This window comes from Pelobates fuscus, chromosome 11 (assembly GCF_036172605.1).
Source record: "Pelobates fuscus isolate aPelFus1 chromosome 11, aPelFus1.pri, whole genome shotgun sequence".
Classification (NCBI taxonomy): domain Eukaryota; kingdom Metazoa; phylum Chordata; class Amphibia; order Anura; family Pelobatidae; genus Pelobates; species Pelobates fuscus.
In genome coordinates, this window is record NC_086327.1 from 113065824 (window position 1) to 113210002 (window position 144179).

General features: G+C 40.6%; 2 protein-coding genes across 2 annotated transcripts; one reads left to right on the forward strand and one right to left on the reverse strand.

The window, feature by feature from the left end:
• The first annotated feature begins 8180 nt into the window (after nucleotides 1–8180).
• On the forward strand, nucleotides 8181–37495 carry PLEKHN1 (pleckstrin homology domain containing N1). The gene is made up of 16 exons (XM_063436713.1): nucleotides 8181–8325; nucleotides 13118–13217; nucleotides 21242–21388; nucleotides 22549–22629; nucleotides 25207–25300; nucleotides 26222–26346; nucleotides 28079–28225; nucleotides 29229–29309; nucleotides 31655–31730; nucleotides 31970–32124; nucleotides 32834–33025; nucleotides 33246–33494; nucleotides 34086–34220; nucleotides 34426–34644; nucleotides 35642–35690; nucleotides 36215–37495. The coding sequence occupies exons 1-16, from the start codon at nucleotides 8243–8245 to the stop codon at nucleotides 36436–36438; spliced, it is 2157 nt and encodes a 718-aa protein (XP_063292783.1). The 5' UTR covers nucleotides 8181–8242; the 3' UTR covers nucleotides 36439–37495.
• A 19450-nt stretch (nucleotides 37496–56945) lies between these two features.
• Nucleotides 56946–66327, reverse strand: PERM1 (PPARGC1 and ESRR induced regulator, muscle 1). The gene is made up of 4 exons (XM_063436005.1): nucleotides 66199–66327; nucleotides 61025–62863; nucleotides 60694–60810; nucleotides 56946–57621 (listed from the first exon to the last, which is right to left on the reverse strand). Exons 2-4 carry the CDS (start codon nucleotides 62859–62861, stop codon nucleotides 57518–57520), a joined length of 2058 nt encoding a protein of 685 aa, XP_063292075.1. The 5' UTR covers nucleotides 62862–62863; nucleotides 66199–66327; the 3' UTR covers nucleotides 56946–57517.
• Between the last annotated feature and the right edge of the window lie 77852 nt (nucleotides 66328–144179).

Consider the following 144179-nt stretch of genomic DNA (forward strand, 5'->3'; position numbering starts at 1 on the left):
TCATGCGGAATTAAATATGTTGGGAAGACTTTCCGCCCCTTCAAATTCCGCATTAGGGAGCATGTGAATTCTGTCAGAAGGAGATTGGAAACCCCTATCTCTAGACATCTGAAGATACATCACGCCAACTCATCTAGCAGGCTACGTTTTATGGGTATAGAATTAATACCTCAGACCCAACGTAAAGGTGATTGGGACCGTAAACTGAGACAAAGGGAGTCCTATTGGATTTATAAATTAAAAACAATCTCCCCCAAAGGACTCAACGAAGGGTTCTCATTTACGTCATTTTTATAATTTATAGGGTACCTAACATCCACGGGTTATAGGCTGGTCACCTTTTTCTGACTATTTTTAATTCCTAATTTGCTGACTGTGCAATTGTGTATTTATGTAAATAATAAAGTTTTTTTGTTTTTTGTCTTTTGTTCTTCGGAACAACACTGTGTGTAATCGATAGCCCTGCCTGACTAATATAGCATTCCTCTCTGACTATCCCTTTAAATTCGGATCGTTATTGAACGCAGTCCAACTAATAGCCCCTCTCTTTTCCTCTGTCCTATGTTTGCAGCATATGGGGTTGACTTTTTAATCCTTATTAAGCATCAGCATAATTTGTCTGGACAGAGGATATATAGAGTTGGCTTTGCAGTGTATGCTTTATTAAACTCCAATTTCGGGGATATGCCGAAATCACTTTGATCCTCTACCCATGGGCACTGGCAAGGGATCCACACATTAGCCCTCGTTAAACACCTCATAAGGTGTACATGTGGTATGCTACTTTGGTGTATATTTCCCACTGACCGGTCTATAGTGAGCGATGTTAAGCCCCGCCCTCCAGACGGTGCTTCACATTCCCACTTGTTTGCCCAGTATTAGAAGACACACGGCGAACAGCTTGCCAGTAATTGTATCCCTCCTCCCTCTCCGCCCACACCCGACGGATGGGTCGTTTAGCCTATGACCACCGCCGAAAGTGTGCTGTAACTAGGAGAGGCGGATCCTCCGTGGGCTCACCTTTGATTGACCCACTCAACCACCAATGTACAGCCACAGGCTGGCTATGACGTGGCTTAGGAGGCGGGATAGAACGGCATCCACACACGCCCCTCCAATTTGCTCCGATCAGCTGTAGGCTGTTCGGCTACGATATGTCAGGTATTTAAGAAGCTTGGGAGCACACAGTGGTTGACTAGCTCCTGACGACGGCGTGTATCCACGCTGAAACGCGCGTCGAGCGTTTTCCTCACTTTATATGTTTGTCTTACACTTTACTTAGGTAGCACCTTTATAGTTTTTTATTAGGTGGCCTTTTTTGGTTTGCTTATGGTATCAGGTATTTAGCGAGTTTGCCTTAGTTTAGGTGATTGCCTTCACAGGCAATACTATACTAGGTAGCTATTGGAGAGGTTTTTGGAGGTTCCTTCGTTTTATTTTTATATTCTGTCCAAGTATGGTTTATTAAGGAAGTTGGGGGTACGGCATAGGTCATTTTTACCTGCTCACTCTCCCACTACTCTTTCTCTCTTTCCTGTTACCAGGCATTCAAGTGCCTTTTCCGTGTTCAAAGTTGCTCCTCAGGATCCCCTTGTTTCAAGGGTCTCCTTTTCTGTGTATCTTTTCTGGGTTATCCCCTATTTTGCAGCTTTGAGGTAGGCTATGTATAGGGTTCTTGTCAGTATTTTACATATGGTTATGTGAATTATTGCACCTACCCTATTCATCATCCGTTTCTCTGTTTAGCTTTCTTCATCTACTTTTCCTGTATAGTAATAACAAAGTATTTAACCAGGAAAAGTACATTCGGATTAGTCTGGTTTCTGAGTACGTCCTGGGGATGTTACCTTAGTTCAACATCCAGGAGTTGTTACTATATGGCAGCCGCCCAGTGATGGGAGTGAGCGCAGGACTTATCTTTCTGCATTTGTATCCATTTTTTGTATTACTCAGCCTTGTTACAATGCAGCCGCCCATCCCATGTGTTCCCTATTAAGGGTTAATAATGTATAGGGGTGTATATAAAAAATACCCCTTTCTGTCTCAGTAGAGATTTTTGCCAGAGGCTCAAGGAAGCAAGGTGAATGGTTAGAGTTAGGACCCACCTAGGGGGGTCTGCCTTGACGTTGGCAGGTGGGCTCATCCTCTCATGGCCATTGGAGGTAACTTAAAATCCTCCATTTGTTTAAAAATACATAGGGATTAAGGAGAGAGCGCGGGTAACTTGTTTTTCTTGGGTTTTTACTATATGGCAAACGTGTTTAGTTAGAATTGTCTTGTTTAATCTATTGTACAGCGCTGTGAAACGCATTGGGGCCATGTAAGTAACTTTATTTACTTTTAAAGACTGCTGAGTTAGCTAAATAAGCAAAGGTAACTACTATAGAACCTGTTCAAACATCAGGGATGCAAGTAAAAGATGGTAATAGTACCAGCTGTAAATTAACCGCTATATTTGTTGCATACATAATTTGGGCGCTGTGAGACCCCTTGGGGCACAATAGTTTTTAAAATATTGGTCTTATTATTAGAAGACAAATGACTTCCTTAGTTTGAGTAACAGCACGGATAAATTCTTTGTGGCACAATATTTAGAAAAAATGTAATTAAAACAAAAATATATATATATTTAAAAATATTACTTTCACCATTTAAGTTCCATGTGTGTTCATGGGAAGTGTTTACTGCAGTAAATGGAGGTGTATATGAGCGAGGACATCTGTTTAGCTCAATTATTCAGCAGACAACTGTCAAATAGGCATTCATTACTTAATACGGAGTAAAAGACATCTGGTTTTTATGTTTTTGTTTTCTTTACAGCCTGTTAATCTACAAAGCTTGTGTCAATGGCGTGCACCACGTTAATATCTCCAGAGTATCCCTTTCTCTTTTACAATATATTTATATTTTTGTATTTACTACTTCTGCTACTTCTTCACTTACTTGCCAAAACTTAAAATATGCTGATGTCAGCCAGAATTATTCGGGGGCAAAGCAGAAGCAGTTAATTTTATTATAATAAGAACGGGGGGAAAAAAGCAAAGTTTAAAATTGACTAGGAGTTAGGCCTTCTGATGCAGAATGACCAACACAGCCTTAGGCTGATAAAAATTCAGGGTCAGTCCAGTGTTTGATAAGTGTATTTAATAATGTTATTATTATTTTTAGCAGACATGAAATCTCATTATTTGGATCCTCTGAATACATTACTTCCAACTCATTTGCATAAGTTAGAGTTGTCACAATAATGGGGTCTGGCCCGCCGCCCCACTTTTAGACTCTATTATCCAACTTCCGAGTGGCTGCTTCTAGTGGACCTGACACTGTTTACAGGTGGGATTCACACTTTTTTAGGGGAGAGACCAGCCCTTATGACATCACCAGTGAAGCGTATGATGTCACTGGGTGACCTTCCCAATATTGATACCTCTCAATGTTGGGGGTTGGGGGTGTATGAACATGAATATGAATTTTCTTTGGTAAATATCCAGAGTGTACTCTAAACAAAATATGGGCTTACACAATTAATAACCACTCTAAAAGATGCATGGCTAATGTGTGTATTTTAAAGAGTGTGATTGCCAAATATTGCACTGATCTACCCATCCAGACAAACAGAAGGGCTCAGCATAGCACAAACATAGTGCCTCAATTATGCATGTTTGTGGCATGCAGCAGGTATGGCCAGTGTATGGGACCCAACACTTTGGAGGGCTTTGCTATAAAGCCCACCACCACAAGCAGGGCCGGCTTCAGGGGTACAGCCACTATGGTTGTAAGGGACCCAGGCTGCCCAGGGGTCTCGGCAGGCCAGGGCCCTATATTTCTAATGTGTATATACGGCAGATAAGAACCATTTGGCCCATCGAGTCTGCCCAATTTTCTAAATACTTTCATTAGTCTCTGGCCTTATCTTATAGTTAGGATGGCCCTATGCCTATCCCACGCATGCTTAAACTCCTTTACTGTGTTAACCTCTACCACTTCAGCTGGAAGGCTATTCCATGCATCCACTACCCTATCAGTAGAGTAATACTTCCTGATATTATTTTTAAACCTTTGTCCCTCTAATTTAAGACTAAGTCCTCTTGTTGTGGTAGTTTTTCTTCTTTTAAATATAGTCTCCTCCTTTACTGTGTTGATTCCCTTTATGTATTTAAACGTTTCTATCATATCCCCTCTGTCTCGTCTTTCCTCCAAGCTATACATGTTAAGATCCTTTAACCTTTCCTGGTAAGTTTTATCCTGCACTCCATGAACCAGTTTAGTAGCCCTTCTCTGAACTCTCTCTAAGGTATTAATATCCTTCTGAAGATACGGTCTCCAGTACTGTGTACAGTACTCCAAGTGAGGTCTCACCAGTGTTCTGTACAATGGCATGAGCACTTCCCTCTTTCTGCTGCTAATACCTCTCTCTATACAACCAAGCATTCTGCTAGAATTTCCTGCTGCTCTATTACATTGTCTGCCTACCTTTAAGTCATCAGAAATAATCACCCCTAAATCCCTTTCCTCAGATGTTGAGGTTAGGACTCTATCAAATATTCTGTACTCTGCCCTTGAGTTTTTACGTCCAAGATGCATCTTGCACTTATCCACATTAAATGTCAGTTGCCACAACTCTGACCATTTTTCTTGTTTACGTAAATCATTAGCCATTTGGCTTATCCCTCCTGGAACATCAACCCTGTTACATATCTTAGTATCATCAGCAAAAAGACATACCTTACCATCAAGACCTTCTGCAATATCACTAATAAAAATATTAAAGAGAGTATTTAAATAGTGAGTATTTCTATATTTATGTACACATGTGGTCCCCATGAGTCACTGATGTCTAGAATAGTGAAGAGGGATCCAGTAGACTCCAATTTCCCCCTCCAGTAGGTCCTCTACAACGCTCAAGAGCTCTGGCTGTCAGAGCGGTGCATCAGGTTACCTGATGCAGCACACATTCTGGGCTCACAAGAGAAGGAGAGGACCTGCGGGATTGGGAAATTGAAGTCTCCTTCCTGAGCGCCCTCTTCACTATCCTAGACATCAAGCTTGACTATGTCACCGGACCACCAGGGTATCTAATGTCCCCCCTCCCCTGTCACAGGTAAGAGGCAGGGAGGGGGGGTATAAACATAAGAAATAAAAATGCTCACTCCCCAAAATATACAGCCCCTATCCCTTCTACCTCACAAACATAAACACACACACAGCATCCATTATACTCACGGCATCCACCATATACAATGAATTCATAATACACACACACAATATCCACTATACACACGGAATTCAAAATACACACACGACATTCACTATACACACACGATGCATACGCTACAAATACATACTCTTTTCCACTACACACAAACTGCATCCTTGTGAGTGGACTTGTGTGTGTCCGGTGGACGGACTCCGTGGCAGGCTTTGAGCTGTCTAATGCATCGTTTCCACTAAGCGGAACGGTTCGGGTCGGTACGGTATGCTATTTTGAGTGTTTCCATAATGAAATTGGCCCATACAACCGAACCAAACCGCACCATTTCTGGTCGCCCTTCAGATGAAGGTCCATAGGAAATGGTACGGTACGGTTAGGGCGGAGCTACTAGCGTCCCACTATACAATCCATTGATTGGCGGACAGGAAAACTTCAATGCTCACGACAAATGACACGCTATGACACGCTAGGCATTTGGCCTAAACCCCGTATGGCCCCTGGCGGTCCGACTTACAGTGGAAATGCTCATCTGAATAGGCTGGACCATTCTAACCCTTCCAAACTGTACTGACCCGAGCCGTTCCGCTCAGTGGAAACGAGGCATGAGAGGCAACAGAATTTCTGATGGCAGCCATTACCACAAATCCCAACACATTGGAACAAGAGGTGTGTGCAATTAGCAGGTCTTTTAACTCTTGCATGTACATAGGATTCAGGATATCTGCCAATCTGTGCACCCCACAGCTTTAAATAGACCATATAAAAGTGGATTTCAAATTTTGGGCCGCGATAGCCAAACATGAAACATTCGCTAAGTCAGCTATGTTAGATATGACTATTGTGGCCTACAGTTGATTATTTACCTTGAAAATAAACTACTTAATCTTAAAATGTGCAAATAATCTGATCAATTATCCACAATTCCCAACATTGTTAATAGGCTTTTGCACAGTGATTCCTTCCTCACTGTGCAATTATCACGTATGACATCCATGTATTTACCATATCGAGAGAGATAAAGCGATGCTTTCTTCAATGGAATCTAGGAGAGCATAATTCCTGGAGTAGAACCCTTTAAAGACAGATAATACAGAGCAGTGTGGGTCTAATTACCAGTAATAAGATTTTCACTAATTATTCATTATAGTGTAAATTGCCAGGAATTCAAAGTGAATTCAAATTGAATTCCACATTTTACCACAAAATAGACAAACTGAGAATATAGTTGCCTTGGGTATATTTGCCAGTTCAGTGTTGTGGCTTAAATGTTTAAATTTGTTTTGGGTGTTATTCTGTAAAAACTCACTTGTAATGAATTGAAAAATGGGTTGCAAATGTAGGCAACATAGCCAAACTATCAGGGTTATTCACATAAATTGAATTATTTCAAATGGCAAAAATAGCTCATTTGGAAAAAAATTTGCAATTCAGTGGTAGCTATGGTTTGTTTATTTTCTCTGAATGTTGCCATTTGGAATTGTTTTGTTTTTTTATGCGTAGGTAATGTCTCAAATCCCCCCTTTCAATGCACTGTTTTAGTTTGTTTTTTTAAACACTTTTTTCAAAGTTATAAATGAGGAAAAGAAGGGACTATTTTTCCTTATGTAGAACCACCAGGTTGACAAAATGTGGGGTTTTAATCAAGTTTTGCTAACTTTGTCATTGGCCCAGGATGTGTGTACTTACCTCCCTCCACCGCCACGTCCTGTCCTGTAGTGGGGTGTCACAGCTCCTCTCAGTTTACTCACGCGATCTTGCGTTCCAAACTATGGGCAGAGTATTCTATTCCCAGGTGCTGCCATCATAGATGCTTGGAGATGGCGTTGCTTAGATTATTATTATTATTTTATTATTTGTATAGTGCCATCAGATTCCGTAGCGCTGTACAATAGTTAGAAGACCCTGAGGGACCAGGAATCTGTCAATAACTGAAGCCAGTCCCTGGGTCAAAAAAATGGCCTGCGCGCTTCATGGAGAACTGATTAACGGTTCCCTCGGCTCTCCTCTGATGAATCCAAAACATGACCGAGCCACTTTAACCCCTTTAACCCCTTAAGGACCAAACTTCTGGAATAAAAGGGAATCATGACATGTCACACATGTCATGTGTCCTTAAGGGGTTAAGGACACATGACGTGTGACATGTCATGATTCCCTTTTATTCCAGAAGTTTGGTCCTTAAGGGGTTAAAAAAAAAAAACCTGTGTGGGAGCCGAGTTGACGGATTTTTCTAAATCAACAGTTTTTACAATTGAGTTTTTAGTTCAAAACAAATCGGTATTAGTAAATACTTCTTAACTAAACGCATACAGGGCTATTCACTAAGGTGAGAACTGCAGGAATTCAATGCAAAATTTAAAATAAACTTCAAATTTAGGTCAAAATACATGAATTACAGAAATTTTCCAAGTCTTTTCTGTTTTCATTTTGGCTACTTTGGCTTTTGAATTTGCAAGTCACTTTGATTTCCTGACAAAACTTTAATGATTAAATCCTGCAAATTAAAGCACATTAAATCTAAATGGTAAAATTGAGGCTAAAATTAGCTGATTTGCAGAGACCCCCCAAACTCATCTTTAGCCACATCTTGGCTTTTCTTTTAGCCTCAATGTTGCCATTTAGATTTGATTTGCAGTTTAATAAATATCCCTGTAAGTGAAGTCAGGCCCCATTCCCTATAATTCACATGTAATAGAATAATCCTGTCAGTGTTATCACCAGCAATAAATGTATTTAGATCTACGTTTTCAGGGGAGCCCTGTTTTCATACAATGTAGCTGGGGCAGTGATACATTTATCTCAGGTAATCCAATCCCTCCCAGTGTGAGTGGATGAGATAACCTCCCTCTCCACACCCCAATCCCATTGCAGCACGCTTTGCCCTGGGAGCCCTGCTGCCCGGGGCTGGCTCAGCGTGTGATTGCTCATAGGGAGCCTCCCACATGGCCCTGTGTGAGCGGAAGCGAGGATGAGATACAGTAACACTGGGAGCACAGGGGCCAGTCTCACTCAGGACTTGGAACTCTCACTATGGGGAACCTTAGCTGCATCCCCCAGCCCCACCGTCAGCTGCGTTACTCGTTCAGCAGGAAGAACTCCCTGCCAGGCAAAGAGTAAGTTATAGGCTGGGGATCCAGCCCTGGCACTCACAGGGTTAATCCAGAACTTTAAATAAACTTAGATGGGAAAAATACTAAAATAAAAAAAATATACATTCTAGTTTATAGGTAATATATAGACTAACATAAGTTGTTTGTTTTTATTTTTTTTAAATGAAAATAAAAAAATTAAAATGTTTTATATCATCACTTTAAACAATATAAAATAATATAATTACTACTTTAAATGGTATGTTTATCTATTGTCCAAATGTGAATTCTTTATTATTGATCCTAGATAAATGTATAACTTTTTTTTTTTATTTAATTTAATTTAATTTAATTACATTTTTTTAAAAATTTTATTTCTCTTGATTTGAGTTTGAATCCTTGGGTCACGTGACACGACAGGCTAATGTGTTAAAGTCTGCTGTAGTTGGGGTTCTAGATGAGTTTCATTAGTGATCAGTCTTAATAATTAATGACAGGTAATTATGAGGGTTCTGATAAAGTTTCAGAACTGGTGTTTTGGTACTGTGTACTATAAAGGTGAAATCTATACCTTTTTTGTTTCTGGTATTTTGTGTTATGTGCTGCTGTTCTCCAATCATTGAATATTTGAGAATTAAAATCCTAATGGTAAAATGTAGGCAATCATTTTGATCTGGGGAAAAAAAAATCTCCAATTTTACTCTTAGAGTAACAGTTTGCCTATTTTAGCCTCAATTTTGCAATGTTGAATTCTAGCTTGCTACAATTTGCAGGTTAGTGAAACCTCTGATAGTCTATTTGTATGTGCTGAATAATCTGTTTCTAGGCTGACTAGTTATGCTGATGCACCACACCTATTGCAGAACCTCTTGAGTGACAGATTTTGGCAGTCCTGTAGCTGCCTGGCTGAATTATTGTCATGACTGACAGATCAGCTTTCCAAAAAATGTTCTAACTGCCGCCTTAGCTTTTCTGGACTCTGGTGATCAGATGAACTTTTACAGTGGCCCAACTGACCAGTTCTGGATGCGGTTCTGGGACTCAAATTATATTGTCCTGTCCATCTGATCACTTATATTTGTCACTGTTATTTATTGAGGTCATTGATCGGTTGGAGTATGTGACAAGACTTGAAGATGTGATCTGTATATTTATGTAACAATACCCAAGTTTATTCACCAAATGAAGAATTGAACATGAAATTTTAAAATTTTTGATCAAAATAGCTGAATTGGAAAAATTTACCAGTTAAGCTATTTTATTTACGGCTTAACCGCTTTAGGTTAACCCCTTAAGGACCAAGCTTCTGGAATAAAAGGGAATCATGACATGTCACACATGTCATGTGTCCTTAAAATGATAAATTCTGTGCGCAATTTTCATTTTAGTGAATAATCGCTGTGTTTTTCTTAAATGAAGTATTAACAAGTAGCCCTTTCTATTATTGCCTGAGCTGTTTGTATGACAGACTGACCTAGTCTATTGGCAAAAGAATAGGTAACCACTTGGGAAAACTCTCCTGCTGCTGTTTGAAAAGCACCAACGTGTTCTGCAGCGCTGCGCCATGGGGCAAACAAGACCTACAAGTAACTGTGACAAAACAATTCAGGCACAAGGAAACAATAGGTGGTAAAAGCCTTGTTCAAACTAAGTTTCAGCTGATTGCATGTCTGTTTCTATTCCAAGACTGAACTTGCATAACAAGATAGGGCATTTAAAAACTTTACATGTGCTGTTGTGGTTAATTTATTTTCTCACCCCATTTTATTATTATTAAATCCCTAGGGAATAAAAAAAAAAGTGTGTGTGTGTGTGTGTGTGTGTGTATGTGTGTGTGTGTATATATATATATATATATATATATATATATATATATATATATATATATATATATATATATATATATATATATATTACAAACATAAACTTTGAGATCACAACAAAAGGTGTTAATGGTTTGGGAGAGGTCCTTTTTAGCTTGTGGAAGTAATGTTTCAAGCCATTTGGCAGTTAAAAGGTTAATACAGAACACATTTTGCATGCCAAAAGGTTTCTAATTGGGTTTCATCTGAATTTGAATACTGGACTACTATACCCCAGGGGCCCTAGAGCTGCATCCCTCCCCCACCCTTAGTTTCTGGCAGTCCCTGCATTCATTGTGCTAAATTGCCCCATAATAATGCAATCACTTGGAACTGTTTACACATACACTGGATTGTGTTCATACATGGGCTGCTGGTGTAAATGGTTTTCAAGAAAAATTAAACCGCTGCTATAATTTTCACTAAGCATTAGGGCTTACTCACAACTTTTATTCTCACTTGGAATAACACATTAGGAGATAATATAAAATAAATGTCTCTCTTCAATGTTGTTGCATGTATGTTTTTTTTTTTTTACTTTTACATTTTATTTTTTATAATTCCAAACTTAGATTTTTTTTTCTTTTGTTAGGATAGGATATTAAATAGGTGGTGGTCAATTTAAGAGGCTTTTTCAATTTATTTATGTAATTATTTTTTTTTTTCCCCCTCTCTCTCTCCCATTGAGGCATTAAACGTTTGGCATGCATATATTTCCAAGCACAAATATAAAAGCTTGTAAGCTCGTTTAAGCAGGGCGTTTTTTTTTGTATGTCAACATTATTTTTATCTGTCTGTAAAGTGCTGTGTGAAATGTTAGAGCTAATTAAATGCTAATGATCAAATATAGGAGATTTTACAGACTATAGTGATGATAAAAGCATATTTAACTTTAAAATCATTATATGGTCGCCAAGTGACATTTTGCAGAGATAGCAGTCTAGCATGCAAAGGGTGAATATTTTATTAAAAAAGTAAAATCTTAAAGCACCAGTTTGGGCACCACAACAACTTAATAAAAATGAAGTTGTTATGGTGCCATGGGGTCCCTGGCGCTGCCTTGCCTTCAGGGGTTAAACCGTTAATCAACTGTTTAACTTGAAAGTCTGTGTTACAGCGCTAGATTGCTTTGCCTCCTGTTCTTCCGCTTTCTGAAAGCCTACATAAAGTGTACAGCGCTACAGAATCTGATGGCGCTTTATAAATAATACATTAATAATCATCATAAAGGAAAGATTGGCCAGGGGTTCCCCTGATTGGCCTAGAACGGTCAGCTGGCGCTCTAAGCTGATCAGCATCGCGCCAGCCCAATGATGCCCGATCCTTCCGTTTTTATATAGGATTTCGGAAAACTTAAGGACAGAGAATTTTGCTCTGTAACACAGATTTTGGGGTTAACAAGTTTGTCATTAGTTTAACCCCTAAAGGTGCAGCGCCAGGGACCTTCTGGCACTATAACAACTTAAAGATGAACTGGTTATGGTGCCCAAACTGGTACTTTAACCATTACTTTCTTTCTCTAGAATGTATATCTTATTTTTTTTGTTTTTTACGTTATATCTTGTAAAGCGCTACGGAATCTGTTGGCGCTATATAAATGGCAATAATAATATCTACCGACTCTACTGGGAGGCAGTTGCATATCACTACCACTATTTTTAAACCACTAAAAATTAAATAATAATAAAAAAAATCTTCCAAATTAAGACGACGACTTGCGGAAGTTAACTTCTGGGTATTTCTTTGCCAGTGGAGAGTGAGAGGTTTCCCTTTTTAAGATATTTAACAAGGAGTTTGAGGCGACTTGAAGACTCTTTTGACTGCAATATGAAATTCTGTCCAATAAGCAATTCACTGTTGCATACCATTGCAAGCAGTGAGTTGGAGAGCTTTTTGCTTGTCTGATTACGTGTCTGGGAACCAACTCTGCCCAACAAATGATGGCTTAAAGAACCAACCCTGTTGGAATTTCGTGATACTTGTATTGCCAGGCAGGACTAAAACATTCTTATCTAGACTTGTTCAGTCTGACCTATCTGTTTACTTTGTATCATTAAATAGCCCTTGTAATCTTTCCCTGTCTGTTAAAAATGCCTGGTGCTGTATATTAAACCTGTCAATGTACATGTGCCCTTGTAATAAAATTTGGTATAGTTCAGCATTATTATCTATTGTTCCAAGATTCGGTCTACACATTCAAAGCTCACTGATTACTGGTATAATTAAACCAGGCACAATACATCAGTTTAGTTTTTGTAACTTTTTTTTTCTGTATTGATATTCTATTTCCTGTTTTCTTAAATCAGTTTGTGCCCAAAAATAATTGAACAGCGTGTTTAAATAATCTGACACTTAAAGGGCTGTTGCAAAAGATTGCTTTAGAGATGAAATGATGCATTATAACATTTATAAGATGTGTAGTGTCACTTGTTATCAAATCATTTTTTTCTGTTTTGCTTGACTTTTTTTTAATTAAATATGGAACAAAATCTGCAAAACTGGACTCATGGAAGCAGCCATTTTGGATTTCCTAGCAGAATGATGCTGATCCTTGTCTTGTCATTTTATTAGCAATATTATGACAAAATTTCCTACAGCATTGCTTATAATTAGATGTGATTAATCTGGCAATTCTAGTCTTCAATATTGCTTGTCAGTGAAGGCCATTTTTTTTATTTATTTATTTTTTTCACAAACAATTAAATGAACTCAACTAATTTCCATATAGCACGTCTCCCAATTTTTTCTAAAGTTTTAGGGGGACAATAACTAATAAAGGAATGGATAGTTTAGTATTGCCTCATATAAACATCTCTTTTAAAGCGTTTAACCTCCTGTATTGCTCGTGGTGTCAATATGACATCTCATAACAAACATCTCACGACAAATGCTTGTGTGCAGCTAGCGATGAAAGGAGTCTGTGCAAAGCATTTCATCACCCTGTCTTTTTGTAGGCAAGACGGCAGAACTAAGTGGACATATTTGTTTGGGAATGAAAGTGGCGTTGGAAGAGTGACAAATTCGGACAACATTCTGCACTACATCCCAGGAAAGGTAAGAAACCATGGCCGTCCATTATTTATATATACTTATTAAAGTTGTTTGTTTTGCAGTTGTTTTGTAATGGTCAGAAAAATATTTTTTTTTAATAATTTGTGTCTCCAGGATGTTAAAGCACTTCAAGTCTTTTGTTTCTATTAAATAAACCAACGCAGTCTTACCGTCTCTGAGTGAATATATTTATAATTGTACTTTAATTACCGTATCTGTGTAAGGGAGGGCTTTGTCTGGATGTAAATGGATAAATATCTAAAATTGTGCGCATGCAAGAGAAGCATATTTATAAAAAAAAAAGTGCATTCAAAAATCTCTTTGGATGTGAGATATGTGAAGCAATGCATCGTCTGGCGCTTTGGGAAGGAAAGTGTTAACCGTGGCTCTGGATTCTGTTATCTTGTATGTGCATACCCATCTATGCCTGGAATTTGGGATAGGCCCTCAGTATTCCTTGTTACTCTATATTACTCAGAGACAGCCTGCTTGGACTGAGAGGGTCGTCTTGTAACAACTTTCCTTTTTAGACGGCTGAGTTTAGGTTTGTTACACTGCATAGTTACCAGTATTTACTGCGTCTGGCAGTGAAGCCATTTTTTTGCAGCTTATGGTGGTATGCTTGTAAAATAGAATAAGATTTCATTGGCTGTCAGTCTTTGCATCCATCACCAATTGGCTGTCGAAAGGTAGTGGCGACCACTCGCACACTGAAACAGTAATTTGTGTTGACAGTTGCTTGTATAAATTGTGTTTATAGAGGTCACCGCTACTTATAATAGGTGAACTTTCCTATAGATTTTGTTACTGTGAAAAAAAGGTTGCATATTTATCCACGCCCTCAGGCAGGGGCGTCTAACCTTGTCCTCTAGGACTGTTGGGATATATTTCTGTTGATTGTCACAGAAGTATGGGAATCCTGTTACTAGATGTAAGGGCGAGGCTGAACACCCCTGTTCTAAAAGAAAGGTTAACGTCGGTGAAACACTATTAAAATCAGAACTTGTATAGTTTGGATTATATGTGCAATTAAGAAATGTGTAACATTAATTTCACCTTTTTTATCCTTTTTTTTTTTTTTTTTTTTTTTTTTGTTTGTTTGCCAAAACATTGGGGCTGAAAATTGGTCAGACTAGATGGGCCAAATTATTTTTATCTGCCGAACATTCTATGTTTCTATGAGAATCCTAGTATTTATGTATCATAACTATCAAGAAATTCTAGAAATCTACAATTTTGTTATTCTCTGGAGCTTTTCTTTTTATCATTAATAAATTGGATCACATTTTATTAAAACTTGCCCAAATTCCTCATATCTGCTCCAGCTTTCTCTTTTTGTTCAAAAACATCAAGGGGGATTTTCTTAGCAAAGAAAGAGCAGGTGAGACTGTTTTCAGCAGTAATGTGTATTTTGCAATCTAGGAATTGTATAGTGGAAAGAATGCAGAGATAGAAAAATTGGAACAGGTTTTATTGCGGAAGCAGTTTAAGGACTAAAGGTTTTTTTTTTGGGTTTTTTTATATAACCTTATCACATTTTAAGGATAAAGGGGTTTATTCACCTAACTGTAAGTTATGATAAACCGTGTTCAATATAAAGACAAAATATAGGCTACTTTGGTCTAAATGTTGTTCATCCCATCACCATGTGCTTATGGATATATTCATTATATCAGCCACTTAAAAGAGGTTTGTAAACTTTGTCATATGTGCTAGCAACATAGGCCAAAAAGCTGGACCTTTAAACAACTTTTACAAGTCGCATCTTGTGGTTCTTGCATGCGCGAGAGTACATCAGTGATGCCTGTCACCAGGAGCAGAAAAGGACCGTCAGTAAGGACACACCGTATCCGCAAGGGACAAATTCAGGTAAGTAAATCTTACCTCCCCTCACCGGCCACCAGCAAACACCCCAGATGGTGACATTGCCACTTTAATTGTTTTAGGTTACTTGTCAGAGTTTAAAAAGGCTATTAAATTTCCTTATAATCCAGCAATGAGACAGATCCCTTTCTGAAATGCCAACTACCTACAGTGATTCTTTAAGCTAAGTGATAACTTTTGTCCAATCAAATGATTGATGCTTTTTTTATAGGGAAGCATTGGGGACACATGCGTGGCAATTGTCCCAAGCTACCAAAGCACTGAATGTGCACCTAGTGTCCGACATTGACATACTTTGCATGCAATACCAGACGTAAAATAGATTCAATTATTGAATCTAATTTTGTCCAAAGCCCCTGTATGTAGTGATTTTGGTGCCAAGACTGTTCCTTAAATTATATCTGTGTATTTAGGAAAAGTTATGCACCTTTTAATTATGCAAAAACTAAAAATAAAAGATTTTTGTTCTACTGATATTCCGACAGTCTCTCGATTAAATTGTAACTTATTAGTCTTTTATTTCTTTTTTAAATTATGTGGACCAGCAACATTAAGCTGAATTTATATTTACTGGTGTTGGTTGAGGTATACGAATTCATTGGCAGCGTTTGTATTAGAATAAAACGAGAGCATAATGGGCTATTTAACTAATCAGTGGGGGGGTGGTGATAGGGGGGTAATCCCCTGGCTGGTTTCTGTATGACTCACCCAGTCCTCTTTTAAGACCATATATCTCAGCAGAGCAGGTTGCAACACATACCTGTGATGACCTGGCTGTCTGAAAACATGGCCGTATTGGTGATGAGCATTTGCTCAGTGTCTGAGTACTACAGCATCTTTACCATATACCTGACTGCTTCTGTTAGTAGTCTGTAACACAATCAGTCTGCAGAATCTAAAATGGCATTTGTCAGATTTTGTTCTAATTGATGAGGGTCTCAATTCACAATGGGCGGGTTCCCATTATAGGAATGTAGTGTTCAACAATTACAGGGCTCAAGTTGGCCTGTTGGGTTTGTAAATGTTTGGATACTTAGACCGCTTACTACACGGCAGCCACAAAACACACGTACGTGTGTTGACAGAGATTATCTGAACACATTCCTGCAGTGTCTGAACCAGACTAGTGAGTTTATCATTAATGAAGGACACTCCTATCTTTATTTAAAATGAAAAGCCAATTATCCCAGGTAGTGATGATGATGATCATAAACCTGTTTGTCATTATGCAATGTATAGATAGGGTTGGGTGTTTGTAATCATCCTGGCTTCGTGGGACATCTCATCAGTCACGCAGATTTTTTTTGTAGTGCAGGAAAAGCTGTTTAGTCATATGTTCTGGAAAGGAGGGGCGTGGGAACCTAAAATTTTGGGGTTTTCAGTTCTTCCTTTGTGCTTTACAGATCTGTCGCATTACAGAGAAAAATCCCAAATTCTGTGTGTATATCCAGAACCTTTAGGGATCATTTAATTTCTAATAAAAGCAAAAAATGTTGGGGGGGGGTTTGGGTTCAGACCCTGCCCTCCTCCCCATCATTCCAGGAAATTAAGCAGAACATTGGTAATCCCTTAATTTGTGTGTTCAAAGTGACTTTGCTTCTTTCGTATTTAGTTCTCAAGTGATCCCGATTATTCTATTACATGGCAAGCTGCTACAAATCATTTCAGTATTAAAAAAAAAAAAAAAAAAAAAAAATCAAAAGAAATTCCGATTTTAAATTTAAAAGTAGGCCAAATGGAAGAGGCAAACGTTTAGATTTTGGTCAGCAGTGTGATAAGACAAAAAGTGTGATCTCTTTAGGGAAGGAAAAAAAAAAAAATCTTTTATGTGATGTCAATGTTGATTGGAATTCAAGCTGTTTTGCTACAAAACCCATTGTTTGCTGTGCTCCGCTTGGTGGCTCCGAAACGACTGGCTTAAACGTGTTAAAAGGACAATTTCCCTTGTCTCCTTGCCTCACACTTGGTGGCAAGTGTTAGACAGGATCTGCTGCACTAAGTTCTTTTAACATTCTGTGTTTAAAACTGTTGGTATACATAATTAGCGAAAACTGAGGAAATCCTAGGGAAAAACTCATTGCTCCTATCAAACAAAAAAGGAAGGAGTCCTTTTAAAGCTAATGCGTAAATCCACCTTTAACCTCCCTTAAATGCAATCCTTACATTAGCACCTATTTACTGCTCTTAGCAGACTAGGCCAAGAATGAAAGACCCGAAATAAGGAGCCCGTAAGATTATCCAGGCGAATAACGCCGGGGGTTTAATAAACGTGGACCACTTTGCTGGTCCTGTGTCTTGGCAAACTATAATTCTAATGTGTTATGTATATAAAAGCTTAGACTTTAAAAACGCATGCAAATCAAAGCTATAAATTCATATATATTGTAAGAACGTTTCTTTAACCCCTTATGGACCAAACTTCTGGAATAAAAGGGAATCATGACGTGTCAGACACGTCATGTGTCCTTAAGGGGTTAAAGGGGCACTATAAATGCTTCATTTTATTGAAGTGCTTATAGTGTCTGGAGTCCCTAATGCCATCCATCATTTCAGCGTAAAACCGGTTTTAATGTTTTCGTGATAAACAAGAGTTCCCAGGTGCCCAACCCCATCAGTGCTGTTTGGACTAGTGAGGAAGCATTAAGCTTGAGGACAGCTGTGATTGGTTGAGAGTGACAGCTGACTGCTTTCACCCTATCACAGCACCCATTGCTGGCATGAATGTCTATGGTTACCAGGAAGTGTGTAAGATCTGCCCTAGCCACACCTCCAGTGGGGGTCGGACTGTGTGAAGCCAGGGACTCTTATTGCTTGAAAAACGTTAAATGCTGAATGGAAGGGACAGTACCTGGATCTCCAGGCACTATAACTCATTTACTGAGATGAAATGGGTTTTGGTGCCTATAGTGTAACTTTAAGGCAAATCATTACGAAACAAAAAGTTTTTTATAAAAGATTAGCTAATGAAAATAAACTCTTGGTTTCTTTTTTTGTTTTTTTTTTTTTTCCTGTCCCCAGCAAGGGACTGTAAAAAAAAAACAAAAAAAAAACCTGCTCATTATTCCCTGGTCCCAGTGTATTCATACAGTGCTGTTTTCAAAGTCCATTCATCCTATTGAATGTTAAGCCAGCAATGTAGCCATGCTGTGTGTCTCTAAATCCCCATCTTACAGTGTCCTATGACATTGCTTTCAGCGTGAAGGACATTCTTGGGTGGAGAGGGCTATCCTTTTTCCTAATTCAGCATTCCAACTTTCTATCCAGTAAATCCACTGGCTGCTGCCAAGATTTGATTCAAATATAGGACACCTGCAATTGAAAGGCAAGAATCCCCCAAAAAGCAACAGTATAATTTTTATAATTGCAGTGTGTCACATTGGGGTGTGTTCCCATCACCCCAGTTGCAGCAATGAAATGGTATAAGTGTGCCGCCATTTACATATCTCGAGTGGCATTTGTTTCCTTTTTCACCCTTCAGCGTCTCTGTAATGTATTTGTTATTACTGTGAAATATTTGCACCCAAATATTAAAGTGGCGCGGTGTACTAAAACATTCTGCCTCATTATAGTGATTGATTATTTAATCAGAAGTTATGTGCTAGTCAATGCTGTTCCCTTTACTCTGTTGTTGACGCAGTCCTACAATATCGATCTAATGACGAACATCCACGTGAGACCAAAGATGTTTCAATATCCCCCCCCCCCCAGATGTGTTGGGTCACTCACGTTTTTATCGGGTGATAATTCACATGTAACAACACTTTTGCTGACCTATACATGATTAATTCAAGTATTGAGTTTAGATATTGTCCAATTAATGTGTGTGTGTGTGTGCGTGTGTGTGTGTGTGTGTGTCTGTGTCTGTGTTATCTGCTAAAAATGACATGACTAAACCTAACTTAATGTAACCTAAATTGTGCCATTAACACCAATACATTTACCGGGTATGTACAAGCATACTTGACTGCTTGTGCTAAATTAAACTGCAAATGACAAGTGGTTCATAAAATTGCAGTTTTTACCTACAAGTACATTATAGAATTTTATATTCTTGAAAACACCCCAAATTACTTTTATATTCCCCCCCAAATCATTGCTGTGTGGCTCGATTACAACTGCACTTCTAATCTCCTCGCCCACTTTCCTTGCATTTCATGTTTCAATGTGAAATTGACCTACATAGCAATGGCCATAGTATGAAATAATATTTAAAAACTTTAAATTAGGGCTTTAGCCACGTACCCACTTGTTTAGTGTTAATATTTTTTCCGTTACTCATTAGTTATGTCGAAGTGTGATTTGTGTTGGACCCAGATTTTGTCTTTGAGCTCATATGCTGTTTGAAAAGAACAATTTAGCTCAGAGCATTTGTGTAAAGCTCAAAGCTCCCCTCTATTTATAACTTTTAGGCTTTTGTGCGTCCTCCAACACTAAATGCGTGTGTACTTTGCTAATCTGGTAACATTTTGACAACAATCTGTCTGTGATCTGTCTAGGGATTAGCCAGGGTCACACATTACAGATTCTAGGTGTGGAGGGATGGTGGGAATCTGTTCTTGTGTCTGAAAATGCACGCTTTCGTGATCAACGTTAAATAAAGCAGGATACCTATGTGGGTTCTATATTTGTGTAGGAAACGCTCAACTTAAACAACCATAATTGGACGTTCAAGCACATCTGGATCTTCAGTTTCAGTACAACCGTGGACAATGTGACGGTTATTAAAGAAGGCCCATAATCCCTCTGCCTCGCAGAAACCGATACTTCAGATCTTTTTTTTTTGTAGAAAATGAGGCGAGTTAACGGGTTAGCAGGATTCCATAAATACTGAGCCGGATGTTCCTTCAGTCGGGATTTCTGCAGTATCTGCTAATTTTACATGCAACCAGATATAGGATCTGTAATATGAACAAGTCTTGCTTGAAGTGCCTTTTTAGTTTTCCAAAAAACCCACCTGCCAGACTTTCTGGAATTAGTGTGTCAATGTTCAGCTTAAATCTGAAAGGCATCCTTTGGGTAATAGCAGGAGCTTCTTAAATTTGGCTTCTGTGTTTGAGATATTTCTTTAATACTGTTTTAACACTTCCAAAACTATTTATGCATCATCTTTTAGCAGGTGTTCCTTTAGATTTGTGATGGGGTATACCACAATGCAATAGAATGAAGTGTTTTTCGATTTGTTTACATGAAAATTGGTGACCTGTAGTTTTTGTCTTTTGTTTAACACAGTAGTACTTAACACCCATGTTGGTATCCAAAATTAGGTTTCCAGTGGTTGAAGCCAGTATGTCCTCTTCATTAAGCTCAATAAACTGTCTACAACACATTAGTTACCGTGCAATGCAAAGCAGTTGTGATACAAGTGTGTACATGTAATTTTTGTTAAATTAAATGTGCTGTATATAACCTGACCTAAATAGGTTGTCAAGCGAATACCAGAGCATTTGAGTCCTTGTTCAGAACATTCAAAGGCATTTGCAGAACTTGTGGCTGGGCTGCTGGTACCTGGGAGAACCTTGTTGAAAAACATTTAACACAGAACAGGGAGGCAATGCCATTGCCATGCTAACATCATAACCACAACAGCAGGCAGTAGTGGTTATAGTACATAGTTTTGGTACAAAGGTAGTGTCCATTATATTTTAAAGCTCTGCCACTTCAGTGGGTTCATGGAAATCAAATAAGCAGAACTCTTAAAGAAAAACTGTATTTCACCAGTGGCATTTTCTGATTTATTGATCCACTTGAAAGCTGTACTTTACAACATCACTGAATAAGTTGCAGTGACATTAAAAGTATATTTTGACACCTACATAGTAGAGGTGTATCCAGAAACCAAGATGGGCAAGGTAAATGTGAACAAGTGCTAATGTCAAAATGTACGACATAAATGATGTAACTGTACAATATATTAAAACTCAATAAAAAATATTGGGGAAAAAAAAAAGTGCTAATGTCTTTTTCAGATCTGTGAATTTGGGGGATCAGCTTTTAGCATGGTATTACAATTTACTAATTTATTTTGTTTATGGAACAGTCTTTAATCCCATCGATCTGGTAGCCAAAACCTGTACCAGCTTCTCAAAATATAATCCTCATCCATCACTCATTTATGTAATTTAACTTTTTTTTTCCCTGAACAGGACATCGGAAATCGTGATGTACCAAAGGACAACGTGGACCAAAGATTTCTCAGCATTTTCCGTAAGGGAAAGAAAAAAACGATTGTCCGGAATATGGGGCAAATGATTCACTACTCCAAAGTTAGATTCCGCTTCCAGCACAGCCAGGTAATTTTGCTAAAAGCTACATGAGAACCAGGAGTATTAAACGGAGTATTGCCAGCATAAATATTTCCAAGTACAGCCTTTATCTTGTATTGGTCATGGAGTATGATTGATTAATGGCTTGTGTGGACTTCCTTTGGGCACATACAGCACTTCTCACCATAAGGCACTGTAAAGTCACGTTCCCACTACCTGTAGAATGATGGGAATTAATCCACTTGGTCTTCAAGGACAACAGCTGAATCACCTGCAAATGATGTATATCCCATCTAATTTGGCTTAAATATTTTTTGGTGGGTACTCTGCAATTCACTAAACCACTATCCATTGCAGAGGTGAGAAGGGTTAAATCAAAAGTTAGCTGTTCATATCAGAGTTTCCTGTAAAGAGTCCAAGCATTGCCCCTCCCGTCTTCACCTGTGACATCCACACCTCTACAAGGTGTGACTCATTTCCCATTGCAGCCTGGACTCTGAGCTTGTGTCTGGCTGATAAGGTTTTTGGTCTACCTGGAAGGTATCACTAATCCGTTCACTGCCAAGAGGTGGTTGCATTGTGTTCTTGCCCCGTCACCCAAACAGTTATTTCTTGCCAGCTGGAATAATATTGACTTTCTTGGTCTTGTCGACTGAGTGACCTGTGTTAGTTATAGAGAGAATATTCCCAATCTACCGTAACTTTGTTACAAATAAATGGAATACTGCACTATCTGTCACCAGGCGAGTTAACTGGTGAAAGACTTGGCATGTGCCATGATTAGACTTGTGGGTACAGCCTGAAGTGTCATGTGACATGTCTGTAATTTTAATAAATCTTTATTGCTGCTCTGAGCAGATACAAACGGGTGGGATTCCTAAAAATAATGAAATAAAACATCATGTTGGCTCAGTATAATCTGTCTACCTCTAAACCTCTCCAAACTGTTGAAGAAATCACTGAAGTAAAACGTAACTATTATTAATTATTTCTGTCCGAGCGCTATAGTCTGAATCCTGTCTCCTAACCTTTGTCTTAGTTCAGCTTCACATTGATTCCAAACCAACCGTTGCAATGACGTTCTTTTGTTAATGGTGGGAGCTGGTGTTTACGGAATATCAGGCCTTTCTTGCTTGGGGGGATTTTCTCGTTCAAATATTTTATTTGTATATTTTTTTCTGTTGCAGGATGTCAATGACTGTTATCTGGAGTTGTTCCAGTCATACCTGTATTTCCAGTCTCGCGGGCCCACTGGCTTGACCTATCAGGTGGGTGTATTTTTTTTATTTTTTTTCCGCCTGTTTCCTATTCATAGATCTTCTTGCAATCCTTTGTTAAAGTGTCATGTCTAGTCTGTCACCGTATAGGAAGGGGGGAGAGGAGACCTTTCATACTCACAACTTCCTAAGAACATGATACAATGTGATTTCACGTCAATCCGAGTCAGAGCAACATTACTCTGATAGGTTTGCTTTGCTTTGGACCTCTCATTTACCTTTAATTGTGTGTGTGTGTGTTTTTTATTACCTATTATTATTTATTATCCCATCCATGTATACACATGCTTGATGATATCTGAATGCCACAATGGTGAAATACAATAAAAATCACTGTACACATTCACATGACTTGATAATAGATTGTTTAATGCAGGTCTATTCATGGTGTCTGCTGTATTGTCAATTTTTTATTTTCTGTTCTCACCATTATCTTTACTTACCATATCCCAGGGATAACCTAAGATAATACTAGATTAGACAGATCCTTTTGAAAGATGACCTGCTGTTTGCCCAGCTATAAAGGAGTTTTCCTAACCCCAGTCTGTTTAATGGGTTAACTAAAATGTTTTCAGTAAGATTGGCGCAGGAGACACACATCCAAGGTCGCATAGGCTTTTATTTGGATTTAAGACCGACCTTGTGCCTCTCGAATCTTCAATATTTTCCCATTTCTTCTGTTAATCTCTCTGTAAAGTATAACATTTTAACGCAAACAATGTAGAATTTGGAAACTGTCAGGCAGTGCAGAATATAGGCGTGTGGATATTTTTTTTTTTTTTTTTTTTTTTCCTAATCTCAAGAAAAAGTGGTTATCTGGGATTGTATTTGTTTAGTTGAGATGTTTCATTGCTGACTTGAATAACCAACTAACAATTAAATAAAAGTGTGTTTTCATTTCTTTCTTTCTTAATAATGCATAGCTCCTGTTCATTTGACTTTTCCTATTGGAAGATAATAAAATCTAGGCAACCGTGATTTAGAAATCCTCTTGCCTAATCTGCATCATATCTGAACTCCCCCCGTCCACCCCTCAGCATTTAGTGTCTTTCTGGATACTTGAAATAACACAAACATAAACAGACAGTGGCAATGTTTTTCTCTGTGTATTTCTGATCATAGTAACAAACCAGTCCAGCCTTGCACCGTGGTCCTGGAAGGGTACACCCAAACCATGGTATCTTTTTTTTTTTTTTTTTTTTTTTTTTTTTTTTTTTTTAAATGTAGCTGATTAAGCACCCTCTATAATCTAAATTGCCTATTCTTTATGAATTTGACCTGGACCTCTGTAACTGGATATCACATTGTTACGGTTTACAGTGACCTCTTTCTTAAATTCTACATGCCTTTTCAGAGAATTTAGATTGCACCAGTCTAAAGGCTTCTGTTATTTTGCTACAGTTCTGCTGCATGGTTGTTTTTACTTTCAAATCTAGTATAATAAGCAGTTATTATCTCCAAAAACAGACACCAGAAATTGCAAGCCTGCATGTTCTCCGATCGCTTCAAAGAAAGGGATGCATCTTAAACCAGACCTTCCAATGATACGTTATGTTCATTGTGGAGGTTCCCACCATTTGCCCAGCTTAATGAGCGTCCAGATCTCCAGAGCTCTTAGGGCATGACCATTCAATCTATATCACAATTTGATCAAGGCTGTCCAGAAAAAAACAAAGCTGTTTCATTTTGTAAAAAATACTAAAATCATCAGCATCGTGTTTCTCATTAAATGCGTTCCATATTTTTAATACCGGTGTTCAAAATGAATACTTGAGGCGCTAGAGCAGGGATAGGCAACTTTCAGCACTCCAGATGTTGTGAACTACATCCCCCATAATGCTCTTAAAGACATAATGCTGGCAAAACATCATGGGAGGTGTAGTCCAAAACATCTGCAGTGCCGAAGGTTGCCTATGCATGTGCTAGAGTTTCTGGTGCATAATGACTCATTGTAAAATCCCCTCGGCCAGAACACATTATTAAAACTGTTCTCGAATCATCATGGCACTCTACCCCATATTCTCACACACAATCATTCACATGATGGTTTCACCTTTATTATTATTATTATCAATAATATTTATATAGCTCAAACAAATTCAGCAGCGCTGTACAATGTGTTTGCACGTGATTTGGCCCTTCACACGTCAAACTACTAAAAAAAAAAAAGCATATATGCATTTAGCACCAATATGTGCTCGGTGTTTATTTTGATTTGGTCATTTTTAAAGTGATAGAAATCAGGTGGATTAAATAGTGTAGAAAAGAGATGCTTAAAGAAAAAGTTAGTGTTTTTTTTAATTTTATTATTTTGTTTTATTTATTTTTTATCTGTTGTGTAAAAATTAAAGTGTTTTTAATTTATTTTCAACTGCTGACAAATGCCTCGTTTTAAAAATAAATAATTTAAGCTTTCCAAATGGTTTGAAAAACTTTGTAAAACCTTTCAAATGGTTTATCTACCAAACTAGATTTTAATAAGGCAAAGTGCCATTTGAATTTTTTTTGTCTTTTTTCTGTTTATGTATTTGTTGATATTAATCCCATCTGCTGTGTTTGTGTGTGCAGGGTTTGGTGCCTTTAAAAGAGCTCAGCGTGTACAAGTTAGAGAGGTCTAAAGTTCCACCCAAGCCAGAGGAAGAGCATGCTTTCAGGATCACAGGTAATGTGAGGGGTGTAAATATTTTAATTACTACCCGCCCCCCAAACTGGGGAACGAACTCACTGCTTTAGCAGCAGGAAGGAAACTATGTGTAATATCCGTATACACATAGATACGTTCTATCAGTCTGTTAATTACATTGATATTCCCATAATCCATTAGTTCGACTGTTTCCTTCAAACAGCGTTCTAGCTCTCTGGCCCATTAGCCCTCTTCTGATATATTTGTGTGGGTGCAGTTTAAGCTGTATATGTAGAGCTGGGCTGATTCCGTGTACAATGGAGGGGTCTATGAGGACCATGTGGCCATACAAAGCTGGCTTTCAATAAATGGTTTTGCACTATGGAGCACTTTGGCAATGGCCAAATACTATGTAACAAAATGCCTGAAATTTAGTAAAAATGTTGCAAATAGAAAACTGGATCACCTGTATAATTCCCATGGAAACCAATGGCATGCCCCTGCTGATTCTTTTCTATTTCTTTCTTTATTGTGATTTTTCTGTTTTGAGAACTCCTGTTAGTCTCACACATGTAAAGGGACTCGAGTGACATTGTTGAGCTGGTGCACCTTGGTACTTGTTGTTTACTCCATGTTTTAACTCCTTTAGGACTTATTTGTACCTGTAATTATATTTCACATATAGAACAGGAACAGTGATAATGTAAACCTAGAAATTTGTTTTGTCGTCATATTGATCTAGAAACCACAACCTTAGAATTATCCAATCTCCTAGATAAACAAATAGTTACAACAATTTATGGACATCTCTTATTTAATTAAATCAATACCCGTTTTCTCCTCCAACTTTGACTACAGATCTTATTATTATTTTTTTATTAACACCAAGCCCCTCAAGTATTTGTAAAGAGACGCTCCATAAAACACGGTTCAGGATCGTTTCTCTTTTGTCTTTTCCAGGCCCTTTGCTCAACCCTCTGATTGTTTACTGTGCAAACCAACAAGAGCTGCAGAAATGGCTTTACCACCTGGAGAAACAGATCCAGCTCAACGGAGGAAGCTTAGATTCCTTTCCCACCGAAGAGGTAAAATACTTGATCTCCACTACTTCTAGATCAGGCTTCCCCAAACTCCGGCCCACCAGATGTTGCTGAACTACAACTCCTATGATTCTCAGCCTATCTGTTTCATTCAGATAATCATGGGAGTTGTAGTTCAGCAACATCTGGAGGGCCAGAGTTTGAGGAAGCCTGTTCTAGAGCCTCTTGTATGACTGTTCTATCCGTAGAGTTTTTGATTGAAGTGACGGTTCCATCCTCCTTTCAGACACATGGTGACTAGAATGATCAAGACTGTTGTGTGTTCCTGTTGTGCTAGAGGTCTTCGGTAAAATAAGCAGTGTTATATGAGCACCCAGCACAATATTCAGACAGGGACAGCTGATCCCACCTGTTGGCTGTAGATATGCAGCTGTGATTAGCACAGAGGGGGCATACACATAGCTCCAGCTGTCACTGTAGGCAGCAACACATTATAAACACTCCATTTGGGGTTCCCTTAATTTTACGTCAGCAGTTCCAGTTTTCGGGTGGGGGAGGGACAAAGCATTTTTTTTTTTTATCTCAATTGCTGTATGGAATAATCAATCCTACTTCTTAATTTGTATAATTTAATGTGTTTGTAAATTCTAATCGTTATCTCTTATTAATGAATTTGTGTCAGCTTGTAATTTTTTATTGGACCAAAGATATTAAAACCTTAACATGTGGGTAACGTGTGTGTGTGTGTGTATATGCCCATTGGAATTTGCAGAGTTCGACATATAACCTGTTTTTGACCACATGCGCTGCAATTATCATCACAGATGAGATAAAAGTTAGAATGTTCGTCTTTCTGTAAGGCAGCTCTATTTAGGTTTTTGTAGAAACAGTGTAGCTTGTAGCTGCATGTGGCAGCCTTGTAGTGCTAAATAAAGATAGCTACCAGGGGTACAAGGATCAAGATTCTCCCTCCTTGACTGGCAAGCGTGAAATGCTGGAAAGCCTGTCTGTGCCCCCTCTTTCACCTTCCCTGCTCCGCTCTGCCTTTGCACTGGTGTCTCCTGAAACTTTAGAAGGAGCTGCTATGAGAACAGACAGTCCTGAACAGCAGCAACAGCTGTGAGCAAAGTGGCTTGACTTACGCTGCCGGCTCAGGCAATACCTTGGTTGTTGGCACAGCTGCAAAACCGTATTGGTCACACGCCCCGATACTAGTCCGTGCCCCCTCTCTGGGTTTGCCTGTTAATCACTTTAAATTCTGAGTTCTAGTCCCTAGACAGTTAATTGACAAGGGATTGCCAAATCTACATTTTTAAGTAGTCTAGATTCTGCAATAAAACACGTTTTATTGAGTAAGCCTGTAATGTAGAGTTTTTTTTGCTTTTCGTTTGTAAAATTAGCTTCTTTTAATTACTTAATTAAAGCCAACTGCTTTTTTTGATCTGCAACCTTAAACGGCACAATAGCTACAATTTCTTAAAATAATCTTGATTGCTGGTGAATAAATCTGTCATTTTTTGTTTCTCAACCCTCGACATACCAGAGGGCTGAGCCTGACCTGGTTTGTTGTTTTAATTGGCATTCAGTGCCAGTTGTGGGTAATGTCGGTACCTGTATAGAGAATGCTCCTGTAGTAACTTGAATTGTTATGATATCATGTTCTGTAAATATGCAAGCTGTATTACAGATCATCGGCACGCAATTATTATTGTTATTGTACTGTGTGTGTGTATACAAGTACTTATATTACGGTTTTATTTATCTCTTTCCTATAAAGGTGATCAATACTAGCAATTTGGAGAAGTCGGAGCTCAGGAAATCTGTTGAGAGCCAACCCGTGCATGACTGGCAAGGGACTCAGAGGGAATCTTTGGGACCCATCGCATGCATCTCCAAAGTCAAGCTACAGACCCTGCCATTCCAGGTTAGTGCATCCCTTGTCCATGAGTCTGTTTTCTCTTCATTATACAACTGGCTACGGTCCTGTAATACCACAACAGCTTCTTATTCATGCAGCTTTGTTGGGTCCAGGAATAAATGGACGACGTTTGTCTCGCTATGCGATCAAAACCTTGTTTGTTTATTCCTTAACCCAATAAAGCTGCATAAATACTAATAATACTTCCTTATTAGCCAAAGCAACACAGAGGGGATGGACTGCCGTGGCCTCTTGTTTAACATTAAAAACTGTTTAATGCTGAAAGCAAAGATGGTACCAGGGTACACCAGACACTATAACCAGTGTAAAGGGACACTCCAGGCATCCAGACCACTTCTGCTCATTGGAGTGGTCTGGGTGCCAACTCCCACTACTCTTAACCCTGCAACTGTAATTATTGCAGTTTTTTTATAAATTGCAATACTTACATTGCAGGGTTAACTCCACCTCTAGTGGCTGTCTATTAGTCTATTAGACAGCCACTAGAGGTCATTTCATCCTTCAAAGCACAGATTATCTGGGCTAGAGCGTCGCTGGACGTCCTCACGCTGTGTGAGGACCTCCAGCATTGCTCATTTCCGCTTAGGAAAGCATTGAAAATCTTTTTCAATGCTTTCCTATGGGGAGCGCTAATGCGCATGCGCGTCATTGCCGCGCATTAGGTCTCCTCGGCCGGTGGGCGGGATCAGTCTCGCCCACCGGCCGACGGAGTCAGTAGGAGGCGCGACGAGGGACATCGTCGCTGCCTCAGGTAAGTGACTGAAGGGGTTTTCACCCCTTCAGTAACCGGGGAGTGGGAGGTGGGATGGAGAGGGTACCTCCAGTGCCAGGAAAACGGATTGTTTTCCTGGCACTGGAGTTTTCCTTTAATGATATGAAGCAGATGCAGTACCTACGGTGTCCCTTTGATCTCCGTTTTATTATCTGTAGAAAAAGTGTAATTTTTACAATGCTCTCTAGCGCCCTCTAATGCCTGTAATTTCTGCAGGAGCTGAATGAAAGGCTACTGGTCCTTTACCCGTCCACGCTGGTCATACTTTCTGAGGATGGAAAAAATCTTTGCTTCAAGGTATGGATTGTGTTTTGTTCATTATTGTCTTCAATAGCTAAAATGTGTCATGTTTATACTGATTAAGTCAGAGTATCCAATGATCCGTTTACTGTGGACCATGGAACATCTCGTCCGCAATGGCTGTAGTGCTAGAGTTGGCTAATACTCATGAAGTTTACAGAGATGGTGTCGAGTTTAAAACACCATTGTTACACTGAGCAGGGAGTGTGCAGATTTGGCTTTCAAACTGTTGGGTTAAAAATCTCTTCATTCTCTGGCAGTCATTGTCTGCTTAAGAATTCTTAAATGTTTTCATTCAACTATTTGAAGGACGGAGTCTAGACAACTACATTTTTGATTTGTGAAGTACAAAAAAAAGACAGGACTAACCCTCTCCCCCAATACTATTGCTCTTCACTTTCTTACAAGTCTCCAGTATATTTTAACCAACTGCACACCTGTAACAGGTGCTAAAACAAAAATAATTTGGGATGTAGTGTTTTTTTGTTTTCATCCTTTTATTGTTTTATCATTATTTATAAAGCACCAACATGTTCTGCGGCGTTGTATAACAATTAGAAAACTTTAGCAAATTAGGCATTACCATATTTTACTTGATTACATGTGATTTCACTATAATATGACATTGCTTGAACATTTTTGACCCTTCTGGCTGTGAAGGTGTTAACGGAAAGGTCTAATTCCTGTTAATATGCTGAAGTATAGATAATGATAGCTAACCTGCAAATATGAGATAAGAATCATTCTCAGTGCAAATAAAAGCAGGTTCTTATCTCTGATAAGTAGCATAGGTATGTGGTTATTTTTTTTGTTTTTGCAATCTTTACGAGTATACCTATATACTAACTGTGATTAGAACCCAGAAATGAACCTAGAAATAGGATTTCAGACAGGAATGGCATTTAGCCTGGAAATATTCTTTATTTTTAAAGATCCAGATCGGATACAATCTACTGGTGGGTTTAGGATACCACACTGATTGTAACAACTGTTCCAACAACTTAATGATTCACTGACTTTAAGATTTCAAAATCTATTCCCGCCTACCTCCTTTAACTCATTAGGCTATTGGCAAAGCTTTAATGACCCCTACCACCTCCCTCCCTTTCACCAGTTAAAGTGGAACTGTCATGTTTCTGAAAAATTCCTAAAAGTCGTGTTGGAATTTCATTGGAATTTTAGCACCATAAAAACATGTACATGAGACCAAGTAAGGACTGCTTTGTCTTATGTGGGAGACAGTTATTCGTACAATGTGGTGGAGAACAAATCGCCTCTATGTGCGGTTTATTCCCATAAGCCATCACTCGCAATATTCGCATATTCAGTGCGCAATAGCTGCACATGAAAACCTGAATGAAAAGACTCCAACACCAGGAGGTAAATCTAGTTTCACAATTCTGATTTCAATACACTATAATTCACTGTTTAGCGAATTAACCCCACCTTGTATGGGCCAAGGATAATGCTCAACCCACAGCAAACAAAAATAAATAAAACGTTTCTGATAAATATTCTGAGATCTGTCCAGGACACTGAATTGAATGTTTTGAGTAATATTTTTTACTTATATTCACCTTGTATGTCATGTTTTGTAAGTAAAACTTTGCTGCAATATCATAGCTGTAAATAGCAGTTTGTTTATTTTTTTTCTACTTTTTTTTAAATTAAATTTTTTTTGTTGCAATGTTGAGTTCATTGTCCGTTCCAATACTTGGTGTCCTAGAATACGTGGTTACATTTTATTGCTTTTAAAAACAGTGCACCTTTTGACTTTCTATAATTCCGGTCTGTATGCGATGGATCAGATAAGAGGTTTGCGTACATACCTTTATATTCAGAGGAACCTGTTGTGAGTCACTGTGAGTGATCAACATAAGACTCACAACACAGGGAGGGGTGTGCCTGGGAAACAGGAAACCAAAGTCTAAATTACACCGACCTGATCGGGATTACTCCCTTTTTTATTGTGAATTGTGGTTCGTTTAGCTTAATCATAACGTCAAACCATATCTATAGAACCAGCACCTATGAAAAACCTGTGTTTATTCCCCTCCCCCCCCCCCCCCCCCCAGCAGAATAAGGGTTTGGGTTCCAAAAGTAATTGTGTATGACTGTGCTATAATTGATCTGATACACTATTATTATTGTTATAATTTATTAAATCCAGTATTATCCTTTTGCACTGTAGCAAGTTATGTCTATGATTTATGTACTGGTTTATATATGATGTGGGAAAAAATCCATATACTGCACATTATTCTTTTTTTATGAACTATGTCCTAAAAGTGCTCTTTTTATCTTGTGTTTTCTTATAAACTTACCTATTTTCTTGTTTACAGGGTGAACTGCCTCTAAAAGCCATTCGGGTGGTCTCAGATGAAGCTGAAAAGCAAAAGAAGTCCTTCTTAATTGAAGGTAAAGATTATTGACTGACTTTAAAGTTTAATTTAGCTGATGTAGAATTGTATTTGTGTAAATACAGAGGTCACTTTAACTGGTTCCTGTGGGTACCTAAACTCCTTTCTGGGCTTCCTTGTATGCTCTGATTTAGGACAAATGATACAACGTAGTCACTATGCAAGTTAAATGCCTGGATCCATTGCAGGTTAATTAGCTTAATGACACAAGATTGTAACCGTGCTCTACATCCACAGGAAGGTACATCAATACAATCCGGGTGACCTGCTTCACTCAGTTTGACTTTGAAGAATGGATTGATAACCTGAAACGAGCTCAGCAGCAAAACAGAGACTCGACTCTCTCAGGTTCAAGCAGTTTCGGTGGATCACACTCTGCACAACACGATCAGGTATGTACTATACTTGTTTCAGATACAGAGTGAAACAATGTAATAATCCACACAATCCTTTCATTCATTTAATGGGAGATACATTGTACGTTTTACTTTATTTACCTTTTAATAAGCTTGAGAGATCTTCACATCAAGGTCCTCAATCTCCCCCTTACACGAGTAGCAGAGCCTTGTTGCTTGGCATATATTTTAAAGCATTATTCCAAAAACCATGACCACTACAGCTTATTACAGTAACCTGGCTCTCCCCCCTTGTAAGTGGTTAAACCATTTTTAGGAAGGTTGACTTCTTGCCTGGCATCAGCTGGGCCCAACTTGCGACCTCCACTACATCGGACAGAGAGCTGGAAGCTCTTTGTTTGAGCTATACTGGTGGCATGGGACTTAACTCAGGAAAACTGATTGAAAGCTTCTAAGCAGGAACTTCTGACTCTCCGGCAGATGTAGTGGAGTCAGGGAGCAGTGCCAGGCAGATCCCAGGTAATTAGTCAAACCACTTTAAAACAGTTTGACTACTTACAATGGGGATGCCAGGGTGTTCATGGCACCATAAGCACTACAGAGAGAGACTTATGTGGATTTATGATAGTTTGGTCATGGTCTGACCATTTATTTATCATTATCAACACATGCATAATGCACATGCATTTAGAGAGTGTAAATAAAGTGTTCACCCATTTTAAAATTCTAACTTTTACCTCCCCAGTTAACTGCAAGCTGTAGGAGCTCTTTCAACTCAGATAGTCGAACCAAATCCTGGGCATCTGCAGGGAAGTTGCCCAACTCAAACCGTCAGTCCCACAGCACCACGCACGGCTCAGACTGGCAGTCGTTTGCTATACTGAATGAACCACCTCAGGATGATCCACTCTCACCAGGATATGCACAACCTGTCCATGTGAGTACTCAAATTTGTCAACACCCCTATACCACTTAAATTTCATTCCAAATATATGTTTTATATCGGAGTACAATAAATGTATGGTTAAATGCATTGGGCGCTTAAAATTAAAAACTGTCTTTGACCCTTTTTCAAGAATTATATGTACAATATACAGAGTGGTAGGGTTTCCTTTGTCCTCTGAAATAAAAAATGTAACATTCTTCTTATCTTGCAGTGTATAGCCAATTCTCAACGTTCTGGAACAGGAAGTGGAGAGCTACAAAGAGGGGGCAGCACCCGAGGGTCAAAAGGAAGGCCTAACCTATGTTTGCCAGCACCATCGGCTCTGCCACCAAGCTATGACTTAGAAACCACTGCATTTGATTTGATTCCCGAGACCCCCAGTGAAGATCTCCTCTCCCCTGTATACAAGGAACCATATTCATATCAAAGATCCCAAAATCAGTCAGGAAATGAAGACAAAGTAAGTTCTGATTGCCTTACATTTTCTATCACGTGTTTTACTTTTTTGGGGGGGAGGGGGGTTCCTGGTGCTTCCGCATCTTTTAATTGTTGTTGTAGTTCTAATTTTTGTCATCCATTGACTATAAAATATTGTATGTTGATATAAAACCAGTATTCTAAAATTATTTGTCTATAGGGAAAGTAAATGTATACCAGTGGAAAGCAATTCTATATATGTTCTATTTTAGCACTGAAGACTATATATAAGCCTTGAATGCTAAAATGTGGTCTCGTGTCAGACCAACACCAAGCGTCTCGACACACATTGAGTAAGATTTATGTAAACTTGTTCTTAGCCAAGCATAAATATCTACACGGCCAACCAACAAAGAACCTCTTTAAATTTATTACAGTGGTTACTGACCAATAATTTTCTATTTCCTTGACATGAACCTGGTGACTCATTCTTTAAGTGAAACATTAGCTCAGTGACCCATACTTAAAATGTAATTTACTTAACAATAATGTTTGCAGTAATTGTCTGTGAATGTGCGTATTGTCGTGGTTGTTTAAGGAATGCTGTTTAACACCTGTGAAACCCTCTGTTCAGTTAAATAGATGGAGCCTCACCGACAGCCAGCCATCTTCTCCTACTGATTTAAACAGTCAAGTTTTGTCAACGTCTCCATTGTACGCCGAACCCTACACTCCGACAGTTCCACCAACAAACAGTTTTATTGAGGAGGTAAGGGATGCGTTCTTTCATAGAGCTGTTTTCCAATTGCGCATAACTGTATAAATGACAGTGTAAGCTGGGTGTACTGTACAGATGAACAGTTTATCAGTGGGGATACTTTGAAAATATATTTGGGTATCAAAGGGTACATCCATTGTTCATTCACCGACACTATTCTAATGCTGACTTTTTGCTCTCCTTTTTAATCTCCTAGATTTTAAAGAACCTGAACTCATGTCGAAGTGAGGTCTCACATTTAAAGACAAATGGATCATTCTATGGGAATCAAAACACCCACCAAGCTCTGCTCAAGAAAAATTCTCAACCCGTGAACGGAAGTCAGAAGCTTGTGAAAACAGTGGTACATAGAAACAGTGATGCCTCTGTACATGGCAGACTTGCCCCATCGTCGCAGCCCTCATATTTCAAAAGTGTAAGTTCCCCATACCCTTGTTGCTCTATTAATTGTATATATAGTAGAATATGGTGCATTTAAAAGACACTTCTATTGCATGCAGAAGTTCCTGACCCTTATTCTACACCAGTTCTCCCCCCCCGATCATTCCAGGATTTAGGGATTACCCAGTTGTGTGTAGTCGAAGTATGTTTTTTTTTTTTTTTTTTTTTTGGTTTGTTTTTCTTTCGAGAAATACATCTTGGACTTAACTGGTCAATCTCTAAATTCTGGACCAGGGTTGGAAAGGGCAGGAGGGGGAGAGAACATGAGGACTAGTTTGTGAACTACTGTTCCACACGAAAATAACATGGTGGCATATAGGCAACTTTTCAGATACAGAGTATCAAAATTAGTAGAAAGTGCATAGATAACATTTTATTTAGTGTTGAAGATTCTCTCATTATACTTGTGTTCTGTTAAATTACAGAAATTCAATTTTTTAATGATATGATCTGCAGTAGACTTGTGCACAAATCCTTTTCACCTGCGAGACGCTAATAAAAATTCTGTTAATCTACACCTGAACAAATCGATCCGTCGCGTAAATCCCAGACGGATCGATTTTTTTGTTGAGGCGTAGACCAACGTGGATTTTATTTGTTTGTTGCAGGTGTAAAGATTTGTGCAAAAGTCAGTTGGATATTTTAGCTTTTTACAAAGTTACAGAACCCTTTAAAGCAAATCCATGTGATGTAAAGATTAAATTCTATAATCTATGCATTGTCATCTGATAGAACCACTTTAACCTGCCATCTGTCTGTACACTACTCAGCAGATTATTCTCCTGTAATAACGCTCCACTATGTGTAATGCATAGGGCAGTTTAAAGTTTGTTTGATTTATTTATTATTTTAGTATTGTTAAGGCTCAAATATTTTATCAAAAACAAAAAAGAATGGGTTTGCCTAAACCTGTTTAAATCTGTCTAATTTGTATATTAATAGCACTAAATGTGTTTGTTTGTTTTTCCCAGATATCTGCTCTGAAGGAAGAACTTGCCATGTCTCATCGCAACACCGAAGGTAATTTTCCTTTAGTGTAGATTTATTATTTTTTTTATTTTTTTTTTTATATAGATTCTAACAGTTACCGGATTTTACAAGATTTTTCCAAGTTTTTAAGTTTAAATTCATGACATTTCCCTATATATATATATATATATATATTGCTATATGTTGAAATGTCTTTAAAGGGAAATTATAGAACTTTTTACACCAAACAAATTTAGATACTTTTTTTTTTTTTTTTTTTTTTTTGCTAGACAGCAACCAATATTAGTCACTGTTTTTAGTCGGTTGATTGTTATCATGGGGAAAAAAAGGGAGTTCAGTTGTCTTTCTGGTCTCCTTCTGTGGTTTTTTTTTCTTTCTTTCCTGCTGTATAGTGGAGTGGCAAATTAAACTAAGCCCCAAGGCAAAAACAATCTCTGCCCTCAAATCAGAAGCCCTTCTACTCCCCTTGCATATATAAAGAATTGGTATTGCTTGCTGATATTGCGTATATGGTTCACAAGCCTCTTACCTTTGTTGCATTTTCACCCCTACAGTTGAAGACATGTTTGATTTGCCCTCATCTGGAAGCCTGTATCCCGAATCTCTGGATCACGATTACGCAGAGCTGCAGAGTTTTCAGAGTGACCGCAGTTATGACAATATTTGGGACTATGAAGCCAAGGAGAAAGACCTAAATCAGTTCCCCCCTCCTCCTTACTTGGGTAACAATCACACTGGATGGCAGCAGAAAAAGACTGTTCCCAGCAGCTGGTTATAAGTGGGACCTTTGGTAGAACTAAACAACTTATCTGGTGCGAAGAAATGTGAAGCTAAACTGGTTGATCTCACGGGTGGACGTTCGAGCTGAAAGTACTGTTGCAGAGTACGACCAAGGCATAATTTTTTCCCTGCCAGATGGGCTGATTCGATGAGTACTGCACTGTTCGCTCGGGGTATATTTGAAGCAGTCGTTTTACGACAAATCATTGAGATCTTGCAATAGTAACTCGTAGTATAATTTTCTGCTTAGTGAACAACGGCTACTTCACTCACTCCAGTGATTACTTTTTTTTTGTTTGTTTGTATATTGCTAAATACGAAAGTATTAAATTGATAAAATACATCAATTTCTCTTATTTAGCCACGTTGGTGCCAAAGGGTTGCACAGTTCATTGAAATGGTTACTCCCATACTGCCAAGCTGACCACGAATATTCAAACTACCTTCTTCACTTTGGTGTTGTAAGTGTGGGTTTGTCCTTATCACCGGAACACAGCAGTTTGGATTTTATTTTATGTTTTTGTGCAACATGTGCTTTTTCATACTCTGCCCTGTATCATGGCCTGACTCACAGGCGTCGCTCCTATTTTCCTTGAGTGCTGGTGCTTCTAGGATGCAACACTCCCTTGTTTTCTAGAAAAACCACTATTCCCCAAAGACAAACACTTCTTTGCCAACAAAAAAACAGCCCTACCTAATAGCCAATGACTGCTGTGGATATTTGGAGTTGGACTGCAAATTCATTTTTTTTTTTTTTTTTCTATTTGATAGATTGTGGATACTAAATTGGTTCAACTCACAGATCATTAATAGGACACAGATGCTTGTTTTTATTTTGTTTTTAAGTATATTCCAACACTTTTAGGGTCACCTACTTCCTGTCTCTCTGAAACTTCTCATGTTTACTCCTCCAATGTTTTGGGGTATGGCTTTCTTCTTCGATGATGTTTGTAATAGTTTTAGGGTTCTTTTGCATCTGAAAAACGGTTATTGTAAAATATATTTAATTATTTGATTTATTATTTAGGCGTAAAGACCTAATTTTTTTTTTTTTTTATATACCGGTATAAAGGGTCGTATTGTAAGCCTATTTAATATTCTGTTAATATTTATTAAGAACATATTATTTTGTTTTGCACTGTAAGAACTGTACAGAATTTTGTATCAATTCTCATTTTTGTGAGAATTCAGGTTTTATTTTAGTTTTTTTATGAAGAAGTGTTCAAATGATAACTTGAAAAATAAAAATCTCTTCTTTCTAAATTTGTGTTTATTTCAACATTAACTTGTACGTCATGTGTGTTTTTGGGATGGTTTTAGGCTTCCCATACTAAATTTCTATAAAAAAGTGGTCAATGCGCAAGAGTACAGCACTGACGTGGCTCCTTGCAGCTAAAACTCCAGAAGCCGAAGAGGACCGTCATCGTAAAGATGGCAGCGGCCGTGGGGATAGTTGGAGGTATGGCGGTCAACGGATCCGTTTCTTTCGGGAATCTTTGTGAAATATGCAAACTGCATAAATTGCAATTGACAGATCCACTTTAACCCCTTAAGGACCAAACTTCTGGAATAAAAGGGAATGATGACATGTCACACATGTCATGTGTCCTTAAGGGGTTAAGGAGCTTGGTTTTACACAAAATGCCTGCTCCTCAATGACTACAGAGTTCCATAGAAGTAACGACACTATGTAGAAGGTCTTTCTGTGCTGGTATAAGGTTTATATGGACGGATTTATGACTTCCTAGAATGCCGATGGTCCTGGATACATGATGCAATCATGGTTTATAATCCTTTTAGTTGTCTTAAATTTTTATGGAATGTTTCTTTAGAATCACAACTTCTATCCCTTACATAAAAAAATTCCACTTCAATGAATGAGCCTGCAGATATAATCCACTCTACAAATAATTTCAAATTCACTATGGTAATGTAAACCTATAGACCAAACTAGCTGAAGTGGAGATAAATTCTAATGACTAGTACATTGATAATCGTATGTATTGATAAATTTAGCTAACCTAGTGAATTTGATAAATCATGGTTTTGTGAAAAACTGTTTTGTTTGCCATTGTTCACATCCAAATTGAAATATTATGTACTCTTAATGTGTCCCATGTCCTTTTACTTTAATTTGACAACACAATTTTCACATTATTTTGAGTCTGTGTTGTCCTGTAATTTAGCAATGTGATTCATGGATGACACAGTGGGATTTAAAAATATAGAAATTACTTAATCTGCAGCGCTCAAAAGAAAAAAGCTTTCATTAAAGGAAAACCTCATTGCACCCAAGTTGGTAAATACGAATTGGCACTGAGCTCTGGAATAGAGTGAAACGCGTTGGGGGATTTCAAACACTTATTCTAGATTGAACTGTATGTATTTGCAACTCTCCATTGTTCTGCTCCAAATACCAGTGATCGAAGAGGCTGGACCCACCACCTCGAGGGAGCTTGTTATTATATGCATTGCAACTTTGAAACTGTGTAAGTTTTTGATTCAAACAATTGTTACTTTATATATTTGTAAGAACTATTTCACTCTTCCTCCCCTTTATATCTTTGGGGTATGGGTATGCTCTGCCTTTTAAGAAGAGGAGTAAAATTGTAATTGTTAAATGACTTTTTATTTATTAATTATTGGGAATTATAAAGGTTTGTTCGCGGTCACAATTTAAACATTTTGAATACATTCATATATACCTTTTTTTTTTTTGAAGGGCTAAACTACTATAGAAAGATCAGACTGTAAGTACCGCAAACTACTCTCTAATAGGCACATTTTTTTTTTTTGACGAGCGCTTCCATATATTAAGATTTTTTTTTTATATATAGTTTAATGGTTAAAAGGCTGAAATTATTTTATTCCTGGTGTCAGAAAAATCACATCCTTGCTAATATGACAAAACCCAAATCTTATGAAATAATCTGAAAGCTTTTTTTAATGTGTGAATTGAGTTAATAAACAGAGCATTTAATAGCTTGTTTGTGTTCAGAGCCCTACCTAAAACTCTGAGAAAGCGAAATCCCTACCTACACAAGCCACGCTCTGATTGTTTGTTTTCGTGTATTAAAAGAGCCCTACCTGTGATTCTTAGAGGTGGAATCACTTCCTGCACATGCTGATCTAATTAACTTGTTTGTGTTCCGGTATCCATGTATGAAAGGACCTGCCCTGTGATTCTTAGGGGTGGAATCTGTAATATCAACATCCGTATTTCTTAATCCTTTAAAAACCTGTGTCCTATCTTATGGGGCCCATTGATTGGCGCAGGCACAGAATTTCCATCCAGGCCCTAGGCAGCTGCTCACAAGTGATTATTTATTGCAGCGTCATTGTTTTTTCCGACCAATAGGCACATTTAAAAACATTCGCTCGCCCAGACGACTTTATCTTAATGAAGTGGTCATGGTGCAGTGATCCTGACATTTTAACCCTGCAGTGTAAAACAGTGTTTTTTTTTTTTTTTTTGTTTTTTTTTCTTCTGGAAGTAATCTTCCTGACTGCCACTACAGGTTCTTCCTCCTTCATACAGAGTAATACTCGGTTTGGGAATTTATAGCGGCATTTCATTGTAGGAGTGCATTGTTTGGCTGTACATGCCCAGTTCCAGTCCATTGCTTCTCTACGAGCTTGGATGCTGACCTCACCGGAGGAGGAGCTGAAGGTGCAGCAGAGGGGTCCTGGTGCGGAAAATTAGGGGAGGAAACTTTATTTTATTTTACTTAATATTACACAGGTGGACAGCAGGGACCCGATAGTCCTGAAATAAGGATTATATTCAGGACTGTAGGCTCCCTTGAACAATGAGAAGAGTCAAAAAGTTATATAGCCCTACGCTACTAGCCAGGCCTTAAAAGTTGCTCACTACTGCAACCCTAGAGGGTCTATGGCACAGTCACAAGAGGTGAATTTCTACTTGCCAGACCTAAATTCTCACTTACCAAGGGCTAGTGGCAAGTGGAATTATTGAGCCCTCTAATAAAAATAAATAAGACATGCTGCTAATTTAGTGTAACTGTATTACTGTTGATGTCAGGACTGATTCCGAGCTCATAAACCAAAGTCGGCTAGCACAGTAACCGGAAAATGCAGGGGTCCTCAAACTGCGGCCCTCCAGATGTTGCTGAACTACAACTCCCATGATTCTTTGAATTTTTTTGTTTTTGTTTCATATTTATCTCTTTTTTTTTTTTTTCTTTAATTCTTTATTTTTGTAGTGCATAAGCTTTGAACAGATGCATGAGAGGTGCCCCAAAGGCAATCCTCCAGCTTATAATTAACAGTTGAACATAGAGGTACATGTTAAATCCAGCACATTTTTTATATGGGGATAGGATGAGTGTTAAGCATTATATGTGTTCGTCGCTTAGGATGCTTAGGTATATTCGTAACATGGATACAATAGCGTTTTACTATCTAGTTATGATATTAGTATGCTGTGTCAGGAACTAGTATTTGCATATAAGCTATGTGTAGAATTGAGAGTTGACAACATATTCAGGTACATGCATTTAGACTATGTGTTGCAATTGCACGCATTTTTAAAGGGTAAGTAGGATAGCTTCAGGCTTTCCAACGTGACTATAGTGTGTGTACAGCATTTTCAACGTTAGTTAGTTAGACCTGTTGATAGACCTACTTGAGTGTGTTATATAGCAAATTAGCAGGCATATAGGTTAGGGTGACGCTTATAGGTGAGGTAGTACAGGTATGTCGTCAGCCTCTTGAGTAAGTTTAAAGGGATGCGTCCCGGTTACAATAGGCAAACATAAAGGTGTATATTTAACAGACTATCAGTAATGGCCTCTACAGTAGTATGCAAGAGATGGTAGAGTCGATGATTACTGTGGGTAGGCAATCCAGGCAAAGCTACAGTGTGTGCAAAAGAACAGTGGGGCAACAATGTAGGGGCAACAATTTAGGAACCATGGGAATAATGTGGATGTCACTTTAAGCTACTTGCTCTGTGGGCTCTGTGGTACAGCAAGTAAAGTTTATCAGTCTATCAGCCGATGCCCATAGATAGTTTTCTCCCGGGTCTTGGCCTCCCAGTCGTTGGGCCCAGGCTTCTCCAGGCTCACCCTCCAGCTCTCCGTCCGTGCGTTGAGTCGCGTCTCTGCCATGGCGTACCGTGACTGGGATGTAGCTCCAGCACTGAGCAATAGGGTAGACCTCCGTGTTGTGGCACATGTTGCTGCCTCGACCGTAGAGGGTGAAGGCGTGTCGTGCTGGCTTCTAATTTTTTGCTCGTTGGCAGCCATCTTAGCTGCAGCTCGGTGGTCATCGCGGCAGGCACCCCCATTTCTCCTCTGCCGAGTCACGCTTTGCTGGCCGGATGCTGTCGGGGCTACCGTGCGTGGAGCAGGTTGTACACGTTGGCGGGTCCCGCTTTGGTGTGCGGAAGTGTGGGTGCCGGCTCCCGGTGTTTCCCGCCTTTGCGGTTTTCTGTTCGTGCGTTGTCGGATTACCGCCCTGAAGGTCTGCAGTGGGGATCCATAGAGGCGTCGGCGGGTCACCGGTCGGAGCCATGATGCCACCATTTGGTCCGCTTGGAGGTAGGACATTCCCCTGTCACGTAGTGCCGTGTGGAAGCTCGAGCAGAGTAGGTCAAGGGCTTCCAGGGAGTGTGGTTGGAGATGGGTGCCAGTGTTCCTTCTCTGTGGTTCTTGCTGAGCGGTCGTCGTGGATGAGCCCCTGCAGGCAACTGGGGTCGTGTGCCTAGCAGGCTTGCAGGTGTCTTGTGGTGCTGCGCCATATGCTTCCGCCATTTTGGAGGCCCCACCGCCCGCCTTGCTTGGATTGGTCGCGGGTGTAGTCGGAGGGTGCTGGGCGTAGGGCTCAACTGTTGGCAGGGACCGGGATGTCCCCCACCGGTCCATAGGGGGGGGAGGGAGTGTTCCATGCTCGCAGGCGACTGTGTGCATCTTGCTGGAAGGTGGCCGCCTTTCTCTGCCGCCTCCCGTGGTAGGCCCCACGCTGCCTTTGCTGTGTCCGGTAGTCCCGGGTGTCGGGTTCGGTATCAGTCGGTTCGGGACGGTCTTCCCCGACCGATGGGCCCCCTTGCAGGAGGTTAGTGGCATTTTTGCTCGTTTTATTTGTCGTTTTTGTGCCTGTTCTGCCGGAGCTCGTGGAGTGCACGTCTTCTCTGGTCGCTGGTTAGGCTCCGCCCCCGATTCTTTGAATTACATAGCCAGAGAGTCATGGGAGTTGTAGTTCAGCAACATCTGGGGGGCCGTAGTTTGAGGACCCAAGGGCAAATGTATCACATAGCCTATTCCTGTCCTGGGGTTAAGATTTATTTTTGAAATTTAGTAAATGCAAAAGCAAACTGCACATTTGAGGCTAAAATAGCTAAACAAATTGGATTTTTTTTCTTCTACACAGCACTTTTTGGCTAAATGTTGCAGTTTTGGATATTAAATCTTTATTTGGTATTTATTGAATAAATCCTTGTACATCATGCCAATTTCTATGTTTTTACCACCCTGTGTGACTGTTTATTTTCCCTATAAACTGTGTGATTTGCTTTGCTCTAGTGACAGACAAGGCATTAGTTGCTTATCAATTCTTCAAGATAAACCTTTGGCATGTTTATGTAGTGGAATTGGATACACACACCACACACACACACACACACATAGCAAAGATGCCATAGCTACTTATCATATTTTCAGAAAAATAAGAGTTTTAAAATGGAAAATATATGTTGTTCTTCTAAAGTACCGTAACGTTTTAAGGTATAAAGAAATTAACACTGCTAATTCTATACGCTGGGGATGTTGCCTGTAATAAATTGTGTATTTCATTGTTTGGCAATTCAGATTATAAGATGCGTTTTCTCTGAAGGCCTGTTTTATGAGTTTCCGGATTCCTAAATAGTTTGCAAGAAAAATGTTTTACCTAGAAAAGGAACAAAGTACATTATTCCAAGGGTCAGCCTAGGTAAAGCAGCCAGCCACTTGGCGAGCCTGCCATTTTGTACTGGTATTTTTGCACTGCCATTTTCAGAGCAGTATGAACCATAAGGCAATCCTAAGTGACTGTGTAGGTCCCAGGGGTTAGACATGGACACCAAAACAATGAGTCTGCTTGACCCCATTAACCATTCCTATGCAAAGAATAAAGGGAGGCCAAACTGGTATCCTGCCCAGGATCCTGTGAGATCTTTAAGGAACGTGTTTCTTTCCCTATTTGTAGGCAAGTCCTTCCCGTGCAAAAAATAAAAGATTTATTATTGGTATTTATATAGCGCAACTAATTCCGCAGCGCTTGATATATTATGAAAGGAGGAGACAATTTGCTCACCTCACCATGCTGCCAACCACCAGAGGAGGACTCAGCCCCGCAAAGCTAACATTAGTTTCTCAAAAGCTGCATTGTTTGACATTGCAGGGTTAAAGGGACAGGTACACTGCTCCTAGACTACGGCAATGAGATGAAGTTGTCTGGGTGACTATAGTGTCCCTTAACCTTCTGTGTTTCTGAGAGTAGGGAGTGGGGGTACCGGATTAACTTGTTCGTTTGTGTGTTTAAGAAATAACTCTGGTCCTGATTATTGGGACAGCAAGGTGAGGCGGAATACTCACTGGATGGATTCTGTAACCCTTTATCTGATATTTGCAATTTCCACATGCGACTCATCATTTCAAATGTCACTGTCCTGTAATTTTCTACATCACACACAGATCACAACGGGAAGTGAATAAACTATTAAAGAAATAACCTACCAGACACTTTCACTATTTACTCATTTTTCAGTTCATCTTTGGTGCACTGCATGGTAAATAAACACATAGTTTGGTACGTGATCCCAGGTTTAATAGTGGTTCTAGGAGATCAGCTCTTTCTCAGAACATGTATCTGCACATTTCACCTCCATATCGACAGGCACGGGTATCATCTCAAAATGATACTTCAACAGAAATGCTGTCACTTACCTGGTTACCTATAGATGCTGTCAGACCTACTGTATTGGGCATGGAGCACATCCATTGGCATGGGACAACATGCATTAAACCTCCTGCTTTGGAACAGACAAAAATGGTTTATTGTCCAGGGCTAGGTGCCTGGGTAGCCGTGCAATATTCGTTTTTGTGTGGTTTGTGGTGAATTTTGTTGTCATTTTATAGAGAAGTAATAAAGATTTTAAAAAAATATATATATTTTGCTTTTGTATACTTATAGTCTGTTTAAACAATCCGATCTTAAAGGAACGTTGGAAATACAAATCTGTCCCTAGAAGTATTAGGTGTCCCGCCTCCATTTGGCATAGAAAGGGTTACTCACCATAATCCAGCGCCAAGATCTCTCCTCCCCGAGCGATGTTGCGGAGAAGGATGAACCAGTCATTATAAATGTGCACAGGGTGCTACATGCGCGTTCCAACCTTCCCATAGGAAACAAGTCAGTCAATGCTTTCTCATAGGATTAAGTTTTACATTACAGGGTTAAGGGGACAATGACACTTCACCCAGGCCACATCACTGAGATTGCTAAGTGTCCCTATAACCTTAAAACATATGTAAATATGCAATACCTTGAGGGAAAAAACAGGAACAGTTTCTAAAAAAATAAAATTAAAAAAAAGTACAAAAATGATCAAACAGAAAGTATGCTATGAATGTCGGTTAGTGCACTAAATGTATTTTGCATTTTCCCATTAAAATATATATATAAAAAGAGTCCTGCAAACACCACGCACTCTGGTGGCTGGTGCTGGTATTGCAGAACTTTATCCTCACAATAAACACCGGCAAGTGTGTGTGTTAGTGAGACTGTACGTGTGTTAGTGAGACTGTGTAAGTGACACTGTGTATGTCAGTGAGACTGTGTGTGTGTGTGTTAGTAAGACTGTAAGTGTGTTAGTGACACTGTGTATGTCAGTGAGTGTGTGTGTTAGTGAGACTGTGTAGGGACACTGTGTATTTCAGTGAGTGTGTGTGTTAGTGAGACTGTGTGTATGTTAGTGAGACTGTGTAAGTGACACTGTGTATGTCAGTGAGTGTGTGTGTTAGTGAGAGTGTGTCTCTTTTTTTGCTCTAAATGTGTGCTTACTATGTCTCTCTCCTAAATGTCTCTCAGTCTCTCTGTCCTTTCCATGCTGTTTCCGTTCTCTAAATGTCTCACTGTGCACCTGCTGTCACTTAAAGGGACACTATGAGCACCCAGACCACTTCAGCTCATTAAAGTGATCTGGATGCACTGTCCAATGGCCCTTCACCCTCCAAAAAGTAATTATTGTAGTTTTTAGTAAACTGCAATAATTACCATTCAGGGTTAACTCCACCTCTAGTAGCTATGTATTGGGACGTCCAGTGTCACGCAAAACCCCATAGGAAAGTATTGTATAATACTTTCCTATGTGGAAATCCTAATGCGGCCATTGTGAAGTGAAGATGGACCAGAGCCAGCGCTGAGGACATCAGCCTGGACCCGGGTAAGTGAAGGAAGGGATTTTTAACCCCTTTTGCACCATGAGGTGCTTGACAGAGTGGGAAGCTATAGTGCCAGGAAAACAAGTTTGTTTTCCGGGCACTATAGTTTCTTTTTCATGTCTACTCAGTGCGTCTCTTCCCCTAAATGTCTCTTCACTGCAATTCAGAGTTTAGTGAATAAACATCTGAGAGGATGTAGTTGCATGGATTGCTGCCTGGGGCGGCAAGAATCCTTGCACCGGCCCTGCCCAATACAGTAAGTAAGAATCCTTGCACCGGCCCTGCCCAATACAGTAAGTAAGAATCCTTGCACCGGCCTTGGGGCGGCAAGAATCCTTGCACCAGCCCTGCCCAATACAGTAAGTATTCAAACTATTGAAGGTTGGCTTGACTACTTATCTGGGGTCTTCTAGGCACCAGCCACAGCATCCACTGGCTTCCCCCACCTCTACCCAGAGCTCAGCCTAGTTGTACATGGACTGAGGGCGCCCAGCTGATGCTCATAGGAAACGAGTGCAGCCCTGCACCGCAGGAGCTTCCACCAGTAGGAGAGAAGGTGAAGGTCACTTGGAATACCCAAGGTAAGTTGTCAAACTGTTCTTAAAAGCAATAAAAACCTAATCTGGAAGGTGCACTCCTGGCACCATAACCACTGCAACAAGCGGTAATAGTTATGGTACTTGGAGTATTCCTTTATTATTTTTTTTTACAAACACTTATCTGTTAAATAAAGTGAATAATTAAATCTAAAATCCTGGGAAGTCACAGTTAAATTGTAAGCTATTCGTTTCTGGGAGTATGCTTCTACAAGCCAAATTTTGATTAAGTTCCCATTACAGCAATGCATAGCACACAGTGGATCTTGTTATGTCTGATCGTATCTTCTGATTCCTTACTTTTTCCCCAAATTCAACTGGTCGGTTAAGACATAAAACAGGAAGATAAAAGAAGGTCGGTAATGTCCTTATTTGCCTAAGGCACCATGAATCATAGAGCTTCATCTGATATTTTTCGTGGCTTATCGCTAAGATTTCAACAAGCACTTTGTAAACATTTTCATGTGAAAGGAATGTATTGTAACTCTAAATGAAACAAGGGAATGTATCCGAAATGTAAACACCCGGAAGATTCATATATTTTCCTTTTTGTCCATATGAAAGTCTGTCTGTTTGTCCGTCCGTCCATTAGTGCGTCTGTTTTTGTTTTTATATAACAATGGATAAAATAGCGTGGGTATGTAAAATTGCACACGCACTTCTTTCAGTTCACTGACCAGCAATGCTTTGAGACACCTGTTTGACTTTTTCACAGTGCGGCCAACTGTCAGCCGCGTGTGTGAATAGGAAAATGCTGCGGGAGAGAGATCACTGGTGTAGAGTGTCACCCACATGCTGATCCCAGGAACTAAGGCTTTTGTACATGAGAACTGTGGGATGCAGTCTGAGTGTCTGAAGGTCACTGACTTTAAAGAAAAGCAAAGCATTTGGACGCATCCGCACGTCCGCTGTGATTTCAGCAAAATATAACTTAAAGGGTGTATTGATTAAACTTGCTGAAATGCAGATGTGTGTTAAAAATGCAATAAAATAGTTAAAAATATAATAAAAATATTTTCTCACAATTTTCTTGCTACAGGCTGCCTGCTTCTGTGGAGATGTCCTCTTTTACAAGGATCTGGCTTAGTAATCTCAGCTATTCCTGGTCTTTCCATAGCTTTCTGTAGGAACGCTATGCTGAGTTTTCTAAAATCCCATGAACTGCAGTTTCCTATAAGGTCTGTTGTGCCGATCTGTTTGCTGCTTCCAGTTCGTTCAAAATTAAAAATGAATAGAATGGAATAGAATGAATAGAAAGTGTTTGCTGGAGTCAATGGAGGCCAGTGGCGTACACACAACCCATGGGGCCCCGGTGCGAAAACTGATCTGTGGGCCCCCCCGCGCTCTTACTCTGCGCGGGCTGGGGCCGCAACAGATGGCGACAGGCACCTGGTCGCAGGGCTGCGACCCCTGCGACCACGGTATGTACGCCAGTGCATGCAGATACACATACACTGAAAGGACCACTACAGACACCCAGATCACATCAGCTCAATGAAGTGGTCTGGGTGTCAGGTCTCTCTAGTTTTAACCCTGCAGCTGAAAACATAGTAGTTTCAGAGAAACTGCTATGTTTCACTGAGGGTTAATCCAGCCTCTAGTGGCTGTCTCATTGACAGCCGCTAGAGGAGCTTCCGCGATTCTCACTGTGAAAATCACAGTGAGAAGACGCTGAACGTCCATAGGAAAGCATTGAGTAATGCTTTCCTATGGGCGGTTTGAATGCGCACGCGGCTCTTGCCACGCATTCGCATACGGAGCTGAGAGGTGGAGAGATCTCCAGCTCCAAGGGAGTCTGGCGCTGGAGAAAGGTAAGTGCTTAAGACACACACATACTCTCAGGAACAGACGCATACATTTATTGACAGACACACACTCAGTGACAGACATATATACACACTCACTGACAGACACACTCACTCACTTGCAAAACACACACTCACTAACAGACGCACACAAACTAACACACTCAGTAACAAACACACACAGTAACACATTTACTGACACCCTCTAACACACACATACACTCTAACACACACACACTAACACACACACTCTAACACACTAACACACACACTCTAACACACACACACTAAAACACACATACACTAACACACACACTCTAACACTAACACTCTAACACACACACAGTCTAACACTAACACACACACACTCTAACACACACTCTAACACACACACTCTAACACTAACACACAAACATACTCTAACACACACACACTAACACACACACTCTAATATTAACACACACTCTAACACTAACACACACACTAACACACACACTCTAACACTAACACAAACACACACACACTAACACACACTAACACACACACACACACACACACTAACACACACACACACACACTAACACACACACACACTAACACACACACTCACGTTTTAAAAAGAAAATGTAATCCCCCCAGCCTCCTTACCTGTGGGAGTGCTGAGGAGATTCCTTGGGGTCCAGTGGTGTCACCCGGCGGGCAGGCTGGCTGGCACGCGAGGGAGCACTCTCCCCTGAGTGCTTCCTGTTCAGCTCTCTCGCGCGCCGCGTAGGGATGCCGGCGCCGGAAGATGACGTCATCTTCCGGCTCCGGTATCAGTGTGGTGCGCGAGGGAGCTGAAGAGGAAGCACTCAGCCAGGGAGAGTGCTCCCTCGCGCGCCAGCCAGCCTGCCCGCTGGGTGACACGTGGGCCAGCCTCGGGGGACCCTGAGGTGGCCAGCTCCTGGGCCCCCCAGGAGAAGAGGCTGGCCCAGTGGGTACATACCGGGTCGCAGGGGTACATACCGGGTCGCTAGTGGGCCGGGCCCGGTCGCAGCCGCGACCCCTGCGACCCCGGTATGTATGCCACTGATGGAGGCCCAGCAGAGGAGTAGGAAAAAGCATACAGCTAACATGTTGCATTGTTTGCTTAAACGCAGGCTTCCCCAAACTCCGGCCATTCAGATGTTGCTGAACTACAACTCCCATGATTCTCAGCCTATCTACTCCATTCATAGACTCATGGGAGCAGTGGCGGATCCAGAGCCTGATCTCGGGAGGGGCACTTGTAGATTATTTAAATAAATAATCATGGCACAATAACCACTACAGCTCAGTGTAGTAGTTATGGTGCCAGTAGTGCCAGGATTCCACCCCAGAGTAAGTAGTCAAACCGTTTAAGAACAGTTTGACAACTTACCTGGGGTCTGCTGGGATATAGGGCATAGGAGAAGTGGTATGTGTTAGGGGTGAAGTGTGTGTGAAAGGTGCAGTGTGTGTGTGAGCGGTGAAGTGTGTGTGTGAGTGCGTAAGGGCGGCAGTGTATGTCAGGGTTGCAGTGTGTGTGTTAGGGGGCAGTGTATGTGTGGGGCAGTGTGTGTGTGTGAGGGTGGCAGTTTGTGTATGGGGGCACTGTATGTATGGGGGGCACTGTATGTATGTGTGGGGCAGTGTGTGTATGGGGGGCACTGTGTGTATGGGGGCACTGTGTGTATGGGGGGTCGTGTGTGGGTGGGGCAATGTGTGTATGGGGGGGCAGCAGTGTGTGTAGGGCACTGTATGTGTCTGTGTGTGTATGGGTGTGCAGTGTGCGTGGGGCAGTGTGTGTATGGGGGCACTGTATGTGGGGCAGTGTGTGTATTGGGGGGCACTGTGTGTATGGGGAGCACTGTATGTATGGGGGGGCACTGTATGTATGTGTGGGGCAGTGTGTGTATGGGGGGCACTGTGTGTATGGGGGGTCGTGTGTGTGTGGGGCAATGTGTGTATGGGGGGCAGCAGTGTGTGTAGGGCACTGTATGTGTCTGTGTGTGTATGGGTGTGCAGTGTGTGTATGGGGGCAGTGTATGTGGGGCAGTGTGTTTGGGGGCAGTGTTTGTGGGGCAGTGTGTGTATGAGTGTGCAGTGTGTGTATGGGGACAGTGTTTCTGGGGCAGTGTGTGTATGGGGACAGTGTTTGTGGGACAGTGTGTGTATGGGTGCAGTGTTTGTGGGGCAGTGTGTGTATGGGGACAGTGTTTGTGGGACAGTGTGTGTAAGGGGGAAGTGTGTGTAGTGTGTGTGTATGGGGACAGTGTTTGTATGTGGGGCAGTGTTTGTGGGGAGGTGTGTGTATGGGGGGGGAGGAGGGAAGGGAGGCTTTTTAATAAATACAAATCTTTTTTATTTAATAAAATAAATATATTTATGTCCCCCCTCCCTTCTTACCTTTATTGAGGAGGAGGGGGGACATTTCTCCATCCCTGGTGGTCCAGTGGGGAATCCCTGGTGGTCCAGTGGTTACAGTGAACTCTAGCCCGCGCTCCAGGGCTAGAGTTCACTCTCGCGAGATTTGGAGCGTTGCCGTGGTAACGCTCCAAATCTCGCGAGAGGAGGACCCGGAGGAGCTGCGGGCTGAGCTCCCGGGTCCTCTCTCCTCCCTCTCCCTCCCACCACGGGCTGTCAGCACAGTGTCTGTGGACCGGGGAGGGAGATCACTGATCTCCCCCCCGGTCCGCAGGCACATTGCAGGGCTGGCAGTTGGGCAATGCCAGCCCTGCATTAGCCGGCAGGGGGGAATCTTGGGGGGGGGGGCAATTGCCCTGTTTCCGCGCCCATCCCCCCCCCCCGGATCCGCCAATGCATGGGAGTTGTAGTTCAGCAGCACCTGGAGGGCCGGTGTTTGGGGAAGCCTGGCCTTAAAGCATTCAAATTGAAAACAAGAAAGAAATAAATAGTCAATCTAGTAAACGCATTATTGTCCTGAGTGCAGATTTACCACCCAAATAATTAGGTTTGATAATATAGTTTTCATACTTTCTGTGGTTCAAATATAAAGGTGTAAGCGGAGAAAAATAACCTTTTTGATGATTTAAAATAGGAAAGTTTTTTTTACAATGTTTAAAAGGAATAACTATCAAAGCTTATTGTAGTGGTTATGGTTTTTGGGCATCATACCCAGAGTTTGCATTACACTGTTTTTAAGTGGTTTGAGAAGAACCTCTTAATGAAGGTTGTTTGCACTTAAAGTCCACTCTACTCTGCTCTAGCTTGACTAATGCAGGACTAGACGTCTGCCTTAAAGGATCACTATAGTGCCAGGAAAATAAACCCGTTTTCCTGACACTATAGTGCCCTAAGGATGCCCCCACCCTCAGGGTCCCCCTCCCTTGGCGCTGAAGGGGTTAAAACCCCTTCAACTACTTACCTTAATCCAGCGCCGGGCTCCCTCGGCGCTGGTGACCTCTCCTCCCCCGCCGATGTCAGCTCCCGATTGTCAAGAGCCGCGCGCGTATTCAAACAGTCCATAAGAATGCATTTCTCAATGGTTTCTTATGGACGTTCTGCACGCTGGATGCGTCAGGAAGACAGCCACTAGAGGTTGGCTTAACCCTAATATGTAAAGATAGCAGTTTCTCAGAAACTGCTATGTTTACATCGGAAGGGATAAAACCTGAGGGACCTGGCACCCAGACCACTTCATTGAGCTGAAGTGGTCTGGGTGACTATAGTATCCCCAAATAAGTTCTCAGTCAAAGAGTAAACTCTGACCAAAAAGCTGAGGAGGGGTTACAGGGGTAGTATAGGGCTTAACCCTCTATGTATAGAAAATCAACAAAGAAAAGGAAGTGAGGAAAGTTCCCCGTGAAAAACGGAGCTCTAATCTCACGACCGCTACCCCCAATTTACAGTGTCAAAGCAGTTAAAACTAAAAATAACAAAAACTTTAATAGAACACACATAATATCACACTAACACACCTAGTATATTACCCCAAAATGAGAGGGTTAATAAAAAATGAAACAATGCGACTGCAGTAGTACAGTGGCAAGACAGTACGGCAGAAAGCCTTATGGGGTAGGGGCAGCAACAGCCTTCACATAGATGCAGTTAGTTACTAGAGCATCGAAACAAAATTGCAATAGTGAGGAAACATAGTTGCTGACAAAGACCTCCCACAAGACTACAGCCTATTTATAACTGTTTCGTGCCAAGAAGCAAGGAAAGAGAACGTTGAATTCTCCTACTCCAAGCTATTCTTGGTTTCCCTATACCTTCCGATAATCCTAAGGAGTATGCTTAATTGTTACCAGTAAAAAAATCCCTGGTCTATCTAATGCAATCAGAGGAAAATAAATCGAAAGGATAGCGAGATAAAAAATAGAGGAAAAGAAAGTATGAAAGTGGCTGAGTCTAAACAGAGCTAAACAGAAGGCTAAATCGCCGTAAATGCTCCTAACCCAGAATCATAATAATCACTCTATTATATCTCGAAGACTGCAGGGTTTCCTGCAAGCTGTCCAGGCAATCGACAGAAGTTCTATCCAGATACAGGATCGTTTCAAGAAGCAGTGAATCAGGCTGCCCAACGCGCGTTTCGGCGGTCTAACCGCCTTTCTCAAGGGCAAATCGTGCATACTGAGCCTCTCCTTACCTCCCTTAAATACCCAGGAGTCCCTACCTGTTCAGAAGGGGCGGGGGTCCATAAGTGGCCGCCAGCCGAATAGGCTTGATTACGGCTTGTGGTATGCGCATGTCCGTACTTAGTTCCAGGCGCATGCGCAAGGACTTTAATTTATTTCCTTGTAAGTGTTCATCCAGGCGATCGGTCCCCTAGAGAAGGCTGATCCGCTTCTAATAGAGAGTGGGTCAGCCCCGTACGAGGGGATACTTTTGGTAGTCTTACAAGGACTTAAGTCCTAAAGGGAATTAACTTCAGTTTATATAAAAAAGGCTGACAACTTAGGTATGATTCCTCAATCAGAACCCTGTCGGCCAAATCATATCTGCTATTGGGCATCAATATTCTCTGTCATAATAAGACAGATAGCCTCATCAGTCATCCCAAAAATCAATTATAAAAGGGGATGGCGGATATGTAAGGTAGGATATTACTCCTGGTATCGTCTATTGTAGGCGCTCAGATAAAGGAGGGGAGGCAAAGTTTATGGTCTGTAGTAAATTAAGTGTCAGTGAGAAGAAAAAAATAAAAGTAGTTCAATCAAAAGTTATACATTAGATTAATATGTACAATAAAAGAGTGGTATATGCAAAAGGAAAGGCATGGTTCAAAAGAGGACCTGCACAATTGGTCCCTGTCCGAAGATAGGTAATGAGACAAAATACTTTTCAAATAAATGGGGCAAAGGAAAAGCCCTCATTAAGGCCACCAGGTTGGAGTGTCTTTAGCCTATATATTCATTTGGATTCTCTCTGCCTAAGGATTCTATCAAAATCCCCACGTCTCTGATTCCTCTTAACCAGTTCGAGGCCACAGAATCTGAGGTTATTTGAGTCACCATGGTGGTGTTCCTTTAGATGTCTAGATACAGGTGTTTCTAGGCGGTTCCTTGGGGACCTTACATGCTCCAAGATTCTTTCTTTGAAGGCCCTGAAGGTCTTGCCCACATACCTCTGTCCGCAGGAACATGATAGAAGGTACACTAATCCCTTGGTATTACAATTAAAGAAATCTTTAATCTTTATAGAGTCTTCCCCTGTGCTGTCACTTATAATTTTTGAGCCTTTGGAGATGTATCTGCAGGCGACACACCTACCGCAGCCATATGAGCCGCAAGGTGGGGTGCCTAGCCAGGTTGCTCTTGGTTGTACTGGGGTAGAAAAGTGACTTGGTACCAACATATCACGGATGTTGCGTCCCCGTCTGGCCGTAATGTCAATATGGGGGCCAAGGACGTGTTTAAGATGGGCATCATTTAGCAGTAGAGGCCAAAATCTGTCCAGAGACCTCCTAACCTCGGGCCAGCCTGCGTCGTATGTTGCAATCATACGTATTTTGCCAGCTTCCGTAGTTGTATCTTTGTCGGATTGGTCACAAAGAAGTGTACTTCTCTGGGTCCCTAGTGCCCTTTTGTACGCCCTCTTCAAGCAGCGGTTCGGGTAGCCCTTTGCTTTGAAATGGGCTCTGAGTTGTTGTGCTTTGAGTTTGAAATCCAAAGTATCGCTGCAATTCCTGCGGAGGCGGAGGTATTCCGAATCCAAATGGATATATAGGCTAAAGACACTCCAACCTGGTGGCCTTAATGAGGGCTTTTCCTTTGCCCCATTTATTTGAAAAGTATTTTGTCTCATTACCTATCTTCGGATAGGGACCAATTGTGCAGGTCCTCTTTTGAACCATGCCTTTCCTTTTGCATATACCACTCTTTTATTGTACATATTAATCTAATGTATAACTTTTGATTGAACTACTTTTATTTTTTTCTTCTCACTGACACTTACACAGACAATTTACTACAGACCATAAACTTTGCCTCCCCTCCTTTATCTGAGCGCCTACAATAGACGATACCAGGAGTAATATCCTACCTTACATATCCGCCATCCCCTTTTATAATTGATTTTTGGGATGACTGATGAGGCTATCTGTCTTATTATGACAGAGACTATTGATGCCCAATAGCAGATATGATTTGGCCGACAGGGTTCTGATTGAGGAATCATACCTAAGTTGTCAGCCTTTTTTATATAAACTGAAGTTAATTCCCTTTAGGACTTAAGTCCTTGTAAGACTACCAAAAGTATCCCCTCGTACGGGGCTGACCCACTCTCTATTAGAAGCGGATCAGCCTTCTCTAGGGGACTGATCGCCTGGATGAACACTTACAAGGAAATAAATTAAAGTCCTTGCGCATGCGCCTGGAACTAAGTACGGACATGCGCATACCACAAGCCGTAATCAAGCCTATTCGGCTGGCGGCCACTTATGGACCCCCGCCCCTTCTGAACAGGTAGGGACTCCTGGGTATTTAAGGGAGGTAAGGAGAGGCTCAGTATGCACGATTTGCCCTTGAGAAAGGCGGTTAGACCGCCGAAACGCGCGTTGGGCAGCCTGATTCACTGCTTCTTGAAACGATCCTGTATCTGGATAGAACTTCTGTCGATTGCCTGGACAGCTTGCAGGAAACCCTGCAGTCTTCGAGATATAATAGAGTGATTATTATGATTCTGGGTTAGGAGCATTTACGGCGATTTAGCCTTCTGTTTAGCTCTGTTTAGACTCAGCCACTTTCATACTTTCTTTTCCTCTATTTTTTATCTCGCTATCCTTTCGATTTATTTTCCTCTGATTGCATTAGATAGACCAGGGATTTTTTTACTGGTAACAATTAAGCATACTCCTTAGGATTATCGGAAGGTATAGGGAAACCAAGAATAGCTTGGAGTAGGAGAATTCAACGTTCTCTTTCCTTGCTTCTTGGCACGAAACAGTTATAAATAGGCTGTAGTCTTGTGGGAGGTCTTTGTCAGCAACTATGTTTCCTCACTATTGCAATTTAGTTTCGATGCTCTAGTAACTAACTGCATCTATGTGAAGGCTGTTGCTGCCCCTACCCCATAAGGCTTTCTGCCGTACTGTCTTGCCACTGTACTACTGCAGTCGCATTGTTTCATTTTTTATTAACCCTCTCATTTTGGGGTAATATACTAGGTGTGTTAGTGTGATATTATGTGTGTTCTATTAAAGTTTTTGTTATTTTTAGTTTTAACTGCTTTGACACTGTAAATTGGGGGTAGCGGTCGTGAGATTAGAGCTCCGTTTTTCACGGGGGACTATAGTATCCCTTTAACCTATACAACCTTTGCCGTAAATGATGAAGCCAAGAGACTATTATTGCAAAAGAAAGATGGATGGGTTCATGCATATAATATATGTTATCAGTGGAGGCTGGTCTGTAGGCCCCACCTTGCAACTTGCAGGACTTAAATGATCTGTTGCTATTGTCTTGGTGCCAGATACAGGAGATGTTTAGAGGTCTTGTGGAGTCCATGCCTCGATGCAGCAGAGCTGTTCTGTCAGTGTGACGGGGACCTATATGATATTAGGCAGGTGGTTTTAATGTTCTAGCTGATCAGTGTATCACATGGTAGCTGCCTGTTTGAGAATACGATGGGTTTGTAGTGCACCTATCCAGCTTGGTATGAATAGCGAACCAATGAAGCTATATGAGATCTATCAGTATGAGAGATGGAGTGAAGAAAATATTTATATTTGTGCAGTTTTTTTTTATTGTAAGTGAGATGGTATTTTTTAAGGAAAGTTTTCATATGACAGATTCCAGACCCATAAAGCACTTCAGCGCGTAGAAGTGCTATATATGTATGGAGTTCCCTTAAATAATCAGATATTCTTGTTGCAACGACATGCTCCATACCAGCAGCTAAAATAGATTTTCTTGTCTTCCCAGTTCTAAATCTGTTTATTTTTTTAGCTTATCAGAGATAAGAGAGACTCATGCAAAGTGCCATCTCAGCAGCTCAACTTCACGGAACAACTTTGTTTTTCAATAAAAGACAAAAACACCTTACAAAACAGGGTTGCTTTGTTAAGGTACATCTGGTGCCTAACCACAGAGCAGAGATTTATGATTCCCACTTTATGACTCTTTACACTTTGGCAGCAGATCAGAATCAGGAATTACAAGATAAGTGGAGACACAATAATGTTAGGTCCAGTCTGGCCACCAGGATGTAAATCAGGGATGATTTATTAAATGCAATGGCTTCTCTTATGGCGTAAACATTGCAATATATAATTCACTTCTGTTTTCACTAAATTCCTACTGAGCCTCCAGGTGTTGGTTGCCGCGTTCTTTATTGAATATACAACATAAATACAGTAGGACGAGCTGTTAATAACAAATTGATCCTAATATCATAACAAGATCTTTCAAATTTCCATAAAGTCTGACTTCCAGTCCTTTGCTTCTTTAAGGAACTCATTAGTTAACTCCATTTAACTTGTTTCTAGTGTCACTTTTCACTACATGAGCATAGCCATCTAACTCACGTTCTGTTCCTTTAGAACACTCTTTGTTTCCTGGGCTTGTCCGGTAACTGTGGATTCCTTGTTTGTAGTAACACTGTGTCTACGTTATGAGGAGACATTCAACTTATAGTAGCATTGTACTAGTTCATCGAATGGTTCAAGAGCTTTAAAGACATATCGACATGCAAAAGCCATCCTAAAGCTGAATCCCATTGGACCTGGGATCACCTAGCTCATGATCCTTAGGAAGTAACAAAACATGTTTACATCAGGGTCCTTCTCCCGATGGCGAGGGAGATTCCTGCAAGCACCTTCTAGAATTTCTTCGCAAATATCGAATGGCAGAGACAGCTCCAATGTTGGCCAACAGTGCTGGAAGATAAAAATGAGACATAATTAGAACAACTCCTGTAAACAACTATTAATGATTACTATACAACTGACCAGCAATTCTAATATAAATCACATTGAACAAAAATAGTTCACATAAATAAAATTAAAAATATCACTTCAAAAAAATGTTTATACAGGTTATAGCAAGTTCATGAACTAATATTATTAATAATATTTTGTAGGTTCCCCCCTCCCCCTCGTGTTGACAGAACAGGTCTGCTGCATTGAGGCATGGACTCTACAAGACCTTTGAGTGTGTCCTGTGACATGAGCATTTAAATCCTGCAAGTTGCGAGGTGGGGCTTCCATGGATAGGATTTGTTGTTCCAGCACCTCCCACAGATGCTCAATTGTATTCCGATATGGGGAATTTGGAGGCCAAGACAACACCTTGAACTCTTTGCTGTGTCCCTCAAACCATTCCTGAACCATTTTTGCATTGTGGCAGGGTGAATTATCCTGTTGAAATAGGCCACTGACCTGTCAGAATGCGCACTCTCTTAAAGGTACCTGACTCCTTGTCATTTTACAGTTCACTCCTCTGCCCCTTGCTTGGGACTGGGAAAATGATTTGCCGCGGGCAGGTTCACTTTAACACATTACGGCAGTGTAGTAAGCTGGCTTTCAGTAACGGTTCTAACATACCACAACTTTCAAAAACAATCGCACAATTCCTGGTTAAGAAGCATTTAATGTTATGCAAAAACTGTGCTAAATACAAATATACTTTTAAATTTTACTCTTAGGAACTATATAGGGTCAAGAACACAAACATATATTCTTGAGCCTACAGTGTTAAAAACACAATCTAGCCCCCCTGGCACCTCCTTTCTCCCCTAAATATAGTAAAATCTTCCTTTTGTTCCAGTTTGCTGCTGCTGTCTCTGTCCTGATCAGTTGCTTGAAATCAGCAGAAGTTTTATTCAAAGCCAATCACAATGCTTTCACATAGAAAAGCACTGGATTGGCTGAGCTTGTTAAGGAGGCAGATCAGGGGCAAAACCAGCATGAGTCAAACACAGCCCTGGCCAATCAGCATCTCCTCATAGAGAAACATTGAATCAATAGAGCTTTATGAGAAAAGTTCAGTTTCTCCATGCAGAGAGTGGAGACACTGAATGGCAGTGCTGCAGTATGTGCAGCACTGGCCTAGGAAGCACCTCTAACAGCCATCTGAGGAATGGCCAGTGGAGTTATCCATATGCTGTAATGTAAACACTGCATTTTCTCTGAAAGGACAGTGTTTACTGCAAAAAGCCTGAAGAGAATGAGTATACTCATCAGATCAATGTAAGTAAGCTGTAGTTGTTCTCATGACTACAGTGTCCTTGGCTCTACCTGCCTAAAGTAATTCAAATCTAAAAAAACAAAACAATGCTATCTAGATATATAGAACACAGAATTTCCTTCTCATGCCTTTTATGAAAATATCATTTTTCTGGTACAAGGACCTCCTTATATTGATCTATGCACACGCCAAGCCCCCATTATCACTGTCTGAATCACTACCAGGGTGTATGGATGGGTATACTTTTTCCCTGCTATATTTGCACAGCTAAGGTGATCCCACATTTTTCCACTGCATAAAAGTGCATGATGCAATCAAAATTGTCTGTAACACTGGGTAAAGCAGGGTGGAGGTTGGTGGTCTGTAACACGGGGTAAAGCAGGTTGGGTATTGGAGGTCTCTGACGCTGGGTAAAGCAGGGTGGAGGTTGGTGGTCTGTAACACGGGGTAAAGCAGGTTGGGGATTGGTGGTCTGTAATGCTGGGTAAAGTAGGCTGAAAGTTAAGGGATCTGTAACACTGGATAAAACATGGTAGAGGTTAGTGGTCTGTAACACTGGGTAAAGCGGGGTGGAAGTTAGTGGTCTGTAACACGGGGTAAAGCAGGTTGGGTATTGGAGTTCTCTGACGCTGGGTAAAGCAGGGTGGAGGTAGGGGGGGTCTGTAACCTGGGGTAAAGCAGGTTGAGGATTGGAGGTCTCTAACACTGGGTAAAGCAAGGTGGAGGTTGGGGGGTTTGTAATACAGGTTACAACTGGTTGGGTATTGGGGGTCTGTAATGCTGGGTAAAGTAGGCTGAAAGTTGGGGTCTGTAATGCTGGTAAAGCAGGGTTGGGGTTGGGGAGTCTGTCACACGGGGTAAAGCAGGTTGGACATTGGGGTCTGTAATGCTGAGTAAAGCAGGGTTGTACAAGCTCCTGAGGAAGTCGAGAATTAGATGAAATTCGTTGAGCATTACCCCAGAAGGACTCCAGCCCAGCAGTACCTGAGATCTGGACTCTGTGCTTCCTGACTATTTGAGAAGGAAGTGCTACTTCACCAGCTGACTGTTGATGCTGGGGATTAAGCCTATTTTGAGGCTACAAGCACTTGTGCACATATTGATTAATTTCAATTGTGCCACTTTATTTGCGAGTGTTCCCAATTTTCTTTTAATTATCCGTGTATATTAAAATGTGGCATTATGATCTTTTTATTTATCTCTTATATGTGAGTTTGATCTCCAACTCAACATTGTTGGTAACGATAACCACTATATATATTGTGCCTCTGGCGCCCTGCACTGTATTTTCATCTGTGTATTTGCACCTGTTTTTATACAGTTTTACACTTGGCTTTTAGGGAATGTTTTCCCATTTTTCAGTGGCTTGCCTGCACTATTTGCACTGTTACATTCTCATTTATCTGTCCCCTTTTTTGGAGGTTAGGGAGTCTGTAACACGGAGTAAAACGGGTTGAACATTGGGGGTCTGTAATGCTGGGTAAAGAAGGCTGAAAGTTGGGGTCTGTAAAGCAGGGTGGAGGTTGGGGGGTCTGTAACACTGGGTAAAGTGGGCTGAAAGATCGGATCTGTAATATGGGGTAAAGGAGGTTGGGCTTTGGGGGTCTGCAACAGGTTTGGCTTTGGGGGTCTGTAATGCTGGGTAAAGCAGGGTGAAGGTTGTGGTCAGTAATAGTGGGTAATGCAAGAGTGGAGTGTATTGTGGTAAATAACTGCGAATAGTACAGGTATGAAGGTAGGGGCAAGTAACAATTTGCACAGACCTGTTTTCCAACCATCTGACGACTGCAAGTCTGAAGATTTCACAGCCCAAGATGCAAAGGCCAGAAGCACCAAGCATGCGTCACCTGTGCCAGCAGGTATACGAAGGGCCTGAGAGCCTGCAAACAAATTGTACAGAATTCGTACGCATGTAAGTAAAGCTTCATAGTAATATAGTGATTCATATTGTATTATTCAGTAAGGCAATGTGTGAGTAGTCAGGAGTTATGGTAGTTGGCGTTCAGCAGAATAGGATTTTAGCTTGCCTATCCCTGAAGTATTGGATTAATGGAGTATATAAAAACATGCTTTTTTACATTGTTTCTTTCTTACCAGTCAGGGCTACAGCGCTGTCTTCAGTTGTCCCAAGTCTTCTGGTTACTAAGAGCTGTCCATCTCTGTCTGTTCTGTAACGGGAGCCTCTTGTGGTGAACCCTTTTCTTGCGTTGCACAGCCGTTGTGGAAGGAAGGATTGGAGAGAAGCCACAGCAGCACTCTGTGCATGGTAAACGGGTCCACTGAGCACATTCTCTTTATTGCTCTGCTCACCTTCTCCATCAGCAAAGAAGAACTCGTAGGCATCAGGCGTGCAGAAATCCTCTGAAGATGGATGACTCTCTGGTCGTTCTGGTGACATTAAGACAAAATCTGTACTTGGCTCATCTTTTTCGTACTTCTTATCTTCCGACTTATTTCCATCACCTTCACCTTTGCTTTCAAGAAAAAAATATTCATACATATCGGGTGTATACATAACGTCCTCATGCTGCGCACCTGGAGTTTCAGGTTTTGTGTCCATGTCTGCGGTTTCTGAAATTTCACCAAAGAAAAAATCATACATTTCAGGAGTGGTGAGGGCAGTGTCCTTATGGCACATTGACCTGAGCTTTACAGAAGGTTTCTCATGGTGTTTGTTTTTCTCTGTGGAACTACTGGGCACATGGTTGTTTGGTAGCATTCTAGAACTGGAAGTACAGACCCTTTGGAATCCAGTGTCAAACTCATTTGTTGTTCCATTATTGCTAGACGTTTTAGTGGACTCCACACTTTCTAACAAAGTGAATAACCTAGTAGGTGGATCTGGGACATTCTGCTTCACAGCTGAGGAATGTAACCTGGCTTTAGATGCAGTCTGTAGACCAGTGTCTACTCCTAGGCCAACACATATTTTATGATCATTATCTTCCATAATATCCCCGTGCTTACTGGAGTCACTATGCTCCTCAACAGGTTTTCCTGTATTTACATGTCCATATTGTTCTTGATTTTCTTTCACAGTTAAATATTGTGGAACTTGTATTTCACCCCTATCGCCAAAACATCCTGCAAAACTCTTGCTTTTCTCTAGTTCAGAAGTGACAGGGGATATAACAGGACAGATCGAAAACGCAGATCTCTTTATTTTCCTATCTTGGGTTCCTTCTGGAAGATGAAACCCATGATCATTTATTAAGGGATGCCTATCACCATCTAATGAGTCATCAGTCTTGTGTTGAAGCACAAAGGCCTCCATGCTTTTTATGGTCCTGGAAAGAACATCGGTCTGTACAGATGGTACACACGTTTTGCTACATTGCCCTAAATTTTCATCTTCATCCCCAATTAAAGGAATATTATTTCTCTGTATAAGAGTTTGGGATGGGTTATCGATTATTTCTCCTTCATATTGTTGTTTTCTAAACCAATTCAACGATTTCATATGGTCCACTAAGCCGTCATCCTCAGATTGTTCCAAATTTGGCTTGTCTATATAGTGAATATCTGCTTTATTTGTAACTGGAATGTATTCACTAGATTCCGCATTCTTCCCTTTGTACAAGAGAGCCTCCCTCTGACAAAGAAACCTAGAAACAGACCCAAAATCTTCCTCGTCTTCACTGCCAGAGAGCACAACATCTTCACTTAATTCTGTCCTCTTGTTGCATGCGTGGTCACTGGTTGACAGTCCTGTAGGTGTGCTCTGTACATTTGGATGCTCCTCCTTTGGAGGACAAAGACTGACTCGGATAAACTTGGGGTTGCTCGTATTATCATCATGCTCTGGGTCACTGAATAAAAGCTCCTCCTCTGCTGCCAGAGACACTTGCATCAAGCCACATTCCTCTGCTGTAGAGTAGAATTCTGCCCAATCACGGTCACTGATCTGGATACTATATTCAAAGTTATCCATCACTGTAAATGGGACGAATACATACAATTTGTTGGTTACAAAGTGTTCAGTGTCCTTTCAGCAGAAATAGATTCATCTGATTGCTCACTGCAGTATATTTTAAATGGAAACTATAAGCACCAAAACAACTTTAGTTTAAAGGAGGTTTTGTTGTATCAATCATGCCCCTGCAGTCTCTGTCATTTAGGAGTTAAATAACTTTGTTTAAGCAGCTCCAGGACACCCCCTCTTCATATGACCTACACAGTTGCCCTACACATTTCCTGTAAATATATTTATTAAGTATCTGCCTTCTGCAGCCTGGTTGAAAGACTAAAATTGATAAAAACACACAGACACTGTATAAGGCCCTAGTTGTCATAGAACTACAAATGATCCATGATGCTCTGTTATCCTTAAGACTGATCATGCATGATGAGTGGTAAGTATCAAGGTTGGAGATCTACCTTTTTCCTACCTCTGCAGTAGAACATAGAAGCATATGAAGCAACCTTTATAAACAGTTTATGGATTACTTTCTGTGGGTTAACTGGGACATTTCAACTAAAGACAACTGGTTACAATCTCTCTCTGTGCTTCTGAGTCATTGATGATGAAGTGTGTTGGGAACAGAAGCATACCTCGCAACCAGTGTGGGTGGAATGGGAAAATAACTGCTTCAAGCAATGGACAATGTATCACTTCAAACACAATACACACGTCATAACTAGGCCATGTCTTACATTCTACCCCGAGCTGCATCCTTTTCAATAGAATGGGGTGGTAATAGCATGGGACAATGGATACCTCAAGTATGTTTTGACATTAACTATATACCACATTTAAAGCAAAGAACCTCATCCCATCCATAATGTATGGTGGTGGAAGTAGCATTACTTGGGTCCACTTCATGATCTCAGGACCCAGATGGCTTGCAATCCCTGATTGACTAATAAATGTTGGATTCAGGGTGCCCATCTGACATTCTCCTGTGGGTGCTTGAAATGTGGAACATGTGGCCTTTAGTCGTACAAACAAGCCACCCAGTGATTAAACCATAAAAATACTATTTTTGAATCATTGAAGCAATGTTTTGACCTTACTTTAATTGAAATATACTGGCATGATCTAAAGTAACCAGTCCATGTACTGTATGACAGACCAGAAATAAAAATAAGTCAATGCAATTCATTGGACAAATATACCTCTAAAACAAATATGCCCAACTGGCCAACAGTTTGAGAAATTTACACAAATACCATCAAGCTATGTGTAAGACCGATAGAAAATATGCAATTGAAATCTTTGTCCAAAAGGAGATTCCACAATTTACTATCTCTATAGGTTCACACTGGGTCAATATATTGTAAAAACTTACCAATGCAATATATTTTTATCTGCATTATTTATTTCACCTGTGGAGGCTTGTGAACAGAGGAAGGTGGGGTCCCCCCCCCCATACCTAGAAATAAACCTAATATATTGGTGTGGTAAGGACTAATGATAAGTATGCGTTAAAAAAAACGGTTGTCTCTGTCATAGTTACATCTATAGTTTCCATTTACCCTTTAATGGTGACTGGTGATGTGAGACTGAGCAACTACTCATTAAAATAAATTTTTTGTAAATAAAACATTCATTACCAGGATTCTGACATCACCAATTGGCTTTGTATGGGGCATCCAATCCTGAATGCCCTAATAAGACCGGCCTCTGTGTTGTCCTGTCTTGTAGGACTCTCATTGGGTCCCCTACTGATGCTGTTACAAAGTGACAGTCATTAAAAGACAAGACAATACAGAGGTGGAGCTGAACCTCTTTACAATGTTTTTTACCCCCAAAATACATGTAACTCTAGGTTTATGGTTTTAAACAGTGTTTCATTGGGTTAGTGGTAGATTACATAGGGTTAAGAATCCAACAAGTCAGGGGCAGCACCCCACTATCTTAAAACATCTCTATCTTCCATTTTATTTGACCTCAATTCCCTTTACCCATAAATAGGGCCTAGATGGAGATCAGATCAGACTTGAGGCCAAGTAACAGATAATTCTAAAGGGTTCGCAAACTTTCACCAATGCTCATATATTGAATTAAGTTCTTTATAATTAAATATCATTTAATAAACGTAACCATGCAATGTTCATCCCGTGTCTGTCCTGTAGCTTATGTACTAAATGCCCCCAGCTCAATATTAGTAAATCATTTGACTTTATGACATGGTATTTATAAACACTATTTATGTTTACTGGTAAAACTCAGCCAAACACCTGCAAAAAAATATGCCCTCTGTGCGATTAGTCAGAGAAATTACCTCGCGTCTCCCAATTCTTTTACAGAGATAAATCAAGCAGAGGCAAGTACAGAAAGGTGACTGACAAGGTCAATCGAGAAAATACAGAGATTTCCTACATACTATAGCAAGGGATGTCGAATCTGTGCCCTCTAGCTGTTGATTAAAAGTTCCTAAATCCTTTGTCAGCTGATGGATGACAGAGGTTTTGAGGTAACACGGTGCTGTACCCTCTTTTAAAAAAAAAAAAAAGCTGGTTGCAGACATCAGATCAGTGGTGGTTTGAAGACGGCTGTGGTAGTATTTTGGTTCATGATAGGTATCTCGAATTATAGATGTAAACAAAAAGTATTATTTTGATTCAAACAGCTGCTGTACCCTAACATTTAAAAAAATTAAATAAAAATATTCTAAATAAAAAGACACCTTGTACCAGAAATAATCTATTAATCTATGTGAGCTTCAAGATTTCTACATGTGGAGTAACTCCTTGTGTGCTGCATGGGTTGAGTATCACATGTCTCTCCCCTCTGGCAATTCATGAATTAAAAAAAATAAACAAAAAAGAACAGGAATTTAGTCACTCAACTAAGTATTTGGGGGAACTGTTCCAGGAATTACAAATTTATTTGGGACAAAATAGGTGAACTGGATATATTCTTTTATCTGACTTGTTTTCCATTTAACCAATTTTGCCTAAATTGTGCAATTCTCTCCAAAGTTTCAAAATTATCCAGGTTAGCCAATAAACCCAACAGTATATCTCCAATTTTTAACCACGTATGATCATTTCTGCTACTCACATCCAGGCACGACTTATTTATAAACAGAGTAATTTTACCAGCTGAAAAAAAGTCTAATTTTATTCTTATTTACTTGTCACATTATCCTACACCGCCTTGACCGTCGATGCTTACTTTATGAATATATCAATAAATGTTTAATAGAAAACTCGACAGATTGGTTCACCTTTTGCGTTTAGTAATCTGATAATTTACTGATAAAACATGCTGTAAAATTATATAAACACTAGTTTAAAAAGTTGACACTGCAGCTGCATCTTACCTTAGCAGCGTCGTCCTACTCCATGACTGATTACTGTAATAAAGTGACCTTATGTCTGACTGTGCTACGTGCCCAGAGCGTTACCTGTCATGACAGGGCTGTCCATTCAGGTACCGAAAATAGGGCCTGCTGCGAAGCACGTGATCCCAAATACTCAGCTAAAAATAGAGGCCAAAATAGAGCACTCACCAAGCAGCTAATAGACTCCGTGACGTGGGTGGGTTGTACCTCCCCTTAAAATAACACTACAATTTATACCGGGTTAGCCACTAAAGTGTGAACTGTCAGGAATTTATAGAAACATAGAATGTGACTGCAGATAAGAACCATTCGGCCCATCTAGTCTGACCAATTTTCTAAATACTTATACCGGGCTATTCAATTAGAATTTCAAATTTAAGGCCAGGGTAATTGAATGGAAAGCATTGATGGCTTAGAGATTCATTTCCAGTTTAACTATTCTGGTCTTAAATTTGAAATTTACTTTGAATTCTACTTGAATTCTCAATTAAGTAAATAACCCTGATAGTAAATTCAAAGGGAATTTCTAATTTTCTAGAGTATAACATTTCTTAGATCTTGTCTATTATTTAGAAACGTTTCATGTGAGCTGATAAGAACATTTGTTTGCATTATAATACACGAAGCCAGACCTATGCACAGCCAGCCGTCAATGACCTGAAAATATATATATATAGAAATGAAACAATGACCCATGTAACTCCTATTCTCTAATGCCATAAACAGCATTGTCAGGGCTCATAACATGCACGCTGGGCAGCCGGTGAGGATGTATAATGGATATTCTTTTTTCCCCACTCCCCTAATGTATTGCATGCCATGGCTACCATATATAGCTGCCAACTGTCCCCATTTAGGAGGCATATTCCCTACTTTGAGCACAAAGCCCTCTGTCTCTCTTTTCTACCCTAATATCCATATCGTTGGTGTGTCTGAGTGTATAACGGAACCCCACAGCAATAATTACTCACAGTAACGTGTCTTTAACCCCTTAAGGACACACGACGTGTGTGACATGTCATGATTCCCTTTTATTCCAGAAGCTTGGTCCTTAAGGGGTTAAACTACAATAAATGTGCTTAGAAATCAGACTGTGTAAATAAGATACATTGCTATTGTTATACAATACATTTTTGTTTTTCGCAAATTGTTACAATATTAGTTAGTCACCAAAAATTAATCAGAATAGCTCTGCCCCTCGCCATACCTCTAATATGAAAGTGTCCCTCTTTGTCCATTTGAAATGCTGGTAGCTGTGTTCCCAATCTGCTAAATTCTCCATTGCCTGGATTGGGATATGTATAAGTATCCACGTGATCCCAGTTTATTGATTATTATTTATTTATTACTGGCATTTAGAAAGCGCCAACATATTCTGCAGCATTGAAGGCAGTAAGAATTTCTGGGAATTCAAAGTTTTTAAAAATATTCTTTATTTTTGTTTTGTCGGATATAAGCATAAAAACTTTTTCGAAAAAATGTCAGCTAGGGCATTCATTTGTTACAAGGAGGGGAAAAGAACAGAACATGTCAAAGATACGGCACGTTGTTCTTTTTTTTTTTTAAGTAATAAATAGGCCTAGCGGTCAAGGAAGCAGTCGGCCTATGTAACGGGTATAACCCTTGCCTAGAACTACACAGGGTGGTTGGGGTAACAGTTACAATGGGTATTAAGTTAGTGACTGATTACCCGTCTGCTGCTACATTATAAAACACTACAGTAGGATCTGACTACTGGTCCAATACACTGTCTAAACTTGCGTGACAGTCAACAGTTTGTGGTATAAAAGGCTAAGATGGAAAGAGAGACACCAAGAAAAAGAGAATGTGAGTGGAGTATGTCAGCATTGCCATTTTGCAATGTACTAAGGGCCATGTCTGAAGCTGTTTGTGCCACATTCACTACAACTAGGTCTTCTTCCGTTGTGACAATTCTGCAGGTAAGCGTGGTCACCTCTTCTCTCACCACTGACACATCTGCTCGAAATATCGCTCTCAGCTTATAAAGCAGGGCATGGGTGTCATCCTTTGTTGAGGGGGCAGTATCCCCAGGTGTTGAGGGGCCTTGGGTGATCACAGGTACTTTAGAAAAGGTAGATAGCTGCTCTGGTAAGCTGTGTTCGTCCGAGGTTGCTGAAGTAGAGGCCTCCTCCGGTACCATTTTAGTCTGCTCTGGCCTAACACGCTGGCGTAAGAACGTCCCCATATTTCGGGTTTCCAGGCTCGGTCCAGCTCTGTGTTTCTTGGCTGTCTTCCCCATTAGTTCCAGGGAGGGTACCCCCACATGAGACACCCAGAAGGTAAGTGTAAGAGCTTGGCAGCCGCTGATATCGTCAAGTCTGTACGGAGCTCTCATTATGTGCGTCTGACTCAAGAGGCCGCAGGCTCTGCAAAGTGTTATGAACGCTGGTATTTCAGATACCGGTTCCTCCCGAACTGAGTGATTATAGCTCGCAGTTCTGTTGTTGATTCCAATGTTCTTCAGAAGGAAATGCAGTATCCAAGTAAATTCTCCCAGCAATCAGACATATTGCCAAACATCAGCCTAAACTAGATGAAGGGTACAGTAGGAAGGAATTTATTCAGGCCAACAGGCCGGGATATATGCAAGTCCCATGCAAGGGGTTTACCATGACATATTCCAGGGACATTCCCCACTGGACCTGAGAGGGGACTATGACAAGGTACACACTGTAACTACATTGGCTCTCAGGTCCAGGACACTCCCACACAAAACATGATAATCCCTCCCTTGTGCCTGTGAGATAATTGAGTCAGGAACTGTACTAAACTCAATTATCTCCAGGCACAAAAAACATGCATTTTAACAACACCCCAAAAGTGCCCCCCCCCCCCAAAAAAAAGTCATATCCCCTGATAGCCCCGATCTGGGGGACCAACATATCCAAAAATCACCCAAATCGGTTGAGGGGTTCAAGATTTACATGGAAGTCATAATTTGACCGACCGCACATGAGGCTCCTGCCTAAAACGGTTCCAGAGAATCAGGGCTTGCAGTTAGTCTAGTTCCAGGGCCGGACTGGCCCACCGGGATACCGGGAAATTTCCCGGTGGGCCGTCGGCACCTGGGGCCGGGGAGACCTGCGGGCGCAGGGAGAACTTGAAATGCGGCCGCAGGGGAAGCTCTTCATGAGGCCGCTGGGGGAGCAGGCTCTTCTGGGGGAGCAGGCTGTTCTGTCTCTGCTCCCCCTCCCTCGCGCGCAGCTTAATGAGACCGGAGCCGGAATATGACGTCATATTCCGGCTCCGGTCTCTTTCTAGCGCGCGAGGGAGGGGGAGCAGAGACAGAACAGCCTGCTCCCCCAGAAGAGCCTGCTCCCCCAGAAGAGCCTGCTCCCCCAGCGGCCTCATGAAGAGCTTCCCCTGCGGCCGCATTTCAAGTTCTCCCTGCAGCCGCCAGCACAGCAATTAGTCTGCCCACCCACAGGTACCAAAATGTATGTATGTCAGTGGGAGTGTGTGTGTGTGTGTGTCATGCTGTGTGTCTGTCTGTCATGCTGTGTGTGTCTGTATCATGCTGTGTGTCTGTCTGTGTCATGCTGTGTCTGTCTGTGTCATGCTGTGTGTGTCTGTCTGTGTCATGCTGTGTCTGTCTGTGTCATGCTGTGTGTGTCTGTCATGCTGTGTGTGTGTGTCTGTCTGTCTGTGTCATGCTGTGTGTGTGTCTGTTTGTTGCATGCTGTGTGTGTGTCTGTCTGTCTGTGTCGTGTCTGTGTCACGGTGTGTCTGTATCACGGTGTGTGTATGTGTGTGTCTGTCATGCTGTGTATGTGTGTCTGTCTGTGTCATGTGTGTCTGTGTCACGGTGTGTCTGTATCATGGTGTGTGTCTGTCATGGTGTGTGTGTGTCTGTCTGTGTCATGCTGTGTGTGTCTGTCATGTGGTGTGTGTGTGTCTGTCTGTGTCATGCGGTGTGTCTGTGTCATGCTGTGTGTCTGTCTGTGTCATGCAGTGTGTGTGTGTGTCTGTGTCATGCTGTGTGTCTGTGTCATGCTGTGTGTGTGTGTGTGTCTGTGTTACGCTGTGTGTGTGTCTGTCTGTGTTACGCTGTGTGTGTCTGTATGTGTTACGCTGTGTTTGTCTGTATGTGTCATGCTGTGTGTCTGTCTGTATCATGGTGTGTGTGTCTGTATCATGGTGTGTGTGTCTGTCATGGTGTGTGTGTGTCTGTCTGTGTCATGCTGTGTGTGTCTGTCATGCGGTGTGTGTGTGTCTGTCTGTGTCATGCGGTGTGTCTGTGTCATGCTGTGTGTCTGTCTGTGTCATGCAGTGTGTGTGTGTCTGTGTCATGCTGTGTGTGTGTGTGTGTCTGTCTGTGTTACGCTGTGTGTGTCTGTCTGTGTTACGCTGTGTGTGTGTCTGTATGTGTCATGCTGTGTGTCTGTGTGTCTGTATCATGGTGTGTGTGTCTGTATCATGGTGTGTGTGTCTGTCATGGTGTGTGTGTGTGTGTGTCAGTCGTGGTGTGTGTGTTTTTAAAATTAGTGTTTTACTCACCTTTTTTTTTTTTCCAACGTCGTGCTGGTCTCTGCCTCTATGACTGAGATCATCAAGCTTGATGATCTCAGCCAATCCGCACTGACACAGGAAGCGCCTCTAGTGACCGTCTGAGTGTCTGTCACTAGAGGTGTCACTAGGAAGCAATGTAAACACTGCCTTTTCTCTGCAAAGTCAGTGTTTACATTCAAAAGCCTGCAGGGACAGGCTATAGACACCAGAACCACTACATTAAGCTGTGTGTGTGTGCGCCTGCTAGTGAGCTTGCTTGCTTGCATGTGTATGTGTGTGTGTGTGCCTGCTAGTGAGTGAGCTTGTGTTTTTATGTCAATGAGCTTATGTATATTAGTGAAATTGTTTGTCTATGAGGCTGTGTATCAATGAGCTTGTGTGTGTCAGTGAGATTGTCTGTGTCTGCATGTGAGTATGCTTACTGTATAATTAAATGTTTTACTCTGAAAGGACCAATATATTATATTAGAAAAAGTAATATATATATATATTACTCTATTATCTGGGGTGGCAAGACATAGCCTTACATATTACATGCGACAATATATGCGCAATGACTTATGGGGCTGGCATAGATTTTTTTTTCCAGGGCTGCTTTGTATCCCCAGTCCGGCCCTGTCTAGTTCGGTAGTTTTCAAACCGAACAAACTACCGAACATAGTCAATAGTCTTACTTTAGAGCTTGTTCCCCTCATCCAGCTGAACGATTCCACCGAATAGTGCCCTTCTAAGTTGTGTAGAACCAAACGCAGGCGATGATGGAAGTCCAGCAGTGTTCGGGAGTTTCTGTGTCCAATTTAAGTTCCAGAAACTTGATGACCAAACCTTGCTGCCTGTGTTCATGCGAACAAGATGGCCTCCACCTCATGGTCGTTCATGCAAACAGCGGCCACCCAAACAGACAATAAGAAAACTGCGGTTAGAATCGTTACTAAGTGTTACTAAGTGTTAACGAGTAGAGGCAGAATTTACTAATACTAAGTAATCTTTAGGGGAGAGCCAAGTTAATGCATTGCAAGAAACACAGAAAATATGAGAACTCTGAGAAAACCAAAAGCTTGGAGTAGCTAACACTACAGAAGCACACTGGCCAAGGCCAATCAACAGTGTGTGAATTTGTTGTTGCGCCGTGGAAGTCTTCCGTGAGAAATTAAGTGGATAGACATATCTGGATATATGCTGGTTAAAGGCTGGAGTAAGTGATCTGTACGGGAAGATGTGAGCATGGGCAGTAGATAGCCAAATCATGCCAAACTGTATGCATTACCAGCTTAACCCCTTTGCCACCGGTGACGGTTCAGGACCGTCATCGGTATTTTACCGTTGATGACTGCTGACGGTCCTGAACCGTCACAATGGTAATATGTACTTACCTGATCGCCGTTGTTTCCCCGGCAGCGAATGGCAGTGCTCCCGGTGTGGGGAGACTGCTTGCTGCCCAGGCAGTCTCCCCGTGGCGAATTAGGACCCCGGGGGCCATGTGATCACTCAACAGAGCGGTCACATGGTCACAATAGGTATCCTAGTGTCTGCCTGCTAGTGTAAAATAAAAAAAATTAAAATGATAATGTTAATAAATAATATAATTATATATGTGTATATATATATATATATATATATATATATTTAGATATATATATGATGTATAGACATATATTATATTTATATAATAAATGTCTATACATCATATATATATATAATGTCATACTAAGTGTATTTTTATATTAATATATACATATATTAATATAAAAATACACTTATAATTAAATTACACACTTATATATAATATATATATATATATATAATAACTATATATATATATATTATAAAATGCAAATAATAATTAAATTAAATAAAAAAAAGTAAAAATAATAATCAAAAATATAAATATATCTATATGAAATTTTATTCTAACTGTATTTTGATATTAATATATATATTTATATCAAAATACACTTAGAATGAAATTGTGTGTGTATATATATATATATATATATATATATATATATATATATATATATATATATGCATATATAAATAAAAATAATACGAAATATTTATATGTCCATATATAAAATTACATTAATAATTATATAAATATACACGTAGACCTCAAATATATAAATATGCATATATATTTAAATTCTATGTGCATATTTATGTAATATTTTTACATAATTAAGTAATTTTATTGTTTGCAATTTGAGGGACCTGCCCAGGCCGTAAGTCCAGAGAATTTAATTTGCTAGCACTGTATTTTACTCAGTAACTTTCTATGACACCCTAAAACCTGTACATGGGGGGTTCTGTTTTACTCGGGAGACTTCACTGAACACAAATATTAGTGTTTCAAAACAGTAAAACATATTACAGCGATGATATTGTCAGTGCAAGTGAAGTTTTTTTGCATTTTTCACACACAAACAGCACTTTTACTGATGATATCATTGTTGTGATACGTTGTACTGTTTTGAAACACTAATATTTGTGTTCAGTAAAGTCTCCTGAGTATAACAGTACCCCCCATGTACAGATTTTACAGCGTTTTTGAAAGTTACAGGGTCAAATATAAGGGTCAAATATTTTTACATTGAAAATTGCCAGGTTGGTTACGTTGCCTTTGAGAGCATATGGTAGCCCAGGAATGAGAATTACCCCCATGATGGCATACCATTTGCAAAAGAAGACAACCCAAGGTATTGCAAATGGGGCATGTCCAGTCTTTTTTAGTAGCCACTTAGTTACAAACACTGGCCAAAATTTGCGTACAATTTAGTTTTTAACTTTTTTCACACACAAACAAATATGAACGCTAACTTTGGCCAGTGTTTGTGACTAAGTGGCTACTAAAATAGACTGGATATACCCCATATTAAATACCCTGGGTTGTCTACTTTAAAAAAAATATGTACATGTGGGGTGTGATTCAGAGATTTATGACAGGCAATAGTGTTACAATGTCACTATTGATACATTTTAAAAATATATATTTTGAAACAGCAATTTCCTATTTGTAATTATGGCCATATAACTCGCAAAAAAAAGCAAAAAAGCACATAAACACTGGGTGTTTTTAAACTCAGGACAAAATTTTGAATCTATTTCGCAGTTTGTTTCATTAGCTTTTGTAGGTAAGTAAAAGATTTTTCAAGCAAAAGTCAAAAAACATGTTTTTCTTAAATTTTTCACCATATTTTTTTTTTTAAAGTAAATTATATGACATGATACAAATAATGGTATGTAAAGAATTCCCTTTTTGTCCTGAAAAAAAAAAAACGTATATAACTTGTATGGGAACAGTAAATGAGAGAGAGGAAAATTACAGCTAAACACAAACACCACAAAAGTGTTAAAAGATCCCTGGTCCTTAACGTACAACATCGCAAAAACAGGCCGGTCCTGAAGGGGTTAATATCCTAAAACTAGACTGTGAATGTTTAACAATAACATGATCCGATAGTATGCTGTCTTGAGACATGTTCACCTAAACTAGTGTGATTACTCCATGTTGAAAGTGAATTCAATTTTGTGGCGGATAGATTTCTTGGAGTACAATCCACATGCTTTAGACTCGATAAGGGCAGGAACTCTGGAAGGCCCACCACTACAATTTTTTTTTGTTAGTCCAATGACACAGGTAATAAAAGATACTGCAATACTTAATTATTTTGCTTTGCAGTCCACAATAGACAGCAAGGAAAAATAAAATAATTTACGCAGTCCATTACTAGATGTCAATACGGGAGCTAAGTGGTCACAATGCTGTGACTCCCCTGAAATCAAGAGGTGTTCAAGGAAAGATTGGTGAGATTCCTTTCAGCTCCTCCAAGAGCAGACCTTTGAAACTTATGCAGGAGGTCTCACAGGATAATGTTTGAACATGGTGAAGGAAGAGCAGTTCAAGATGAATTGACAGCAAGTTTCAGAAATGGGAAATGTAGAAATATAGGTAGGCAAAAGGATTTTATAAGGGAGGTGGAGAATTGAGAATCAGAACGTATCTGTTGAAAATTAAGTTTGAAGGAGTGAAAGATATCTACACTGGTCTCCAGACTGATATGAACTGGAAAGCACCAGAGCAGATGTGGTGGACTGAAGCAGCTTTAGATTAAGAACCACAGGTTTGAGTGATAGCAAAGAATAAAAAAAAATGAGAATGAAGGAGATCATGGATTGGTCAATATAAAAGATTGATGAAGGTTTGCGAAAAAAGCACATTCCAGAGTAGGGAACAGCAAGTATTGGGTATGATTTTGCTGAGGTTATGGCTGGAATCATGAAAATTGCAGACGGAGAGACTGGAAGTCAACCGATATGTTCAGAAGAAAAGGCACGCATAGGATATGAAGACTTTGGATGAGGTTTGGGTGAAGTAAGGTGTGGGTAGCCATCTAAGATCACCTTTTGGTTAAAGGAACACTATAGTCCCCTAAACAACTTTAGCTTAATGAAGCAGTTTTAGTGTATAGATCATGCCTCTCATGCATCACTGCTCAATTCACTGCCATTAAGGAGTTAAATCACTTTATTTCTGTTTATGTAGCCCTGGCCACACCCCCCCTGGATCTGATTGACAGAGCCTGCATGAAACAAAGAAGTGGTTTCACTTTAAATCACATGTAATTTACCTGAAACAATTGTATATCCTGCTCTGTAAATTAACCTTTAATCACATACAGGAGGCTCTTGCAGGGTCTAGCAAGCTATTAACATAGCAGCGGATAAGAAAATCTAAATTAAACAGAACTTGCACTAAAGGAACGATAAACATTAGATCTCACTTTACAGGAAGTTTTTAGGAAGACTATGCAAGTCACATGCAGGGAGGTGTGACTAGGGTGCATAAACAAAGTGATTTAACTCCTAAATGGCAGAGAATTGAGCAGTGAGGCTGCAGGGGCATGAGCTTTACATCAAAATGGTTTAATTAAGCTAAGGTTGTTTTAGCGACTATAGTGTCCCTTTAATCCTACTCTGGAGTGGAGAACTGAGAAATGTTAAAAAAATGTATATGAAAGATGTGACACATAAAGGCTTCTCTTTAAGGATGAGGTCATAATGGTAAGTGCATGCTGGGAAATAAAAAAAATAGTACTTTGCTGCCACCTAGTGGCTGCCTCAAAATAATCATGTATTGACTGGAGGAAGTGCTTGTGAGTTAGTTATGTCAGAGAAGAATCTATTAAAGAAGAAACTTAGTATTCACCCATCCTCCATGAAAAAAATGTCTCCATTTTCAATTGAAACCTACAGCACAGTGTGTTTACTTTAGAAGTTAGTATCTCCTATTCTGTTAATTGAACTTTAATGCGACACAGGAGGTTGGTGCAGGCTCAAGCAGTCAATCGACAGAGCAGGGGATAAGAAATTCTAAATTAAGCGCTCTAATTGAAGATACTCGAGCAGTGAGAGTTATAGCACATGATCTATACCAGGGGTAGGCAACTTTCAGCACTCTAGATATTGGGGACTACATTTCCCATAATGCTCTTACAGCAATAATGCAGGCAAAGCATCAAGGCAGACGGAGTGCATCTGGAGTGCAAAAGGTTGGCCACCCCTATCTATACCACTTTATAAAGCTAAATGTTGTTTTTTGTGTTTAAAGTCACCCTTTAATGTGGGAAAAAACATTGAAAGGGATAACAAATAAGCGAAAGAATTTCAAAAAAGTTTTTTAAAAAATGACACAAAACAAATATACCACCTGGATAGGTATGAAAATCTATTTTAATTAGATATATATGTGTGTGTGTTTTAGATTTGTGATACTTCAACTTTAAAGGTATTCGATGGTTTGTAAAACAACCCTCATCAAAAACAGAGGTGATGCTGCCACCTACTGTATACAAGAGGTATGTTCAGATATGTAGTGGATTGATCAGGAACACAACAGAAATTCAGAGTATACACCAAAAATAAACAGGATCATGAACAAAATACTATTAACAAAATCATATTTATCATGGATATGCAACAAATTGAACACCAAACAAGACCACCTCCTTAACTAGAGCTCACATAATGCAATTTGCTATTTACAATATTTGTACTTGCACAGAGTGGCCGAGGTAGAGGAGGATTGGAATATACTGAATCTCTATAACCCTTTAAATCTAGACATTTCAACGCCGACAATATTATATACATAATTATATACAAAATTATAGAGGCTTAAAGGACCACTGCAGGCACTATAACCATTTCAGGTCATTGGATTGGTTATAGTGTCTGGAAATCCCTGATGCCGTCCCTCTATTCAGTGTTGAACCACTTTCGAGCAATTTCACACTGAATGAGGTTCCCTACCTGCCCATAGTCTGCCCCCACTTGTGGTATGACTAAGGAAAGTATCACATTTTTCCTAATCCACATCTCAATCCGACAGAGTATCTGTGGGATGTGCTGGAACAACAAGTCCGATCCATGGAGGCTCCACCTCGTAACTCACCGGACTTAAAGGATCTGCTGCTCTTGTCTTGGTGCCAGATACCCCAGGACACGTTCAGAGGTTTTGTGGAGTCCATGCCTATATTCTGACACCTTCTTTGGAATAAATACTTCTCTCTGGTTTATTGATGGCAGTTAACTGCAGCTAGAATCTTAAGAATGTATTCTGAAATATCTTTTATTTTTTTATTTTTTAGCTGCTTATTGCTATTTTTATACCTTGAATGGTATTGGATTACTATTCCAAAGATAACTAATAATTGCTTGTGCTTTACATTCATTCATTCTACAATTTCTCATGGTTTTACGTGTGAATAAACCACAAGTGAAAAAATAATAATAATAAAGAAATAGTAATTGCCTAGAAACAGCTTGCCTCTAAAAAAAACAACAACAAAAAAACAGTTTATGGAATTAATGAAAAATAATAACGTAAAAACAATGATCAGGAAAACACGCTTGAAAGCTTAACTGCGCTGACGTGTGAATTAAACAAATAAAGATTGGTGGATATTGTTTGGTAAATGGTCACAACAGACATACAATGATCAACACGTTCCTATGGGATTTAGCCACTATTATTTATTTAATTACTAGTATTTATAAGGCGCCAACATATTCAGCAGCGCTGTACCCGTAGGGGAGAGCATACTATATGCAAAATGAAGAAAGGGCCCTTCCCGTAAGCTGAGATCTAACCATTGAAGCTCTTTTATACAAAGTGCTTAGCTAGATACCCCATGAGCTTACACTCTAATGGATATAATGGGGACTTGCAGGGGGAATATGGAAGTGATGGCTAACAGAAGTTAACAGCAAACTAAACTTTGAACTGCGGAGAATTGACAAGAACATTTTAATTTTCAGCTAATACAGCCTTATTGAAAGATTTTCCAGATTAACTTACACTGGTTTGGGTATTTTGAGCAGTTTGATTGTTTTTGTTCCATTTCCTTTGACACATTTCCAAATTTCCCACTTTAGGGTATAAGTCCTGTTCTCTGGTTAATGTACATACACTTACGGATATACCATAACTTAGCATCCAGAAAAAGCGTCAGCTGTTGTTGAAAGTTTGGGGATGTTTGCCAGACTGAGATTGCTTTGTAATTAATAAACGTTAAAACTCTAGTAAAGGTCTTTATTTAATCTCCCATTTACTGCATAATGTTTAAAAGATTACAAAAAAGGAAAATCCAACTTACAGTGATGGGTGTTAGGGCTCTCCTGACACCGTGACCACTACAGAGAGCTGTACAGATTGTGGTGCTTGAAGTGTTCCTTTAAGGCAGTGACCTGTTTAATGACATGTAATACAAATCAAGAGCTGACCTTTTTATTATTTTCTGAAAGCCTTTATTACAGCCACAGTTTGCTGAAAACATTAAAAGTTACTGGATTTAAAAAAAAAAATTTAAATAAATTATTTCAGGTATTAAAGGATCCCTCCCTGAATCCTGCAGGAATGCGTGTCTCTAAAGTTAATAGTTTGATTACATGGATCGCCCCATACCACCATCATTACCATTCCCTCTGCGATTCTGACAGCACTGTAGCTGCCATGCAGCCAGTGGTTAATGCACTATATGTAAATCTATAAGTATAGGCATGATTAAATATGTATGAGGATAGTGCGCACACTAAATTGGGGGCATAGGGCAGCAAAAAAAAAAAAAAAATGTTTTTAAATTGCTGTATCTATATACAGATACATGTTACCGGATATTCTGACAGTTTTTGCCTGAAAATTGCAATTCCATTTTCTCCCTCTACTTACAGTTCAATGATTAACTCCTTAGTGTTATGTTACCTCTTAGGGTCATTCACTGACGTGAGAATTGGTGGAAATTGAAGATGAATTTCAAGTCTAAGGCCAAAGTAGCTGACCTGGAGGTAAAGCTGAGGTGGAGATATTTTTTTTCAGTTGGGCTATTTTGGCCTTAAATTTCAAATTCACTTTGAATCCATCAGCCATTTCCACCAATTTTCACTTCAGTAAATGACCCCGAGTTTGCAGCTACATGGCACAAATTGAAGGACCACTTAAGTCACCCAGGCTACTTCATCTTAATAAAGTGGTCTGGGTGTAGTGGTTCTATCTATGTTTTTAAGAAACTGTAATGTTTACATTGCAGGGTTAAATCCTTCTCTATTGGCAGTTTTCCTGACAGCCACTAGGGGAGCTTCTGTGGCACTAGCTGAGCAAATGCGATTACATTATGCTGAAGTCCCCATAGGAAAGCACTGATTCAATGCTTTCCTGTGGTGAAGCTTGGATGCACGCGCACATTAGGTCTACGAGAAGCTTTGGATTAGACCATCGCAGAGGAGGCCACGCCTTCTACATGATGTCATGGGAGGCGGAGAGTTGGGCAGCATCGAGGGTGACTCAGCAATGGAAAAAGTTGTGTAAATTATCATTTTTTTTACAAGGCAAATGGAAGGGGAGGGTGGTGCTGTTTTCAAATAGGGATAGGGACATTAGATGCACTACAAGTTTGTATTCTTAATGCTTTAATGTTCCTCTAAGTCAGTGGTTCCCAACCCAGTCCTCAAGTACCCCCTACCAGTCCAGGATTTAGGGATTACCCAGTTGTGTCTAAAGTGTTTAAAATGTGTGTGTCACTGCCAGGGCCGGACTGGGAGAAAAATTCGGCCCGGGCATTTTTTTATCCCAGCGGCCCACTAAGAAGGGGGCGGGTCAGAGGAGGTGTGTTTTGTCATCACTAATGACAAGCACGCCCCCTCTCAAAGTGAGCATGTTGGTTCAATGCTCTTCCAGGGCAGACCATGCGCAGAGCTCTGCTGAAGAGCTCTAGCATGAGAAAAAAAAACTGTATTTGTTCTACACAGTGCAAGCAAATTTAATAACATGCTTGCACTGTGTTTCCTTCAACTTGTCTCTGGTGTCTCTATAACTGGATACCAGGAGACAAAAATGCCAGGAAAGAGTATTGTGCATGTGTTTGGAGTCTGCTTGTGGTATTGCGTGTGTGTAGAGTGAGCTGATTGTGGTGTGGTATTGTGTAATAAGGTTAGTTTTAGACATGTTGTGCCTGTGGTGTAATGTGATGCATATGTGGCTAGGGGCTGTAGAGAATGTATGTAAAGGGGATGTAGCATGTGTGCAAACAGGCTATAGAGTGTGTGTATAGGTGATGTAGTGTTTGTAGAAAGTGTGTGTTTAGGGGTGTAGTATGTGTTTGCTTACAAGGAATCTAGTGTGTGTGTGTGTGTGTGTGTGTGTGTATGTGTATAGGAGTCTAGTGTGTGTTTGAAGGACCCAGAATGTGTAGGAGATCTAGTGAGTGTGTGTTTATAACGGATTCAGAGTGTATATAGGGATCTAGTGTTTATATGTGTGTAGACGATCCAGAGTTGGGTAAGGGATCTAGTGTGTGTCTGGAATGTAATGTGTTTAGGGGTGCAGTATGTGTGTGTGTGTGTATGTATATACATGTGTGTGTTTGGAACTATTGTGTATGTGTGTGGTGCAGTGTGTTGGGGGGGTTCTGTGTGTATGTGAGGGGTGCAGTATGTGTGCGTGATGGATGCTGTGTGTGAGGGGTGCTGTGTGTGAGGGTGCGGTAAGTGGTATGTGAGGGTGCGGTAAGTGGTGTGTGTGAGAATGCTGTGTGTGATGTGTGTAAGAATGTGGTGTGTGAGAGTGCTGTGTGTGGCAGTGCTGTTTGTAATGTGTGTGAGAGTGCTGTGTATGATAGTGCTGTGTATGATGGGTGTGGGAGTGCTGAGTGTGATAGTGCTGTGTGTGAGAGTGCTGAGTGTGATGTGTGTAAGAGTACTGTGTACGATGTGTGTGAGAGTGCTGTGTGTGATGGGTTAGAGAGTGCTGTGTGTGAGAGTGCTGTGTATGATGTGTGTGAGAGTGATGTGTGTGAGAATGCTTTGTGTGATGGGTGTGAGAGTGCTGTGTGTGATGGGTTAGAGAGTGCTGTGTGTGAGAGTGCTGTGTGTGAGAATGCTGTGTGTGCTAGTTGTGAGAGTGCTGTGTGTTATGTGGGTGAGAGTGCTGAGTGAGTGCTGAGTGTGATGGGTGTGAGTGCTGAGTGTGATGGGTGTGAGTGCTGTGTGTGATGGGTGTGAGAGTGCTGTGTGTGATGGGTGTGAGAGCCGAGTGTGATAGTGCTGTGTGTGAGAGTGCTGAATGTGCGAGTGCTGAGTGTGATGTGTGTAAGAGTACTGTGTGTGATGTGGGTGAGAGTGCTGAGTGTGATGGGTGTGTGAGTGCTGAGTGTGATGGGTGTGAGAGTGCTGAGTGTGATGGGTGTGAGAGTGCTGAGTGTGATGGGTGTGAGAGTGCTGGGTGTGAGAGTGCTGTGTGTTATGTGGGTGAGAGTGCTGAGTGTAAGAGTGCTGAGTGTGATGGGTGTGAGTGCTGAGTGTGATGGGTGTGAGTGCTGAGTGTGAGAGTGCTGTGTGTGATGGGTGTGAGAGTGCTGTGTGTGATGGGTGTGAGAGTGCTGTGTGTGATGTGGGTGAGAGTGCTGTGTGTGATGTGGGTGAGAGTGCTGTGTGTGATGGGTGTGAGAGTGCTGTGTGTGATGGGTGTGAGAGTGCTGTGTGTGATGGGTGTGAGAGTGCTGTGTATGCTGTGGGTGAGAGTGCTGTGGGTGAGAGTGCTGTGGGTGAGAGTGCTGGGGGTGATGGGTGTGAGAGTGCAGAGTGTGATGGGTGTGAGAGTGCTGAGTGTGATGGGTGTGAGTGATGTATAAATGTTAGAATGGATTTTGTGTGTAGGGGGGGGGGTAAACAAATAAAATAACAGGCATTATGTCCCCCCCTCCCTTCTTACCTTTAGCCTGGGAGGGGGGGACTGGTTCCTGGGACTGGGAGGCAGAGTGGCAGTGTTCCCTGGTGGTCCTCGTGGTGAGTGAACTCTAGCCTGCAGGCTAGAGCTCACTCTCGCGAGATCCGGTCGTTGCCATGGCAACGCTCCGGATCTCGCGAGAGGAACCCGGCGGAGCTGCAAGTTAGAGCTCCGCCGGGTCCTCTCTCCGGGCAGGCTGTCTCCCTCCCTCTCTCCCTGCCGGCGGCCGCATTGGATAGCATGTGGGCCGGTGAGGGAGATCTTTGATCTCCCCACCGGCCCGACATGGAATACAGCGGGGCCGGCGCTCGGATAGTGCCGGCCCTGCATAAACCGGCAGGGGAAGTCCTGGGACCTTCCCCTGCCGGCCTCGGCCCCACGGCCATCGCGGCCCACCGGGCATTTGCCCGGTGTGCCCGATGGCCAGTCCGGGCCTGGTCACTGCTCTAAGTAAATAGATGGCTGCAAAACACATTCGAAAACATATATACACTGAAAAAAATTATAAACGCTACACTTTTGTTTTTGCCCCCCATTTTTCATGAGCTGAACTCAAAGATCTAAGACTTTTTCTATGTACACAAAAGGCCTATTTCTCTCAAATATTGTTCACAAATCTGTCTAAATCTGTGTTAGTGAGCACTTCTCCTTTGCCGAGATAATCCACCCACCTCACATGTGTGGCATATCAAGATGCTGATTAGACAGCATGATTATTGCACAGGTGTGCCTTACGCTGGCCACATTAAAAGGCCACTCTAAAATGTACAGTTTTACTGTATTGGAGGGATCCAGGAGGGTCCGAAAACCAGTCAGTATCTGGTGTGACCACCATTTGCCTCACGCAGTGCAACACATCTCCTTCGCATAGAGTTGATCAGGTTGTTGATTGTGGCCTGTGGAATGTTGGTCCACTCCTCTTCAATGGTTGTGCGAAGTCGCTGGATATTGGCAGAACCTGGAACACGCTGTCATATACGTCGATCCAGAGCATCCCAAACATGCTCAATGGGTGACATGCAGTGGTGTATTCTGGTTTTGTGCTACCCTAGGCATGACAAAACTCAGGCACCCCCCTCCCCACCCCCCGCCTTCTAAATTTCACTTCCAGTTAAAAACCAACACGCTCTTTGCCTAACAGACAGACTCCTTCACTGATGCATACACTGATATGCACTCACTGACAGATACACAGTCATTGTCACACACACTGTTTAACCAACACACACTTTCACTGAAACATACACACTCACTGACAAACAGACACGGACACTCAAATTCACCGACAGACACACTAACCAACACACGGATTCACTGACAGATACACACACGCACTCACTGACAAGACACATACACAGTCATTGACAGACACACACTCACTGACAGATGAACACTCACTCACTGACAGACACATATACACTCAGTATCAGAGGCACACATTCGCTAACAGACATACACATTCACTAGCAGACATACACACTCTCACAAACACACGCTCTTTGACAGACAAACACACTTTCACTAACAGACACAGACACACACACTCTCACTAAAAGACATACCAACACTCACCAACAGACACACACACACACACACACACACTTACACACTCACCAACAGACACACACACTAACACACACACTCTCACTGACACACTCACTAACAGACACACACACTCTCACTAACAGATACACACACTCTCACTATCAGACACAAACTAACAGACACACACTAACACTCTCACTAACAGACACACTAACAAACACACACACTAACACACTCACAATTGTTTTTATTGTTTGCTTACATTTTGGTGGCTTCTTCCCTGGGGTCCAGTGTGGCTGCTGCTGGCTGGGCTGGCAGGCACGTGGCCAGGCAGGCTCATAGTGGAGGGGGCGAGGGAGTAGTGATCCTCCTGTTCATCTCCTTGCGTGCCTCTTAGTGATGCCGGAGCCGGAGTGACATCATATTCCGGCTCCGGCATCACTGCGGTGCACGCGCGCAAGGCAGCTGAGCAGGGAAGAGCTCAGAGTGCTCCCTCGCCGCCCGCCTGCCACGTCAGCCCATGCCAGCCTCGAGGGGGGGGCAGAGGGGGCCACCCGGCCAGTACCTGAGCCCCCAGGACAAGAGGCTGGCAGGGCATTTTCCAGGGCGTTTGGGGGGCGAATGCCTTGTCAGCCTCGCGGTAAATACACGGCTGGAGACATCTCCGGTGAGTATGCTTGCCATGCAAGAACTGGGATGTTTTCCGCTTCCAGGAAAAGTGTACAGATCTTTGCAACATGGGACCGTGCATTATCATGCTGCAACATGAGGTGATGGTCGTGGATGAATGGCACAACAATGGGCCTCAGGATCTCGTCACGGTATCTCTGTTCATTCAAAATGCCATAAATAAGATGCATACACCTGCCCATACCATAACCCCACCGCCACCATGGGCCACTCGATCCACAAGGTGGACATCAGCAAACCACTCACCCACACAATGCCATACACGCTGTCTGCCATTTGCCCTGTACAGTAAAAATCAGGATTTATCCATGAAGAGAACACCTCTCCAAAGTGCCAGATGCTATCGGAATCTGAGCATTTGCCCACTGAAGTCGGTTACGACGACGAACTGCAGTCAGGTCGAGACCCCAATGAGGATGATAAGCATGCAGATGAGCTTCCCTGAGATGGTTCTGATCGTTTGTGCTGAAATTCTTTGGTTATGCAAACTGATTGTTGCAGCAGCTGTCCGGGTGGCTGGTCTCAGACGATCTTGGAGGTGAAGATGCTGGATGTGGAGGTTCTGGGCTGGTGTGGTTACACGTGGTCGGCGGTTGTGAGGACGGTTGGATGTACTGCCAAATTCTCTGAAACGCCTTTGGAGACGGCTTATGGTAGAACATTCAATGTATGGGCAACAGCTCTGGTAGACATTCCTGCAGTCAGCATGCCAATTACACACTTCCTCAAAACTTGCGACGTCTGTGGCATTGTGCTGTGTGATAAAACTGCACATTTTAGAGTGGCCTTTTATTGTGGCCAGCCTAAGGCACACCTGTGCAATAATCATGCAGTCTAATCAGCATCTTGATATGCCACACCTGTGAGGTGGGTGGATAATCTCGGCAAAGGAGAAGTGCTCACTAAAACAGATTTAGACAGTAGTGATGTCGCGAACATGAAATTTTCCGTTCGCGAACGGCGAACGCGAACTTCCGCAAATGTTCGCGAACGGGTGAACCGCCATAGACTTCAATAGGCAGGCGAATTTTGAAACCCACAGGGACTCTTTCTGGCCACAATAGTGATGGAAAAGTTGTTTCAAGGGGATTAACACCTGGACTGTGGCATGCCGGAGGGGGATCCATGGCAAAACTCCCATGGAAAATTACATAGTTTATGCAGAGTCTGGTTTTAATCCATAAAGGGCATAAATCACCTAACATTCCTAAATTGTTTGGAATAACCCACTTTAAAACATCTGGTATGATGTTGTATCGATCAGGTAGTGTAAGGGTTATGCCCGCTTCCCAGTGACAGACCAAACTCCCCGTTTAACGCACCGCAAACAACTGCAAACAGTCCATTTGCACAACCGCAAACTCCCCATTTGCACAAGGTTGGATACCAAGCTAGCCATGTCCCGTTCCTTGTCCTCACTGATGTCATTGAAGGTCTCTTCCTCCACCCAGCCACGTACAACACCAAGGGTCCCGAAAGGTGACAACAAGCCCCCTGTATTTTTTTTTTAAAATGTACACTACTGTTACACCAGATATGAGTTGCACTGGTGTGACACTGTGCCCTGGCAGGCCCTGAAACGCACACGTGTGAAGGAAACTGACTGCTATTATTTCACAGTCAAATTTCTAGTTTTTTTTTTAATGTACACTACTGTTACACCAGATATGAGTTGCACTGGTGTGACACTGTGCCCTGGCAGGCCCTGAAACGCACACGTGTGAAGGAAACTGACTGCTATTATATTACAGTCATAAAAGTTTTGGTTTTTTTAAATGCAAGCTATTGTGACACCAGATATGAGTGGTGGCACTGGGACCACCTTAAAAATATTGGATATCGCTAAGAAATCATGATCACTATATACTTTCTCTACAAACCTCTAAAACAAACCAAACTACTCATCCATCCGCTATACCACTTTATCCCACCTAGAACTAGTGTCCAGTTAAAATACTTGACTCTTACTTACCCACACTCAGTCATGCCACACACATTTCACCACTACTCTCACTGAATCCCTCTGACTACGGCGAAATTCATCTTCTACATCAGAACACTACTCCTAAGATTGGGTTGTATCCATGTCTCGGGCCTTTCATTTAGAATAGGGGCAGCTTCGGTCTCCTTCAACACTGACACTCCAGTGCATATTATTAAAAGATTGGGCAGATGGAAATCCTCAGTCTACAACCGATATATTCCTCAGAAAGAAATGAGGAAAGCTTTTAAAAGTTTGGCTTTGTAAATCTGATGCAATAAGTGTGTTTTTCTTTAATACCTTTTCACCCTCTTTGCATGAACCCGATTTACATATATTACTAATATGTTTCTGAACATATATATTATATTATTCACTCACTCACTCACTCTCTGGGCCAGCCTAAGACATCATGCTGCCTAAGACATCATGCTGCCTATGTCCAACGATAAATGACTATGGGGGATAATGTATAATAAACACAGGTTACTGGCTATGGGGGGATAATGTATAATAAACACCGGTTACTGGCTATGGGAGGATACTTTATAATAAACACATGTTACTGGTTGTGGGGGGATAATGTATAATAAACACAGGTTACTGGTTGTGGGGGGATAATGTATAATAAACACAGGTTACTGGTTGTGGGGGGATAATGTATAATAAACACAGGTTACTGGCTATGGGGGAGATAATGTATAATAAGCACAGGTTACTGGCTATGGGGGGGGGATAATGTATAATAAACACAGGTTACTGGTTGTGGGGGGATAATGTATAATAAACACAGGTTACTGGTTGTGGGGGGATAATGTATAATAAACACAGGTTACTGGCTATGGGGGAGATAATGTATAATAAACACAGGTTACTGGTTGTGGGGGGATAATGTATAATAAACACAGGTTACTGGTTGTGGGGGGATAATGTATAATAAACACAGGTTACTGGCTATGGGGGAGATAATGTATAATAAGCACAGGTTACTATGGGGGGGATAATGTATAATAAACACAGGTTACTGGCTATGGGAGGATAATGTATAATAAACACAGGTTACTGGCTATGGGGGGATAATGTATAATAAACACAGGTTACTGGCTATGGGGGGGGGTAATGTATAATAAACACAGGTTACTGGCTATGGGAGGATAATGTATAATAAACACAGGTTACTGGCTATGGGAGGGATAATATATAATAAACACAGGTTACTGGCTATGGGAGGATACTGTATAATAAACACAGGTTACTGGCTATGGGGAGGATAATGTATAATAAACACAGGTTACTGGCTATGGGAGGATAATGTATAATAAACACAGGTTACTGGCTATGGGAGGATAATGTATAATAAACACAGGTTACTGGCTATGGGGAGGATAATGTATAATAAACACAGGTTACTGGCTATGGGAGGATAATGTATAATAAACACAGGTTACTGGCTATGGGAGGATACTGTAAAATAAACACAGGTTACTGGCTATGGGAGGATAATGTATAATAAACACAGGTTACTGGCTATGGGGGATAATGTATAATAAACACAGGTTACTGGCTATGGGGGGGATAATGTATAATAAACACAGGTTACTGCCTATGGGGGATAATGTATAATAAACACAGGTTACTGGCTATGGTGGATAATGTATAATAAACACAGGTTACTGGCTATGGGGGGATAATGTATAATAAAAAAAAAAAAAAAAAAAAAAAAAAAAAATGAATGCATCTTCAGAATTAATCTAAATTGTATGCTGTCTAGGAGGTGGGAGGTTCTGGGAGGGAGGGTCTGCTGCTGATTGGCTGGAATGTGTCTGCTGACTGTGAGGTACAGGGTCAAAGTTTACTCAATGATGACGAATAGGGGGCGGACCGAACATCGCATATGTTCGCCATCCGTGGCGAACGCGAACACGCTATGTTCGCCAGGAACTATTCGCCAGCGAACCGTTCGGAACATCACTATTAGACAGATTTGTGAACAATATTTGAGAGAAATAGGCCTTTTGTGTACATAGAAAAAGTCTTAGATCTTTGAGTACAGCTCATGAAAAATGAGGGCAACAACAAAAGTGTTGCGTTTACAATTTTGTTCAGTGTATAAGCACACATCTGCAATAAAGAATCCTAGAAGAAAAAAAAAGTCAATTTCTGTGTGGTGCAGCGAGCAACATCTGGAACCCATTAACCATTTTACATCAAAGCACAGAGCACTCCGGGCACAGATCATTCCGTGAAGGTGTTAATAAGGGCAGTAAATAAGACCCACATTTCAGTGTGCATAGCTCTCCAATGATCCAGGAAAGATACTTAAAAAGACCACTTTGCTCTCAGTTCTAATTGTCCTGAAATAAAACAGGTTCTCCAGCCAGTAAACAGTTGCTGCCATGTGAGTGTACAATGAAGTATCTTATCCCTCCCACATTATTAGAGATTTAGAATAGTCTGGGATTCTGGAGGCTGCATGCCTTTGCCTGATCTTGTAGAGTGACTCACCTGTCTCTGCAGAGATAAGGTTGATGGAAACTGTGGGAATTTGGTCATGGGAAAGGGCGAGTGCAGGCATTTCCGAACCGTTTGGGCATTCGTTCAAGTTAATCTCACTTTCTGTAGATCATCTTGACCCCTATGTAAACACACGTCTTAAAAAGAATAAAAAAAATAAAATAAAATTAGAAAATTGCATTTAAAAAAATCCAAGCATTTTAAATTATTTTATTAGAAATTAATTCACTAAACTGCTAAACGGGATTTTATTTTTTGGGCATGCATGTTACAACACGCCACCTGCTCAGCAATGCACAGAAAGAAGTTACGTTTTTTAAAATGGGATTTTTGATAAATAAATTTTCATCGCATTACATGAAATGAATTCTCACACTACAATGATCCAAACAGCCGAGCTGAGTTTAAGTGGGTAGATCTCATATTGTCCCTACGTGCAACTACGTAGATAAAAACATAATCTAACCCGAGCTCCAACCCCTTTCCATTTCCCCAAACCTCCCCCAATATAGCAAGGAGACATGGACAATAGATTGGAATGCATCAAAAACCATCACTGGTTGCTTTAATAAACCATAGTTAAACGAGGGTCCAGCAGATACCACCTGAAACTGAGCTACGAACTTTGCTTTATTATGTCTAGTTTACCTGTTTTAACTCTACATTCCGTAGTTTTACACCATAGTTGGGCTCCAAAGAATACCCGGGCTTAGTGACACACACACAGACCATTCCGACAGATAGATAGATCGTATGCTTAAACCTTTGTAATGCCATTTTTGGCCTTATATCGTCCTGAAACGTGTAACTTGTGAATTGTACAAAATAAAACATTTAAAAAAACCAACAAAAACAATAATAAAAAAAGCATCCAACATTTAACCGACAAAATAAATAACAAATACTACAGAATAAAGTGTTGACTAGGGTTGCTACCCGAGTCCCTAACTATGTGCCTCACACCACAAGATGATGCAGCTCACACCTAGTGCTGCAGTGGAGCCCCCATGGCTTCAGCCCAAGAAGAGGCATACAGGAGCTCAGGGGAGATCTTCGTCCACTGCACCTAACCGAGATGTTCTGCAAGGGCTCCCCAACAGGCCAACACCTGTAGGGGGAACCAGCCCAACCAAAACCTGCCGGCACTCCCGTCCTCCATCTCTGCATTACCCTGGGACCACCGGAGAGGGAAATAGAACATAAGTCTCGCTCAAGAGAGCAGTGGCGCCGTCAGGCCGAAGTAACCAACAGCTACTACAAAGTTTAAAAAGTAAACTGGGCAGAGCACATGCACCAGGCAACTAACCACACCATCTTACAAAGGGCGAAACTCGGTACTGCCCCCACAAGTAAGTCCACTGCTAAGATACCAGGGCGGGGAGGGTGGGAAAATCCTGCAGAGGAGAAAGAAGAGAGAGACTGGTAGCCGTGAGGGACCCCGAAAAAGGTATGAAGAGGCCCTTCCCTCCTGCCACACAAAATAACCCCTTAACTGCAAGGAGGGAACTTCTTAATTTATGTGCCCACTAGGGGGCCCTCCACTACCATTGTGCAAATCCCTGACATCCCACTCATGTCTAAAATGTTGAAATCTTTTCTCTAGAAGCAGACATTAAGGTATGCTTTAGTCCATGCTACATGGTTTATTTAACATGTAGGACATTTACGTTAACTCACACTTTTCTTTTCAAATAGTTTTTATTAAAGAATTTTTAAACAACTTACAAAATACAGTGGGTCATGGTGTATTCGCTAAAGTGAATTCAAAGTAAATTTCACAAAAATAGCCAGCTAAGATTTTAAATTTACTTTAAAAACCCTTGGAAAATTTTTGAAATAAGAGAATTTCCCCCCAAACTACTATGTTTGCAATATTTGCAATTCATTTTGTCACTTTCTTACTGGAAAGAGCCGTGATTTAAAACCACCCACCTGTCTAGAAAAACCACACGCTACACAAGGGTGTGCAACGTGGGAAATGAGGGAAAAGAGAGAAGTCTAAACCTTTGTTTTGACATCGGAGCCAGGACACATCTTACCAAACAGCAGATGGTAGTAAGAGTCCCACCATCGATACCTTAGAATCAGCTGCTTGTTGAAGTCCTAAGTAGGGATCACCACATCACAGAGACTTTGTGAAAACATTGGGGTCATGGGATACGCAACGGTATTACTGACTTTTCCAATGTCTGATGTTATCTAGATGATTATGTTGTTAAATATTGCCCCAAATAGCTGTCTTGTATATACAAAGCAATGCATAAATGTGGACATGTACGTATTTTTCTTGAAATAAAAATGGTTTACAGCTCTGACATTAGCATTCATTGATTAGGACACTTTAAATCAGGGACCAAAAAATATGTATATGGCAAAAGTTTGGTGATCTAGTCCTAAACCATAAAATCTATATAGCAAATAAATACAGTTTGGTAAACGTTTTATTATAACCAAGGCAAAAAGGCACTGCTAATGGAACACACTTGAAAAGTTATGGATAACAGAGTGAAAACAATCTTAACATTGGAACCATTACATTACAGTGACCACAATCGGTACACAACTAAACCATCAATCTGAAGTCCACAAAGTAAAACACCATTTACAAAGCACATGTACAATGTGGTAGACATGTGCAATTCGTTTCGGTCCGAATATGAATTCGGACGAATTTCGGACAATTCGGATATTCGGGTACTTCCGAATGTCCTAATTGCCGAAGTGCCGAGGTCCCGAAGTGCCGAAATTGCCGAATTTCTGAAGTGTCGAGGTGCCGAAGTTCCCGAAGTGCTGAAGTGCCTAAGTCCTAATATACTTACCCAGTGAAAGAAGAAGAATGTTACATTGTAAACAATTTTAAATAAAAAGTATGCAAACATAGCCAGGATTCAGCTGTAAGCATTTGCAACACTTACAACAATCAAGTAACATACATTCATATAAAATGTAAGTTACTTGGCCAGTCAATGTAAAGACAGGAATGAATAAGTAGATAACTCACTAATTCCCACGGTATTAGGGAGCTATCTACTAAAAGGCTGAAAGACCTCAATTGGTCTTTCAGCCAAATTTACTAAAACTAAGAAAAGATTACTTAGTATTAGTAAATTATGCCCCTACTTGCTATACCGCGAGTAGAGGCATGTCTATTAAACAGTGAGCAGCCTCCAGAGCCCCTGGCCCCCACCCCTGAGCGGTGGGTGGGGGCCCTAATATAAAATAATGGGGGGGGACACCTATTGTCCTCCCCCCGGGCCCCCACCCCTGAGCAGTGGGTGGGGGCCCTAAATCAGAATAAGGGGGGGACCTAATGTCCTCCCCCCTGGCCACCACCCCCGAGCGGTGGGTGGGGGCCCTAAATTATAATAAGGGGGGGACCTAATGTCCTCCCCCTGGCCCCCACCCCTGAGCGGTGGGTGGAGGCCCTACAGTAAAATAAGGTGGGGACCTAATGTCCTCCCCCCTGGCCCCCACCCCTGAGCGATGGGTGGGGGCCCTAAAGTAAAAAAAGGGGGGGGGGGGACCTAAGGTCCTCCCCCCTGGCCCCCACTCCTGAGCGGCGGGTGGGGGCCCTAAATACTAATAAGGGGGGGACCTAATGTCCTCCCCCCCTGGCCCCCACCCCTGAGCGGCGGGTGGGGGCCCTACAGTAAAAAAAGGGGGGGACCTAAGGTCCTCCCCCCTGGCCCCCACCCCTGAGCGGCGGGTGGGGGCCCTAAATACTAATAAGGGGGGGGACCTATTGTCCGTCCCCCCAGCCCCCACCCCTCAGCGGCGGGTGGGGGCCCTAAATACTAATAAGGGGGTCCTAAGGTCCTCCCCCCTGGCCCCCACCCCTGAGCGGCGGGTGAGGGCCCTAAAAAAAATGCCCCCCCCAGGTGACTAGGGGTCCCCAAACCCCTAGTCATCCGCTCCCCCCAATAAAAATTATCCCCCTACCTACCCCTCTCACCCTAAAAACTAATGAGGGGGGGGACCTTTAACTAAGTACCTGTAAAAAATAAATAAAACTTACCATTCGATGTTTTCTTTCTTCTAAAATCTTCTTTTTTCAGCCCCAAAAAAGGTCAAATAAAAAACCATAATAACCGACGCAATTATAAAAAAAAAACGAGCGCAAAAAAAAATAATTCTTCTTCACCCGGCGAGGGCTCCGCGCAGACTGAGCTCTGCAGGGCGGGGGAAGGCTTATAAAGCCTTGCCCCGCCCTGCAATTAGGCTCAGAGCACTCTGATTGGTGGGTTTAAGCCATCCAATCAGAGTGCTCTGACAGGTAAATGAAGAGACTAATAAGGTCCCCCCTTATTAGTATTTAGGCCCCCCACCCGCCGCTGAGGGTTGGGGACCAGGGGGAGGACACTAGGTCCCCCCCCTTATTACAATTTAGGGCCCCCACTTGCCGCTCAGGGGTAAGGGCCAGGGGGGAGGACATTAGGTCCCCCCCTTATTAGTATTTAGGGCCCCCACCCGCCGCTCAGGGGTGGGGGCCGGGGGGCACTATGTTTTTGTTTTTTTTAAACAGTGAGCAGTTACAGGGTGCTCACTGTTTACTAGACATGCCCCTACTCGCGGTATAGCGAATAGGGGCAAAATTTACTAATACTAAGTAATTTTTACTTAGTATTAGTAAATTTGGCTGAAAGACCAATTTAGGTCTTTCAGCCTTTTGGTAGATAACTCCCTAATACCGTGGGAATTAGGGAGTTATCTACAAAGTGGCTGCAAGAGAATTTCCGAGGTGCCGAAGTCCCGAAATTCCGAAATGCCGAAGTTCCGAAGTGTCGAAGTGCAGAAGTTAACGAATTTCCGAAGTGTCGAAGTGCCGAAGTTCCGAAGTTGCCGAATTTCCAAAGTGTCAAAGTGCCGAAGTTCTGAAGTGCTGAAGTGCTGAAGTTCCAAAGTCTTGAAGTGCCGAATTGCCGAAGTCCCCAATTGTGAAAATCCTGAATTTCGGAATGCCGAACCGAACCGAACCGAAAATTTTCCCCATGCACATGCCTACAATGTGGCACCAAATTATATAGCATTTCAAAAATCATCTTCCCACATTTCGATGTAATACCAAAATATGATAATTATAGACTCTCACTAGCAGCAACCTTTATCATTTTAATGTTTGGAGGGAGGGTGATCTTCTATTAATGTTTTATATGATTTTTTTATGGTTTAGTTAAAGGGATGAGTCCAGGAGTAGGGCACCCCAAATCTTTACAATAAGCCAGTTTTTCTACCTTATTATATATTAACACTCATACATAGATTTATTTAGTTGTTAAAGCACAGAATAAAATACATTTTTGTGCACATAGGTGACTGTGTCTGTATATTGCTTGGAATACTTCTACTCTCTTTGTAGTAAATGCAGTTACTCCTCCAGTACATGATGACCTTATTATTCTCATTAATTTTTCCATGGCTTGCTTGCTTCATCCCACCGCTCTTCTTTTGTATATAATAAAGATAATCATGATTTTACGCAACCGCAGTTCCTTATAGAACACACCAAGCAGGTTAATAGAGATTAAAAATCTGAGCTATTACGTGTGGATTGAACCACAAACAGAAGTGGGATACGGCTGTACAGTCTATATAGGGAACATACAAGGAAAAAAACAATAGTGTGATACAGTATATACAGTGAAAATGTGCGCTTAAATGGATGCACTCACGAGATAGTAAAGGTAAAACAGCATTCAAGGTGCCTCCCCGGGAAATATGGGGGGATGCTGGTATCCTTCGGTAGTGTCTAGCAGCCAAATGGGACACAGGACTCCAGGTGAGTAATGGTAGAAAATATTTGTAGTTTTATTTTCTTTAAAAGGTGATACAACACCAAGCAGATAAAATATAAAAGTGCAGCAGTAGGTCCAACGCGTTTCGTTCAACACAGGAACTTCATCAGGGACCGCACAATAAAAGAAATCAACAGCAATATTGCAGATTGTAAAAAAAAAAATACAGGTGTATTTTTTTACAATCTGCAATATTGCTGTTGATTTCTTTTATTGTGCGGTCCCTGATGAAGTTCCTGTGTTGAACGAAACGCGTTGGACCTACTGCTGCACTTTTATATTTTATCTGCTTGGTGTTGTATCACCTTTTAAAGAAAATAAAACTACAAATATTTTCTACCATTACTCACCTGGAGTCCTGTGTCCCATTTGGCTGCTAGACACTACCGAAGGATACCAGCATCCCCCCATATTTCCCGGGGAGGCACCTTGAATGCTGTTTTACCTTTACTATCTCGTGAGTGCATCCATTTAAGCGCACATTTTCACTGTATATACTGTATCACACTATTGTTTTTTTCCTTGTATGTTCCCTATATAGACTGTACAGCCGTATCCCACTTCTGTTTGTGGTTCTATACATATATATGATCGTTTTGTGGTGGATAACGATCTTGGGAGGCTACAGACTAATTGAAGTTAAGTAATCGATATTTAACACTCAACAACGTAGTTGTTTTGTTTTGCTATTACGTGTGGATTCCCTGATCCCTTCCATTACTCCACCAAAAAAATTCTACACTTACAGAGAAATCTACAGGAATTGGGTCTGGTGTGAATGTGTTGGCATTCACGATACACAGAATTGACAGTTACAGAACAAAAGTTATTTAGAATAACTTGGAAAGATTCAAATATTTCAATAAAAACGTGGAAGCCAAACCACAAAAACATAGTCTTCTCAATGACATTCATACAGTGGTATAAAATTATGTTCTTCATGAGGCTGTTCAGTGATTTGGCTTCCAGTACATATCTTTGTTCTTTCACCACTTACTTTCCAACACTAGGGGGCATCAAAACCCTTCAATGTGACACTGATCACTGACAGCTTTAATGTGCATTTTTTGGTTTTTTGCACGAAAACAAAGACCTTTAAAATTAAGAAAACTATATAATTGCTGTTTTCAAAATGTCAAAAACAGAATATCTCAATTTGTACACTAGCATATCCCTTACATTTACTCAATACATCTGTTTCCAGGTCTAATGAGAATGTACTGATACAGGCGGATATATTTTCCCAAGGAATTTCATTTTGTAGCCAAGAGCTAATGTCACCCAGTGAACAAACAAATGAATACATTGTAAAGAAAAAGCTCAATATAAAAATGACCTTTTAATATTCCTTTTTTCATCTTCAGAAAGTCCCTGGGCTCAGATCTTCCTCCAGTGACCAGTAGTCTTAAAGCAGGAAATCAGGAGATCTCTCAGCCAAATCCCGTCTCCTTGTTAGTTTGCAGTAAAAGTGTGATAGAGCTGTTATCCGGTGTTCCGTGACATTCCTTGTCCAATCTGCAGTATACAGCCATATTGCTACAACTGATGTTGAATTGGAATGGCCAAGCAGCCATTTGTATTTCAAGTACTCAAGTGATACATCTGCTTCATGATATCATGAATTCTGGGGTCGACACACGGAGAGCCACTAGCCAACTACCTTAACCCCTTAAGGACACATGACATGTGTGACATGTCATGATTCCCTTTTATTCCAGAAGTTTGGTCCTTAAGGGATCCTAAAGGAATACTCTAAACATCATAATCACAACAGCGCACGAATAGGAAAGCCCCAGCAACTCACCCCTCATCCTCATGGTAAGAAGTCAAACCATTTTATAACAGTTTGACTCCTTATCTGTGGTCTGCCAGGTCCCACTCCCTGCCTCCACTACATCTGACGGAGAGCAGGAAGCTTCTGCTAAGGAGCTTCCATTAGCTCTCCTGAGCTAAACCCTGCAGTGCAAAGCCAGATTATTAGATGAAAGGACCAGCTGATCAGTCTCAGCCAGTGAGCGAAGCTCTGTTGGCGGACCCCAGTTAAGAAGTCCAAACATTCTAAACTGTACTTAGAGTGTTCCTTTAATCCTGTTGTCAAGCCAACAATAGGAAATCATCACTTATTAGTGAACAGCTCAATAACACTCAATTTTTTCTAAAAATTTATTCATTGCACTTGACCCAGATGGTAAGAAATCTTGTTGACATCCCGGACCACTTTGAAAACAGTTGCTATGGAAATGTAACCCAGGGAATTTGTAGTGTGGTTACGAAACAAAATGTATCAACACTGTATTTGGCAAAATTCCCAGACAGTTCTTTATCAACCATGGTTACACAATTTGCATTCAGTAAGTCATACCTAGAGGTGGTTATGGCAGAAGGTGAGAAAAAATAAAGATATTTCACATTTTATTGCTACCTTGCACCTCCAGGGGAGTTATGAAAACCACACTCCTTTACCATCATTACTGTCCCGCAGGCCCAAGAGATGTACCATTATCATATGTTTCCTTATGAAGAAGGGATCTGGAGAACCACGTCTAACCATTCATGCGGTTCTTCTAAAATGTTAAAGAGGACGTGACACCTGTCAAGCTGCTTTGTGTGGTTTTTATCCCCTCAGATCAGTGCTGGAGGGACCCTGGGGACATATTCTACCATATGTTGTGGGGATGCCTGAAGGTGATCAGGTATTAAGTAAAAGTAAAGGAGGTGTTACCAGTAAATTTTCTGTAAACCAGTTAATCTGTCTCCATGGGTGTACCTTCTCTCCAAATCAACAGATGCTTTCATTACTCATGAGAACATATTGATCTGAAATATTAGACAGGGTCTTGCTGAGATTTTGGACAAATGTCAATTTTTTACCTTGGGTTGCAGTCCAACACCTGGATGGACAAGCTGATCCCCAAGTATGGAAATCACCTTGTTTTAACCAGTCTATGGGTTACGCAGTATGATAACACATTCCACTATCCCTCTTGTCTTCCCTGTACTGAACATATCAGGTCAATATCAACAGAGTTCTCAGTTACCATTAAAACCTTCTCAAGGTTATACCGTCATATGTTAGCCTGGTGTACTGCTATTATTTCGATACCAGTTAGATATTGTTGTTGCTCTCTGAATAGTAGAGAGTGCAAGTTTCTAATATTTCAGAAGCCAAACATGCTATATATTTTGGATAAGTCAACAACAAAAAGTAAATAAAATAAACATTCCATGGCTTTAAACACTGCCAGAGGTATGTTAAAAAATGGAGCATCAGCATGCGCAAGCACACACAAGAGCCAGGTAAGCCTAACTATAGTGTAAGGTCTGCAGATTGACTTGACCTTGGGGGAAATGCCTCTACATACAGTCTCATAACCATGACATGTTTTTGAGGACTTTCTCCGTACTCCCCAGAAGAGAGAAACCAAGGAAATAATCCAGGCTGGCCAAACATAATTTGTTTCGAAATCAGCACTGTACAATCAGAGAATTTTTCGATGCTGTGGCCTTCTTAAATAGTATTCTATGTTCTAACCATTTATTCCTAACTTTTCTTTGCACCAGACTACAGTAGTATTCCCAATTCCTTTGGATTTTTTTTATTATATTAGGCTTTGACTTTCTTAGATTGTTTTATGCCTTTTTTTTTTCTACTAAAGATAGGAGCTGCAATCAGCAACACCACAAGTCTATTCCCTGTGCTCCCTGCTTCCTGAGCTCATCACATTATAAGGGTAACAGCAGCTGTCTGTAACATGACAAGCCTTCTCTGCAGACTGCCTACTTCCCACGCTTGTTAGTTGATAGAAGCACGAGATGCAATCTACAACATCACAGGTCTCCTCTCTAGTCTGTTATATCCTGGCCCTGCTTCATGATACAGATAGTAACCACAGTCTGTAGCTTTTAAGGTCTTCTACTCAGATTGCCCCCTTACCATGCTAAAGCGTGTCCACTCCCAACCTCCATTTTTTTGGCACATTTGTCAAGATATATATAAAATATGATGGCGAAATAACCAGAATATTGCAGTATGCAAATGAAACATTTATTATGGAACTAACATAATAGTTAATAGACACGCATTCGAGAGTTTTACTCTCTTCCTCATGTCTGCATCAATACTGATCAATAAAACAGAGTTTAACACTTAAAACCACTGATGTTGTTGGAGAAGGGGAGGAGGGAAGGGTGAGGGCGTCATAAATAGCAGAAGACGGGATTGAAAGTGAAAAGTGCAGAGTGGTTGAAAATGGCAGAACATAAAAAAAGTGACAATAAAACCCATTAAACAGAAGAGATTAGCAAAAAAATATACATCTGCATAATATGTGTATATGTAAATTGCTAAAATGTAAGTAGGGAGTAGAATAAGTGAATAGAAAATATAATAAAACAGATGCATGTTCATATAAAGTTTTGGTAGTGTATCAGAAAACCAGAATCTATATTATGTTCCTCATTTATACGTTATTATTTTCATCTTAAATGTTTTCCAGAGTCTATAAAATTCCCTTCAAAGCAGCGCTATTGCTTTAGGAATGTAAACAAGTATTCCTAACGATATAGTTTTAGGTCCCCCTCTTCCCCCCACGAGAGTTTGAAAGGTGAGATTTACTTACTTTTCAGCCCTCGCTGCGCTGGTCTCTGCCCTGCTGCACCGCCTCCTTGGCTGAGGTCATCAAGATTGATGATCTCAGCCAATCCAATTTTTCCCCTAAGGAAACATTGGGAGGCCTGTGTGCATACACGGCAAAATGCTGCAAAGTGCAAATCAAATGCTGCTACATGAGTAGCATTTGATTGAGAACTGATTTTGGCATGGTTCTCAATGAGGAAGTGCTTCTAGTGGATGTCTGAAGGACAGCTACTACAGGTGTGTTAACCTGCAATGGAAACACTGCAGTTTCTGTAAAATTGCCATATTTTACATTGCAAGTATAAAACTACAGGGCCATATCGCTCATTGCGATAAAGTGGTTTGTGTGCATTTATTGCTCCTTTAAGTACTTTGATCCTCAGGTTAAGGAGCTAAAATCTGGAGCAAAACCAGCCTCTTCCCCATTGATCCTGCTTCCCACTTATGATACAGATACATTTTTCCCAAGTGTCCCTATTTTGGAGGGACAGTCTCTATTTAAGGTCCAATCGCTCGGCCAATCTTTTCTATCCTAATGTCCCTCTTTTGAAGTAGTTCAGTATTCCAGAACTCTACAGCAACAATGCTCACAGTAATAGCATAGAAATCAGTTAGTGCAAATAAGATACATTGTTCTTGTTCTAAATTACATTCTCAGTCTCTTAAAATTTCAAGTAAGTCTTTTAAAAACAGTCTGCTCCTGTCCACACCCCCATTCACCCCCCTAAAATTAAAGTGTCCCCTGGAATGTAAGCTCTTTCGAGAAGAGCCCTCAACACCCTTTGTACTCTGTATCCAACTTGTCCTGTTGCAAATACTGTACTAGGTTAGTCCACTTCTTGTACAGCGCTGTGGAATTTGTTGGCGCTTTATTAATAATAATCATAATGTGTGTCTCTTTGTCCGATGATATGTGGGGAGGCTTGCAGAGTTTACATGTTCACTTTCTGGTCTTCCAGTTCCTGTGCTTGTCCTTTGATATTGATAGCAGTTACAGTATGTGCTCCCACAGCTGATCTGCTTAATACTCTCATCACGCAGCAGCCGAGTTCACCTAAAAAACACAACACGAGAAAAAACAGATTTTGTACATTGACACACTTTCCTCCATTAAAGCAACTCTGTCACGTCGGAGGTCTTTGTCTTTGTTCAAGAGCTGTAAGACATGTCCTCTTAGATGGTGGTGACAGCGATACAGCAGGAAGGGATATGTATTTACATAAATATTTCCGTCTTCACACGGCAATCTTCCAGTCTCCTACGTAATTCTGCATCAGCATCATCTTTGCACTTTCGTCCATTCGTAAGAATAGGGAAGAGGGTTAACAGAAGATCTTGCAAGACAGATCGTCAATAGATCTTTCAATGTACAGCAAGATGACACCTACTGTGTATTGTGTGAGAAAACGCCCGTCCCCATCAGTGACCACTAATAAGAAATGACAAGATAAACCAATACGAGTCGAATCTGAATAAAACATTTTTACATGCATAAAACAAAGTAGTCTCTGTTTTCTATTATTCCCAGGACTGTGCCGGAATTTTCAGGATAATTCATATGCAATTTACTTGTGTTTTTATCTTTTTCTGCTGTCCGTAAAATACTCAGTGTCACTTTAACGAGATGTTGAATTGACAGACTTCAACAAAAGACTAATTTTAAAGTACATTTAAAGCATATGACAATTAGCTGTTACTGTTGATAATTGCTATACTATTACCAGTACAGCGAGCGATTACCAGCTGTAATAATTAATTGTCACATGTTTAAAATTAACTTTAAAATTAAACTTTTATTTTCTCTTAGAAACGTGAGTGCTTTTCAAAAAATATATATATTCAAAAAATATATAGTCCTAATTACACATGGAAGTGGCGCACCCCATATTAATTTATAACTCTGCCTTTCTCCACAGGAAGCAGAACATTCTACATTCCCCAGCCTGTGTCAGACAGAATGCTTATCCCAGTCATTCTTTGCAGATGCTTCCCCAGTTCTACATGCTGACCACCCACCCTGCCTGCTCACTCCCTAGCTTCCCAGGGGCTTGGCAGTGGGGAGGGATAGCCTGGGTCAGGTTCCAGGGATTACACAACTAGCAGCCTGGAACCCACTACTTCCTCCAAAACCTCCCCCCCACCCACCTGCATCACTGGGAAAAAAACATAAAGTAAGGCTCTTCTGGGAAGAAGAAGAAATTTAAACCAGCCAGGTCAATGGCAGTCAAAGGAGACGGATTATCTTAATCTCAGGGTTCAAAGACCCCCGCAATCCCTCACTAAGATCATCAGGGTCTGCTTGTCAGCCAGGTGGGGAAGAGGGTGTCAGACAACAGGTTACACATCAGATCTGTTTGGGATTGGAACAGGAGTTTGGTTTCAAGGGTAGAATTCACATCTGTTCTACATCAAAATGAAAAAGGTTTTTTATCCTCTTTGCTTTATGAAGCTGTCATGTAACACACACACACACGCACACACACACGCGCACACACACACAAAACCTAAATGCAAGTGGGGTCCAAGGCAAAGGAACTTACACTCAGAAAGCAACCTTCCGAACCTCTGTTGAACAAAAGTCTAATAACCACATAGTGGCCACGTACCTTGTCTTAAACAGTGGCAGGGCTATTTATTGAAGTGTCAATTGTAGGGAATTCAAAGGGAATTTAAACAGAGTTCAAAGTCCAAATACACACTCTTGGTTAAATAAAAAAGACTATTTGAATGATTTGGGCAATAAAACCCAGACATTGTTCACAGTATTTATCAATGTCTAGATTTTGCAACACAGCTTTTTAGACGAATGAGAATGGTCATTAGATTTCAACCTTTCAGGATATTGCCATATAGCTGGGATCTGGAAGTAAATGATGGATATTTGCATCCAAACACTTGATATATTACACCAAGTGGTGGAAATCTGTTTGCTCTAGATTTGCAGGTGGCCAGTAGCAAATTTGGTCTAAATTAAGCTATCATAAAAATAGCTGTTTTAGGTAACTTCTGGGGAGAAATCTTTAACTCAGAGGATTCCGACATACCCCATACCTCCCAACATTTTAAATATACAGAGATGTTAGGGATGTGGCCAAGAGCAAGGCTGTAGGGGACTACGGTTAACCTGACCAATCACCTATGCTATTGCCTTCCTTCTACCGCTCTGGAACCACTTAAAATACAAAGAAACCGATTTCCCCCCAGTAACAGGACAAGACCTAGTTTTGGAGGTACAAACTATTTTATTGGCCACACACGGCTTTTATGCATAACCCCATGCAAGGGGTCTACCATACAACCATGCAGTGTCACATCCCAGGATCCTCCTCCTCCCTTGGGTCTTAGCGCGGGAAGGGACTCCGTTCCCTTTGTCCCCAAAGCCCACCACTAAATCCACAGGGTTCCCCACACCAACCGCCAAGGGTCTTCTTCCTAAGAGCCTCTGTGCTTGGGAGATCATGCACATGAAAAAGGGGCTGTCGCTTTGTCTCCCAGGCACAGGAAAGCCCGTCAACCTAGCCAGTGTCCCAGAAGTATCCACACCAACCTCACAGACCCTCACAGCGGTACTTTCCTCAACCAGTCCCTGCTCACGAGGTCCCTGTGTGAAACCCTGCAAGGGAAGCGTTTCCTTTTCGGGGTACGAATGCTCCCCCTGGATGGTGTTTGTCTATACGAAGCGGAGGCCATCCAGGAAAGCACTCATTAATTGTTTCCCTTGCGGTTTGAAACTTATGTTGCGAGGTGTGAACGTTCTAACCCAGCATTCTAAATGGGGTATTAAGGTGGTCCCCGTTCGGGAGGCGAATGGCTTCTATTTGTGGAAGCACTCCCGAAGGGGAAACAGGCACAAAACATGAAAGTACATGGGAAACACATGAAAAATCACAGGGAAATCCACAAACAGACAGCAGTTCTGCCACAGTAGGCTCTAAACTCCTGAATAACCATTGAGGACTTGACGCGTTATAGATTCTTGGAGATTATTTAATTAGGTGACTTCTTTTATGGAGCTTTTATTGGACTTGTGTCCTTTTTAGCCATTTTTAAGGTATAAAAAGAAAAGGTTGTGATTTGTTTCCTTTGATGGCTCTATTTGGGCGTGGGCAAAAATCCAAATAATCCATTTCACATTTTCAGCTGTTTCGATCACTCCTAAAGACCCATCCAAAGGCGTTGTTTTTTTTTTTATATGGTAATTTTATTCACTATGTGGAATCCCACTGGTGCAACATATTATTTTGGAAAAAAGAAGTGGAATCAAAAATAACAAACTCTCAGATTATAATTATTTTACCCCCTAAAATATATTGCTGGACTTTTCCTTTAACCAAAACTACATATCATTCAGTACTGTGTTGGACCCTGACCCAGCAGTCAGAATGTCATACATAGGTGTTTATTTTTTTAGAATCTCTATAGATACTCAAAGCGGTCACACTTCCTAGGGTGGAAGTTACATTTTGAAGTTTGTGGCCTGGCGGGGAATGCCAAATACTTTTTTAGGCAAGGATTCCAAATGTCACACGAGCTGTCCGCCTAATAATTCAGACTCCTGTAAGAGTACAGTAGTTCAGAGCCCTCATTTCTAAAAACTGCCTACGATAGATGGAAAACTGGCCCCCCAGGTTTGGACAAATTACTACATCCTCTCTGTATTATAGCTAAACACTAAAAAATCAACTTACGGAGAGCATTTTTTACTGTTAGTCAATGTGCCTCATTTCCTGATCCTTCACCGCACCCTTCTGGCAGTAAAAATTGTGAATTCCAATGCCAGTATTCTTGGTACACACCACAGAGTTCTGGAAACCAATTCAAATTTTTGTATTGCTACTACACCTTAGCAATGCACCTTTTTATTTCAGGGCCACAACTAGATAATTGAGGTTATTCGCTAAACCATGAATTGTCGAGAATTGAATATGGAATACATTTTTCGTTTTCAAATTAGTCAAGCTAAAACAATAGCTGACTTGTGGAATTGTTTTTCAGTTGACAATTTTGAAAAGTTTGAAAAATTCCAATTCCATCTTCAATGAAACCAGTCTTACCAATCTTTTTCCTTTTTTTTTTGCAATCCCTCTTTTTTTTTGATATCCCTTGCTGGTAGTGGTAGCAGGGTGACAGTTTTTTTTTAGGTTGATAAATACAGGTGTCCCATGTGGTTTTAGGTCTTGGCAGTAGATGATACGATGTGAAGAAGTGGATCATGGCACAAGTCTTATTCCTCCCAGGGAACCAGGCGCCTAGAGGTTACGGATTAAGTAACGGTTAACATTTAAAACATTTAGACCGTTCCCAGATAGGAGAGCACTGACTGCAAACAATTTGCAAAACAATTTGTGTAGTTTACTACCTTGAGACTTGTGGTTTTATAACCTCAAAAATCTTTTGGCACAAACCAGGAATTAGTGGGAAACCATAGCCAAGAATAAAAGCATTTATTGTAATGAAAACCTATTTTCTTTGCCAAACACGCAAAATGGAAACGAACGAAGCCAATTTCTGTGCCTGGCATGCTGATGAATGTGGTTGGTTATGCAGTACTTATGCTTGTCACATAAACTTCACAATATAACAGTGGCTATTTATGGCCATATGTCCAATCATGAATTTAATATAGGATTATTGGAAAGCTGAACTCATATAAAATTCTTAGCCAATCAGGGCTGGTTGTGGCACAATGTGGGTGAAGCGACAATATGTGCAATCTGCCTATTACTTACTATTTTAATGTTTCACCCCATCCAAACCTATCGGCACACTAGTGAATGCTATATGTTTATCGCCACAGAATGTGTAAATATATATTGGATGTCATGTTCTTAAGAAGATCACAATTAAATTGTACTAGTTGTACCTGCGCAGAGCACCTATCCCATTTTCTTGCAACCTTGTATCCCCACCTCCCTCTTATATCTGCCACCCAATATTTCAGCCCCTGTGTGTCTCAACACCCTCTCTTTTATTTGTCATTCCCATCTTTCAGTCCCTTGTCTCTTAAGTCTGTCACATCAATCTTTCAGCTCAGTGTGTCTCAGCCTTCTCTTAGATCTGTCACATTCATCTTTCAGTCTCCTGTGTCTCTCACTCTCAGGCAAATTCTCTCTCTTTACAGTAACAAATGCTCCCCAACCCTGAACGCACCTGAACCCTGATGGTTTAAGAATGGAGATGATTTCAGATTACAGATACAACAGAGGGGCACCTTTAGAAATTGAGGGCAGTTGCAGGTTGCAGATAAGCATCTTCTTATATACACCGTCCTGGTAATCCAAGCAGGACTTGCCGTAGGACCTCTGGCACGCACAAAATGTAGGTGCCGTTCTTCCAACATTAAAATAAATATTTTTATTTTGCACTTAAATTATAGTTCTGATGATGTTCCAGAACACCCAATAATGACCAGGGACCTGCACAAACACACAGCTTGCACACTCCTTGGGCCAACCCTGAATCTAGATAATACATTCAAATGTGAGTAGGAAGCATCCAGCCATCATAACTCCGACATAGATCCCAAATGGTTCTTGGGCTAAATTCTTAAATGCCAATCTTAAAGGGACAGTATAGTCACCAGAACAACTACAGCTTAATCACTACAGCATCTCTATGAGGCATTTTCATGTAAACACTGCCTTTTCAGAGAAAAGGCAATGTTTACATTGCCCCTAGGGACACCTCCAAGTGGCCACTCCTTAGATGGCCACTGGAAGGGTCTTCCTGGCTCAGGGCTACACAGTAAGCAGCCCTGCCATTCAGCGTCCCCACGTTCTGTATGGAAACACTGAAATTTCCTCATAGAGATGCATTTATTCAATGCATCTCTATGAGGAGGTCCTGATTGGCCAAAACAGCGTTTGGCCCGCCCCGTGACGATTTTAGCCAATCCTATGGGAAAATCGGCCATTTTGATAATGTCACAAAGGGGCGGAGCCAGTGCCGGCGGACCCGCGCGGTGCTGGAAACAAGGTGAGTTTTAAACTTTTATAGGGGGGCTTAGGTGGGCAAGCCACCTAAATGGTGGGTTAAACACTATAGGGTCAGGAATACATGTTTGTGTTCCTGACCCTATAGTGATCTTTTACTGATTTATTTTAATGATCATGCAATTCTATGAGATATAAGCCCATGTAGAGTCATATGTAGCGCTTTTGCAGTGTGGTGTGGATAGGATTAATTAGTTTTACTTTAGTTAGGTCAGCGGCAGTCGAGCATAGGGTCTACCTAGGCGTGCTGCTCAATCTTATTTATTACAATTACAAATATAAAATTACTTACATTTAGAATATTGTAAATCGCTGCGGAACAAGCTGGCGCTATATAGATGCCAATATTCAAACCAATACGTATTATTATAATAATGAAAAAGAATGGATTACATTCCCTCTTATCATTTCTGAATGTTTGAGAGTTTGTAGGTTACTCACAACAAACCATAGGTAAAGATGGCTAACTAAAGCCGTGCTTCAAACCTACGTAGCAACGCTCCGCACGTATTTACGGAAGTCAGGGGTTAAAACCATGCAGACCATTCCAAAGTATGGAATGCTGGGATCCCCCACCAGGAACATGGGCTCTAGCCTTTTACTCCCCTGGGAAATATCAACACTGCAAGCTGCTTTTGCTCGTCTACAAAATGCTTCTCTGGGGAGCTGTCAGTGAGGGAAGTCACTGAAGTCATGTCAAATGCAAAACAAATCCAAACAAACTTTGGGAGAAAAGGCCTTCAGTTGCCCTTACACGTGTGGGAAACATAAACACACGAGAAAGCATGGGAAGCAGGCAGCAACTTCTACGGTGTTTTTATAGCATGAGACCTGTGAAACATGCAGGCTGTCAAACGTCCAATACCAAGACACAGTCAATATGTTTCAGTGTCCCTGGCAAAGCCAGATTTCCCTTGAGGCACGTGCTTAGCCAAGTAACGCCAGCTGTGAGCCGAATGTCACCGTTTAAATAAGTTTATAGGAAAAAAACAAAAAACAACCCCTCCTCCCCCCCAATTTAAAAATAAAATAAAAAATCCATGTTTGATTGGTATAACTTTGTAGTTTGTTGTTCCACCATCAAACCGACAATGAAACGCCCGTCGCAGACGCCAGGGGTTGTATCAGTCAGCTGGAGAGTTCTAGCCAGCGATTGACTGACTGGGCGGATAACAAGTTTGGTTCTTTAGTCACTGCATGTGTAGAATGTCTGAAACTATTTAGGATATTTTTCACAGGCACCATTTGTAAGCAGGACATTACAGAGGAAAAGCTGAACTGCGTCATACACATTGGAAGCCCTATGTACAGATTATATAGATACACAAAGCATAAACACAAATTCCACCCATTGCAAAACAAACATCACAACATTATTGTACTATATGCACCTTATATGTCATATATGTTGATAGTCCTTATGTCTGTAAACATACGTATAAAACACAATGAATGGTCCTGTATTTGATAGTTATATATATAACATATTTAACCATTCTTACATAGCATTCTAATTCAGATATTATTATTATTTCATTATTTATATAGCACCATCAAATGCCGTAGCGCTGTACAGTGGATATATCCAATTTATGTCCATAAAGCATCTGTAACTTTAGTACAAATTTGGCTCAGACATTAACGTGGGTGTATATGGGTAAGGTATAGTAAGTTATACAAAACATGTTCTGTTTTTTTCATGAACTCCTGACAAGGAAGGTACTTAGTCAGCCATGAAGGATCTTAACCTAAATTTTTAAAATAAATCTGCCATAGCCTTTACTTATTGTTATTTGGTGTTACTTCAACATGGTGAGCCATATTTTTTCCATATTTTCTCATTGAGTAAATATAAATTATTACTTAGTTTGAGCATTTTCCTTTTTTTTTTTTTTAAAGCAACACAGTCCCGTTAAGTCCAGGCATCACCAGGGCACACCTTACTAATGAGGAAAGGAGATAGAAACATTGTTTCATTTCTTCTCTTCAACTATGCATGCTCTCTGTAGGCTTACTGCCAGGTGCAAAGGACTGTGCTTATAACAATGACTGACAGAAGACAAGATGGAGGCACCCGGTTGCAAAGACTGTGAGTGGATTTCTATATTTAATTTTAGCTAATTCACACCTGAAAAAAGCACATATTTGTTCACTCTACGGGGTAAGTAAAAATAGTATTAAATATACAATATAGTGACACTCATCCTTTAAGAGCTATATTTTCTGTTTGTTCATAATTTTCCATATTGGATACCGGTCTTCAGACAGAGCAAATAGCTCAGGCATACAATGTAAGCGTTGGAACGAAGTATTCCTTTGTATACTATCACATTCTCTGGTGCGTGGGGGTAATGTTTGTTATGCACCTGAGAATCCATGTTCCCCTGAGCTGTGATGTCAGCATTCGAAGTGACAAACAAGCTTGCTGTTGTCCCTGGCAACCACACTAATTAGAAGCCTGAACCCAATAAAGGGAAATGTCTCTGGCTGTCTCCCAAGCAACCTCATGTTATGCTTTGTGCCCCTCCTTGGCACTGAGAGGGTTTTAATCGCTAAAATGTGTTGCCTGGTGTTCAAAGGGTAAACACCTACTGGTGGACTGCATTGTGGTGACCCGCTAGGAAATAAAGCACGCATTCATTATGCTACAATATGGGTCACACAATTAATGCAGATCTCTACAGGCTATTAAATAAATCCACTTACACTATATGAGGCACCAGAAACAAAACCATTAGTGTGAAGTGACAGGAGACCATTAGAAATGTTTTACTTGCTAATGTCTACTGGAAAATGTCCAGTTGTGTTCAAAAGGATTCCTTATCATTGATTTATAATGTACTATTGATTTAAGAGATTTTTTTTATATTTCTTCAGTGTGAGTCTGAAATGGTAAAAAACACAATCTACCACTTGAATCACAGTCCATTAGGGAGATATTTTTGAAGTGTATTTTTCTAACCCTTCACCCTATTAAATGTGTCCGTTAATTAGCTCATGTCCAAAAGAGATTTTGGAGTTTATTCACTTAACAATTAAACAGTGGTGAGCTCAATGTCGCCTTTGCAAATTAATCACTAAAGTAGCCAAGTAGGGAAGAAAGGTTTTTCCAGTGTAGAAATGTTTACCTATTGTAAGAAACTCATTAAAAAAAAAATACATTTTAATACATTTCTTTATTTGCTAATTATCAAATTCCTATAAAAGATAACACATGGCTAAACACAGAATTGTAGTGAACTTAAATCCAAATTGCAAAATGTAAAACAAAAATGTCAAGCTGAGATAGAAGTAGACTAGGGGATCATCGATTTTGCAAGTCAGTTTTCAATACACTACAATTTGGGAGCTAGAGAACAAACCACCCTGATTAAACATGTTTCAAGTACTGTGATAAAACAATTATTATTATTATTATTGCCATTTATATAGCGCCAACAGATTCTGTAGCGCTTTACAATTTTATAAGAGGGGAGATTAAACTATAAATAGGACAATTACAAGACAACTTACAGGAACGATCGGTTGAAGAGGACCCTGCTATAGGTCGACAGTTCCAATTTCCTTCCACATCTGGAAGCATCCAATACTGCATTGTATAAATTACTGACCCATACAAAGTTTAAATGCAACCAAGACTAAAACGTGAATTACTAAAGTACGAATTTCACATTTGAAGGGACACTATAGTTACCAAAACAACTTTGGTTTAATTAAGCAGTTTTGCTGTACAAATTATAGCCCTGCAGTCTCACTGCTAAATTATCTGCCATTTAGGTGTTAAATCACTAGATAGCACTAGACACACCTCCCTGCATGTGACTTCCACAGCCCTCCTAAACACTTCTTATAATGTTAGATCTAATGTTTATGCTTCCTTTATTGCAAACTCTAATTAATATTTAATTTTCTATCTCCTGCACTGTAAATAGCTTGCTACACCTTGAGGAACCTCCTGTATGTGACCAATTAAAGTTAAATTTACAGAGCAGCAGACAAAAACTTCTGAAGTAAGTTAACATCTGACTGAAAATGAAACTTTTTTTTAAATGCAGGCTGTGTAAATCACATCAAGGGGAGGTGTGGCTAAAAAAAAAGCAATCTAGCTCTTTAATGACAGAAAATGAACAGTGAGACCTCAGAGGCATGGTCTTTTTACACCAAAACGGCTTCATTAAGCTAAAGCTGTTTTGATGACCATAGTGAAAAGAAAAACATCTTCGACACAACTGGGTAACCCCTAAATCCTGGACTGGTATGGGTGCCATGAGGACTGGCTTGTGAACCACTGCTTAAAGTGAACAATGCTTTCGGTAAACTATCCCGGTCTTAAATTTGAAACTCACTTTGAAATTGGAGTTGTCACTTTAGTAAATAACTCTGTAAGTGTTCTAGAATGTACTGTAAAGAAAATCCAGCAGACTATGCGTTTAAATTATAACTCCAATTGTTTTTAAACACATAAAAACACATTTTTAAGAAGCTTTTTCTGTTGCTATGGCAACAAAGCATCTCACTTGCCTTATATAGTGACAGCCTTCAATTAATCTTCCTAGTGAAAAAAGATTTTATATAGAACATATGCATTTGAGAATTATTTTTAAAGGTGGTTTACGTTCACAACAGTGATATATCTGATATTCATATTGCCTAAGCTATGAATTTATTATGATAACTATTTTTAAAGGGACACGCTAAACATTATAGTTACACCAGTTTAATACAGTAGTCATGGTTCGAGGAGTCTTTGGGTTTTGTCAAACTGTTTTGTTACACTCTCACGGTAAGTGAAATTGCTCATTACAGTAGTTATAGTAGCTATAAAAGGTGTAGTGCCGTGTAAACCTAAAAAAAATCCCAGGTTTCATAGTCCTTTTATCAATCTTTGCTTACAGGCATTGGTTCTCTTTAAAAGGTTGTGGGGCCTTGCTGCCATGCAAAGTGCCATGGCTCCTCCTCAGAAGTCTCTAATTGGTTTTACCTAAATTTTTCGGCTGAAGTCAGAGAGCTACTAATTAGAGACGCTCAGGTACTTCCATTATCGAGCCATGGGGTATATCTAAAAAAACAAAAAAAATATAGAAAATACTCCAATGCATTTCATTATTTTTCACATATGTATACCCCCTATAAAAAATAATTAAGTGCATTGTGGTATGTTTTAATTTTTTTGTTTAAAAAAAAAGTTTTATTTGGGCAGGGGAGTGTCTCTTTAAGGCTTTAAGTTCTCAGTTGATGTACAAGAAAGGAAACGCAAAAAAAAAAAAACCAGCAGTGTTATTTACTAAAGCGACTTGCCAGGAATTCAAAGTGAATTTGAAAAGTTAGGCTAAAATAGTTGATTTAGAAAGCTCTTTCAAATTATTTTTGTGTTCAGATTGGCTTTTTTTGGCTAAACTTTGAAATTCACTTTGAAATTTATATTGAGTTCCCAACAATCCTCACTTTAGAGAATAATGCTGTAATTGTGCAAACACTATGTATAAAGCACTCACATATTCCGGAGCCTATTTATCCTCACTCAGTTGCAGGGGTACTCTTCTGCAGGTGTTACCCAAACTTGAAGGGACACTCTAAGCAGTTTAACCACCACATCTTACTGTGGGACTCAGTGCTTAGAATACTTTAAGTGTTAAACCCCCATCCTCCAGAAAAAAACAAAACTCCATTAATAGAACAAAAGGAAATATTGCATAGTAATTAAAATACAATATAATATTATAGATAAGAACACGTAGTAAGTAGTACTGACAGACATACAAGCTTCTACCAATATTTAATACATTTAATGTATCTGAGTTTCTCGGTTCTCCTTAATGGGTGACATCACACAATGCATTACAAACAAGGCGTGACTGTTACTGTGCACTGCTGGAACTCAAAATAGAGGTCTGGGATATACATATCGCTCTCACTTTTCACCTTGAACCCCCCACCTATCTACACAGCAACTGGGCGGTCCGCTACCCTCCAGGATAGGGCCTGGCGCTGACCGCTGACTGTACCCTGGCATTTCTGGATGTGGGACAAAAGTGAATTAAATAGGGATGGCGGAACATGACCCCAATATTGGGACTGTCGTGACGAAAGTGGGACAGTTGGGAGCCCTTATTTAGTGGATAACACCGAGCAAGGAGTCCAGTTATACTGTTTTGCTTTTTCAGTCCTCCTCTTTGTGAGGTACATTTTCACTGAGACATTGACTGTTTCCCTTAGATCAATGTGTAGGCTTCAAAGGCCTTCATATGATTAGATGTTAATTATGCTGGGTTAACTGATTTCTCATCAGAGAGGAGAAATATTACCTTTGTAAATACCCTCCTTCCTCCTGTTACAAGGTAAATATTATCAGTGCATTTCTAAAGAATAAAACTATTAAAGGATTACTATAGTGTCAGGAGAACAAAGCGGTTTTCCTGATGCTATAGTGCCATGAGGGTTCCCCCACCCTCAGGGTTCCCCTCCCGTGGCGCTGATGGGGTTAAAGCCCCTTCAGCAGCTTACCTTATTCCAGCACCTGGCTCCCTCTGCGCTAGTGAACTCTCCTCCACGTCCGACGTCAGCTCCCCCGTCCGACGTCACTGGAGCCGAATGCGCATGCGCGGCAAGTGCCCAGCGCATTGAAAGTGTCCATAGGATAGCATTTCTCAATGCTTTCCTATGAACACTTTCTGGAAGCGTCGCAGATGTGCTTCTAGTGGCTGTCCGGAGGAGGCCACTAGAGGCTTGCTTAACCCCAAATGTAAACATGTTTACATGTGAAGGGTGTCCCTTTAATTACTTGTTGTCTAATATCCCCTTTCTCTGCTTGTAGAGCGCTGCAGAATATGTTGCCGCTATATACATGCTATTAACAATACCATTAATATCCACGAAACACCAAATTGTAGTATATTGTTATTTTGTTTCCAGTTTTTAGGATTCTGGACACTAAGCAAGACATCATCTTTGGTGGATGATTCTGGATGCTGCTTATATATTCTTGTGTTTATTTCTATAAAGTTAGTTCCATTGTTATATTTGTTTATACATTCTTTTGGTGCGCACATACTTTGCTGTTTTTCGATCTCTAAGATTTTTCCTAAGTCGCTCTTTTTAATTGATTCACCTAGTGTCCCTTGCATATTTTTTTTTTGTGCTTATTTTGGCTGTGACTAGAGCAGAGTTAGAGAATTTTTACAAATAAACAATTTTAGCTTAAATGTTGTGATTCGGCTTCAGTTCACCACCATTTAGGGTTATTTACTAAACTGAGAATTGTTTGGGATTCACATTGAATTTTAAATTACAGACTAGAAGCATAGCTTCTTTAACTTCACATTTTAAATCCACTTTGAATTCCTGAAATTCTCACTTTAGTATATGAGCCTGTTGGTGTTTTTAGTAAAGAAACCATTTTAATTTTTTTGTGTTCTAGGGACGGCAACTTTCTCGTAGCTCCATTTGTTAAATCTTTTAGAACTTTGTGTCACAGATGTTCGTTACAAAAGGAAGGTGCTAAATATGTCTCAGTAGACAAACTACTCCTGAGCAGTAATAAGCTACAGGAAAGGCTTTCAAAATGACTTATATTAGATTCTGTATCTTATCTATGGTAAATTATTTGTTTTATCCCCTTTCATCTTATACCAGCGTGCTAAATGCTGTCACCTACTCCCTCCCTGTCCCCCCCTTTTCTTGTTGATCTGTGTGTTATGTAAAATAGCTTATATGCTGCCTTTGCAAATGAAGAACACTAGCACCCAGGGGTCCTTTCAAGTTACATGTGGCCTACCCCGACAGTACGCACACAGCATGCTGCCGGAGAATCTGCCCCTTCATCGGTGGAGAATACTGTATACTCAGCATCATAGCAGGGTGTACAGCCTCAGTTAATCATCTGTGCCCAGTTCAGCCCGAGGAAATTCTATCTGAAGGGCTTTCCCAGCAGAGGGTAAATATGTTGCCAGAAGCAAAATAAATCCACTACCTCATTCAATCCACCATCAATGGCTGCAGGTATCTACATGGGTCCTAACACACAGCATTTGTTCTATAGCTCCCTCCCCTTAATAGGAAGTTAGAAGGCTAATAACGAGTTCTTTAAAAGCAATCAGTTTAATTAAAGGTTTCGTGGAAGCTTTTGGGATTTCTCAATGGTTGTTTCATGAACTCTGCTAATTTGCACTAGAGGTATAATATGGCCATTAACGCAATGTTCATAAAATGTTACTTTTTCTTTCGTTTACTGGAGGTGATATGCAATTAAAAAGGGAAAAAAGGAGAAAGCAAAATAGAGAAAGGAAAAGTAGTTTAGCACAAATTGTCACTCAAGAGATAGAAATCTTTATGGCGACACAATATATACATGTCATCTATCATGGAATACAGAGTATTGAGTCTACAAACAAAACACAAACACACAAACACACACACTACATGTTTAGTCGCGTCCACATATTCATACCCACGCACACATAGCTCAGTGACAAACAACGCTCACATATAATATCACAAATAATATTATTTAGGTAGGTAAAAAGTGAGCTGTGAATTATGAGAAAATAATGCCATTGATGGATTCTAAAGAAATCATAATATTCGTTCATTTTACAAGTAGCCCGAGATGGCATTTTTTTTCTCTGGATAAACCACTTTACGTTGTTTAGTCTTAAGAATACTGTTGGTGTTATTGTTAGCTTAGTGTCAGCATTAATCTTTAGATTGTAAGCTCACGGGCTATCTAGCTAAGCACTTTGTATAAAAGAGCTTCAATGGCTAGATATCAGCTTACGGGCAGGGCCCTCTCTACCTTTTGTATTTGTCTGCGTATATTGTACGTCCTCCACTTATTGTACAGCGCTGCGGAATCTGTTGGCGCTTTATAAATACCAGTAATAAATAAATAAATGTAAGTGTTAGTTTTATAGTTATGTAGAGTTCTGGCAGGAGATACATGTCTTGATCTGCGTGCAATTAGTGGGATTTTTAAAGAAATATAATGGTAATTTACATTTGTTCATATCCAGCAAATAGCTTAGAATTGCTTTTTTTACAAGACCGGCCATAACGCAACAATTAAAGAGAAAAGCGACTTCTTGTATTTTTCACATTAACACATTTTTTGGAAGAACATCAGAAAGTTTGGAAGCAGAAACAAACAAACAGACAACTGGAGACGTGCAAAAAAGAGTGGAAAATTACAAGGAATATTCTAAATTGTGTAACGTTCCACGTACAATGTATCGTATTTCATACTTCTGGGATCGTTGTGACTTCCTGTTTGGCACTAACATGGAATGTTGTATAATTGAACATTTAGAACTATATCCATCTTGTTCAAGCTTCTTCTTCGCTATTCGGTGTCCTCAGGATCTGCCTGAACACAAACTCAATGCCCAGTGCATGGCCGCCAATTACAACTTCTTAATTAACTCTAATCTTAAGCCAAATCCAGCAACTCAACATGGAGTGCCCAAATCCCACCATCACACCTTCTATTCTATGTGTGTTGGCCCCAGCTTGGAACAACCTGTTTTTAAGAACCAGCACAATCAGTTTTTAGCAAAGAGCCACTTAACACCACATTGTACAGAGCCTGGTTCTTTTATTATATGTCTCCCCTGCAGTTTAGTTTAAGAAACTTTATTTCTTTCTCTTGTGTCATCAGACCAAGCGTCATAATGGGAGAAGCCATTGTTCCAGGCTCCACTAGACCCAGCTCCTGGGGTCTGAAGTGTAAAACATTGGTTTGTCTGGTAACATTCTAACTATAGGAGCTAAGCAGGGGTCTTGGGTCAATATTGGTTTTGGAAACAGATGGAGAAATGTTGAATTCCACTGGTTTCCACTGTGTTGTTTGTTTCAGTGCTGGTTTATTAGTGTAAATAGTCCATTGTCTTACAGCAAAGTAGCTGGCAGGAGGCGAAAAGACAAAACCTTGTTACAGAGATTAAAGCCTGCCCCACAAATGAGGAAGGGGGCTGTGGGGGGAGAGAAACACAGGATTCTAAGAGATGAATAAAAAAAAAGGAAAATAAAAAAGTGATGTAAGAAACCCCTTACAGATTGTAGAGTCTATATATTGGATGGTTCTATTGCAGTCGTAAATGAAGAGAAATTACATGAGAAAAACAATCGCTTTATGTAGGGTCATTTGTAGGTTTGTGGTGGCAATCCCCTTGCATTCAAAAGGTTAAGAGCATCAATGCAGATACAGCATCCTATTCCTATTAGTTCTACAATCATGGTTAAAATAAAGTCCAAATATCAGGAAACGTGCTAGGTTTTCAGTATTAAAGACAGTTACAACTCTCTGTCATAAATGTGTGTGTGTGTGTGTGTGTGTTTGTCGGTGTCTATGTGTCTGTCTAGGAGCTTGAAATGTTCACCAATTACCTCCTCAGTCACTCAAATTCTCTTTATATCTCCCTAGCCATTACCTTCAAATTAATCTGCTCTCCAGTCACAGATTCCCATTATAACTTTTACATTATAAGCTCATGCGGTATCTGGTTTTGTTTAAAAGCACTGTTATTGCTAGGTGTCCACTCACAGGCAAGTCCTATTTTCCCTTTTGTACTGACCGATGTAAAGTAAACACAGATTAAGGAACAGTGTTCACTTAAGAAAAATACAGTTTTTACATTTTACACTGCTCCTTAAAATAAACAATCTCAGCAAAAAAACAACAACATGGGGGCTCAGTTACACCACATGGCCACACCGTACCAAGGCCACCACCGCATCACAGCACAACAGCACAACATCGGTGGGTTCCACACCAAGTTCTGCATAGGAGACCAACATGCCAACTGCAACACTCCCGGTTCAAACTTCCCCACAGAGACCCTCCTCAATATATGCTTTATATTGTATACTGCTTTATACTTTATTTATGGGGATCATTGTCTCCGTTCCTCAACTATTTAGCGCTGCTAAATATGTCTGCCTGTCTTCCCCCCCCCAATTGTTCAGTGATGTTGAATATGGTTGTACTTTATCAATGAAAATAATGCCTTGAAGCTAGTCAGTGTACCCATTCAGATAAACTGTTAGGAATTCACCTGAAATGCTATGATATGTGTCTTTGGTTACACTATTTATCCATAATGAGTGCTTTAATATTGGTTAGTTTTTATTGTATGCGATACATTACTTAGACTCTTCCAGTTTTGGAACTTTCACTGGCTGCCTATCACTATTGCAAGTAACAGTATGTAATGTACCCACAATAGGTTGCCAGTGATAGGCTGAGAGAATTAGCCGCCAATCACAAACAATCACTGGCAGTGGCACCCACTGCTTCCCTTCTTTCTCTCCCATGGCGGTGAAGCAGAGAAGGCAGGGGATGAGTTTAGGTTTAACACCTTAAAGTAAGACAGCAGCAATGGACGTTAGCTCTAAAAATAACTTAATTAAGATCAAGTTTGTTTTAGGTGTGGAGTGTTCCTTTAAAAATGCCTATAACATAAAATATAGGAGGACGTTTCTATACCAGTAGGTTATATTGTGGTACGCCTGTTACAATGTAAAAATAAAGAATACAAAGGACATAGCTCGCCAATGGAGTACCCAGAGTGGCAAACGTGGTTGTACTACACCTGTGAATTTGGGACACAGGGAGCCCTGAGCCCTTCCCTAAAGTCTTGGCTTTAGATCATGGGTAGAAACCATGCTGTATCGATGCATTTGACGATTGCCAGGAATTTTATTCCGACAAACCAGTATAAACTACATTTTGCACAAGTTTAATGGAAACACTTTCAATGTGCGTTCATACATGGATTTGAAAACAAACATACTCAAGTTAAGAAATATTTCCTTAGCTATGTTATCGAAGATTCTACCAGCATTTATAGCTATAAAACCATGTCTCATAGTGGTTGTCAAACGCTAGAAGAGTCTTACATATCCACATTTCTATTCCATTCTATATATTTATTTTGATGTATTGTTGCACTGAAGTAAGACAATAATAAACAAGAAAGAGATGTTAAAATTAAGCCTTAAAGCAATTGATTCTGGTCTTGACTGCCCACTCAGCTAATGAAAGTAACTTGCTTTTCATGATTTGCCCATTTTCCTCCTCATTACCCTTTTTTTCTCTGTGTGAAGTTGGAGGAGTGGATATGGAGGAAGTTGTAAATGTGGAGTTGCTGGAGGCTGCGAAGGCTGAATGTTTAAGTGGCTGAATATTCTATTGCACACAATAACTGGCTGATTAATCTGCAAATCAGTCCTATTATCCCAGGGTCACGGCAATTTAGGACATCAATGCACCTGTCCTGTATGATCTGGGGGCTTGCTTCCAAGTGAATGTCACCACATGCCTATCTTCAGCAACGGCAAGTTCTAAAGGCTGATTATCGCTTCTTTCTTCTTTTTTAACCTAAATATCGTGTTCTAAGTCCTGCTTAAAAAAAAGTATGTTTTTAATGTAATCAGTAATAAATCTTTTTTGTCCTTCTTAATTTTCATAGTATCTTTCAGATGGCTGTCACCCCTCTCTCTACCAGTTTTGTTTGTGGCATTATCTCTACCTTTGCTTTAACTCTTGTAGTTCAACATTGGGTTGAATTCTTGAATTGTGTACCTAATTATGGTAAAAATGCTTCCGATATTGAAAAAAGTACCACTCCAAAAATACTGTCAGTCAAGTATAGAAAGATATTCGATGATACAAGGGTCCTCCAGGGATTGCACACATCCTCCTGTCCACTCAAACACATACATTTAAAAACATTCAGCACCTCCAGGAAGCTGCAATATATTTGTGCACAGTGGCTGCAATTATACTTTAATTCTCTGTGACCATCACGTTCATATTGGTTAAAAGAAAAATTGTGGATGAGATATAAAATCCCAAACACAAACGATGCCGCAACACCTAGTTTTGTAATATCGATGGTACCAGGTAAATTCTTAATATGTGGTTAGAGACCCTGAGGTCATGTGATTAATGAGATTTAAATCCTGGTGCCGGACTTTTCCCAATCATAGAAAATGTCTCACAATACAAGTACAGTAGTCCACAAACAAGGGTAATCCCCAATAGCCACAGAAAAAAAATGAATGAAAAATATGAGAAAGTGCACATTTATTGGTATAAAAAATATATGGCATCAAACTGTCGTGGCAACCCTCATAGGTGCTGATGTTTAAGCAGGCATAATATATCATACAGACGACATGATGTATCCAAAATAATATATGTTTCCAGGCAAAAGAAACAAAATTTGCAAAAAATAGGTCTCTCTCTTGTCTGGCAGTAGCAAGTATTGCGACAATTTCTCATTCCTTCTATTAATTTGTCCTATTTTTTTGCAAAGTTTGTTTCTTTTGCCTGGAAACCCATGTTATTTGGGATACATCATGTCGTCTGTATGATATATTATACCTGCTTAAACCTTCAGCACCTACGAGGGCTGCCATGACAGTTTGATGCCATATATTCATGTTTTTATACCAATAAATGTGCACTTTTTCACATTTTTCACTAATTTTTTCTGTGGACTATTGGAGATTACCCTGGAATACGAATCCGTCCGAAAATTCAGTTTTTTCCGTATTCGTTTACTAAAACGTAAACGAAAGCCCTACATACAAAATATAAACGTCCATGAGCAGTGGGTGGGGACCCTAAATAAATAAATAATGGGGGGCCAAAAAAAGAAAGAAACCAATCAGAGCTATGAGTCAAATTACACAGCATGGGAAAATTCCAAAGAATTCCACAAGCCAACCAATCATAGTGCTGTGACAGGTAAATGTAGAGACTTCAGAGCATTCTGAGCCTAATTGTAGGGCGGGGGAAGGCTTTATGAGCTTTTCCCTACCCTGCGGAGCACATTCTGCGCCATGCCCTCCATCAGTGAAGAAGGATAATTTTTTTACCGTCGTGATTTTTTTTTTTCAGGATTTTTTTTTTCACTCACTCAGTTGTCACAGGTATTATGGATTTTTATTTGGCCTTTTGGGGGGCTGAAGAAAAAAAATAAAAGAAGAAAGAAGACATCTAATGGTAATTATGAAATTTTATTAGGGTGATGGGGTAGGTAGAATATTTTTATGGGGGGGGGGGTGACTAGGAGCTTGGGGACCCCTAGTCACTTTATTATTTGTGGTCCCCACCCACCTGTCATGGGTAGGGACATGGGGCGACATTAGGTCCCCCCATTATTTATTTATTTATTTAGGGTCCCCACCTGCCACTCATGGGTGGGGACCAGGGAGGACATTAGGCCCCCTTTAAAGTATCACTATAGGGTCAGGAACACAAACATGTATTTCTACCCCCTCTGGGCCCCTCAGGCCTCCATAAATATAGCAAAATATTACTGTAACATGCCCCTACTACACGGGGGGACTTGGCACAGGGAGGATTTAACCTGTGACAGGTTGTACTTAGTGCCCAGTCACTAGTAGTTTTAAATTTGTTCAGGTGACATGCCACTACTCACGGCATGCGGGAGGATTTAACCTCCCTATTAGTAATATGGGGTTCATAGTTACCCAAATTGGTTTTAATGCAGGGCGCGGGGTAGGAATGGTTATTTATTACTAGGAGGGAGCTGGTAGCGCTGCCAGCTCCCTCCTTCCTTTTTTTGGGGGGCACATGTGCAGTGATATTTTTGCCCTAATTGACGAAAAATAATTCTTTTTTTAATGAATTTCATTCGAAAACGAATGGTTTGCGGACGAAATTCAGGATTGACGAATTAAAGTTTTATTTAGTACGAAATTATTCGTACGAAACAAAAATTTCACTCGTGCACATGTCTAGAGTAAAATTATATTCTGGGGACACCAGGGAACTAATTGTAGCAATGTAGGTCACGAAAATTGGGACTGTATGTCCAAAATCGGGACAGTTGGGAGGCATGCTCTCATGTAAAGTGTGTGCAATTACATAGGACTAACAAACCATAGCAAGTCTGCTTCTGATGACTAATAGGAGAAAGAAAAACAAACAGATAATACGGAGTAGCCCATAATGCATAAAGAGGTGAGATAAAGAAGGTGGTCAGCAGAGACTTGGAATTGTTTTTAAAGGTAAATTCTAAAAAAAAATATTAAAAAGGGACAATTTTAATGTATTATGCATATGTGTTATGCTATTCATTTTTTATCAGGGTCATTAACTAAAGTGTGGCTTTTTAGATAAAATCTATGCCTTCATTGTTCTAGGTCAGTACTGGAGTTGCAATTTTATAAAATGTCCTTACTGACATAGTATTGTTTAGAACCTCAAGTGCCACCGTGTGGTCAAAAATTTTACTTCTCTGGCGCAAATGATATAGTATCAGAGAGGACAGAGATAATTCTCAAAAGCGAGACGATTTACAAGGCGCTATTAAAAGCGCTCATAATGCTACACTTGGTGTAGGTAATAAGAGAACATCTACAATAAGCAGGGCATACCTCTAAAGTGTCCTATGTGTTGAGTTTTTTGTAGAAACTATTATTAAAAAAAGACGAGTATGAAGGTTCAGAAACAGACGTTATTCAAGCAAGTATTACAAGATTTTTTGAAAGATTTTAAATCGTTACTTATAAGGAGAAAAAAAAATCTCTGTCACTACGGTTTTCGTTTTGGCAGAAGTGCTGGAGAAATTCGAGGCGCAGTCATTCTTTTTCGTGTTGAGTACTCAATAATTCCACATAGAAGTGAATGGGAGACATTAAAGGGACACTATAGTCACCAGAACAACTTTTGCTTAATGACACTATTTTGCTGTATAGATCATGCCCTTGCAGTCTCACTGCTCAATTTGTGGCTATTTAGGAGTTAAATCACTTTGTTTATACAACCCTAGAAACCCCTCCCTGCATGTGACTTGCACAGCCTTCCTAAACACTTCCTGTAAAGAGTCATCTAATGCTTAAATTTCCTTTATTTTAAATTCTGTTTAACTCACAATTTCTCATCTCCTGCTCTGTGAATAGCTTGCTAGACCCAGCAGGAGCCTCTTGTATGTAATTAAAGTTAAATTTACAAATCTGGAGATAAAAACTTTTAAAATTAGCTACATCGGATTGAAAATGAAACTATTTTGTTTTCATTCAGGTTGTATCAAGCACAGCCAGGGGAGGTGTGGCTAAGGCTGCATAAACAGAAACAAAAGTGATTTAACTCCTAAATGACAGTGAATTAAGCAGTAACACTACATAGGCATGATCTATACACCCAACCTGCTTCATTGAGCTAAAGTTGTTTTGGTGACTATAGTGTCCCTTTAACATTAAAACTAAATAGGTGGTAAATCAGTAAGATACATTTTCATACATACTAATCCAATTTTAATTATTTATATACATATAGCATTACATACATTGTCGGTAAATAATTAAGCCATTTTTTATAACAAAAAATTTGCTTAGTAAATTTATACAGTTGATAGACAAGCATGCAAATTTAGACCAGAATAACTACCATCACAACATCTGGTGCAAATTTTATTGGATACACAAAACGTAACAGCAAAAAGCAGACAGAGCTGTACTCACCAGTAGAAATATGTCAAGATATATGTTATTTATATATCATTTATTTAACGCTTACAATGGTGTTCCTGTTCTAACATGCGATAACAGAAATCTTTCGGTGTTCGATGTAAGCCCAAGAAAGTCAGTGCTCTATATTTTTTGTCTTAGTGATACGATTCGTACATCGTAACAGAGTTCTTAGCTTTGCAAACTGAACAAAGTAAGCAAAACATTCTAAACTATAAACGGATGATTGACATTCAGCATTATTTAAAAAACACTATTTTTTTTTATTATTTCTACACAACTTTTAAAAAGAGAAAAAAAATTAAAAAAATACACAGCTACAGCAGGAAAATAGTCTTGCTTCATTGAACGGACCCTATGGAACAGAGTAAGCCATTTTTAAAATATGTCCCCTTTTCGGCATTTTGGTCTCGTGTCGGCAGCTTATTTACTGGCTTCATCATGAAAACGGGTTCTAGATGAAACTTTCCTTTCATCGTCCGTGCTGTCCTTTCTGCTTTGATAGGTTTCTTTTTACTGTTAGTCAAAAACCTACTTTGCTGTTGGGTTTGGGGATTAGTTGATGTAAAGCAATTCACTCCACAACCCTTTTTTTTTTTCAACATAATTTAATCTTTTAAGCTCTACATTTTTTTAAAAAAGTACTTTTTACTTGGAATATGATTTGCTAATACGTTAGTTTCTTGAACAAATCAGTGAGGATGTTTGGGTCTCCCGTCCAGAGAAACAACTAACATAATGTAATAACTAAGCACAGAAATGAACTGTTTGCGCTTTCTTTTTTTGCAATCATGGTGAGTAATCTATAAGTTTGTTCATGCTTATGCTGTGAAAGACAACATAAAGTTTTAGATTCTAATTAAACCCAGTTCTGGGCTCTCTTGGACGCGAGTATGTAGTGGGCATTTGGAATTTGAAAGGAAGAATAAAAATAAAACATACCATACACTAATTGTTTTCTGTTAAAAACATAAACCATTGACTGAGATTTATTTAAAATTTTAGAAGGCCTACAAGTTTCATCCTATATCTACACAGCGTATCAGTTTGTTTTCACCCCCATTGAGCTTTGTGTTTCTCAGGGAGGTGACTGTTTATCAGACTGTAACTCCTGCTGTCCACATGTGAGAAACACTAATTAGTGCTAATGTAGAATATACCGTATATACTCGAGTATAAGCCGAGTTTTTCAGCACATTTTTTGTGCTGAAAAACCCCAACTCGGCTTATACTCGAGTCAATAGTTTGTATTATGGCAATTTGCATTGCCATAATACAGACTGGGGGCTGTGGGGGCTGCAGAGTGGTTACTTACCTCTCCTGCAGCTCCTGTCAGCTCTCTCCTCCTCCGCGCCGTCCGTTCAGCACCACGGTCAGCTCCTAGTGTAAATCTCGCGAGAGCCGCGGCTCTCGCGAGATTTACAGTGTGAGCTGACAGAAGAGCTGAACGGACGGCGCGGAGGAGGAGAGAGCTGACAGGAGCTGCAGGACAGGTAAGTGACCACTCTGCAGCCCCCACAGCCCCCACTGAACTACCAATGCCACTGGACCACCAGGGAAGGAGAGCCCCCCTCCCTGGCCAGCTAGCAAGCGGGGAGGGGGGACGAAAATAAATATAAATCATAATAAAATATAAATAATAAAGTAATATTAAAAATAATAAAATACAAAATAATAATACAAAAATATATTAATAAAACAAAAAAAATATTAAAATAATTTTAAAAAAATTATAATAAAAATGCCCAGCAACACACACACTGCATCACACACACACACACTGCATTCATACACACACACTGCACTCATACACACACTGCACTCATACACACACACGGCACTCATACACACACACTACATTCATACACACACTGCACTCATACACACACTGCACTCATACACACACTCTGCACTCATACAGACACTGCATTCATACACACACTGCACTCATACACACACACTGCACTCATACACTGCACTCATACACATACTGCACTCATACACACACTGCATTCATACACACACTGCATTCATACACACACACTGCACTCATACACACACTGCATTAATTCACACACTGCACTCATACACACACTGCACTCATACACACACACTGCACTCATATACACATACTGCATTCAGTATATACACACACACTGTAAATAAATATGCAATATAATTTTTTTAGGATCTAATTTTATTTAGAAATTTACCAGTAGCTGCTGCATTTCCTACCATAGTCTTATACTCGAGTCAATAAGTTTTCCCAGTTTTTTGGGGTAAAATTAGGGGCCTCGGCTTATATTCGGATCGGCTTATACTCGAGTATATACGGTAATCTTCTAGTGAGAATTTCTCCCTCTGCGTAGTTAGGCCTCCTTTTTTTTTACTAACGCCTGTTAAACACAGGCAACACCAAACTGTAACTTGTTAGCCATTCATCACACAAAAAAGTAACCACTGAAGGCAAACATAATAAACTTAAAAAGTAAGAAGCATCCAGCATGAAATGGCTGCAACCATTTAAAGGGAAACAATAGGCTAAGAATACAAAATTGTAATCTTAGCCTATAGTGCCCCCCTCACTTACGCCCTCCCCCTTACTTGTAGTGATGAAAGGAACAAAACCCCTTTTGTCATTTCCCCAAATTTCCCAAAATTCAGCGCCAATGTCCATCAGTGTTGGGTCAGACTCTGCCTTTTCCGCTCCTCCTCCCCCGAAGTCGGACGCCGTCAGGGACCTAAAGCGCATGCGCGGCAATCCCCGCAATGACATTAAAGGACCACTATAGTCACCCAGACCACTTCAATTGAGTAATGCTTTCCTATGGGTGGTTTGAATGTGCGTGCGGCTCTGGCCGCGCATGCACATTCGGCTCCACTCGGGAGCTGATGGTGGAGGAGGAGGAGAGGTCACCAGCACCGAGGGAGACTGGCGCTGGATTAAGGTAAGCGGTTGAAGGGGTTTCAACCCCTTCAACCCAGCGGGAGGGGGGCCCTGAGGGTGGGGTGACATAAGGACTACATAATGCCAGGAAGACGAGTTTGTTTTCCTGGCACTATAGTGGTCCTTTAAGACAACCCCATAGGAATGTCCTAATTTAATTCTGTGAGCTAGTGGCTATTTACCCCATATTTCAAATTGATGTAATGTTTCTTTTATTGGAAAAACAAAACACAAAATCCAAAAACTTAGTAGTGAAAGTGTTAAGAAAAATAACTTACGGGATACCTTTTCAAGATGCTTGGATTATTGCAATAAAGAAATGGAATACGATTTCAAATGCACTTAGTTAAATGGCTGGAAGGCGTGGTGTCACAAACAAACGCAGCAAACCATACATGAATATTTTTCATATTTAAATTGGACACAGTCCGGTCAATTTACTAAAGGGAGTATTCAAAGTTAATTTCAAACTTAAGGTCAACGTAGGCAAACTGTAAAAATTCTCTCAATAAGCAATGCAATTTAAAAATCACTTTAAATCCTCTCTTTAGTAAATAACTGAGTTTATCATTCCTTGTGCACCGTGTATAACTTGCCGTGTTTACATTAGACACATTGCTAGTATCTGCAAAAACAATTTTTAGGAGAATGTTCTTGATCTGAACTTGCATTAACATCGTGTTATATGTAAATAATGACTGGATATTGTTTTGTAACAACACTGACTAATATTGTTATTTATCATTTTTAACTATCACATACGGGAGGTTCAGGCCCAGCTTAATGTATGACATTTGTACTCACAAACACAGTGTCTCCGTATAACACCTGACGCGTGATTTGCATATAGTAACATTATAGAACACATTCAAATATCACTATTTGCAGGTCCACTTTACCCTAATGCTTTGCATTTTGGAATGTTATGGGCACAACAACAAACAAATGACCTTCTTTTAAGAGATCAAATAAATATTTTATTAACAGTTAAAGGAACACTACATTGTTACACTGAAAGACATTTATGAAATCAACAATCTTGATGATGTCCGGCAAGGAGGATAAAATCAGCAGTATGGAATTTGGCAATGGCTACAAGGTGAATAAATCGCCTTTTTTTATTGGAAACGAAGGTCACCTAAATAGTTAGCTGCACACTATAGCGTTATGAATATATGTTTGTATTCCTAATGCTATACAGGGCTATTTACTGAAGGAAGAATTCAAGCTTGAGAAATGGATCTTGACATTCTCAAAGTCAGCTATTCTTTCCTTTTGGCTATCTGGCTTTAAATTGAAATTCACTTTAAATTCTCACTTTAGTTATTAACCCTGATAGTGTTCCTTTCTTTTTCAAGTTTAGACTCCAAAATGACAAACAAAGATCTCTTCGGATCAGTTAAAGGACCACTATAGGCACCTAGACCACTCCAGCTCAATGAAGTGGTCTGGGTGCCAGGTCCCTCTAGTTTTAACCATGCAGCTGAAAACATAGCAGTTTCACTGATAATTAATCCAGCCTCTAGTGGCTGTCTCACTGACAGCCGCTAGAGGCGCTTCCGCGATTCTCACTTTGAAAATCACAGTGAGAAGACGCTGGACGTCCATAGGAAAGCTTTGAGTAATGCTTTCCTTTGGGCGGTTTGAATGTGTGCGCAGCTCTTGCCGCACATGCGCTTTCGCATCTGATGTCGTCAGGAGGAGGACAGTTCCCAAGCGCCGAGGGAGCCCAGCGCTAGAGAAAGGTAAGTGGCTGAAGGTGTTTTAACCCCTTCAGCCAAGCGGGTGTGGGACCCTGAGGGGGGGGGGGGGGGGGGGGGACACACCTAAAGACTCCATTGAGCCAGGAAAATGAGTTTGTTTTCCTGGCACTATAGTGGTCATTTAACTGTTACTAATAATGTTTCTTGGTTTGTATCAAAGCTTTCACATAGTTTGACCCACTTGAAATATATTTAAAGGGATTCTATAGAGTAAGAAATAAATAGCTATATTCCTTACACTATACTCCCTCCCCCCATTTACACTCTTTTCTCCAGTGCTGCAAAGGGTTAAAAAACTCCAACCTCCCTTGGAGCTGAGTCGGCGCTCCATCTCCTCCAATGTAATCTGACGAGGGGGCTAATGCCATGCACTGCGAGCGCTGCAAGTGCATTAAGCTCTCCCCACAGGAAAGCATGGCTTCATTGCTTTCCTTTGTGGATTTAACTGACCCTGGATGTTCTCATGCAGAGTGTGAGGACGTCCAGCGTCAGTTAGGAGACCAAAAGTCGTTTAGTCACCTGGAAGTGCCTCTAGAGGCTGTCTGATTGACAGGTACTAGAGGCAGTCTTAGTCCCGCAATATAATTATTCATCAATTCTCAAAAACTGCCAGGATTTACATTGCAGGACTAAGGGAGGCAGGGACACTGCATCTCATTGAAGGGGTCTGGGTGCCTATAGTGTCCCTTTAATGTGATCCACGTGTTTTGGGTTTGACCGAGGTATGACGGCACACTTCTGCCGATATATGTAGGGAGTGGGAAGTGAATGTATTCTTTGAAGTATGTAAGATTTAAGTTTGGTACAAAATCCCTTTTTCGTCAGTCTTCTTCTGGGAATTGATAAAGACGCTTGGAGTTTTTATAGTACACTATATAAAATGTTTGGGATTAATCTGGTTAATCAATTCTTATTATTTTTTTAAAGAGGTCCAGCAGATTTTGCAGCACTGTACAGATAACAGGGTTACATTGTTAAAGGGACACTATAGTCACCCAGACCACTTCAGCTCAATGAAGTGGTCTGGGTGCCAGGTCCCTCAGGTTCTAACTCTTCAGAAACTGCTATGCTTACATTTGGGGTTAAGCCAGCCTCTAGTGGCTGTCTTCCGGACAGCTTCTAGAAGCGCATCTGCGACGCTGGAGGCATATTTTGCCTCCATCGCGCAGAGCGTCCATAGGAAAGCATTGAGAAATGCTTTCCTATGAACACTTTGAATGCACACGCGGCACTTGCCACGCATGTGCATTCAGCCCCGCTGACGTCGGACGGGGGAGCTGACGTCAGCGGGGGAGGAGAGGTCACCAGCGCCGAGGGAGCCCGGCGCTGTAATAAGGTAAGCTGCTGAAGGGGTTTTAACGGGAGGGGGACCCTGAGGGTGGGGGCACCCTCAGGGCACTATAGTGTCAGGAAAATCGCTTTGTTTTCCTGACACTATAGTGATCCTTTAAATTATCAATATAGAATCTATGAGGAGGTGGTTGCGATAGACACAAAAAGATCACCTGGGAGAGAAGATTTGCTTGTGATGGGTAACACATAGTAGAAAGTGAAGCTCAATGTTAGGGATGGGTGAGAGGCTTTTCATTTAGCTAATGATATAATGCCCAAGTGTCTAAATTGTATTTATAAATGTCATAGTTTATAGCCAGGCATTATGTCTCTTTTTAGAAGTGATAATTGCTTTTTCCCAATAATTACGTATTACGTATAAGTCTCGCAGTAGTTTCTTCCCCTCAGAAAAACTGGCTGACCCATTCTAAAGTTTTTACAAGACTTTAAAATTGTTGACAGTAAGAGGCCCACTAATTATACCGTTAGGTTACAGAATAATTAATTCTGGCACAAAACGCAAATCCTATTCAGTAATGCAATCACAATACTGAAACAATAACACACACAAAAAAAAACGTTTGTTTTCGTCTACAGAATAAAACGGGTTTTCCAAGAGGGCAATGGACTTTATCAAGCCATGGTAGCTTTGCAGTGACCTGTAGCTATCATAAATGTTAGAAACGCCATCACTGGGAAAATAAAATGTAAAAAAAAAAAAAAAAGCAAATAACTGCCTCAAGGTAAAGTAGTCCTATAAAAAGTATCTAAATGTCAGGATACGGCAGGATGTAAAAAACTTACAAAAGGAAGAAATTAAAATATGGAATGTTGACTTACCACATTAAAAGTAATGGAATGCCAACGAGAGCACCAACTGCCGTCTCTTTTCCTGGTTAAGATTTTTATAGATGACATTAATTACTAATCATATACAGATGTTACATGATTATAGAAATACAGACCAGACATTTCCTTGTTGAGACCATCTGTGTCATAACGCCTTCATTTTCGGATTCATTATATTTACTGGAGCCTACAAAATATCAGCTATCTGTAGTGAAAAGAGAATGGAAAATCCTTCACTGCACATACAGCATAAGTAAAGTAGGTTGAGGAAATCTGTGGGAAACCAGGCCTCCGGACTTCACTTTGATGTGTAGTTTATGTCTAACAAGCCCTTACAGTGAAGCTTTTTTTCTCGAAACCCTTTTACATGCCATAATTAAATTGGTCTGTGCGGTACTCACTGTGCCAGCCTAGTCATGCAGTTTGATATGATAAAAGTCTACTTCATAATGATGGTTCCCACATTCCGAGACCTCTTACGATGATTCCCAAGTTCTAAAGATGAAAATGGGCTGTACGCGAGTTGATTATCGAGCACTTGTACCTCTTTCTTTTTTTTATATTTATTATTTTATTGTAGCTTATAAAGAATCATACAGACAGTAATAAGCAGAATACGCTACATTTCAGGTGCATTCCATAATGGTAGACAGCAACTTCTCATTCATACCAGGAATTATGACGATATCATTTGGCTGTCAGTGGGAATGGCGTCAGCTAAATTATGCTAAATGTTAAGAAGAGTTAGCAGGTTACAATTCTTAAAACATTCAGCTGCAGCATGGGGGTATGAGAGCCACGAGAGAGCCCTCTCGTTAAATTGTGTGGTGTAGAGGAAAGATGTGTAGATGACGTAAGTTATGGTCATTCCCAAAGACTAAGGGTATGTGTATGTGTGAGAAAACTACTGCATGCACTTAAGATTAACAAATAATATTAATTAACCAAACATAAACTTTTAGTGGTGTAGGTGCAGGCTGCTCCTCATCATGCCTGTTTGGGCTTAGGTGCCCGTCGACTTCAGCGCCACTGCCATTTTCCTGGGTTGCGGAAAAATTTGCTGTATGTTACCAACGTCCCATGTTTGAGCCAAGGACCCGGGCTGAATACGCTGGGCAGGCCGCAGTATGTGCACTGGTCGCGGTAGTTCAAGCACCTTAAGGAACTTCTCTGCTTCCGACAGTTGTGAATCCGTTTCCCATCTGAATCCATTTCCCATCATGGATCACTGATAACTTTCGGCCAGGGCCTCAGCGGTATCTCACTTTGTGGTCTCTTAGCATCTGGGTCACAGGACGTAGGGAGTGGCGCCACAGCATGGTGACTCTAGTGAGGTCGTTAAAGAATGTGAAGTCACATCCCTCAAAGTGGTAGGTAGGCAATTTGCGAGTAGCCACTTGTATGGTATGTTGCTTACTTTTGAGCAATTTAAAGCATAACAATAAATCCCTGGGGACACCTGTAGGGGCACTGGTCGATTTCGGAATCCGAAAGTGGTATTCCAGTATGGCGGCTTTGGCTTGAGCGGGTGATAGCAGGGAGCTCAGCATGTGCCTCAGAAAGTGGGGAACTTCTATATCTGTTATTTCCTCAGAGAGCCCCCGGACTTTGACATTCCACTGGCGTTTGGCATCTTCCAGGGCAGCCATCTTGCCCTCCATGATGAGGTTTGCATTTTTAAGCTGATCTACCTCCGTCTGCAGGTAGTTAAACTTGCCTTTAGCCACATCTCCATCATCCTCAAGGGTCTGCAATCTGGCTGTTATAGATCCTAAAGCTTCTCTGACCAGATTTATGTCAGCAGTGAATTGGGCCTTCATTTCTGGTTCTGGATGTCTGCTTTGCCCTCAGGCTGTTGTTCCAGGGAGATACTGGGGTTTGCCTGTTTGGATATAGGCAGGTGTTTCACCTGGAGATCAGGGCTTACCCTTATACTGTTGGGGATCGGAGAGTCATCCTGGTTGCTCTCTTCCAACGCGGTATCGGAGTCCACCCGTGTGGGCTCCATTTTGGAAGGTCGCGGCTGTGGAGTGACTCGGAGCGCGGTGCCGATTTCTTTGCAGGAGGAGGCAGTTTTGCTTCTGCGGGACTTCCCTTTCTTTCCCATTAAGTCTGGGAAATGTCGGGGCAAGTACCGTCCGGCTATTTTGACCTTTATTTTTTTAAATTGGTGATTTATTGTATTTGTAAAAAATAAAAGATCAGAGGGGTACAGAAAAAAAGATCGGGGTGGGGGTGCAGCAGTTTTAATAGTGCATTCCATCATCAACGTTTAAGTACAGTATAGCATCACAAGGTTAAAATATAATCAGCGAACAATGTTCTACAAATGATGTACCCCACGTAGGGCACTTGAGACAGACTTAGTCTACCTGAACCCTTTTTGAAGACTAAGTCTGCATTCTAGCTAGTATGGTCAGTTTACCTAGTAGTGAGAAGTTGCTGAGTCCACTGATGTCTCCCTATACTGATGCCTTGTGTAGGAATGGAAGGGATAATTTCTACTTTATTTTTTGTTTGTTTGTTTATTGTGTAACAGTCTGTGATTGGATCCTTGTTTTTCCTTGTTATTTTGCACTTTTATTCCTTTTTCTTAGGGCTCTCTCAGGAGCTTGTGGCTTGTGCGTCTGCTTCATTCGGCAGTTGGCTCTGCCCTCTTGTACCTTGAAAAATGTAAGCTGAGAATGGTAGAAAATGGTTAGAGAATTTAAAGGGAAACGTTGCGAAGACACCTAGAATCTATAGTTACTGTGTTAACATTGTATGCTGTGAAAAAAAGGTCTGCTCACTTGTTAGAAGGACAGTTGCAAGTAACATGTTATCAGAAAACCAGATGTTTTAACCTTTTCTGGCAGATATCCAAATCAAAAAATTATCATTATATTAGAAAATTATTCTTCAGTTCAAATCTGAACTCAAAACCCATTTTTCAAATACAGGATGTGACGAGACCAATCTCGCCACTGTGCATTGGAGGAGCCTGGCTGCCCACCTGCTCCCTTAAGACTATGGCCCGGACTTTTAAAATACTTTATTCTCCCTGCAGAAAGGCTTATTCATGCCTTTCTGCCAGGGCATTCGGTAGATTTTATCTACCGAACAAAATACCGAAGGCGTGATTCACCTCCCTGAAGCTAGTGTGTGCCGTCAATTGACCACCCAGTAGCTGCGGTTACACATAGCTGCCACACGGTGGTGGTGGCGGTGTTATGGAGCTCCCTGGACGGCCAGCGGTGCTCAGCCCTGCACTAAAAGCGGACACTTTTATGTGCAGGCACCGCTGAGCCTCCAGCCTTCCCTGCTTCTATCCGTGGCTGTTTAGCCAAACGCTGGATTGATCGGGACTTTTACCCTGTGAATGTTTTAACCCAGATAGCTATGCCATGGCGCCTATTCGTGTAATTAAAGACTTTGGCTCCATGGCAATTGAACTGTATGTGTGTGATCTGAGCGCTATTCGGTAGTTGTGCGCTCAGATCTAAGCTATCTGGGGATATGTGACATGTAGGTATTTCATGTATTAAATGTAACTTTGTATATTTTTTTTTAAAAAATTTTTTTAATTCTTTATTTTCTGTTGTGCATGGTATAACAATAGACATGCTCAGCCACAATAGCAGTCGCAAGTAGTATAGTAACAGACATATTCAACATAACGTGGCATATGAATAATCAGCACATTTTTTAGTTTTTGTTATGAGGAACTATAGACAGTGGGTAGACATAGATAAAATTTAAGCTTTTCTTACTGTCTGTGAGAGAATATGCTTGACATCAGTATTTTTGAGTACTTCATGCTAGGCTATATATGCATAAAACATTGCTAGTTGGGCTTAGGTTTAGATAGGGCTAGCTAGTATCATAATACGGTTTAGGTAAACACATGTAGTCAATAACGTTAAAAGCTCAAAGCAGGATAGCGTATAGCATGGTAGAAGTGCTCAGTAGAATTAGAATGTAAAGAAGATCTGGACACATGCAGGAAGGAAACTTCCTAAGCAAGGAGTGGGTGAGTGCCTATAGTGACCCTGACCCCTAGGGGAATCCATGTGAAGACAGAACCCCCCCATGGATGCCTGCCCATTGTCCCATTAGCCTATGCCCTCTGGGTATACATCACAGTCCAGCAAGTTAGTGGCTCGCCAGTGGTCCACGTGCCCAAACAGTGAGAGGGTGCCCGAGCCTGGTAAGTGTGAGAGGCAGTTCAGAGGTGCGTGTGATGGTCTTCTCAGCAAGTGTGATGTTGGCATCCAGCGCGGGTAGGTCCCTGGCATTCCATGGTGAATACGGGCAAAGCGTCGGTCCCCGACTTGTTTCTGCAGGCGGTATCTAAATTGCCTTGATTTGCGGCGTTTGACTGCCTTCCATTTAGAGGCTGCCTTATGGGAACCGCTGCGTGGCGTTGGAGGTGTGCTTTGTCGAGTGAGTGAAGCCCGATAGTAGCCGTCGAGGTGTGGTTTCACACGAGGCGGTCGCCATCTTGTGGAGGGCAAAGTGGCTGTGACCTGTGGAGTGCTGCTTGAGGGCTGTCACCCAGGCACGTGTGATGATTACCGGGATATCCCTCACTGGTGGGGTGGGGGGGGGGGGGAGAGTGAGTGGAGAAGACTCTGTGTGAGGCGTCAGATGATAGGCAGAGGGATCGGCCGCTTCCCTCCAGCTGAGTGAGTAGGCCTGTAGTAGGCCACAAGCTTGTGCCCCACGAGCTCCTCCAAATTCCGCCCAAGTTGCAACCGGAACGTCAAACGAGGGGTCCACTCGGTTACAAAGTAGCTTTGCTGCTATCGGTGAGTAATTGTGGACTGTTTTTCCATAAATTAAGGGTGCTTTGAAGATTTTTCCCTCAGAGCACTCAGGATGTGCAACTGAGCGGCACGGCGGTCAGGCTCCGCCCCCTAACTTTGTATATTTTAAAGTATTTTACTGTCTTTGTGTCCCCACGTGTATAATGGCGTTTTATCTTTGTCCTGGGAGATAATTGGATTACTTCCCAATTATCTCCAGGATAGAGGGGAGGGAATTAGGATGCATTGTGTGTCTGTCATTGGTTCGTATCTGTCCTTTGTCACAGTCTTCCATCTGGTCCCCTAGGGGAGTGTCCACCAGGTGGGAGACCTACATAAATACCGGGCAGGTAGCCCTCAATAAACCAGATCACTGCTTGACCCTCAACACGGAACTCTGTCTCGTTCTTGGGGGGATTTACTGTTAGAGACTGATTGCTAGGAGTGTAAGCCGGTGGGTGGCTTTTCCTGTTCGTCTGCTAGCAGTTATTCGTGAGGTTCCAGTTCGGGAGTTTGGAGCATTCCCTTGTATCCAGTTCGGGAGTTTGGTGTTCTGCGGTAGCTGCCTGTGTCTCTGGAAGGGGAATATCTCCTAAACGGCATTTAACCCCTTTTATGCCTGGGGGTGCCGTTACACCGTATAACCTTAACATTTTTTTTTTTTTAATAAATATATATTACCTTGCAGGAATTGCATCAAAAGAATATGATGATTTCATCCAAAAAAACTGTGTTTTAAGAAAAAAAAATCCTTCTCTGCTAATGTCACTCTAGAGGGATGTCCTGGAAGATAGGCTGAAGTGAGGACATGACTGGCAAGGAGAGGGGAGGTGGGGGGGATTTTACGCCATTAGCTGTGTGCTGACATGATGCTGTGCGTGCTGATGACAGACATAAAATATGCACTAAATTGACATTAGCCAGCCCAGTACTGCTAATGACACACCGCAATGATTTAGCCAGAGATAGAGTTATACCTCCAGCAGCAAAGGGGTTAGACTCTTTATGTGCAGCGATTTCGAGCAAAACACTGCAGACTCCAGGCACCATCATCACTTCAAATCAGTGAAATGGTCACATTGCTTAGAGTAGCACTTTCACAGGAGATTCCAGGCTCACTCTGGATGCCAACAGAACTTAAGTGCATTTGATTTGCACTCATAGTCACACTATGCTTTTTCTCCACATTGTCCACATCTTTTTTGTTTTGCCAAATAAATAATTTTGCGATGCTCCCCATTTCACAAAGTGATTTTGTTATCAGACCAACTCTAAGTGCGTGCTAAGCTCAGCAAACATAAGATCAGTGAGTCGCTGACATGACTGCCCCAGAGCCAATCACTGTCCTTTTATTGTCTGTATAATAACTTCTAATATTATATATAAATATTATATTAAAAAAACTCTACCTGTCAGTACCTTGTACCAGTAACATTTCATATCTCTCAGCTCAATATGTACCTGGCCTTCACCAATTAAATCCACATTTTAATATTTTGTAATCTATTTGGACCTAGTGATGCAATGGTTGATATCATAAGGCAAATACAGCAGCTGCCGCGTACACAGCCATACCCAATGCTTGTTTTCACAACACTCGCCGAACGAGTATGCAAAAAAATGCAAATGAGCACAAACAGCTGGGACACTTTCCACAGGTTCCCTTAGCAACTGCCTTCCATCGTAATATTTCTGCTCAGTGCACAGGTTAATAGTTACGTGAACCCCTCATAGAGAAGCCTGTGATTGGACCTGTTGCCGGCTCAGAGTGCATGCATGCACTCTCGTGTCACATGTGTTGGCGATGTAACTTGCCCCCAGCACACAAGTGCCAATAACTCCGAATGTGCAGTGTTTCAAACTAGAACACTCCAAATACTATCTCCTACAAGCATGACACTTCATGGTGGTTGGAGTAACCCTTTAAATTCTAAAATATGATAATCTTATTACAAGGCAAATCAAATACCTGCTGTCAGGGCTGCCATCATACATTTTTGAGGCACCTTATTAAAGCAGTGGCTGGGTCCACCACAGTCATTCTCTCTTAGACTCACGTATATGCACGCACAAAGAGAGAGACACGTACATTTCTAGACACACACTTTCAGACACACAGATACGCTCCCAAACACAAAGCCACATACTTCCTGACACCCAGACCCTTGATATTTAAATATATATATATATATTTTATTCTAGCAGTACTCATTTTCTCCTGTCTTTTAGGTGCAAGAGGATGGGTACCTCGGGTTTCAGTTAGAGCTAGCAGCTCCTCATGCTATCCCCTGCAGCTTCTTGTGCACTGACCACTTCCTCCGAGTAATTCTGCAGAAGGAAAGGGAATTCTCACAAGCAAAGCGGTTCACGTGCTGAGATTTCCCATATGGATGATTGGAATATATTTCTATCTCCTCTACATTATGTTAAAGTACACTCACATGTACCCCTCCAATGGCGGCACTCCTTTTATGTGCTTGGAAAACTAAAAAAAAAGTTGGCAGGAAATATTAACAAGTGAAATCTCTGTGCTAATGTGTGTATTGCATGGCAATTTGAGAGTGTTATGGAAATGAAGCTTTCTCCTTAGTTTCACAGTTTTGTTACAGACTGGTGAAAGTAGGGCTTGAAGGTTCCAGGTAGAATGTCTCTAATGATTCCCCTGCACAATCTGGCAAAGATGTTTTTGTAGGCACTGCCCATTGGAAACTGAAAAGACACACACAGGCCATGCATATATAAAGGCACAAACTCCACTCCGCCATGCCTTACGAAGAAGTAACAGGCTTTTTTGTTCTCTGATAGAGTTCTCGGTGGAGATTAAGAATGATATTGACTCAACTGAATTCTGGCCTGTGTGCTGGGTGCGAGACGATGACAATCATGAACCAGGGTCATTGAAATGTCATTAACCACCGCCTACTATAACTTGCTTTGCAAAAGGGGTAAGTATTACTCTTAATTATTCCCTCTGCTGTTAGTAATTCTGGGAATGCCTACCAGAGGTAGCCATTCACCCCTCTTCAAACTACGAACATCTATCACACAGATATAATGAGCAAGTATAGACAAGGAATGGAATAAAAAGCAGCTCGCCATTTAAAAACCCGACCTAAACGTCCGTATAAGTCTTGAAAAGGAACCTTACAGCACAATGTTATTAATGAGTGGTTAACTCATGGCATGATGAAATATACTCCTAGGACATTTTATTGGCATATGAGTAAGGGCACCTTAGACCTTTTGTTCTATTCGTATCACGAGGAATAATTGTTTTTGTGTTTTTTATTAAACCGTGCATGTGCAACCTTAGTAAAACTATTTTCATTTATTCATAGAAATTCTCTCTCTAATAGGCACCACTAAAAGTCTTTATTTCGTAGTATTTTTAATTTATGTTTTGGAACTTGGTCCAAGCTAAGCACTAATGCTACTCACACCTAGAGACTAACACCCTATATGATCAGGAGGTATGGTCATTAGACATCAAACCCAGATCCTCGGGGGCAGATCAATAGTTCACAAGTACATACATTTTAACAGCTGCTGCTAAATAGATTTTTTTTTTATTATCATTAATAAGTGTTTGTGCTGCCTTAAAGACTGACTTCCTGAGCTATAAAAACTCATTGGCTATGAAATATTTTATTCTATCTAAACACTTCAGTGGTTTAGTATGTGATTGGACCTCACTGAAATGTTCTTATTCTCGCTATCAAGAGGATTATGAAAGAAAAGTTTAAGTGCACATGGGGATTAGCAAGAGGCTCTGGATTGTGTACATGTTTCAAGTCAGCTTTGGCGTATGAACATGTATATTTATATTTATTTGAATAGCATCACGCAATGAGCACACTTAAAAAAAAATTAAGTACTGAAAAATGAATACGTACATTAATGGAATCAAAAGTAGCATTCATAAGTGTTAACGGAACCCTAGAGCTTACAATTTATTGTGGTGTCAAGAAAAACAGGTTGTGAAAATAGTCTAAACACAGATCTGAAAAATATTAATTCATATATAATTTTAAAAAAAATTTAATCTTCCCTATGCACAGGAACTTTGAGAAACTGTGTTTTCACAACACAAAATGCTCAGCGTTAGACAGTGTATATTTTGAATAGGTCATTACATTTTTGGTACAAAATACAAATTTATTAGTATCAATAACGAAGAGCACAGATAGAAATCTTGATAGTGAAGTAACATTTACAAAAAATAAATAAATATATATCCGTGTGTTATTATTTTTATTATTATTGCCATTTATATAGCGCCAACAGATTCCGTAGCACTTTACAATATTTTGAGAGGGGGGATGTAACAATAAATAGGACAATTACAAGAAAACTTACAGGAACAATAGGTTGAAGAGGACCCTGCTCAAACGAGCTTACAGACTATAGGAGGTGGGGTATTAGAAACATTAGGTGTTCTAATGGACAGTGTGTGCTATTGAAAACTCTCAGCATGAAGTCCAATGATAAATAAGCACAACATTATTGTGTCTGTATTTTACCAATATTGCTTATGTGTTTTCCTCACTCCAATCTCAGATTTGGACTGTCGACCTCCTAGAATTGTAGGGAACTGTACTAAAACTGTTTCTTTGGGCTCTGCATCCAGGCGAGTTTCTTCAACTGTCCTTGACACAGCTTCTTACTTCATCAGAGTATTTTTCTAAAGACCTATCTGTGCCACATACCCTCCCCTCCCCCAAACTGTCGAGATTTGGGTGGGACAGTCTCGATTTTCAGTCCTTGTCCTGACTTTGTTCCTTGGAGTCCCGCAGGAGGTGGGTGAAGCATTTTACCTGGTATTTATAGGTGCCCTGTTAAGATTCCTCCATATGATTTGGGGACTGGGCTGCAGCATTCAACACATATTGCTTCATTGTTACATGCAAATTATAAATTGTGAGACCACCTGTATCTCCATGGTGTCCTGAAATTAGGCCAGTATTGTCCATAATGTCTATTTTTGCATGATATGTACCAGAATTACTTGGTCTCACTGGCAGGTCCCAAAACAAAGGTATACGGGAAATTATGCTCTGAAATTGTGGCGCCTTTGCCTCAGTGTCCAAGCACCATTTTCCAGTTTCTCATCCACCTCCTATTTTAGCTTACTCAGAACCTTGAAGAATCTCCTGTTCTTTCCTTCTCTCACTGATATTCGTATATTCATATATTTTGACCCCCTGGATACTTTGTTTTGATGATTCCAGTCATTCTGGAGTTGTCTACATCCCATATACCATATAACACTTTAGGTTAACTTAAATAGAGATGTTTGTAATGGTGTGAGGGTTCAAGATATTTCTAAAAGGTTCCCAGACCCGATTCCACCAGATAGCTGAAAACAAAGGAAAAACCTCAACAGACTCATTGTGGACCAGGTCCTCACCACTCCTAGGTGGCACATGCAATTCACACAGCATCCACCAGGGAGTGCTGCTCTCACACTTGGTAAGTAAAACAGAGAATTCCAGTGAGCCTGACGCCAATAGCTGGGTGTCTCAGAGATGGTTTTCGTGGGTTAGTGTCAGGAGGAGGAAAGTGTTTATCACGTGACTAGCTGTATATTGCATATTACTTAAGACAGATGATGGGCTTCATTGTGAATTATGAGCCTTACCTTCCTCTTTTTCCAACCTTATGGCCCCAACACCCAAATACACAGACCGTTGATTAAAGAACCTGCAAAAATTGAGCTCATGTCCTTCCTGGTATTGTTTACAAAAACTACACGTGGGCAGGTCATGTCCTTCGCAGTTTTTTTTTATAATTCATCGAGCATGTGACCCATGACAGCTTGTTCTGATACTTCAAATGCAACATTTTAGACAGTTATCTTTATAGCAATTTGGGTGCTAAAATTGTCCTGTGTGTTTTCCGGAGCAATATCCTTTAGATTATACAACACTGATATGACAAATTTTCAAATGTTTCTTGGGTTCACTAATAAAATTGAATTAAAGGGGACATGCCACTTTGCTGGAAATTGCACCACTGGTTAAAACATTGAAAATCACCTATAACTTGTGTTAGCCCTTTTTTTTTTTTTTTTTTAAATGTGATACTGTGTTTTCTTTTATTTATTTATTATTTATTTATAAAATATTTTACCAGGAAAGATACATTGAGATTTCTCTCATTTTCAAGTATGTCCTGGGTCCACAAAACATTGCACTGATACAATAGGGTACAATAAAATACAAAAACTATTTTAATACACAATATATACAAAATGTTACATAGAACAGGTAGGAAATATATAATCAACCATGACAGGTGCATTCTGTTTTGAGGTATGTAGAGAGGGATCTCTTAAAGGACTTTAGGCTTGGGGAAGATTTTAAAGTGTGCAGGAGGTCCTTCCATAATTGCGGTGCTCTGTAGGAAAAGGAGGATCGGGCTGCTTTCTTTTTTTATTGAGGTAGACTAAATAATATAATAAAGATTTAGCAATTGATATCACAAGACAGTTTAATCCTGGCACAGCCAAGGCACACTTGGAATTGGAGGAGGAGAAATTGGCTGAGTGACAGCCACTACAGACATTTATACCCCGCAATGAAAACATTGGCATTCAGCAAGATGTAAGGTTAAAACAGGGGTGGGATGAGGCTGGGGGAGGAGGAGGACACGGCAAGTAATCTACATCATTGTGACAAAGTGTTCTGGGTGTCTATAGTATCCCTTTAAATTTAAAATTAACTTATGAATTTCCTTAAAAATCACACCTTAGTGAATAACCCTGTGAGTGTTTGAATTTTGAAATCTCAGACTGATTTTTTTTTATCTATTAGTTATAAACAACTCGGGTTGATCTGGTCCCTTTTAGGGTCATTACAATTCTTTACATAAAGTGTTTTGTACTCCTAGAGTTGTGCAGTAAACTCTGAAACCAGCCCCTGCTCTTTGCTGTGAATGTATTATTAATTTTAGATGACAATAAGACTATTGAAGTTGATGTAATGTGATAATACCGAATGTGCCCTCTCCATATTATCTGATTCTTTAAAGATTATCTTTTTTTTTATTGCTACATATAACACCTGTGAACTTTCACACTTTGTCACTCACATACGGTATGCGAATGACATATTAACAATGAACAGCAGAGAATTTTCATGTTTTTTGTTTTTCAAGGTCCTTGCGACTTTCCGATCAAAAATAAACTTCTTTAATCTGGTAACTCTAAAAAGCCCCATTTTCACACATTCCTTTGCTAAAAATAATAATAGTAATTCTATGCTTATTTGGAAGTTTCTGAACACTTTATACCAATCACATAATATTACTATAACACGTTACTAAAAGATTGAGAACTTCTATCTTCAGCCTCATTGGCAAAAGGTGGCTGAAAAGATGCACCAGGACTCAAACCTGTGACCTGCTGTATGTGTAAGTTGTGCATACCTCAAGCATTTTTAATTCCTTTACTGTGTTAAAGCGGACCTGTCAATTTTGGAGGTCTTTCATATTTTCGAGGGTAGGTGAGTTTCACTTACATCCGGCTATCCCTCGCGACCTGTCGCCATCTTCATGCCGCAGGTCTTTTCGGCTCCTGGCGATTTAGCTGTAAGAGAGTCAGTGGCATGTGCTAGAGTACAACATGGTCGGAAATCCCACAGCTGTCATTTGTGATGGCTGATGGGATTGGACAAAAGTTGGATGAGCTCCTCTTTTAGTCAACGTTTGTTAAGCTCAGGCTTGACAGTAACACAAAGTAATCCCTACTTTGTCTTATGGTATCTTTGGATTGTGTTTGAATTTTATTTCCAAACAAACATAAGGAACTGCACTCAATCCCATCAATCTGAGCCAGGGTGCAACTGAACCAGATCCAAGCACCAACTTCCAGTGGCAATAGTATAACATACAAAAAATGGTTCAGGCACTCCAAGGTTCAGAATGGCAAATTTATTGAAGCCCAAAGCAATGTTTCGACCTTACGGTCTTTGTCAAGCTTGACAAAGACCGTAAGGTCGAAACGTAGCTTTGAGCTTCAATAAATCTTCCATTTTGAACCTTGGAGTGTCTGAATCATATTTTGTATGTGTTTGAATTTTAGTGAAATCCCAACGCGGTGTTAATAAGTATTTCATGAAGATTATATCTTTATAAAAAGTGAAATATGAAAAAGTATGAAATATTGAAAAGTGACAGACACCGTTTAACCTTTGCTTCATTTACTGGAAGACTATGCCAAGTCTGCATTAAGCCTTTATGCAGTAATTATTTTTACACGAAAGGTAACATTCTGATAAAACTTGGGAAAAAACTCACCAAATTCCAAGTCAGTTTTATTTCACCTAATACGAAGATGAGTTGATATGTGTGAATGAGGCAGTCAACACCATTCTACAAACTTCCACATGCTCTTATTCAGGACTTATATCCCTATTTTGAACGGATTTCCCATGATTAGGATTTTCTATCCTAATGTCTATCTATTCCAAATGTGTATTAATGTATAACAGAACTGCAAAGCACAATATGAATCTGTCTTTCAACTATTGGAGATCTACCGTTGACAACTCTAGTTTAAAGAGTAACCGTTACACACTAGATCAGATCATACTATAAGAATTTTCAAAATTCCCTTTGCACAGCAGATGTGATGTAATGAGATGAGCATGTAGTGCCTTGGGCGCTATGCCCTCCTCTAATTACACATATCTTCTATTGGACTGGAAAGGAGAGACTCTGGTCTGGGTGTTTAAGTGGCTTATATGTTTCAGCTCTAGAAACCTAGTACCCCGATATTTACACCAGGAAATGTGATGTAAATCTGGTAAAGTCCCACAAATCTCTGAGCACCACTTGCGCTTGGAATTATGGGAAGAAGATATGACTCTGGCGTCTAGATGCCCATTCTGGTCACGTAATCCAGCCAAGGTGTCCAGAACACAGAAGTCAGAGACTCCATGCCATTTTATTTTTAATGTTTTTACATGTTTACATGTTATTTTTACATGTTTTTTTTTTTTTTTAAAGATGGGTAGATGGGATATGCCTCCATTCCAGCCCTGTGCAGCCTTTTATGAATAACTCATAATAATTACTATAGGAGGTAGCAGTTAGTAAGCACAATGCTGGGAACTGAGTTGAGCAATGTAACATTTTAAGGACATGAACAGGTGAAAGGAATTTACTTGTGTACAGTTAGATCATACAGATAATGTGTTTAGTGCTACACTTCCCTGAAGCCAATACTTCTGTGACAGTCTAGTTGATATGACTAAAAATTTAATGTTTATAGATCTGGCAGATTTTTAAGACTGAAGTTTTGCATTTCCTCTCCCACGTTCTTCAAAACAGCCACGGCTTCTTTGAAGGAGCATTACAATACATTTTTTTTTTATGATTTTATGAATCAAAATACAATTTATTCCGTGATTAACTTACACTGAATAAAACGTTCAAGGATTTTTATGATGTTGCTTATGTAAATTCGATGACACAGGCTCACCGCCGAAACCCGCTATCACTATTATTGCATCCATAATTGAAAAACATGGATAGGTTTGGAATTTTATGAAGATATAGATAAGGAGGAGCACTGCATTTTTACTTAAAGCTGAAGTATCACTTTCTGGAATTTACACTATTGAATAAAACATTGAAAATCACCTGTAACACGTATTAACCTTTTTTTTCCCTCAGTCCTGGCACAGCCAAGGCACGCATTACAATGGTGGAGGTGAAATTGAAACATTGTTTATAATTCTCCTTTTCCACTTACAATGTTTAGTAACAAAAATGGCTAGAGCTTAATAACTATGACTGACAGGGAGTCAAAAAGGAGACACTCGGTTCCAGGA

What these genes read in the sequence shown, in the direction of transcription:
- PLEKHN1 (XM_063436713.1), top strand. Translation starts at nt 8,243, where the DNA reads ATGGGGAACCTTAGCTGCATCCCCCAGCCCCACCGTCAGCTGCGTTAC. An exon ending in GAAGTCCTTCTTAATTGAAG is followed by an intron (nt 31,731 to 31,969) that starts GTAAAGATTATT and finishes CTACATCCACAG; the next exon opens with GAAGGTACATCAATACAATC. An exon ending in CAAACAGTTTTATTGAGGAG is followed by an intron (nt 34,221 to 34,425) that starts GTAAGGGATGCG and finishes TTAATCTCCTAG; the next exon opens with ATTTTAAAGAACCTGAACTC.
- PERM1 (XM_063436005.1), bottom strand. Translation starts at nt 62,861, where the DNA reads ATGGATAACTTTGAATATAGTATCCAGATCAGTGACCGTGATTGGGCA. An exon ending in CAGCGCTGTAGCCCTGACTG is followed by an intron (nt 60,811 to 61,024) that starts GTAAGAAAGAAA and finishes ATTTGTTTGCAG; the next exon opens with GCTCTCAGGCCCTTCGTATA. An exon ending in GTCAGATGGTTGGAAAACAG is followed by an intron (nt 57,622 to 60,693) that starts GTCTGTGCAAAT and finishes TTTATCTTCCAG; the next exon opens with CACTGTTGGCCAACATTGGA.